The 144,179-nt window shown below is 41.5% G+C and overlaps 1 protein-coding gene across 1 annotated transcript; it reads right to left on the reverse strand.

Annotated features, from left to right (window-relative positions):
- Window positions 1-20,735: 20,735 nt before the first annotated feature.
- Window positions 20,736-94,230, reverse strand: LOC307255070 (uncharacterized protein; the record flags this gene model as incomplete). Its single annotated transcript, XM_080033674.1, has 16 exons — window positions 20,736-20,824; window positions 22,403-22,574; window positions 22,855-22,964; window positions 23,475-23,556; window positions 25,386-25,478; window positions 30,780-30,839; window positions 36,568-36,818; window positions 37,726-37,785; window positions 39,978-40,068; window positions 40,908-41,105; window positions 42,185-42,537; window positions 70,408-71,745; window positions 76,591-76,836; window positions 77,629-77,706; window positions 78,202-78,276; window positions 94,050-94,230. 16 exons carry the CDS (start codon window positions 94,228-94,230, stop codon window positions 20,820-20,822), a joined length of 3,393 nt encoding a protein of 1,130 aa, XP_079889800.1. The 3' UTR covers window positions 20,736-20,819.
- Window positions 94,231-144,179: the final 49,949 nt, after the last annotated feature.

Genomic DNA, 144,179 nt, shown 5'->3' on the forward strand with positions numbered 1-144,179 from the left:
AATTTTAAGTTTATATAAAGTAAAGCTGAATAAGTAAATTAAATAACTTAACTAAATCAAATATATACAAATAAAAAGCTGAATGTGACCCCTGTTTATAATCAAATGAATTGAATCAGCATTGTTCACACACTCAATCTACCTTCTAGCTGACAGACTTACCGTATCTCATTATTTTGCAGCAGAACAAAAGTAAGGGCCGATGCACACGTTCTTGCACTGTAGGAGAAAGTAAATCGAAACGTGGATATCAGTTTAGGACTTGTCTAGAGCTGCACGTTGACCTTAATATCACATGGCCCCATCCTGCAAGTGTTACAGACATTTGAAGAGAGGGATTATAAGATGATAAATAAACTGCATAGTGCTCTTTTTCTTCATCCACACTCTAACGCTAACTACGTAAGGCCATGGCTTTGTCTGTCTTGCTGCTGACCCTTTGGGACTTAACCTTTTAACTTATTTACCTTTGTGCTATAGGGTTTCCCTGTGTCAGCTGCTTAACATGTAAGAAATACTTTAGGATTAATTAGCAGACACCGACAACAATAGCATATGAAGGGGACACCATTTGCTTTTTCCATCAAAGACTTTAACCAACAATCAGCCATTCCCTATAGGGGTTTTGTTAAATCTCTCAGTCTATGCACCGAGGAGGGGATGTCACCCATGGTAGGAGGCAGAAAACAGATGGCAAATTCTGCAAGGATTAAGAGAGCTGAGAATGAGAACGAATCCATAGATTCAAATGACCAAGATTAAATTCATTATGAAATAAAATGAAAAATATATAAAACGTTTATTTTCTAGGTAAAATTCAAGTGCCATGCGCCTGTTAGCCTCCATCCACTGGGACATCAGAGACTTCACTCCAGCTATTTTACTGCCCTCATAGGTTGCCCTTCTCAATCAGAGAGAAAAAATCCAGACAAGAATTTCACACGGTTATCTTTGTCCTCAAGGCCAAAGGAAAGTGAACAATGCTATGAAGTCACCATGAGACAAGGGGGATGGCAGCCAAGCTGGGCCGAAAAGTGGTGAGTGATAATTTAAAGTCCCTGACCTTAGCTTTCACTAGACAACAGCTGCAACACTGTATTGTCTCAGCAGAGGCTGTGCCGATGCATTTCAACACCCTTCACATGACTGACCATGGCTGACCTTTTTTTTTTAATTGGGAATCTCAACATGACTAGTAAAGAGCTGTCCCTAAAAGCATAATGTTTGAAGAAGATATGAGGGTTAGGGTTATGTATGAAGTCACTAATCTTGCTATTCTACCACCATTCTGTTTGGGATTAAGAATAGAGACACTGAATTGACTGTTGCTGTCAGGAGGAAAGAAGGAATCATGCCAAACAAAGACAATTCTGGTGTTTATAACTCAGTTTTGCCTTGGTTCATTTTTTGTTTTCACAAATAAATGTGACTTAACATAGAACATTTGAGGCCCTGTTGTATTTACAGTTATTCAGTTCATGTTATCTACAAATTAATTAACAAGTATCATTTTAGCAAAGGTAGGACTATAATAAGTTCATGTTATTTGCTGTTATCTGTGTTATCAGTTCATCTAATCCATTATTGGCAAGACATGTTGAATCTTACATTATGATAAGCTTTATTTTATTAACAAGAGAGGGGTTAAAATACGTTCAAGTAAACATTTAAAATCCCTTTATCAGTAAGAAGGACTAATTTATCAAATACTCAATACAAAGCTTGATATTCAATCTCACACTCAAAAAATGTAATAAAAATAAAGTCAAATCACATAAAATGACCTGTTGTGATTTAAGCCACTTGATATCAAGCCTGTCCCTGATCCCCAGCTCTTGCCCTCCCCCTGCCATGTATTGTCCTCGCCTTGTTAGTCTCAAGGTAAAAGGAGCAAATAGCGACAGTTCAGCCTGCCCAATTAAGAGAACGCTTTTTTTGAGGTGTAACCTTTCTCCTAAAATGCATTCCATATTTGGGGTATAAGCAACCTTTACTAATGGTGGGAGGGCTGCTGTCAGCTACATGACTCATCACTTGATTAAAGATTGATAGTCACAGGTAAGAAAACATGTATATAAGGTGGTACGGGAATGACATGTGACAGATGTCTTAGTATTTTGCAGTTTAAGGTCAGGTTTTATGTATTATTATTTTTAATGTTTCTTTGCAGGGTGTAGTTATACTGGAATCTTTTTTTTTTTTTTGCTTTGTAATCTGGTCTGATTACCAATACCTTGATTAACCCTGGTCTACTTTGAAACCAGTCTAGGTGAATACACTTTTTACTTTATCTGTAAACTCATTAATCATGACCAACAACCAAGCCAGTAAAACGTGGTTGTTTATTATAAGAGATCATGGTGAGTTGGATGCTAAACAGACAGTTTGCACAGAAAGTACAATGACAGTAGTATCTACCCTGTCATGATTACAAATTTGCTTTTCTGATGGCTAATGTAATGCTGAAAAGTTGTGACACAACGCCTGTTGTACACATTGGATAATGATTCTGAATGCAGGACGCTACTTTATGTTAATAATAATGGAAAATAATAATACTATAAGCAGTAATGGCTCCACTTTTGTAAATCAGGTTGAAAAATGGGTGATGCGGCCATGGCAGAGTTGGGAGCTGCAGCTCCATTCCTTAGAAAGTCAGATAAGGAGCGTCTTGAAGCGCAAACCCGTATTTTTGACATGAAGAAGGAGTGTTTTGTTCCTGACCCAGAGGTTGAGTACGTAAAGGAATCCATCACTAGTCTTGACGGTGATAAAGTGACCGTTGAAACTGAATTTGGAAAGGTATTAACCTTATATTAATTCTGATCAATAATACAGTAACACAAGTCCTGACCTTTGCTTAAGCAGCTTTTTATCTCTTTCGGCAGACTGTAACCGTGAAGGAGGTTGATGTAAACCCTCAGAACCCGCCAAAGTCATATCTACATCTGAAGCCACTATCTCTCGAATAATATGGCAGACCTACTCGGGGCTCTTCTGTGTGACTGTCAATCCCTACAAGTGGCTGCCAGTTTACAACCAAGAAGTGGTTGATGCCTATAGAGGAAAGAAGAGGAGTGAAGCTCCTCCTCATATTTTCTCCATCTCTGACAATGCCTACCAGTACATTCAGGTAAATAATATATTTTAGCCTTCATTTTGTGTATATTCAATAATATAGTAGCTATATAAGTATCTAATTCCTTTTTTATTGACAGACAGAGAAAATCAGTCAATTCTTATTACGTAAGTCACACAGCCATCAAAAATGACTTTAGTCATTATGTGTCGCCTAAAACTTTCTCTTTTCCTTCTACTAAGTGGAGAATCTGGTGCTGGAAAGACTGTCAATACCAAGCGTGTCCTTCAGTACTTTGCCAGCATAGCTGCTTTCCAAAGTGGGAAGAAAGATGTAGCTGTGGAGAAGAAGGTCTGTACTAAAACATATATTTTCTAATATTTCCCAAAGTATCAGTGGTAATGATGACTTTAATGTTACATCATTAACAGTGAAGCTGCATCATTATTTGGCAAATTAGGGTACTCTGGAGGATCAAATCATTCAGGCAAACCCTGCTCTGGAGGCCTTTGGAAATGCCCAGACCATCAGGAATGACAACTCCTCTAGATTTGTGAGTGTGTGAAATTGCAAATCATATATTTTTTTATTTGAATCAACTAGAGTCAACTTAATGGCTCTCTTCCTCTTAGGGTAAATTTATCCTCATTCACTTTGATAACCGAGGGAAGTTGGCCTCTGCTGATATTGAAACTTGTAAGTAACATGGTTAATGTAAAACATTTGAAAGTATCACCGTTTAACTTATCAGTATATAACAATAACAAATGGTATCTCATACAGACCTTCTGGAAAAGTCTCTTGTGACATACCAGCTCAAAGCTGAGTGGGACTAACACATTTTCTACCAGATTTAGTCCCAGCAAAAGCCTGAACCCCTGGGTACACATCTGAAATAAATGCTGTACCGTAAATCGCAAGAGCCATCAAGAGTGAAAATAACGGGCGCTCCGGTGGCGTAGTGGATTGAATTGTTGGGTATATTAATTTATAGTGATATATTGATGGATACAGATTTGTGTTGTGAACCTAGTACAAACAGTGTATTATGAACTGTTTGTGTCTTCCACAAAGCATTATTGGTTGGTCAATAAAAGTATTTTGTCAAAATCAGCAAAACTACTCACTGTCCACTACCTGTTCGCACTGAAACAAAATTGTGTGTTAATACACAGCCTCAGGTGGTTAACAAATGGCTCGGACCGACCCATCGTAGTTAGTAACAATGCTATCAATTTAGGCAATATAAGTCACTGATCGACTTATACTTTGGCTTTCATAAGTATTTGGCTTCAACACCTATCAAACCTATCAACACCACACGTGTTACAATTCTACTGAAAACAGATACTACCTGTAATTTCATAGCAACTCTGATAGTAGGGTTGGATAAGGTCTGAACTGTGCGTACTTAGTTGAACTTTTAACCGCACCCAACAATAATGTAGGGAAACATCATAGAGTGTTTTTAAGCATACTAAATCTGACCACAAGAATTGGGACATCTTAAATCTTTATTCTACCGTACTAAATAGTAGATAGTATGGGTATTAGAACGCAGGCTAAGCTGCAGCAGGGTGAAAAGTTACAACCATTAGAGGGCAGCAAAGCCTTATGCTGCTTCTATGGTACAGACCATGAAGGGCAACAGTAGCGCTAGCGCGATACCTGTGAGTTTCTAAACTTTCCCTTTGCGGATTTAACTGGAGGAGTTTTAACTGGATGCTGGGTAGCTGAAAATCTGTGATCTGACTGTCCATTAATGCATGGATACACAGAACTGTTGAGGTACATTCACAACATTCACATTACGATATAATCACCTCATATACACAGACCTGTCATAGATCATTGTCTGATTAGACATATCTCGCATGTTACAGTGTCATGCACATAAAAGGGATATTTGCAATATAAAGCAGCAATTCTCTCAAGGACTTACCTGGTGTAATTAAGTCCTGTGGTGGAAGGCATCTCATTCCTATTTGTGCCTATGATTTTATTTTTTATAGAAAAGAAAAACATAAAATGTTAAGGAAATTTTGATCAAGGTCACTTCTTATCTTTTACAGGTAAGTATAATTTCGAACATGTGACATTATTACTTTCAATGTATACAATAAACCTAGGATATATTCCAGTAAGCTCCCTTATATAAAATAAAATATCTAAAATCATGCTACTATAGTAGACATAGCATCAAAGGAAATCATCACTACAATGTCACCACTTAAAAGCAAACAAGGGTTAAAGAGAAAGAGAAAAGCTTTTGTACAAATGTAGTCTCTATAATAAGCAACCCTGCCATAATTGTAGGCCTTGCTCATATTCTCTTTAATATTCCACTGCAATTGTTTTACTGTCATTTTAGAACTAAAAGCTCAAGTAACATTAGAACATATATAATCAATATTATTCCAATTTCACATATTGCCATTAAGAAACATTATTTGTTTAATCATCATGAAGTGCATGTAACATGAAAAACATGATGAATAATACATTATTGCATGAGATTCAAATGACTCAAACCATACCTTTTTCTCCTGTTTCACCGTAATGTGGAAGGTTCATTCTTCATCAGAGGAAAACATTTAAATTCGGAGTCTTTCTAGTTCTGAGTGCACATGCACCAGCCACTTACTTCATTGTCTGACTGGAGACCAGGAGTAAGGGCAAGACAAGAGAAGGACACATGGAGGCAGGATCCAATACTCAACACCTCAAGTGACCCCCAGAAAATAACAAACATTCTAACAATAGCCACCTCATATGAAACCACAGTTGGCTCACAAACTTAAGGGCCAAGGTACCTTACACCTTCTCTTGTGTGTACAGACGTAGGAGATACAATGACTAGGCACAGCTGGGAATGAGACATTTGATGGAGGACTGACTGCTCCACTAATAATAGATTAGAGCTAAGTAAAGGAGTCCAGGATTCTGGTACGACGGCAAACACATTGTCTACATAATGTATGTTACTGCATGTAGAAAAGAAGATTCAATTTTTTACCTTGAAGCAAGGTATTGGTATGGGTCAGGCAAGCTTTTTACATCCTTCATAACATCTATCATGGATGCTATGATCGACTTACAAATAAAGTGCAACTTGGATAAAAAACATCTGTTTGTTTTTTGCAAGAATAACCCTTTTATGCTACAATGGCACAATGTCTATAGCCAAAGTAGATTTTGATATAAGTTCAATCAAGTCAGCTTTAGGCCTGTAGTAATAGTAGGTGGAGGTGGTACAACTTAATGTTTGAATGATGTGTTTATATTGTTTTCGAGGTCCATACAATATCGCTGCCAGCTCCCTCTGCAACTAAATATGCATAATATGTTGAGTTTTACCAAATAGTGTCCCTACATGATACATTTCTGAGTGTTGACAGCTTTTGTAGTACAACTCTGAGTAAGCTTGTTCAAACAAATGTTCTAACACATGTTGCTGTTTCATAAATTGAGACCTTTGTGGAGTAAGCTATCTATAAGTACCAAGAAAAACAGATGGTTTGGGAGGGTAGAAATAAAGTAAATAAAAAGACAAACTAGTTAAGACCGTAATCTCCCTATACAATTGGAAATCCTGTATTTGGAATATATGGAATAGATAATATTTAAGACCCTCAGCCCTGGAGAGGTAAACTCTTACTACACAGTTTTCCTCCACCTGAAACTATAATCTTGTGTTTTTTGTAAATAAGCATGCATTTATGTTCCAGTAGTCTCTTCCACATCATAAAATGCCCATGAGCCACTATATTTAACTACCAGCTTTGGTAATTCTGAATCCTAAGAAAATCTTCAATTTTAATCATGATGCCACACAACTCTTATTGAATACAGTATGTAATGTAGGGCTGGGTGTTATGGTGAAAATCTTCTATCACGGTATAGGTAATTTTATATCACGGTAACGGTAAATAATAACGGTATAGTAGTTTTCCATTAAATTCAATTAATCAATGGATTCAAATAGCCATTATGTACTTTAATCACATTTGATTATTTGCGTCCTTTACTTGAAACTTAGAGTATAAGAATGAAATACTTGAATTTTCCTGCAAGAACAAACTAGTGTGCAAATGTTGTCTGGTGATAATTTAACTCCAGCTAACACATGTTTTTTTCAAGTTGGAAATGTATAAAGTTAACAGGTGCAAAACACCAGCCTTGCTTGCTGTCTCCACCAAAACGGTGCGGGGGTTAAGCCCTGAATAGATGCTAGAGATAATTATCAGTGTTATATGTTTCTTTATAGGTCCATGGAAGAAGTCCTATGTCGTCATTGAGAGGTTACTTTATTACAATTAATACTTTATCTGATTTAGAAAAATATATGGAAATATGTGTGATGTTTTAGTACACAACTCATTAACTGCCCCACCTAACTCCTCATCTGCATCTCATTTCCTGTTCAACCACCCACTACATACTGTATTCTAGTATGATGCCTTTTTTCCTCGTTAAGGCTCAACTCTTGTTGTATTGTTATCTAGTCCTGATTTCTCTATACTTTCAAGCAACTAGTACAAGTTATTACCTGACTGCCTACGTACCTGAACACATACCTGCCTGCCAAACTCTAACTGTACCTAACAGTAAGCTATTCTTATTCTAAGGGGGTGTTCAAACCAGCTTTGTTTAGTGTGTTTGAAACGAAACCTGCAGTGCACAAAACAACCGACTCTGCTCCGATTGAAAGAGGTCCTATATTCCCCTTGAGATTTCATAGTATTATAAAGTGTGCTATATTTAAATAAAAATAAATTATTATTATAATCATTCTAATTTTAATTCTAATTCTAATTATTATTATTATTATTATTATTATTATTATTATTATTATTATTATTATTATTATTATTATTATTATTATTATTATTATTATTATTATTATTATTTTATCAGATGCTAGCCCGCTAGACCATCCCACATAGAGATCTACCAATCAAACATTGCTGTACATTAAAATGTTAACTGGTCCAACTGTGAATTGTTTCAATTCTGCCCAAAGTGGTTTGAAGTATATGGGACAATGATTTAGGACCTGTTCTCACGGTGAATACGTGACAGTTTTCCCGTTTTTGGCATGCCAAGCCAGCAGTTGGCGGTACAAGGTAGTAGTAGATAGCTTTTCTGGTACAATTTGATGCATAAAACCTTACTGTAACCGAAAATTAATGCCACTAACGTTCATAAAGCGGTTGGTGTAAGCTTGGGGGTACAAGTATTGTACAGTCATATGAAAAAGTTTGGGAACCCCTCTCAGCCGGCATTATAATTGACTCTGCTTTCACAAAAAAAATATAAAAGTGGTATGTCTTTAATTTACCAGGAACAACTAAGTACTGGGATGTTTTCCAAACAAAGATTTTTTGAAAAGCAGTATTTGGTTGTATGAAATAAAATAAAATGTGAAAAACTGGCTGTGCAAAAATATAGGAACCCTTGTGGTTTTGTTGATTTGAATGCCTGTAACAGCATGTAAAACTGATGACTTTAAACACAAAGATGGTTGGATTATGTTGTTAAGCCTTGAACCTCATAGAAATGTCTGTTTAATCATGAGAAAATGTATTTTAGGTGCCTAAATGCAAGTTGCACTTCTCTTTGACTCTCTGCTGAAGTGAGACAGAATGGGATCATCAAAACAGATCCCAAAAGATCTGAAAAACAAAGATTGTTCATTGTCATGGTTTAGGGGAAGGCTACAAGAAGCTTTCCCAAAGGTTTCAATTGTCAATTTCGACTATAGGGAACGTTGTCAGGAAATGGAAGGACACAGGCATAGTGGCAGTTAAACCCAGGCATGGCAGACCAAGAAAAAAACAGGAGCGGCATAGGTGGAGTATTGTGAGAATGGTTGCACACAACCCACAGATCACCTCCAAAGACCTGCAAGAACATCTGGCTGCAGATTGTGTATCTGTACATCGTTCAACAATTCAGCGCAATTTGCACCAAAACATCTGCTTTTTATAAAGACCAAATAACTTAATTTTTGTCTCATCAGTCCAAAGCATTTTCTTCCAGTATGAAGCTGGCTTGTCTAAATGAGCTTTTGCATACTCCATGCAACTGTATCTGTGGCGTGGGCGCAGAAAGGGCTTCCTTCTCATCACCCGGCCATACAGATGTTTTGGTGCAAATTGCACTGAATAGTAGAACCATGTACAGATACACAATCTGCAGCCAGATGTTCTTGCAGGTCTTTGGAGGTGATCTTTGGGTTATGTGCAACCATTCTCACAATCCGCCGCATATGCCGCTCTTGTACTTTTCTTGGTCTGCTAGACCTGGGTTTAACTGCAACTGTGCCTGCGTCCTACCATTCCCTGACAATGTTCCTTACAGTAGAAATTGACAATTGAAACCTTTGGGAAAGCTTCTTGTAGCCTTCCCCTAAACCATGACAATGAATAATCTTTGTTTTTAAGATCTTTTGGGAGCTGTTTTGATGATCACATTCTGTCTCACTTCTGCAGAGAGTCAAAGAGAAGTGGAACTTGCATTTAGGCACCTTAAATACCTTTTATCATGATTAAATAGACCTTTATGAGGTTCAAGGCTTAACAACATAATCCAACCAATTTTGTGTTTAAAGTCCTCAGTTTTACATGCTGTTACAGGCATTAAAATCAGCAAGACCACAAGGGTTCCCATATTTTTGCACAGCCAGTTTTTCACATTTTATTTAATTTCATAAAACTAAATACTGCTTTTCAAAAAATCTTTGTTTGGAAAACATCAAAGTACTTAGCTGTTCCTGGTAAGTGAAAGACATACCACTTTTATCTTTTTTTGTGTGAAAGCAGAGTCAATTATAATGCCGGCTGAGCGGGGTTCCCAAACTTTTTCATATGACTGTAAATGACAAGCTTTCTGTCCTCTTATTTCACCGCATTGAACTCGTGAAAACAGAAGACATGCTGATAGTGAAGGGGGTTTGTGAGTGGCTACTTTTCCTGTTAGGTGTACTTCAAAATAAAAGTCAACTCACGTTTGTCCGGTGAAATGCTGTTAATGTTTAGCCAGTGAAATGCTTTTACTGTGAAGCCGTAGCCTTAATGCTCCTTTTGTTGAACAGTAACTTAACCGCTGCGCGCTGAACTATGGATAGTGTTTTTTAATGTAGAGAGAGCCGTGTACACAAGTTTATTTTGCTAGAAAAAGCGGCAGAGCACAAATCTTTCCCCAGACAAAGTGGCGGGTGCATGGTTTCAATAACTTACTAATAGACTACAGACTAAATTGGCGAGTGTTATAGGCCTATTTAAGCCCTGCACGTTATGTTGTCTTCTAACTGTATAACTCGCGTGTGGGTATTGACAGCAAATGTTATAGACTATGCATACGTGAAGTGGAGCCGTGACGTCAGCGTTACCAGGGGAAATGGTTTCGGTGTTCACACGAAACCAAAACCGTTGTGTTTTCCAAAAAATCCTCCCTGGGAGTAGATCTCAAAAACTTGCGGTTTCATGTCTGCGTTTGCTGTTTTCATGGACATGATATAGTGCAACCGCGGGAATATTTCCGCGTTTGCACCGTTTCGTGTTGCCGTGAGAACAGGGCCTTATTCTCTCTCTAAAGACCTAAGGTGTTTACTTTGTCACCTCATAGCTAGTTTTTCTGGCACACTTATACAGTGCTGCTTGAAAGTATGTGATGGGACGAGTGATGTGTCGTTATAGAGGGAATTTCTGCAATTTTTTGAAAAGGTAATAGACATATACAGAGTCTTGGCTGTTCAGGTAAGCTTCAATGGCAGAAGTAGACAAGGTCACCATCCATGATGCAGTTCATCTTTCCCTGTTGTGGTTATAAAGTTGATAAAAAAAATAAAAACAAGAATTCAAAAATACAAAAATACAATTATTGCTACAATGTTTCACCCTTCCTAATTAAACTATAATTAAGTCTAGTCATCTCTAGCAAAAACGGAAAAAAAGTTCTAAACAGGAATGAGTTCTGCATGTTTTCACTGGATAACAACTGGACTAAAAGCTAAAGGAACTTACTTCAAAATACAAATTATTTTTGCCTTGCAAGGATGTCCGAATAAGTTTCATATAAAACTCTCATACTTGTATATAAGTTGTTTGAATTCTTACATTTTGAGTCTTTTTCCATTTGTTGACTTAGAGTAGATTATACTGTTCCCTGTTTTCAACGGTTGAAGAGGAAATGATTGGCTGTGTATTGTTCAATCAACTGTTGCTCGCCATGCCTTGCGTCATAGGCTGTCCCCAAGCAGCTGTCATATAAATCACCAGTGCTGTGAAGGCCGCCATCAGGAATTTCACAGGTTATCTTTGTGCTCATGTAAACCACACACAATGGCATGCCATAAGGCAAAGACTAGGGTAGAAGCACTGGCACAATCCACTTAATGAACATTACCAAACCTATTTTAAACATGTGGTGTTATGTTCCTGACACCACCACTTGGCTCAGCTAATATAATAAAGTGAATATGTTGGAAAAGTGTGTTTTTTCCACGGAGAATGAGGGGGGACGCCCTACCAACTGAGCTAAGGGCGCCCCCTCCTCCTAGCACCTTTAAAGCAAATTTTGGTTAACTCAATGTATCGCCAACAATTACCCAAACATTTTTACACCTTGCTTTTGCAGAAACACATACAACTGATCCAGTTTGAGTTTACTTTGGGGAATAATTGTCAATAACACATTTTAGAGTATAGGCTTTAAAGGCATATAACATTCTTGTATTTGACAAAGGAGACAAGTTAATTGAGACTTTCGTTATACACATTATCGTGAAAATAAGAATTGTATACAGACTGCAGCATGTGACTATACTGACTAGACGGTTTTAGAAAGTTGAATTAAGGTTGTTATTGTCCATAATTTATTTCAAATTGAATGTTTAAAATTATATTTAGTATGCACCTACCTGGGCAAAAATAAATATCGCTCAGTGGAGTGGAAATTTTTGAAATCATGAACTTTTTGAACCAGTGTAACTGTCTTAATTGATAATAGGGCCACAGGATGTGAAAAATCAGCGGAGAATGTTTTAGTATGCACGAGAAAAAGGACGAAATGTCAAGAATAAAGGGGAAATACCATGTTCAAGACTGCGTAGTTAGAAATACTGTATGTTGACAGAACATCTGTTATTACTTAAAACATTGCGATGCATCTTTGCTACAACTAATCTATTTATTTCGTAAACAAACTCCTCTAAACTCGACTAATAACTGTAGCACTTTAGGGCTACTGTCTGTGTGTAAGCTAATAGGATTGAAGTTATTGAATATTTTCTATCTTCGGGTGTTGCCCTTTTATTATTATTTTATTCCTAGAAGGTCGCTCAGCACTCTCGCCTGCCGCACATATAGCAATATAGGGTACTGTATTCAGGGCATTTCGTATTCATTCTCGACAGTGTAGACTCCTCTTTATTCACGAAATGTCGACTTTATTCTGTGCATAATGGCAATAAATCGTCTTCCTCATTTTTCCTCTCTACCGTGGCCCTAATAGGCTATATCGTAGGCTAGCCTATAGGCTAAAACGTTCACCGAAATTATAAAAAAGTGTGAGAAATATTAAATCAGGCTTAATATAATATAACTAGTCATTCACATCACATTCAAATAAAACAATGCATCTCCACACTCAAAGTTTGAGGAAGAGTCACACGTCATGGACTTGACGATTAATGAACGACTCGATTAGTTAGCTTTAACGTTAACGTGGACCAGAAACAAAATGTTCCATAGACAAAGTTGCTAAAGTAACAACGTGAAAAGTATGCTATACCCATGTGAAACACAAGCAGTTAGATATTTCAACACTTCAAAGTGTTATTGCGTAAGAAGAACAACAACGACACAGCTAATGTACCTTACCTAATCGTATCCATTAGTTTTGAAAGCTTTGCTAGCTAGGAAGCTGGAAAAGAGCAATATCATTGGACATTTTGAGTTGAAAGGAACCAGATAAACCACAGTCGGGGAAAGTAATTAAGTAGGCGACATTTACTCAGGTGCTGTACATACAGTTTAGTACACATTTAGGTGACATTGTAAATTAGGGACAGCCTACCTGTCCATCGTTTCGAGCCTTTGGTTCCTCTCCAAGAAGGGCTACCCCAGTGGAATCACTCTTCAGCACGTTCCCGCCTCCACCTGCTTGCACACCTGCATGTATATCACTAATTATAGCCTATTGAAACATCTGGCACAAGCCCTTATCTGAAATAGCTTCTTTTTAGGCCTACATTTTGGAACACCTATTTGTACCCTGTAGGCTTAATTATGATGCTCATATGCTCCTATAACTTTCTCTCCTTATCAACCCATTTTGCAGTTGCACAAAGTCACTGTTTTCCACTGAATGCTTGAGCATGGACCCTGTAAAATAAATATGAATTTAATGATTAATACGATAGGCCAAATATTAGATTGAGTTGGGACTCTAAAACTAAACTTTATATTTATACTCACCAACATTGGTAGGCCTTCATTATAGACTAGTGAGCCTATCATATATTTCAAGCAAATTGATTTTCAAACTTCATTACAAAAGTGAATAGTTTGGGTTAACTGTTCAACCATGGTTGCTCCTGGTTAACAATGATTGTATATATGTAAATTGTAAAATATGTTGATTATAAATGATAATATTTATTTTTTAAATATACTATATTTGAAAAAAAAAAGTTTGTCAAAGATGTGAAAATGCACTTTCCGCATGAGCGAATGTTTGCGTAAAAAAAGGTCGGAGAAATGACACAACGGTGACACTTACTGATCTTTTGCTCATCTTTTTATTTCATGATTAATATGCACATCACTGGTTAACAATTAATCACAATGAACATCTCTTTCATACCAAATATTCAGAATCGAATGGGGAGATGAGCTCTACCTAACAGGACAGATGCCTCTAACGACCAGCAGTTTTGTTTGTTGTCTTCTGCATGCTCTTATATGGTGTTGTGCCCAATACAGAATAATACAGCACACGCTACAGTGGATCCACAACACAGCACTGAAATGTTGTTTTTTTCTTGCCCGTTTGCCCCATAGACAAACTGTTGGATTGAATATTGGCTTTACAGGACTACCTGTAATGGACACAAGTAGAGAAAGCTATGTTTCAGTGCTGTGATGCAGACAAGCCTCTGCACGTGCATGGGAGACACAGCTTGGGGCTCCAGGTGCATATCTACCAACACTCCCTGTTTGGACTCATCATTCATTGATTTAACTTCAACGTTTTTAAATGCAGTGCAAATTGGTCCAATATATAGTCCATTATTTTCTGACTTTTGTTATGATCACTGAGGGGAATAATTTGGTCCAAGACTTCCCCTTTAATTCAGTCCAGTGTTGGTAGGTATGTCAAGGTGTCTATATAGGAGCTGTCTAATACAGAACATCATACTTTCAACCACATGCCAAAAGACTAAGTCCGGTTAGTCTAAGAAGGGGGGGTGGCGGAGGGCGGCAGAAAGGGCCGACCAGTGTGTGTCAGGTGTCACATTTACAAGTAGTGCCTTTCAAACCAATGTGGAAACCAAATCAGGATTTTTTTTTCCTACTATATCTTTTAGCGAGCTGTTTACCAAATCCAAAGTATTTATTTTTTTGTTTTTCTGTTTTCTAAATCCAGGTGTCCTTTGCCTCTGTTAAGTCACATTTATAAGACCATAACAAACAAAAAAAACACGACACACACTGCCTCCCTCTGCTGCCCATCCATTTGAATCCGGAAAATAGTGTCTCAATGTGCGATCTATCTTCCGAAAACAGAACAGAAAGGAACCTCATACATGTATTCATAATCTTGCATCTTTAATACATTTTATAAACATTCTTGAAACTTCAGCAGCCCTGAAAAAAAAGAAAGTACACTTTTCCTTTCTTATTCTCTCAATCATATTATAATACCTTAACAGTAACAGGCTCGTGAAGGTGAAAGCTCATCTGTCAACATCCACAACACCCTGTTAACAAGTAAGATTTGATTTTTTTTTACTTTTTTTTTTTAGTTACTTCTGGAGTGATACAAACATGGTGGAAACTATATACAAAGGACAGTGTGAGATACTAGCGGAAGGGTGCTATTCAAGCGCTACAACTTGGGAATCAAAACAGTTGTGAACAGACATCAGTGTGAATCTGGTTATTCCATTTTGTCCAAGCTGCAACAATAACCACACAGGTTGCGGCTATGTTTTAAAAGCATCAATCTAATCTGAAACCTAGTCGTATCCACTGTGATTGTGTTAAAACCTCAGCTTTACGGGATAAGGGGTCTGCTAACAGAAAATACAAAGGGAAGATTGGAACCAAAATTACCTCCATTGGGTATATCTCCTTGTTTATAGCTTTAGCATACAGTATGTGAAGAATGGTAGATTGTTGAGGCTATTACCAATATTGATATTATTTAAAATTGTTAACAATAATTTCAATTGTCTAATATTCATCCTTGCTCATAAACACTTAACACAAGCAATATTAGTACCATAGGGATTCTTCACATTTGGTTATGAAAGAGAGACAGAGCAGGACATTTTAGAGACAAACCAGAAGTCTGTTCCACACATTGAGGAAGAAACCTAACTGGTTTTGATATTTCGCATCAAAAAGGAAAGCAGCAATGGGGCTCCTGCAAGTTCTCAAAAAATGGAAATCACTTAAATTACTTCACATAGCCTAGTGCATGCTAAAGCAGTAAAAGTCATTCCATTCTGGAGTAGTTTTGATGCTATTCCTTTCAAAACCTATCAAATATGGATCTTCAAAATTTAGCATGGTCCTTTACCTGACCCTCAAGAGAAATGCACCCACTTTGTGGCTTGGACAAACGGTAATAACCAGTTAATGTTGACGGGAACAATTTTGATGGCAGACTGGAGAATTGAGTGTTTAAACCATAGTACAATCCAAAAGTTCCAGTAAAATCCTCTAAGCGAAATCATGAGTCAAGATAAAGGGGTACTGACGTGTCGTTCCCAGATCCACAACATCACGTCACCCCGTCATACAAAGCATACTCTTACACTGAGCTCCCAATACACATTAAGACTAAAACTTGTTGCTATTTTATTTACACACACCACTTTCTTTCTACAACTATCAAAGTGCTTTCATCCCTTTGTTCCTTCTATTTCCGAAGAAAGACCGTTTTCACAGGTGATCCACACGTGTCACGTCTCGTGTTTTTCTTTAAACTTTTTCTTAAGATATCTCATGGGAACTATTCGGTGGGAACAGTATAATATTAAATATGCTTGAATGGTGCTTTTAGATGTCTAGTCTTTTGTTGTCGACTAGTTGATCACTTGCTCTTTGATTATCATAACTTCGTCTAACTACCAAGACTGTTTTTTTTGCTTTCCAAAAGCACACATGTAGCCTACAGCACAAGAGTTGACAATGTTTTACTAATATACAGTAAATCAACTTTTTATATCACTTTTAGTTTCATCAAGAAGAAAGAACAAGACCGTGTTCAAAGTGCACAAGACTTTTTGAGTTCTACGGTGGGGAACTGTACATAATTAATATGATTTTTGATAGTGGTCAATATTCCAGACACAATGATATAGTGTGGCCATTGAAGCTATAGTTTAAATGAGAACAGCGTGTAACTCTACTGAATGGTGATGTATGGTTTTCAGTCAGCCTTTTGTTAAGTCTCAGAGCCAGACTATCAGTGTTATAGAGGCTAAACAGCGCTCTCTACAGGATGGACGCGGTAGTAAAACACTTCACACATCTGACAACTACAGTATACGGCAAGCACGCCACAATCACGTCACTAATCCTTCAGGGGGTTTGGCTGAGACGGTCACAGCCTATACAATGCAATAATGCTTAGAATTTCAGTGAGCAGACAGGGCCGCCTCCATCAGGATGGCTCCTTAACCTATTTCACTGTGTGTGACACATCATGCAACTTTGCTTTGGGTCCGTAAAATCAAAGTCACATCACAGTGTTGTTCTAATAGAATCTAAAAAATACCAAAACGGAAATCTAGTTCATTCTCTTAAAATAATGCAAACATGCTGAAAAAAAAAGAGTCCTTTTTTTTCTCCTCCACACTAGATCACTTCTTAAAGACATTTAAAAAACTGTGAAAACCAATCAAAAACCATGTTCCCTTTCCACAACTTCATTCTCATCAACTATTCATTTGGATTAGCCGCGTGTACTACGGCCATTTTAATGCTTTGATTGCTTGAAATGTGGACTACAACTAGATATTTGTTCAGTATGAAGACAACTCCACTGCACCACTGGATGGTCTCAACCTCAGCGTTTGCAGGACGTTCTTGACCCTGCCTTTCTTGAATACTGCTGCATTCATGGCTTTTTGGAGCTGGGCAGTTCCTGCTGTCCACTGTTTTAAAATCCTTTTTTTTGTGCAGTGAGTACAATATATAGTACTAGAGACACTACAATTACATACAAGATCATCTGCTCCTGTGCAAAAGTCACTTGAAGTGGTAGCTTTTAGTTATATCTACTAGGCAGTCTCTAGTTAATGAAGAAGTAAACCCCTAAAAGGTTGCAAAGCGAACGCCAATTTCAGACTTGCCATGAATGTAACACTATCCCCTTTCATTTGACAGTGAACCCACACTTCTCCTAATAACCTGTTGACTTCTGTGGTCGTTCTCCGTCTCTGTCCATCTCTCTCTGTCAATGTGTATGCATGGATAAAAGGAGGTGTTTAACAAACTAAGATCACTGTATTGCTGTCAGAGAGTGGGAGTAAAACACAGGTAGAGCAAATAGACAAAAAGAGAGAGAAAGGAGGGAGTCGTGCCTATGAGGAAAATGTCTGACGGTGACTATGATAGGAACAGCACATCGACACAGCTCACGATATCAGCAGAGACCACCAAAACACAAGAGAGTTGGTTTCACGGAGAAATGCAACAGCATACCTTTTGTACTGTATTTCGAGGCTGCTGATTTGTGTTTGTGTGTATTGTACTGTATGTGTGTCAAGGATGTCAGTGTGTGTCTGTTTGCATGCACACCAACAAGTGTGTGTGTGTGTGTATGTGCTTCCTTGTATACGTCTGTGCTTCTGTGCGAGTGTGTTTTTGTGTGTGAGGAGGGTAAGCAGCAGTTCTCACAGAGAGGATTCTAAGATGTACCGGCTAGTTTGGAGGACTTGAAAGAGGGTGTGGCCCTTAAGCCCCACCCCATCCCCCCTGGGGGTGAACCACATGACCAGGAAGTGCCACATAAAGCGGGACAAGGAAGGTGCTGTCTGTCTGTCTGTCTGTCTGCCTCCAACAGCCACGTGTCAACTGTTAATGCTAAACACAGCTCAGGGTGAGTGCTGGGGTCCAACAAAGGAGAGTCTATAGGTGAATAATAAAAGTAGGATACAAGGGAGGTTCTGGATTAAGCGATAATAAGGAACCAAAGAGATATTCTTATTGAGAAGATTAAGACTGGAGGGTTTAGCGCCCTCACACTGAATGCAATGTGAATAGTCGGACATTTATGTGAGCTTATGAAGAGAGAAAGGTGATGTCTAGCACTGAAATAGATCTGTTGCTTATGGTGCTTTTTTATTTTTTGGGAGTTTCTTATACTGTCATTAACCCAAACAGAACTGGCTGTCCACAGCAGTTTGTTGAATTGTTCAGCTTCAAGAGCAGAATGTGAGCAACTAAGAAGTTAACTTGAGCAGTGCTATAACACTCTATATCCCCAGAGGTGGGTTATATAATAATCTACAGACATGTGTGTACCCTGATGTGTTGAAAAATATTCAATAAATTGTGTTGAAGGAAGACAAGGGTCCACTTTGTTGTGGAAGCAGAGAATTATGTGTTGTAGTGAAATAAGGCCCGGTCACACCAGAAAGTGGCATGGTGATATTCAACTCAGCTTCTTGGCATAACCTGTCGTTTTAGTGGCGTAGGAATTGAACTCAAGCAACCTTGTTAGCACAGTTGCTAACAAGTCAGTCCACACCAAACAAGTCAGTCCACACCATTTATTCAAAAGCTGTATTTTTTTTTCTACAACCAAATGCAAACCATTCCTCTTGTGTGGAGCAGTTTATACTCCCAACTGAAAGAGGATGGTTTAAAATAGCTAATAAGCTACGAAAGCATCCTACAGTTTGGACTCTTCACTTCTCCAACCCCTCAAAGGAAGGCAATACTAGGCTTGCTACTGCTCAACAGTGCAAATGAGCGGGTCAAATTCACCAACTTGAACTTGAAGCAACAACTTGCAGGATGTTACTTTACCTGTGTCATGGGAACCATCAAATCATGGTGTTTCCTTAGTTATAAATTCATTTTGCCACAAAATCGTCCAATTGTAAGTGCTGGCGTGACCGGGTCTTTACACACCAGCATGTGACAAGGGGGTTGACACTGTCCACAATAAAATTAAAAAAGTGCTACGGACAGCGTACTTCGCAATAATGCTTCCATGGTGACTGACTAAAAGGTGCAGCAGCTAGCAGCTTAACTCCAGGGTTTTGTGTTCGAGATCACTCTAAACCTAAAAATACTTCCTAAAAATGCTTCAAGATCAAATACCTACTTTCAGTGCCAAACTCCCAGCAAGGACTGTCAATGAATGCGCCTTCCCTTGATACATTAATTGTCCGACATCCTTAAATCTTCTGCCAAAACTTTTTTGAATTCTTTCTTTATCTAGTCCCATTCTTATTATCCCAAACATCTCCATTGGTACACCCTCTGCTCTGCTCTACATAAGCTCTTGTCCTCTGCACCCACCACTGCTAAACGTGAGCATCATATCTTTAATAGTCCAGAGATAAAGAGGCATCACTGTAATACATTTAGGGATAGACAAACCAGTGTGATAATACCAAGAGAAGTAATGGGAGATTCTGTTTGATGAGTGTGCAGTAGACTGACCTATAATAAGACATTATGTATATAGTGCTGTAGATAGATAGTGTAGATGTGGAAATAATTGCTGGCTGGCGGTGCGGCTGGAATGTGTTGATTTAAAGCAGACCTGACAGTATTTGCCCTGCCGCTGGCCGGTAGCAGGCCCTCAACTGGTTACTGTGGTCTGGGGCTTGGAGTGAAGGTGGGCATATAGTAGCGTTAGCATAGGACTAATAACAAGGTGAGAAGATCAAAGTGGTTTTGAATTGTGAAGGCCTGTAAGAGGGACCATATATAAGCCTTAGAAGCTGAGTTCTAAAGGCAGGGTGTTTGCTCTATAAGAACAAATGTTCATAAAACAGTAATTAGACTCCTACGTGGGGAACACTCTATGAAGAAACCGGGGTATGTTGAGTATACTTCTATACAGCATTGGCTACTATGGTGGATTTATTGCCTGGGTTAATAAGTCCTCTAAATCAGTGCTCACAAAGGGAAAATGTATTGGTGGAGAAGCTGGTGAGAAACCCCGCACAGAGAAACACAGACAAACAGCGAGTGCTCTGCTCCGTGGTAGGCAGGGCTAATAGGTCAAGCCGAGGGCATTGAGAGGTCAAAGGTCAGGGTCGGTAGCAGGAAGCTGGCAGGCGGGCAGACAGGCCGAACCCCAGAGAAACACACTGAGAGGCCATCGGTCAGTTTGGTGCTGCGGTGGGCGAGATGATAAAGGCGGGGCCAGAGGAAAGTGACTGCGCCGTGGTTGGTTGGTTGGTTTGGTCGGTCGGTCGGTTGATTGGCAGGTCTACGAGCGCCATGCGTTTCCCACCAAAAAATCTACAGGTCACCAGGACTCAATCTGTGGGAAGGGTTGAGGAAAACCGGATTAAGAAAAGAGAAAGTCACTGACATAAAAGGGGAGAAAAGCACAGGGAAGTGATACAGAGAAAGGTTGAAATGTCAAGAGTTTAAGGAGAGACACCACAGGTGAAGAGGGTCAAATGTGTTACTCATATCATCATGAAACTTTGCCAGTTGATAACTAACGTGGAAATCACTTTTTTTATTACAATTTTATCAGACATTTTTGAATAAATATTCAAATTTGGCAATATCAAATTAATTATTATTACTTAATTAATTATATATATATATTAATTATGAGTTAATGTGCATGTTCAGATTATTGAAAAAAAATATATATTGTGAGATAATGGTTCTTAATGACGGTTGTCAAGCCTACTATAAAGACGCAAACAGACAAGTGTAGTGTAGTAAAAATAAACACTTAAATGTACAAAAATCTGACCAGTGCTAGAAAAAAAGCTATGTGTTTGCCTGCAGTGTCTCATGGTCTCCAGGGTAATACTAGACTTATACTGTCTGGAGGCAGGTTCACATAAATTATGGGCCAATGTTTTTATATTTTATTTTACTGCATTAGCACTGAGGAGATCCATCAATTAAGCACGAGTTTGGCAACCACATCGGGTGGCAGAAGTCTGCTGTCCTCCTGAACTCACGGAGTCTGGAGGGCAGCTGCAGTGCCAGACATGAATCTATCCACTGAGACTGGCTAATGTTTTTACTCTGGAGGCCTCTACACAATTTCATTTAGTAGTAAATTGATTGCTATTTTTTTCCACCCTGCTCCATCAGACACGTAGAAGAGAGCAGGTATATACACACACACACACACACACACACATACACATATGCATGCACGCACACACACAATATATACTCATCTATTGTCAATTGTCTCCGTAATTGACCATTGGCTAAACCCCCGAGCAGCTATTCCGCAATCGTAGCTTAGCAACCGTAACTAGACACGTCAGGCTAGTTTGGGTTTTATATTATCCACACATGCTGCATTGTACATTGTGCCATAGCCAGAGCAAAACTTGGGTATCTAAAGAGTGTTGGATGGTAGTCTCTCTTTTTTTTTACATTAATAGACTATGTTAAACTTTGGTTAAAAGCTCAAACTTTGAAATTCTTCTTAGGATCTTATAGGCTATTGTTTATTCTATTGTGTTATCATTTAACATATCTATATTATCTAAGTGTGGTTTCATATAGCTTATATTCTCATTAAAACTATATATTATATATTTATTTATGGATTTATTCCACATCTAAGCTCCTTGGCGTATCAGTTTGATTTTCTTGTGTGTTTCTGTGACGTGTTCTGTGTACAGTATACGACAACTTTCTCATTACCAATTGCCCCTAGTGGAATTATTAATAAGGTTGTTTGAATTGAATGTGGATGTTAATATATGGGGTGATATGTAACATATGAAAATATCTGCACAGGATACTGGAACATCTTCTACTATATCAGAGTGTCTCTGTCTCTGAAGTTTACACAACACTAGCACCAGCTAAGCTTGCCTTTTGATAATGTTTATGTCTGTGTCATTGCACCCACTTGTCTCAGTGATGCGTTTGTCTATGCTAAGGGGCTCTCTCAGTCCGTCTCCCCCGAATGGAGTGGGCGTGGCCTCCTTCACCCCATTCTCCTTGGCAACAACTCCCGGTGCTGCTGCTGTCTCCTTAGCAACGCCCGCTGGTCCACTTGGAGGTGAAGATGTCTTTTCCTCCTGTGGCCAAATATAGAAACGAAAGGGCAGAGACACACACGCACACACACACACACACACACCACACACGCACACAAACACACACAAACACACACACACACACACACACATACACGCACATAAACACACACACACACACAGAACACACAAAGGGTTTTTACAGAGTACAGTCCCATGCTACATCACCATCTAGTGGTGTTGGCTAGTAACATCACAAATGATTCAGCAGAAACAGAGAGTCTATCACCTTGTAATGTTAATGACTGAGTCAAAGTCTGACCTTATGTCCATTGGTCTGTCCATTCCCTGCCCCGATGTTGTCCATGGATCCGATCTTGGACTTGGCTTTAATGTTAAGCTTATGGGAGTCAATCTTCACATCACCTCCGCCTGTGGTAAACGGGACAATGTTAGTAGGAGACAGGCAGAGAGTTTAAAGAGTAACCCATTATACAAAATGCACTTTTTCATGTTTGGTGTTTATTTTTCAACATATGATATGATATGGGTCCCCAGTTTGACTCTCAAAGTATGACAAAAAAACAAGCCTCTCTTTTTCACCACCTCCACCTTTCCGAAAACCTGTACTCAAAAACCCCCAGTTAGATTTCTCTCCCCATATGACATCATAAGAGGAGAAGCCATGCCCTTCAGTACCAACCAAACTTAGCACCAACTCCATCTGTGATAAGCACACCCCCACATACCCCTGAATATAACTGAGATTCAGGGGAAATCAGAGCAGCACTGAGAAATATAATTATTATTTTTTTTAACATTACACTATAAAAAACAGTTTCCAGTAGAATCATCAATTACAATTTGGAACCTGGACATGAGCAGAATATGTGACCTTTTACAGTGAGGAAAATGAAGAGGAAAAGAAGTTGTAAGACCGACCTGGCTTATATTTCATGTTGTCCTTGGATCCACATTTGGACGTGACTTTGCTCAGGTCAACCTTCTTATTCAGGATCATCACCTGGGGACGAGCACAGATCATAATGTAGCCTCTTCTTTCTACTGAGCCATAAAGACGCCCTATTCAAAACAATGCATCTGTACTTCTGCTCTCGGCGCTATCCACTTTAGAAAATTACAGCCATCCATTACCACGCACTTGGTGCATTTATAGAAATGATGCCATTCTGTACAATACAATGGAGTGTGTGGGAGAAAGGTTACAACATCGCAAATTCTGCCCTACCTGTTCATGCTTAATTTCTTTACTGTGACCTGTTTTATTGTCACTAAAGGTGGCTTTTTGTTTAGTTTGGCTGATAAATCCTGCTCCGTTTGTGCCGATAAATCTGGAACAGGCTATAATTGGAGGATGGGAGAAGGCAGTTATTAAATTGTCAAGTGTGTGCGTGTGTGTGTGTTGAGGATCACGAGGTGTAATCCTGATTAATGCGTCGGCAGCTGGCACTGATGGATTTGAATCCCCGGTGACCTGCCTGGCAGAGTGCGATAAGATCAATCATATTGACATATGTGACGACAGACAGGAGGATAAACATTGTGAGCCTCAGTGTTGATCATTTTATCAGCTGACAAGCCATTAGATCTATTCATAACAAGAACCTTAAAATGAAACTGACCCCCACTTCAAGAAATACTTTAAAATATTTGAATATAGGAGCAGCTTTAAAATGTGTCAATTATCCTACTTCAGTACATTCCTATACGATTTGTATTGTATACTGCGGGATTGATACCTTGTAGGATTGTGTTAGTTTGTATTTGATAACTTTATGTGGGACATGCTTTGAAACAACTTTTTACATGTGTGTTTTACATATAACATGCCAATGTAATATTGTTTTACATTTACATGTAGAACAATACATTACAAAGTACACAGAGCCTGTGTTAAAAAAAGAGGGAAGAAGAGTAGATTGGATTCAAAATCTTGAATTATGATCACAGTATTGTTGGGACCAACCATGGAAGAAGTGACTTTTCATATTGTAGCATGACACTTTTCTTTGGCAATAATTAAGATTTGTGTTAATTCTGACAGAGTTGTCATCACTACAGTTAAAATTAGTGAAGTAACTCAGAAGCCATACTTCAGGCTCCAAAGAAAAAAATAGTCCAACCCCCAACCTTATTAGTAGCAGATATAATAGATGTTATTGGTCAAGCCCATGGCTGTATTTGATGATACTACTTGGACCTTAGCCTGTACTTTTTGCATGTTTTGTTTAATTGAACTGTGACAGCGAGGTGGTGATTGTGAGAGCAGCCCAGTGATGGTGTATGATAGTGCAGCTGGTGTTTGGAGCAAATGGCAATGACATCTGGGAGGGTGGGCAGAGGGACCTGTGGTCAGTTTCCCATTTATTTTAAATGCAAACAGAGGGAGCAATGAATGTGCTAATCACGGAGCATTTATTATCAGCTACTTTGAATTGAACTCCAATTGTGCCTAGCCCTGATGGATTTTCAGTAGAGAAAACTCAAATTTAATTTTCTTAAATCTGTGTGAAAATGTACGACCAGGGATAACACAAGGTTCATGGATACAGTATACTGAATTAAGTCATATGGATTTTTATTTATTTCCAATATGTATTAATATTACATTTTCATGCTTAAACAAGTGTGTAGGATGGTAGCGTGGTTGAGCCTATACGTTAGGTATCTGTGCTGTATCTTTGTGATGAAGGCTATAGCTTTGTGGCCTGGATGAAAAGGATTGCCAATTGATAAAAAATTTTGCGAGGCAGCCCCCGAATCAGATTAGCACAACATTAGAAATGCATCCACCCTGCCCAGAGTCTGCCTCCATGCTCCAGCAGTACTTACTTTGCCACCTCCAGGGACATGTTTGATATTGTCCTTGGAGCCACAGCGAGACGTGACATGGCTGAAGTCCAGCTTTTTGTGCACTATCTGAACCTAAAGACAAGCAGGCAGACACACAGACGAGCAAAGGGGGAGTGAGGAGGAGGTAGAGAGGGAAAAAGAAAGGAGAAAGAAAAAGAGGGGGAAAAGGAAGGAAGGAAGGAAGGAAGGAAGGAAGGAAGGAAGGAAGGAAGGAATGACAAGCAGACAGACAAGAGCAGCAGAGAAGAGCAGATCAGCTGGCAGCTTATAGAGAGTTAACAGGAAACAGAGTGTGGCCTTTCGCTCTGTAAGTATGGAAGAGATTATGTCATTCAGATCAAATGATTCCTCCTATAAGTGGAGCGATTGTCTGGCATTATGTGAGAAGTTAGTTTGGATGATGGATACATGTTTTTTTAAGATATTATGCAATCAATTCATGGTGGATCAAAATGATGGTGCGGCTGTAATCGGACATGAGTTTTAAAGGAATGTGTGCAGTAGTAGCAAAAGGATGAGGATACTGACTGAATAAAAATAGAGCGCTTCCATAAGCAGCTTTATCCAGAACTGATCGAGCACATAGGACAAACACTGGAAGTGGAGAGACAGAGCACATGCAATGGGAGACTTCACGTGACAGTCAGTGACTTTGTGTTAAAACGCATGCCGTTCTTAAGCAGAGAAGCGACTGCAGGTGAGTAATACAGAGGTGTGTGGAGGACACAGGATGTTCCTTTTTAGTGGATTATTATTACAATCTCTGTCTAGGTCAGGATGGCTGTCAATGTTATGATGACCAAGATCAGTCATGTGGCATGTGTTGTGTTGAAAGCCCACTCTATGTCCACATTCAATTTAGTCTACAAGCAAAGTAAATAATTTTTGCAACAAGGCTCATGTTAAAAAGATGTCAAAAGAGACCCCAAAAGCAGGCCAAAGGCATAACCACAACATAAATATACGGGTGAATGAATAAATAACTAGAGTCCTCTCGGGTTTAAAAGGGGCCAGGGAAAATACAACTAGTACAAAGGGTACAAATGAGATGACTACAGGCAGGATTTAAAAGAATTCGCTGTTTAGTAAATTCTCAGGCCCAAATCTAGAGGCGAGTTTTTGTGAAAACATGATGTTTATTGTTGCAAAGTTCCGAGGCTGGATACTACTGAACTAACAGACGACAGATAGGCTAACATCTTCTTTTACCAAATCCTCTTTTGCTTTAATGCGCTTTATGGACCGACCTTTTGATATTAAACGGAGTAAATAATAACATCTAATGTTCAAATATTTAAGGATTAGATCTTATCCCAACAAAAAGAGTTAAAACCATTTTCAGGACACATGGAACACTGGGAAATATGAAGATAGCAGCATAGCATCTCTAGGACACTCCACACTCATCTTAATACAAGTCACCCTTTATATTTGCTAGACAGGATGATCAATATCTCTCTCATGTGTGGCCATTATGTGTGGAGCAGGAGCCAGTAATCCATTACCTTGTTAGCTTAGCATACATTTTAGACTGGAAAAAACTGCTAGCGAGGCTCTCTCGGAAAAAAAGTTCCACCTACCAGCACATCTAAACGCCTTAATCTGAAGAATTCCAATCTGATTAGTTTAGTTTGTGTATACTATAAACACAAGTAGTTGGGTCGTACAGTATGTCCTGCTAATATTTGGTGTCACTCAACATAACGTACGATGTAAGGTCGGCATGGAGCATTTGTGGATGATTTGAATCTCATATCCTCCACCCCCTAATGGCTCCATTTACTGCTTGGTCACTAAGCAAATTGATGTATAGCTAAAATCAGGCCAGCTCATATTTTTTTAATGCACTGGTCGATTGTCCTCGTCCCCATATATATATATATATTGTCATATCAGTTTGATTGCCTCTGTGGCCGGATTGTTAAATAAACCTGCAGACGCCTTCCTCCATTCGCCTCTGTCTCTCTCCAGGATGAAAATGGCGCGATGACGCAGGTGGCACCAGCAAAGGATGACTCACTGAGCAGTTAGCACACACACACACACACACACACACACACACACACACACACGCTTAATGCAGGAGCAAATACACACACACACAGACAGACACACACAAAGCAGTAGCCTGTAAACATACTCGAGGTTGTCCTATCTATTTTCCCTTTCTAATGGCACTTCTCATTGAGTAGACCTGTAGTAGCTGTGAGGCCGTGGTTTTTTATGTCTCCTTAAGGCGAGACACAGCAGGCAAAAACATCATTTATGCAAATTTGTTTAAACCTCATCTGTTTGCGTCTGTATATTTCTCCTATACAACCATCTTTAACAGATATTATCTTAGCATTAAGTTTTCTTCCTATAAAAAAAATCGCAACTTCTAAAGCACTTTTATCAACTACACTTTCCACAGCCATTCTTAGAACGACTCTGAAGGTTAATACAGAAGTATTTGTTCACATGTTAATGGTATGATTTGTGATACATTTAGTCTTTTAAAACATACTGAAAATGTATTTTTTGGACCTGTAGATTGTATGTTTTTGATATTTCAAATTGAAAAATGTTCAAACAAATCAATTTGTTTTGAAAGATGCATATTCACACCAAACAAGCTAGATATTGCCAAACTTGCACATTTATTCAAACATTGCTGAAAATATTATAAAACAAAAAAACATAGTTGTTTTAATTAGTAAAACAACTGCCGAGTTTCATGATGATATCTGATATAGTTACAAATGTTCACCCAATTCACCTGCAGTGTCTCGCCTTCATTTCTATGGGGAATTATTGTAATGATAGTAAGCTAAAACGACACACCAGGATGACACTGACAATGTGTCCCGAGGTGAAAGTAAACCAGGGAAAGGTGACCATAGTTCATGTACCACCACAAGAAGACTGAGTGTTTCCAACCGAACACTTCACACGGTCATTTCACGGGTTAGTTTTCTCCCTGGAGGCCTGTTGTGCCTCCCTTGGGCACTATTCTACTTCTTCATCTGTTTCTGCAGCTGTGTGCAATCTGTCTTCAACCACTGAGGTGTGTACATAATGCACTATGGTCATCCTAGCAATCATGCAATGTACTGGACGCATTGCAGGTGCTATACCAGCTATTGTTAATTGAAGAAAAACCAGGTAAAGCTTTCAACAGTGGCATTTGCATAGTATTATTGATTGTACTTGTGCTTTCATGTTCTACAATATGCTTATATTCAAAATGGAGTAGTAAAAAAGCAGTGCTTGGCTCAATGGATGCACTGACAGATAAGCAAGGGGTCCAGTGAGATTGCAAACCACAACGTTTCAAATTGTCAAGATGCACGGCAGCAAAAATGACTTGATTGTGGGGCTTTGCAGTGGTGAGCATAAGAGCACATACTGTATACTGATGCGATGGGCATGTAGAAAGACATGTGTGAGTTAAACAGGGACATCAGTGGTGCCGGTCTTTAGTTGCACTAAACATACTGTAAACATATTAATGTTTAATCAAGCCAAGGAGAACATAGGAACTTATGGCTTCCACTTCAATCAATTTCAGTTTTATACAAGGAGCAACATAAGCAAGCTATAACAAGCTTGTAGTTAGGTTGATGTGGTGAATTGTTTATGAAGGTCAGTGCTTGTAAATAAGATGTTATGGACAGACTTAAATCCAGAGGTAGACACTGGCTCACTGGTTTCCCATCAACAAAAAGTCCTTAATGTTTGATTGAATGGCCTGGCAATCTGCTGGGTCAAACCAGTTAAAGTTTTTTCTCATGGTAACACATGTTGCGAACTCACAGAACTGCTGTTATAATGTCTTTGCTCGTTATTTTCCCTCCTTCTTTTTGTTATTAATATTTGGTTTGTGAGGGCGGTGGTATTCATTTTTCAGTTTGATAAGTGTTCCCAAGTACACACTGACTATGATACCAAAAGGGAAAAGTAATGTTGAAAAAATGATAAGACTTTTTTTTACCTAATTATGATTTCTTATTTCACATTAAATGAACGCTGATTAACTCTTTACTGACATTTACATTTACTTTAAATAAAATAGTCAAACGGCCTTGTTTTTATTAGGCAATAAAAACTGTGTGGCCACACAGTACTTTGTTAAAAGACGTACGTGTCTGTGTGTGTGTGTGTGTGTGTGTGTGTGTGTGTGTGTGTGTGTGTGTGTGTGTGTGTGTGTGTGTGTGTGTGAGTGTGAGTGTGTGTGTGTGTGTGTGTGTGTGTGTGTGTGTGTGTGTGTGTGTGTGAGTGTGAGTGTGTGTGTTCTTGTCCATGGAGCTCAATATCACACACAAAGATAGTACCTATTCATTGCAATGAAAATTGTTCATTGACTCAATAAAAGTGTTCTCTCTATGCACATTAGTGCCTCTTTACCTGGCCCTGTTGGCCGCTCACAAAGATTTTAAATTTTTCACTTCACATATTAAACCATGGTTTTAGAATTATTTCATATAAAGAGTAATAATTTACAAGACAAACGTTTCTTTAATAGTTGCTTTCCATGGGTGAGAGGTAGTCCAGGAGAACTACCTTATGGCTAACTCTCAGTCAGGAAATGAATGATGATGCAGTTAAAGGTACAGTGTGTAATATACTGTAGCGTAATCTAGTGGTGAGATTCTAGATTGCAACGCTCCCTTACAAACCCCTCCTTTTCGGAGAGTTTACCAAAGCTACAGTGGCCTTCAAGAACAAGAAGCTGGTTAGTAACGAAGGCATCATCTACCACTGCCTCAAGTCTTTCCACAATATCAAGTGATGAGGTGAAGATGTATTTATCAATTTATTATATAGCACTTCTTCTTTGTCTTCCAACAGGTGCATTTCCCCAGGACACCCACTATAAAAACATGTAAGGCCGTTCTGTGCTACTGTAGAAACGTGGCGGTGCAACATTGCGGCCTCTTGTGTAGATATAAAAGGCTCATTCTAAGGTAATAAAATAAAAATAAAAATGTTCAGGCGATCATACACTAATTGAAACATACTTATATTATATTCCATTTTACAAAGTCTATTCTGAAAAATGCCAATAAATTCTACACACTGCACCTTTAAAGTGACTTACTCAAGGATTTCTTGGGAAACGTAGAAATATTTGAAATACTGCACAGGTTACATGAAATTACATCCACACAAATATATTGCTGATATTTACGTATACTGTATATGTGTTAACTGCAAGGGTGTGGTGTGTCCTGGGTGGAGGTAGGATGGGTGGTGTATGTGGTGGATGCAAAGAGAAGGTTTCGGAGGGTGCACCGGTATGTCGGTATGTGTGTGTGTGTGTGTGTGTGTGTGTGTGTGTGTGTGTGTGTGTGTGTGTGTGTGTGTGTGTGTGTGCACATTGCAGGGACTCACTTTGGGCTTGGCAGCAGGGGTGGAGGGGTCTGATGTCTTGTTGTTTGGAGTGGAAGAGACCTGGGGAGACAAGCAATACAAGCTTCAACCAACCACACAACACAACAGGACGGAAGAGCAGGTGGAGGGGCAGGGATGTGGAAACTGATTAAAGGCGGACTAAGTGATTCTGGAGAATGCTTGGCGAAATCACTTTTTTTTTTAAATCAGTGAATATCTCCTCACGTCCTACTACCTTTCCGTACCGTGTGCACGCTGAAAAGAAATATGTTGTTAATACACAGCCTAGGCTCTGTAAATAGGTATGTTAACAAAGTGGCTTGGACCGAGCCACCGTAGCTAGCATCAATGCTATCGATATAGGCTAAGCCACTGCTCGGCTTTTTACTTTTATAAGTATTTGGCTTTCAAACCTATTTTTAAATATTGACAGGCTTATTGTCACAATTGCCACAGTACTACTAAAAACAAATGCTTCCTGTATATTCATACTATAGCGATAAATCTCAGCCTATATCGATAGCTTTGTTGCTAGCTACGGTGGGTCGGTCCGAGCCACTTTGTTTACATACCAGTTTACAGAGCCTAGGCTGCGTATTAACACCAGATTTTATTTTTAGCGGACAGCTAGTGGACGCTGAGTAGATATTCACTGATTTCAACCAAGCCCCAACCTCAGCAATTTTTACCGGCATCCAATAAGGAAGTGACCTACAACTGTAATAACCAGAAAGTGCCACTGGGGGTGGCGCCAAGACGAGCAGTTTTTCTTTGACTCACTTGTTAGATAGGCCGTTTTCAAAGTCTTATTAAACCTATTTACAGCCTGGGCCACAAAACCATTTTAGTCTGTATGTTTAGGTCATATCTCCATGACAACACTGAGGGGGGTGAATTTTTTTGGCCCACGCTAGTTTTTATTCTTTTGGAGGTTAAAATGTATTGGCGCGATCTCTTGAGTGACAGCTCTCCGCCCTCACTTTGCCCCGGAGGTATACATCAGCTATCTCCCTCCCCCCGACGTGACGTCGATTCCCCTTTTCGGCAAGAGGAGTGAGGCGGAGTAAAAATCTCACAAGATGGCGACGCGCACAAACCAGGATTATTGGATGCCGTGTGAATAACTGAGGTCAGCCCGGATGCTACATCCATATTATTTACTATCTATGATTTCAACAAAGTGTTGGCCAGAATAGCCGACTGCCCCTTTAAGTGGAGGGGGTGTTGGTTGAATGTGAGTTTATGGTTCATTGCATAATTCAAAGGGAGGCATATGAATGTATGGCACATAACAGCAATGATCAGAAACAGGCTATTTGAACAGTTATTAATACATGCATGTAGGTGTGAGTAGGTAAGCATCAATTAGAAATATGACTTCATTATGGGCCAACTGAATGTGAAGGCAATGAATAAGTGTGTGTACAGATGTGTAACTGTAAATCAGATGTACTGTATCAGATGGATATTGACAATCACTCAAATGGAGCACTTAAGAACGTTTCAAAACATGACAGTAGATCAGCACCAATAAAATCCAGTTTGTTCTGCGTTAGTGTCAAGAGCCAGAGAGAATAATGGGTTTTTAGATGAGAAAAAGCCGCTGTAGGATTGAAAACATTAAAATACGTAAGAGACAAACCAATATGTTTTATGTATCACTGGAGACTGAATGAGCCAGGGGCCCTTATATTGATGCAGGTTGGGGAGGTAAAAGTGGCTGCACTCTGACTGTAAGAGTAAGCGCTTTACTTTGAAGTGGAATGGGAGACGACGTGGCACACATTGACCTGCCCCATTCAAACAATGTAAAATCTGCCTGAAAGAGCAGAACAGTGCCCAACAGCTAGAGTTTGATGCTAACGACTGGAGACTCTTTGGTTGTGTATTATGTTTACAGGAAAATATGAGCTTAGGCCACTTTAACAGAAACATTTTGAGCGAGAAATAACTGTGAATATGAAACAGGGTGTCGCTCAAATAAGGAGCATGCCTGCGCTGTTTCCCTGGATAGACAGAGGGGGAGATGGCTTCTGTACTGGGTGGGGAAAATCTGAAATGCAATAAAACATGTCTGGCCAGCCAGCTACTGCAACATGTTCATCTGCTCTATGTATTGTCACCAGCCAGAGGATGGTTAATGGCATCAAAAAGATATTAAGGTAACTGAGATGAAACAGCATTTAAGATCTTAAACGTATTAAAGTAAAGTAGAATAAACTGCAACAGAGCAGTCTCAGCCTCATAGGCAAATCTATCTATAAAGCAAGAAACGTCTGTCTGTGTGTCCGTCTGTGTGTGTGTGTGTGTGTCTGTCTGTGACTCGCATATCTCTCTCACTGTTAGTCAGATCGACCTGAGCTTTCGGACATTGCTTGCGCACTACTAGAAGGTGAACATAGTGGCTTAAATAATAATATTTAATATATATATAATTAATATATAATTAAGTTGAATATATTGTGTCAAGATTTGGAATATACTTTTGTGCCAAGAGTTTCATGTCTGAACACAAGGCTAGAACCAAGCAATGGTTAGCTTAGCTAAACATACAGGCAGGAGGGAATAGCTAGCCATGCTCACTCCAACATTCAAAAAACATCTTCAAACACCTAAAAAATACTGTCTTCATGCTACGCTAAGCATAGCTTCAGCTTCAAAACGTATACACACGGGAGTGCTATCATTATTCTGATCTAACTCTTGGTGAGAAAGCAAATTAGTTTATATCTTAAATCAAATTTAAAAAATATATTGTTAAGGTAATACAGTAATGGTTTGATATGCATTTAGTTAGCATGAAAGCAGAAATGCAATTCTAAAAATAAAACTGTGGCTTGAAGAAGTGGAACAGAGCAGTAATAGAAACAAGATAACCCGGACACACGCGATAAATCAAAGAGCAATTTCATAAAGAGAGCAGATGATGTTTGTGATTCAAAGCGACAGCTTAGACCTCTCCCAAAGACACACTGTCACAATCATTGAAGGGGCTGCCCCTCCAGATTATGATACACTGTCAGACAGGTGCACCATTCAGGATGGTGAGAAACCAAATTCACATGGCAGTGTTAGTGAGGCAACTATGAATAATGAACATCGACACTGGGAAACATTATGAGAGATTAAAAGGTAGAGTGAAGAAAGCTAGAATAGGGACAGACAGTAGGGGCGTTTTCAATTAGAATGTAATGGCAATAACCTCACCTATGCACTCTGCAGTGCATAGGTGAGGTACACCATATATGCAATTATAAATTATTTGGGATTGCAATGGATTTGTCACATGAGGAGCTGAGGACTTGTGTGTTCACCACTTGGATGTTGGTCGAATGCTATTTTGCAAAATGCATTGTTGTTAAAATGTCCTCCCATCGTCTCCATCCATCTCAAACTCACCCCCTATTATACTCCTCACCACAGCGGCAACCTACTGTGCTGCCTCACACAGCACAGAAGTGAGCAGTGGTTCTATTTGGGGTAAAAAGTGTGGGGAAAAAAATGGATTGCATGTTGGCAATTGTGGTATTGTTTGATGTTGTTGTTGATGATTTCCAATGAAAATAAATATGATTAAAATAAAAGAAGCGAGTGGTGAATGGGGAATGCTACAGTTTAATGTCTGTTCAGTGCAAACTCTGTGACATGCAGAGCGTGCAGAGTTTTTTTTTTTCATTTTTAGTTATCTGCACTGGACACACAGACATTGGCCACGTTTCCCAGATTCGATCGTTCTTTGGGACCAAAGAAGGCTCGAAAGAAGGGTTCGGCTAAGAAGGAGCGCTAAGATACGGGTGTTTCCCAGATGCCTACTTAAGTGCCCTCTTTGGAGAACCATAAGATGAAGCGGAAGAAGCATCGAAAGACGCTGTTAGTGGGAGCTGTCCACCGCGATGGTGCTGAAACTGAATAAATCGATGCCAGGCAAATCGATCACCCACCTCTTTATCAGCGCATAAGTCACACACAGCGCCCCATGGTCCCCCCCATACAGGTGGAATTAGGCTACGCATGTATCGTGTGTGTGTAGGGGGGTGTGGGTGCGGGTGTGTATGTGTCTGTGTGTATGTGGCAACAAGTGTATCCAAGTAGTAATCAAGCCCATTAGCGCATACATACCCCCGTGGATATAGGCACACACATGTGAGAGTGGAAGAAACCGGCAGCAAAAGAAACAAGCGGGCACCGTCGTTTACCGCGGAGGAGATCTCCGCACGGGGAAGTCAGTACTTTGCCTGGACGGCCCGGTCTGATAGCACGTCCAGTGGGGAGAAGTGCCGACGCACGTATGCATTTATGTAAACCGTCTGGCTTCGCGCACGGCGAGGCTGTTGGTTCGCAGCGAGAATGTGTTGTATTGCAGCCATGGTTTCTCACACACGCGGACTTTGGCAACGCCTTTATAGCAGGTGGAGCCGCTCTGGATGAGGTTCAGCTGAGTTCAATTAAATCTGTTTCCTTGATATCTGTGAAATGCCACAGGGTTGTTGATGTTTTTTTATGTGTAGTACTATTAACTCATGTGTGTGGAAAACGTAAACGTCTAATTCATTAAAATATTTTTTTTTTCTACTATTTGTCTAGTTTATTGCGCCAGTGGTCCGCATTGAGCATTGTTTAATTATTTTGAAAAGTGGAGGAAATAAATTTCCCTGACGCGGCATGATCCCTGATGATTTGGTTGCTAAGAAGGTTGTAAGAGTGGGTCAGCTTCATCTTACACTTCCGTCTTAGTGAAAGAGCTTCTTTCGCTAAGAACAACTCTGGGAATCGCATTCCTCTTTCACAGCGTTCTTTGAGCGCTCCAAAGAGGCACTTATCTCCAAAGAGGCTCTTAACGCATCTGGGAAACGCGGCCATTGTTGTTCCAGTTTTATGGGGATTAAGTGACAACGCTTCATTAAATCCGCTTCCCTGCAACCAACAATGATTTTTATTACGAAAATAATAGCCGGTTTACTCTCCAGTGGGTCTGTCAGAGCACAACATGCTGTTTGGGTTACAGGAAAAAATAGTGAAAATGATTTAAGGATATGTTTTTCCGCTATTTAAAAAAATAAATAAACTCACACTTCTTCATGAAAACAACACTGAAAGGCAACACACCTTCAAAATGCTTCCATCCTGTTGATTAAAATTCTAGCCTCCATTACACTAGTCACTTTACTCTCGCTAACTAACACTTAATATCCCAGCCGTCAATAGCTACCAATAATTCTGACGATTAGACACCACTAAAATGCCTTACACCGATTTCATTCGTAATGATGTTTCCCATTTGATTGTATAAAACCGACTCAATACACAATTAAAACATGTGTTCAGGTAAATAAAGATTGTTCCTTCAATTTTCCCCTTGTCTGTCACCTCTACCCCTCTCCGTAATCACTCATGTATTTGTCATTACAGCCAATCATATAGCACAACTGCTGTTATAATTGATGGATTTAAATTTTAAGATGATCACGCTGTGATTACAAAATTATAATTGGATTTACTTTGCAGCGCAGCAGCACAAGAATTAAGAACGGGCTAACACCACTTTTACAGTATGCATATATAGGCTTATATTTCCCTAAACCAGTTGACATTCAACACTGTGTTGACAACATTGTATTATGATGCTTCGGCAACGTTGTTATTGAAAGTTTCATGCCAATACAGCCCCTTTGAAATGAAAATGTAATAATTTCTACAGCATTTCAGGGGTTTTGACAGCTAAATATTCCCTGTGCTGTGCTGTGTGTGTGTGTGTGTGTGTGTGTGTGTGTGTGTTTGTCTGTCCTACCTTGCCACCACCCGGCTGGTACTTGATGTTGTCGATGGATCCGATCTTAGAGCGGACGTTCTTCAGGTCGGGTGTGGGCGCGTTGAGGGGCCGGGGGGTCCTGGGAGCACGGGGCACGGCCGGCTTCTTCTCCATGGGGGTCTGCTTGGGCACGGGGGGTTTGGTGATGACGCGGCGGCGGTGGCTAGCCTCACCGTTAGTGCTGCTGGCCGGAGCGGCAGGAGCGGAGGTGGAGGCCGGGCGAGGACGGGCTATACAAAAAGGAAGAAAGAAAAACACAGAAACAGAAATGTAAGAATAAACAAACTTTCCTCACAGGGAAATTGGATCAGTGGAACACTGTTTGAAGTTAGGAAGCTACCAGAAAATTAACTGTTTCACTGCTGTTGTAAACAGAACCAGGGCCCACAGTTTTCTTTACAAACACATTTTAGTCTTACGTTTGGTTCCAGTTGCCTCGAAAATGATTGAAGTATTATTCAATATTAAAAATGACATGTAGTGTAAAACTGTTTTATAAACTGCAGGCAAATTCAAACAAATCTTTCTAAATTTTAAATGTTTGGTGCACTTTTAATGTAAAAAGCATGATATTTTGTACATTTCGGCCGTAAAAATGACACTCCTTATATGATCATTATTCTTTCATAAACCTAGGCAGACACTGTATGGATTAAGCCATTACCCCAAATTGCTTGCCTCAGACTACTTTTATAATCAAGCCAAATTTCTGTCTGATCTGTTGTCGTTCAATGTGCAGTTTTAAGGAGTTATGACAACCTGATGAATTCCCAGAACAATTAACAATGTGACTGTCTGACATTTTTGTTGGCTGTCTGCGGCTTGCACTTCAGTGATCACATGGCTGCTGCCAAAAGATCTGTTGTAAACTCTAGTGAACCTGGTTCTGTGGGCCCAATTTTGAGCTGGTCAACTGACCTGTCCATTGTGAACATACAAGTCATAGGTTCTGTTTGTGCATTAATGCCACTTAGGTATAGTGTGAGTTTAAACAATGTAGCCCTTTTTTTAGATTTTAAATCCATGAATATCCTATCCATAACTTTAATTGCATTCTAGGGACATTTAAAATTCCATGAGAACAATTTTGAAACGTACTACAACTGAGCTTTCCTTGACTGTCCATCTCTAAGTTACCTGTAGGCTTGGGTTTCTTGGCCTCTGCTGTCTTGTTCTCACTCTTGTCATTCTTGTTCGCTAAAAGCAGGAAACAAAAGCACACAAGCATTAAAACACTAGATCAGGACATCACATTGACAGCCTTTACCAGTGTACAAGTGTTGACCATATAAGGAATTGAGTTTGTTTTGCTGTGTGAAATACAGTGCTAGAAAACTTTTGTTGATTTGGCACCTTGCTAGCTGTCAACCAACATGCTACAGCTTCACTGATCAATGTCTCTCAAATGAACAATGAACCACGTTTTTTAGAGCTTATGCACATTTACCCTGTACTCACATTTACTATATGCTAAACAAAGTTAGCCACTAGCTGGTGAATAAATGCACATTCAGTAACTTCATGGAGACCAATATTAGTCCGCTTTTTGTAGCGTTTATGTGAACCCCCCATGTGACCAAGTAATGAATGCAAATATTTACCCAACTTAATTTTTTTTAATTAACATTGTAAAAACAGCTTTTCATCTATTTTTCTTCGTCTAATATATTTAACAAGACGAAAAATATGATTTGCTGTTTATGACTGACATCCACACAGTCTCACCATTGTCAATATTTCCTACAGTTGGCTGCTAGTTGATGATTGGCTCCCAGTGAGTCATTTCACAGTTTATGGAGGAGTGACAGCATGTCCATCATGTTGATAAATCTGTATTGCTGCCATCAGATTTAATTTAGTTTTTATTTATCTATTCATGCATTCATACGTACTACCTCAATGTGATGTTTTTGTTGCACTGAACAAGGACTGCACTTAATTTCGTTGTACTTGTTACAATGACGATAAAGATGTTCTATTCTATTCTATGTGGCAGAAACCTTATGGAAAGTGACTGAACTGCTGCCATAGAGGCAACATTCACAAAAGTAATGGAGTTCACTGATGCAACTAAAATGAACTATAGTACATCTTGCAGTACATAACAGTAGACATATCGCTGTGAACAGGGCTCAATGAATCATGTTCTCTGAGGGTACTGAGCTGTAGTGCACAAGAAGCACAGAGTCAGTTTCAACCAAAGTGGCTCAGACTGAGTCATAGCTCCTACGCTTAAAGAGGTGAGATACTGTGTGTGATAAAAACACCAGTCTGGCATCTTCAATAGGCAGCTCTTTAGTCTGCTAAAGTGTAACATAGGCTATCAATCCAGTTAGCCTGTAGCCCGCAGTGGGGCCACTCTACATCGTGAGTCATTTTTGCAGCTTGTTATGACCACGGGTCATAGTGACTATTTGTATGTGTATTTAGCATAGTTAGTATATAAAGGTATTTAGGTGTGTTTTATGTGCTGTTTGCCTTTCCAAATGGGGTGCTGTCCTTTGTAGTCTTTCCCTGCATTCCAATACCCATACGTTCATACTATTTAGTATGCCAGAAAAAGATTTAGGATGTCAAAATACATGCACGCCAATTGTAGTATGCTGAAAATACATAAATGCCCCACTAACTCCAATAGCATGTTGGAGTATTCGTCTTTATTCTTGAGATTTCTCAACATCAGGGGAAAAAAAATTCTTATCTGATTTTGTTTTCTGTACTGTGGCCCTTAAACTTTTCTGTACTCTAGTATGTAGTTTAGTAAAAAAAGAAAGACTATGTTATTTGGAACACAGGGTTTATTTCTGTGATGAGTTGCAGGTGTCTGTTGGTGACAACTTCCTCTATCTCCTTCCTTACTGCCAGCCATCCTGTGCTTAGTGTGCTTGCGTGTGTGTTTTAGTTTGGACATTTCTTTTGTAAATATTGCAGAATTAGCATTGGAGTTAATTAGTGTGGTCAGTGTTTTTTCAGATTGGTTTTGTAAATGTTGTACATTGAAATCCTGTACAACAAATAGCGGTCATGCTATTGTCAGTGTAGTGGTGAGAAGACATTTGGTTTTTTAATCCGTTTATTTAATGCCTAACAGTTAAGTTAGCTGGTTTTGTTTGTTATTTTGGCATTTCTCTCCCTAAAATCAAACTACACTTGTGGACTGCATCTCTCGGTTGTCAAGCCTCATCTCTTAAAAAAAGCCTCAAAACGTTTATGGTACTGTATGCCCATGTTCCCCTAGCCAGGTGTAACATAAATTGGGGGCTCATGAACTTGATGTTGTTCTGGTAAGTATTTTTCGGTCTGGCGAGTTCAGGTAATGTTGCACTGGTACCATGAACTAGCCGAAGCAGAGCACGGATGCCCGTCTGTGTAAGTCAGTGTCCACATACCAGCAGTTTTACTTGCAGCAGTCGCAGGGGAGCCATTCTTATTGGCCTTTTGCACAGGTGGGCGTTTCTCAGCGGTGCCGTTTTCTGGAGTCTGAAAATGACAACAGGAGAGAGTTAAGCTGTGGGTGTGCATTATTTTTTGACAAGTACGGCAGTTCATGTGTATGGCTGCACGCACTGTAGGTTTGTGTGTTCTGTCGCTGTTATCCTGTTTTACGGAGGTATGAGAGGCCAACCATGCAACATACGCAGAGAATGAAAGAAAAGCGAGGAAAGAAGGTGAGGAGCAGACTGGTGACAAACAGAAAGTCGGATTTGAAAATGAAAGTAAATTGAAATAGTCACCACAGTGAAGACATTTGAGACAGTAGGACGGACAGAAGACTATGCAGGTAGAAAAGCTTTTAGAGACAGTTGGCTAGAGATGTATGTGAAAATGTAGATATATTGTGGGTCAAAAGTCAAAATCAGTGGGAACAAAAAAGCCTTTTGCAATGTTTCAACTTATGTCCTTGAGACTTTATACTTGGCAAGTTTAAAATGTTATGGAGGAATCCGTCACTACTGGTGAGTTACTAAAGGGCTGCTGATGTGAGACTTGTCTCCTTGAGGAGGACTAGCTAGACCAGTAAGCTGCTCCTCACATCTCCAAAAAACATGAAGGCATATTGTGAAACAAACAGGAATATCTATCACAAGTTTATGTATGTCAGCTCCCAAACTATTCTCATCAAACCAGAACACTTCAGGGTGTTTGGAAGCAGCTACTGCCTGCTACTTCCAATTGGAACGTGACTGATGATGTTCCACATGTCCACGAGAACACAAGTACAGACAAGAACACAGACTGAAACAGGTCAAACAATAAAGAGTGTACATTTATCCAATCGCAAAACACAAATACAGTATATCTCCCTCATGTTTACTGACCTTGGCAGCCTTGCTGGAGGCAGTTGCCATTGGTGGCCGCTTGGCAGCAGTGGGTGTGGTTGCCTTGGGCGCAGGGCTTTTTTTATTGGCAGAGGCAGCGGTGGGGGAGGGGCGTTTGGCTGATGTGGCCTCACCATTGGTGGGGAGGGTGGATGGGCGGGATGTGGCTGAGTTTGGTTTGGTTGAACCCACGGCAGGCTGGTGATAATGGAATTGAAGGCAGCCACAAAAACAGTAGTAAAAAAAGAGGGAAGGAGAAAAAGAAAAAGGAGGACGGATAGCGAGAGAGAAAGAAACAAATAGATGGAATCACTGATTGCAATGGCAGCGTGATATGGCAGCCGAGCAAGCAACCATATAACATCATAAAATGAATTCATTAAAAACAACATTGAAAGGTGGAGTCAGCCATTCTGGAGAACGCTTCTTGTCAAAATCACTTTTTGTCATATCAGTGAATAACTCCGCATGATCCTGTGTTAATACACAAAGTAGGCTCTGTAACGGGCATGTTGCTAGTCAGGATGGGCCCCCTTTGTTTGCATACCAGTTTACAGAGCCTAGGCGGTGTATTAACACCCAAAAAAATTTTTAGTGCACATACAGTACATACAGATAACGGATCATGAGGAGATATTCACTGATTATGACAAAAAGTGATGACTCCACCTTTATTTTATATCCATTTAAGAGAGTTCATGAGCAGCAAATCATGAAATCATAAGCATAAAATCTGATGAAGTGAACAGCAGTCCGAAAGTAGCATATGATATGGAAATCAGGTCGGAGACACTGTGTGTGTGTGTGTGTGTGTGTGTGTGTGTGTGTGTGTGTGTGTGTGTGTGTGTTTGCATGCATACAACCGTGTGTGTGTGTGTGTGTGTGTGTGTGTGTGTGTGTGTGTGTGTGTACTTGTGTATTTGTTTTTGAAAGGGTAGGGGTCGGCCTGTCTTGCTCAAGGACACTTCAGCAGGCTGTTGTAAGACACACCGGCTGTGGCAGAGTTCAAAGCTGTGACCTTTGGGTGACGGGGCTGTTTCTGGTACTATTGGACACTGCCGCTTTGACTGAGTAAATCTAGTCTAATCTAGTATGCAGGAAATGTGTGTGGACAGCAGTACTGTGAGTGTGTGTGTGTGTGTGTGTGTGTGTGTGTGTGTGTGTGTGTGTGTGTGTGTGTGTGTGTGTGTGTGTGTGTGTGTGTGTGTGTGTGTGTGTGTGTGTGTGTTTGTGCGTGCATGCGTGCGTGTGTGCGTGTGTTTGTTTGTGTGACCCACCTTGGTCTTGCTGTCGGGGCTGGGCAGGGTCTTGCTGCCATTGCCCGTTGGAGACTTGGCTGTCCCTTTCCCTCCCTTCTCCTCCCCTCCTTTCTTCTCGACAGGCTTCTTCTCCTCCACGGGCTTCTTCTCATCTTTGTCTGTCTTCTCCGGCTTGTCGGCCTTCTCCGCCTTCTCGTTGGCCTTGTTGTTCTTCTCCGCGTTCATCTTTTCCATCTTGTCTTCGTCTTTAGCGTTGTCTTTCTTCTGCTGCTGCGGCTCTTCTTTCCCCTTCTTGTCAAAGGTGTCCATCTTGTCCGTCTTGCTGGACATGATGTCCGTCTTCTCCTGCTTGTCTTTGTTGTCGGATTTCACTGTGGCGTAAAGAATGTCATCGTCAGCATATAATCCTATTTTAACCAACAAGCATTCATTGTGTAACTTGATTCTAATAAATGTTTTTCAAAGTTGTCACTGTGTGTAAATGTTTTTTTCAACATTAATATGGGTGTGATTAGAGACACCCAAAGTATGAGAAAACAATATGCTATATCTTTCTCTCCACCTTTCTGAAATCCTGTGTTCAAAAACCCCGGTCAGATTTATCTCCCCTTATGACATCATAAGAGGAGAAAGGCAAGGCAAGTGTATTTATATAGCACAATTCAGACACAGGGCCATTCAAAGTGCTTTACAGGGGCAAGATTCATTAGAAAAGCGAATGAATAAAACATTTAAAAGCGAATGAATAGAAATAGAACATTTAAATAAAATAAAAATGACAGGTTAAAATGGAAAAAGAAAAGTCTTCAGACATGATTTGAAAGAGCTGAGAGTTGCAGCAGACCTCAAGTTCTCTGGGAGTTTCAGTTTTGGGAAACCACGCTCCCTCATTACCAAGCCAACTTAGCCTAGCCACCTGTGACAAAGCACACCCCCAAAAATCAGAAGTTAGATTCAGGGTCAATCAGAGCAGACTGGTTCATTTTGAAGGCAGGGCTTAAGGTACGAACACACTACACGCGTTACCCGCGTAAAATGTTGCTTGATCATTTTGTGTCAAAAATGGTTCTACGCGCGTAGTCTCCCTCCCGATATTGTATTTCCCCTAATTAACCATGGCTGCGATCAGACCCGACCCGACACAACAGCGTGCATGTCCGCACAAAAACAACAACAACACGGCCAACAACTGTGCCAAAAGACAAACTGAACAGCACAAATAGCCTAGCATTAAAACAGCATTGCATATTCACGGCAGCTACATAACAAACGCAGTTACAGCAGCATCGGTGCACTGCGGCACAACATAAAGGCAAGTAGCCAACATTACCCTACCTGGCTGTGACAGGGGACCGTGGCTGGCGTAGATCAACACCGGTGCTTCGCTGTACTTGTTGTGAAAGTCCCACAGACATAGCCGTCATGCTTGGGTTCATAATATGAGGCGCTAGCCGCCCGCACACAACCGGGTGAGTTAACTAATGCTATACGGCGCTAACTTGTTTTATCGGCTAAAGCACAGCCGCACATATTCACTGAATTAACCAGGAAGTCCATTCTCCTGGTTTACTCTCCCCACGTCTTCTATTCCCGAGCTGCTGTCATACAGCACCGGGCCGCCTGCAATAAATTTTCCTCCTCTGTGTCTCTCATCAGCCTCTGTGTACAGTACACTGTTCTCCGACCGTGCCAATGTATGTGACGTCGGGTCAAGCCCAACGCTGATTGGACAAAGCGGCTAATCGTCATGCGTAGGAGCGTAAAAAGTTACATTTTTTGAACTCCGCGCGTAGCTGCGTAGGTGCGTATATACGCGGCTCATACGCAGCTAACGCGGCTAAAATGTTGCTTTAGCGCATCTACACGCCATGTACGCGCGTAAACCAATGGTTCCCTATGGAAAAATAGCCGATTTTATACGCGTCTGTACGCGTGTAACATGTGTAGTGTGTTCGCACCTTTAGAGACAGGCTCTAAAACAGAGCATTTCAGACGGAGGCTAAAAGGAGGAGATTCAGCAACGGCACTGTGAGAAATATAAAGGGTTTTTCGGACACTACATCATGAAAACCGTTTGTAGTAGAAACTCAAATTATACTTTTGAACCAAAAAATATGCATTATACTTATGTGACCTTCAATAGAGACAGTTTGAATGTCCGTGCGGGTGACTTTATGTAGGTCGCATCAGCACATGATTCTGGGTCAGGTTGGTAAACAGGCCAAGCTATTATTTATTACATTGCTCTGCGTTATGCAAGTGGTGACCCTGTATCTTTTAAAAATCTATTTCAGTGAGGTCCTGTCCAACCCAGATAGAGAAGGTGACTACTACGTTACCAGAGTATAGTCAGGGCCTCATGACAATCTCACTGATGTGCGATATCTTGTTGCACTGTCCCCTGACATAATGTTTTTAGATTACACAGAAGCAACAGTGGTTTTCAGGTTATTTTTATGTTTTTTACAATCATTAAAACATACACATCTGAGCTGAGTCTTTTCCAGTCTTGTGACATAAAAGAGAGAATGTACCCATTATCAATCCTGCTAACAAAGTTCTGATGTGAACTAACAAAAAGAAAAGACAAATGAAACGTGGGCGCCTGGATCCAGGCTAAGATGATTTGCATTTCAAGGCTTTTCTTTTTATACCCCAAGTCTAATCTAGGTACACCTTGATAAAAAGGAGACACTGGTCCAGAGCCACAGAAAGCATTATACAACTGCCATCCCAGACTGGGGAGCACATTTTTTTTATGATGATTTTGTGTTGTTTTTTAATCATTTTAGAGTGTCCTTGGATTTCAGTGTGTTCTGCATCTGTGTGCCAGGATTATAAAAACATCATGCAAGGAGGAAGCACTTGGTCAAAGTGGGGTTTGAGCGTGTGTGTGTGTGTGTGTGTGTGTGTGTGTGTGTGTGTGTGTGTGTGTGTGTGTGTGTGTGTGTGTGTGTGTGTGTGTTGTTGTTAAGCTGTGATCTATTCCTGTACTTAATGATAAGAAAAAAAAACACCTTAAGATGCAGACTCGTCATCTACTGCCAGTGTGTCTGCGTGGGCATGTGCCTTTAAAATCCGAAAGATTCACGTCAGCGAAAGCTCTACACCTATACACACACACACACACCCAATGCTAGAAATAGCTGCTCTATATTTGAAAGAGTACAGTAAGAGTCGATGTCTAATCAAATGCACCTCTTCATTGAATTAATCAGCTGGCTACACACTCAGCTGACTATACACGTCCGGCATAAACCCCGCCTACCAAGAAAGGCAGTGGAAACACAAGTCTAGGATCTAGGGTAACTGTGCCCTGCCGAACTGTGCCGTACCGAACAGAACTGTGCTGCTCAGTGGAAACGAGGCATATGGGGAAGAAATAGAGACATCGAAGTGAAAGAGGGAATAGAAGGGGTTCAGGAGGTTTGATGGGGTTGTGGACGGTCAGCCGGCAGGGTGGAAAGAGACAGAAGCTCTTTGTTGCCACCGAGACATCTCTTACATAATGGGGACATTGGACAGGCTTGGCTATGCTGTGCCCTAATGCCCCCTCATCTCCCTGTGTTCTGATGGTTGCTGTGTTGTAACAGCTCTAGCTCTATGCCAATTCACTGGCTCCAGCATTCAAACAGAAGGCTGTGGCTGCCATCACACATGACACACAAGCTCAACGGCTCCTAATTCGGACGCAAGCATCTACATGCTCCCACTAGCTCAGATTATGAATAAGAACAAATTATGCTACCATAATTATGCAGACGACACACAAATTTACATAACCATATCACCAGGAGACTACAGTCCGATACAGGCACTGAGTAAGTGCATTGAACAAATCAATGATTGGATGTGCCAAAATTTCCTTCAATTAAACAACGACAAAACTGAAGTAATTGTCTTTGGTGCCAAAGATGAACAATTAAAAGTCAGCGCACAGCTTACATCCGTTATGTTAGAAACCACACCCCAAGCCAGAAATCTTGGTGTAATCGTAGACTCTGACTTGAATTTCAAGAAACACATTAAATCAATTAATAAATCAGCCTACTACCACCTAAAAAACATATCAAGAATTAAAGGGCTTATGTCTCAGCAAGATTTAGAAAAACTTATCCATGCATTTATCTTTAGTAGACTTGACTACTGTAACAGTGTCCTTGCTGGCCTTCCAAAAAAATCTATCAGACAGCTTCAGCTAATTCAGAACGCTGCTGCTCGAGTCCTCACTAGGACCAAAAAAGTGGATCACATTACCCCAGTTCTGAGGTCTTTACACTGGCTTCCTGTCACTCAAAGAATTGATTTCAAAATACTGATGTTGGTTTATAAAGCACTAAATGGTTTAGGGCCAAAATACATTACTGATATGCTGATACGTTATGAACCGTCCAGAGCCCTTAGGTCGTCTGGGACAGGTCTGCTTACAGTCCCTAGAGTTAGGACTAAACAAGGAGAAGCAGCTTTTAGTTATTATGCACCAAAAATCTGGAACAAACTCCCAGAAAACTTGAGGTCTGCTGCAACTCTCAGTTCTTTTAAATCGAGTCTGAAGACTTTTTTGTTTCCATTTTAACCTGCAATTTTTATTTTATTTGCTTCTTTTATTAGCTTTTAAATGTTTTATAATGTGTCTCCATTTTAACTTGCAATTTTTATTTTATTTGCTTCTTTTATTCGCTTTTAAATGTTTTATAATGTGTTTTATGTATTCTAATCTTGCCCCTGTAAAGCACTTTGAGTGGCCTTGTGTCTGAATTGTGCTATATAAATAAAATTGCCTTGCCTTGCCTTGCCTTGCCTTGCAAGCGATGAATTCTTACAGTCACTCTCATTAAGGGTTTGGTTAAACGTCGCCTATATGTGTGACTAGAGACTCCCAAAGTTCAAAAACACCAGTCAGATATCTCTCCCCTTATGATGTCATAAGGGGATTAGCCACACTCCCTCATTGCCAACATAATTTAGTACTACATCCACCTGTGATTAGCACACCCCCACATACCCCTAAATCCAACTGGCAATTAGATTGAGAGCCAATCATAGCAGACTGGGCTTTTTGGAAGGTGGGGCTCAAAGAGATAGGCTCTAAAACTGATCGTTTCAGATAGAGGCTGAAGGGGCGATTCTGCAATGGCACTGTGAGAAATAGAATAAAGTATTTTTTTTTTATCACTACACCAGGGAAACAGTTTCTAGTAGAAACCCATCCCTAATTACAATTTTGAACATAAAAATTATCATAATATGTCATAATAACATAATAATATGTTATCTAATACTATCCCTTTGTGGTGCCGTATCAAGCTGTAATGAAGTCAGTTCCTGCCTTGCAATACTAAGCTGATGTTAATGCAAACTCATCACTGCTCGCAGCTGCTCCACAAATCCTCTCAGTGGCAGCTATTTTTTTCATGAATATTAATGTCCTCGATTCCAAGATTCAACGCAGTGTTTTGGTTCTGTCTGGTTTTGGGCGTCCAACAGATAAAATGTGCACCAATAGAAAAAACATTTAATTTCCACAACAGTGAAGAACCTAAAATAAGGATATGGTCTTTAATGATCATTACCACAACCGACGTTCTTCAACCTTTTTCTAACGAAAACTGAGAAATTCTGTCATCCATCTATAACTTTTTCATTCCGATTTATCTATATATTTATCTTCTATTTGTTTTCACATTATACAGAGAAGAGAAACATCCTCAAACTAACCCCCCACCCCCACCCCCAGATACCAGACATATACTGTACATACAAATAATACATAACCAGACATCCGTAAAGGAACATAAACAGCATAAAGTAAATAGAAATTATACAGACGAAATTGTTTATATTGCCATGTTGTCAGCTCCCATTCCCTCAACAAAAGTCAAAAAAGGCTGCCAGATATTATTACATTTCTCAGTAGACCCTCTAACTGTATATCTGATTTTCTCCGACTTTAGATGGCACATGACCTCCCTGATCCAGTGACTATGTGTCGGTGGAATCGGGCATCCCGATTTATCTTAGTGAACTATCTTGATCTACAGTCTGTTGGGCGATGAGGCATGTTCTATTTCTTTTTATTCCTAACCACCACAGACAATGACAATCCAGTCTTTAAAAGAGTGCTCCACTGATTTACATAGCATTGTCAGACTCACAATGGACGTCTTTAAGAACAGGATCAAAATCGTTGTAGCAGGACCAGAGATACCATCAGATAGAAATATAGTTAAATACTGTGTGTAGTATTTCACGCGCTTTCAACCACAGTCTGTTGTCTTCATATGCAGATCTGCAGATAAACCGTGTAAGTGGACTTTGAGACTTTCCCTTCATTCCAAATCACATACTCTTTCTTTTTACTACACTACATACTTAAGTACAGAAGAGTTTTAGGCCACAGGAGAGAAAAAAAAGGAATATTTTTTTTTCATTATGTCGAGAAATGTCAAGAATGAAGACGAATACTCCAAAATGCTATTGGAGTTAGTGGGGCATTTATGTATTTTCAGCATACTACAATTGACTTGCATGTATTGGGACATCCTAAATCTTTTTCTGGCATACTAAATAGTATGGAAGTATGTGGATTGGAACGCAGGGCCAGTTTCTGGAAGATTTCAAATAACAAAGCACTCTACAATTGCTGAGATACGTGAACACAATGAAAAATTTGTCGGACAGAGGAAAGGACCAGAGGTCAGTTGATCAGACAGGTTGTTAACCCTTCAGTTTAGTCTCATTTGAATTGGTGGGGAGGACGGAGATTAAAATTATTATCCAAACAGTAAAGCATTCATTGCAGACTCCCTGCTACAAATTTGAGGCATTAGTAGACATTTCCTGTCTGATCATCTGTGTGAGAGATGTTTCTCGCCCACTAAGACTTTGTTTAATTGAAGTAGTCATATTCCTAGATCTCGGCAACAAAACTCACACCCAGCCAAAAGTAGTTTGAAAAGACGTCCGAACAACATTGAGATTTGGATGTAAAGTGAAAACACGTCATGTCCGATATGTTCAAAAATGTCCACAGAGCTGTATTCGGTCTGAACCAGGACTACATCTTGTCCATCATTTACATTTTGGACCAAATCAAATGGACGTTACTTAACCAAACCCAATATGAAATTACTTTTTTTGGGGGCATAATCTGGGACCAGATTAACCCACAATAAAAAACGTCCAAGGCACATTTGGTGCTTGTAGAGCTGGGTCAGTAGTGATTGATAATAATGATACAATAAAACTACAAAAATAAATTCCATGTTGTAGTTCTAGTAGGTATTTGTGTTGTACACAGAGCCTGGAAAGATGGCCCATTGGTAGCCTTTACTGTACATCAAACTCAATGAAACCTTTGGGAAATGACTAAACAATATAGTGTTCAACTACGACAACTAAAAAATGGATCTCAGCAGGGTAAACTCAGAGTGAATGGGCTAAAAACAGCACGGACTTGGCTCATACTTCTAAAAATAAAAAAATGCTCTCTGACTTATATGAAAGATGCTGTACTATCACAAAAAAATCCACAGACTAGAGTAGAGGCTTTAATATTATATGAGCTTCAGCACACACTGATGGCTATATTGCTCATGCTACAGCAGGTTTTATATCACTGTATCCTTCCACCCTGCAACACCAGAAATATGACTCATCCAACATGAGACTGCTGGCTGAGAGCACAGTGGATCCATCTAATACCACGGTACAATTCACAGCTGCTGGCAACCAGCTGTGTGTGTGTGTGTGTGTGTGTGTGTGTGTGTGTGTGTGTGTGTGTGTGTGTGTGTGTGTGTGTGTGTGTGTGTGTGTGTGTGTGACAGAGAGCGAAATGGAGAGAGAGAGAGTTGACTGGCATGTAAATCAGAGCATGACTAACATACAAAGACATGGAGCTGGATATAGCAAGGATAGTTTACTGCCGACAGCCTTCTCAACACACACACACATGCAAGCACACACACTCAAGCACACACGCACACATACACACACACTGATATTTAGTGACATCGCTACAATGTACAAGGCAAACTAGGTTACAGTTTGGTATAGCCCTCAAAATAGTATATACACGTAATTATAGCAACGGTAAAACTGTATGTGCATAGAACTTTTCTTAAAATTATGCTCAAGATATCAAACCCAAATGGCTGCATGCAGGAGGGATACACTGGGTAATCCAGGTTAGATTTTATCTCTCAAACAGTTATTTTTCTAAATGCATCCACTAATGTAAAAGGAGCATCTCTGCTGCTGCACAACATGAAAACTGTTCAACAAGTGAAAAATAGCTGGGTTTGATTGTAGAGAAGTCACATGAAACACAACGCATTTGTCACCAAGGTCACCACTTTCTGACAGCAGATCAGTTTTATATTGCAGAGTTACCTTGCTGATATTTATCAGCAAGGTAACTCTCCAAATTGACTGTGTTCTGCTGCTGTGTTGAAAAGTATTATAGCCTGACTTTCCTCCTATTTGTCTGAACTGTCAACGTGCACACTAGTTCTGTTATATTTCTGACAAAGTAGCCAGGAGTCAGTGATTTAGTTTTTAAACCAAACTTTCTCTCATCACCAGTAACCACTGGATTTGCCAAATCCACAAGGACAGAGAAGGTAAGGATTATAACTTATTAAGTCAGCTGTAAGATGTTTGAATGACAGGAGAACCTCACACAGAGCTGTAGAAAGTTGGCTTTACCCGATGATACCTTAATTATTCAAGCAGGAGCATACTGCGCCAGTTAAAGCTGGTGTAAATCAACAGTAGTTGCAAATAACCTAAATTCTTAGAATATCCTACATGTGACTGGATCACTGTATTACAAATATATTGCAAACATTGCATTACAACAGGGGTGTCCAAACTGCTTTTTATTGGCCTGCGGCCGATTTCAAAAAAATATAATGTAAAAAAAATATTTTTAAATTTTTATTTATTTAATTATTATTATTTATTTTTTTTGGGGGGGGGGATCCATGTTTCCTTCTTCAATAGCTTCTAATTCATCTGACACAGTGTCTCCAAAACATTTTTTCATACAAAATTCTTCAGAATAAGCCTCTTAATTTTCCTCTCAAAGTGCAGCAGATTCATAGCCTGGCATTCCCAGACCTGCCACTAGGCGCTGGCAAATTAAATTTGCTGCGCCTGTTGGTCTGGCCACGCTCCGTTGAAGCTTTATCAAGAAGACCAGAAATCTGGGTCTCACGTTTCAATTGGTTCTATCTAATATGGGCGCCAGAGCCCTTTATATGGTGCTCTGAGGAGGACGTAACCGGATGACGACAGTGACGTGCATGCGACGTCGAAGCCGTGATAGTAAACATCAAAGATGGCTGCGGATATGTTGTGTGAGTTTGAGACTGCTTTGGCCTCGACCCTTAACGATTTGGAAGACGGCACTCAAATCTTTCATTAGCAAGTAAGTGGAATGTTCTGTTTTGCCGACCGACAACGGCAAACGTTTAATTTAACAGTTTAACAGCTGTTCGCTAAACGAACGGGGCTTACGTCACCTTGTGCATCGCTCTGATTGGTTGTAGTGCTATACAACTGCGTGCAGTGGCATTTGAAATGCACGAGTAGGAGCCGCCCCTTGAGTTGGAAATTACTATTGATCGTGGCCAGACCCTCTATCGTTCAAGATATCAGGGTATGGATTTCCAGGCTAGCAGATTCATACATTTCACTTTAAAAAGTAAAAAAAAATCTCCTCTTATGCCCCCCCGGACCCCCCTAGGAGGCTTGGGATCTCGGCTGGCTACTATTTACACACAGCTGGACATTGGAGGCAATAGCAGAAAACACTAGGTGTCTGAATGGCATTTAACAAAAGTCAATGATTTGGTCAGCCCTATTATTCGAGAGGGGCCCCCCCAATCAAATTCTGCTTAGGGCCCCATGAAGGCTTGGGCCAGCTCTGAGGGGAAATGTGTCTGTTTAATTTGCAAGGAAAGTGTTGCCGTGAAGAAGGATTACAATTTACGAAGACACTATGAAGCTAAACATCAGAGCAGCTACAGTCCTGATAAATGTGTTATTTTGCTAAGTGGCCCGGCCCTTCGTAGAGTTTTCTGTATGTGGCCCTCAGTGAAAAAAGTTTGGACACCCCTGCATTACAACAACAACAATAGAACAATTTTCTCAATAACAACAGTTTAATACTTTTTTTAGATTGTTTTATGGAGGCACAACATCTTTTTATGTATAGAATTTCTTTGTTTGACAAAAGTACTAGACACTGTGAGACTGACGTATAGAATACTGCAGGTAGCAGAGCACATTCATCTAATGAATTGGTTGGTTGTATCCTCACTTTTTAATTCCCTGTTAGATCAGACTCACACTTGCCTACACCACCCCTTGCAGCTGTGTACTTGTTTTTGGGTAGGGTTGCGCACGTCTGTGTGTGTGTGTGTGTGTGTGTGTGTGTGTGTGTGTGTGTGTGTGTGTGTGTGTGTGTGTGTGTGTGTGTGTGTGTGTGTGTGTGTGTGTTGTTGCTGTGAAGCTGTGATCTATTCCTGTACTTAATGATAAGAAAAAAAACACAGTAAGATGCAGACTCGTCATCTACTGCCAGTGTGTCTGCGTGGGTGTGTGCCTTTAAAATCCGAAAGATTCACATCAGCGAAAGCTCTACACCTATACACACACACACACACACACACACACACACACACACACACATACACACACACACACGCACACACCAAATGCTAGAAATAGCTGCTCTATATTTGAAAGAGTCGATGTCTAATCAATGCCTCAGCCTTTCTCTCTTGTCTGAAAAACAGAACACATGACTGGCTGGATGGATAAGTCGTTACAAAGGCAGAGAGACATACAGTATTTACTGAATATACATAGATATAAGATATTACAATGACGGGAAACGGCCTGAATATATTTATGGTTGGTTTCTCTTTCATTTCATTTGTTGTATGGAGATGTATACAAGACGTCAATAATCCAAACGCGCATTTAGTTTATTAATCTTCTGCCAGCTCACACAATCCTTTGCGTATTTCTCCTTCACAGCTATCAACCACCAGTTTAATGTGTTGATTGAACGTATTCAAACTCCATAAAAGGAGAATAATTAGACTTTTCCTGAAATCATTCCACATACTTGCTCAGAATCAAACCAAGCACTAAGCCCCATGATATTCCAACAAATGTGTGCTATCACAATCTGAATTTTTCTTAATCTAACTCTCCCCATTTATAGCAAAACGTACTCAGTCCAATGATCAACAAAAGCCACAAGAGCTAGCATTGTTTCCTGACAAATGAAACATTGATTTCTTGAAAAGCGACAGAGAAATGATACCAGAAAATTGGCACATTCAGTGTGTGTCAACTATCTGTGAAAAAACATTTATAAAACCTTTGGTCTTTTGAGGTCAAGCCAACAACAGTCGCATCAAGGCTTGTATTCGGTTGTACGCTGCTATAAAGTCCTTCTATAAATGTGATTCCAAGTTGAATATATAGAATGCAGCTTTTTCAAGTTCCTGTTGTCTGAGTATAGCAAGAGAAAACAGGTCGTTTTACACTGAGTATGAGTGGCTGTCACCTGTGCTGATTTGCATCCCCAATCAAATGAATTCGAATCAAATTTTTAAGGGCTTATGTTGATGGCTGTGACCTTAAGGTTTAGAAAAAGATGCACTCTATACCTTCAGTGCTCTGATTGATTCTCCACGTATTGACATGTGCAATACCCACACACTCCTCTCAGGTCCGCTCATTAACTTGATTACCACCATCCTAAATTAGTATGACATGTCAAACAGTTGAATTGCTTCTACTCTGTGGCAGAAAACAACAATATGGATATAAATGCATATGACAAAGAATAGACGATACTAACAATTGGATCTTATTTCTACGATTCTCTGCAAGTGAAATTTAAAGCTATGTAAAGTGAGAGCACAGAGAGTAAATGCAAAGAGAGAAACACAAAGAAACAGACTGGATATCCACAGGGGGATAATGAAGACGGGCAGCAAGGGAAGAGATAAGGTGAATGCACAAAAATAAGAGTATTTAGTAACCGTACCCAGCCACAGCATGTTGCAAGCGCAGTGCATGTGCTTTCTATACCAAAGTGGCAACCAGCGGTGTGGAAGCCACTTATTGATATTCTAAAATAGACCTCTTTTCAGGCATAAGCTAATGTTGGAAAAGGAAGGCGCAACCCCATACTTAGGCTATTGTAATTGAGCTGTAACACCATGGATTGCAACATGTGCTCAGGTGAAGTGAAGTGGCAGGAAGGGACAAAGAATGGACTGCACGCAATCATGACCTCGACTGTATAATGATGACATTCACATGCCACACAAAAACCTGGGACCAGGGATGAAGGCAGAGCAGCACGGAAGCTGAGAACAAACCACATCCAATCTGTTGGAGCTGTGACATTTCTGTATTATTGCATTTAAATGACATAAATACAATTTAGGTACTCTACATTTTCCAGGATTAGGGTTAGGTTTAGGGAATTAAAGGGTGATTTATAGTTACAATTTAAATGGTTATTCTGTTGCAACGGAATGTGGCTATACTGTGGCTAATGTACACCTGTTCAATAATACACATCAGGGCAACACGCAGAGATACTTAACATATAATATAAAAATGCTGGTTGAGATCGTTCACGGTGAAGAGAAAATCAAGCAAGTTAAAGTATGTTTCTTTATCTTGCCCTTTTCAGTAGCAAACATCTAGCAATGCCATCACCGCTGCAAACCATCTACAAGCCATGATTGACACTCTATATCAGAGTAAACAAAAGACCGTAGACAAGATTACTTCAGCCTATAGATTGCATGGAACTTTCTCTCTGGTAGTGGTGCTTGCTATGAGCAATTCACTTGATGTTTTTTCCATCTTGATCAAAGTAAAATGCCACTTTAAGAGTTGTTATTTCTGTAAATTGACTTAACTCATAACTCATACAGCTTTTTTAATTGTATCAGCGGTCATCACAATCTTTCACAAACACCTCTAAGTTTTTAGCTAGTAATGTAGGATGATAACATCCACATTTTTTATTATGAATGTATTAATAACAAATCAGAGATCTGTATTTAGCATTATACCCAGACCAGGAAAACATAACCTTGTATAGGTGAACCTAGTGTGTGTGTGTTCTCACATCCATCCAACAGACCCACATGCACACGAGAAGCTCTTACCCGGTATGTTCAGTTTACTATCTTGGGTGCTGTTAACAGAAAACCATGCAGGGGGTGGGACAGGAAGTAAAATATTGGTCTCGCAGCTCCCATGATGCCTCCTGGGAGGTGGGGACGAAGGCATTACAGGTGAAGTCATTAATGGGGCTGACATCATTGTCGCCATAGCAGCCGAAGCTTCGGTGCCGTCCGTGACTGTGAGCGAGCGTCGGACAGCGACGTGTGGATACTGCGCCCTGGGCGTGCATGCTGTTCCCATCAAGGCAAAGTTTGGTACGTTGGGTATCATTGCTGACGAACCTCCTATACCAGTGGGGTACGTTCCGGCCATTATCATTGGAACGGACAGGTGTGAACAGTCGGACATTGCGCGTCTTACTGCAGTTCGCTGTGGCACTCCAAAGTTTTGGCTAGTTTTTGGCTCTCTGTTTAAAATAGCACATGACCCAACTTTAGCGTCCTCAACATGACTTAAGCCCTGTGACATGCTTTGAATTGCAAACCCATCTTTTGCGCCTTTGCTCGTTGTAGGAGTACATGACCCCGGCCTCCCCTTTTCAGTATGGCTTAAGTTGTCTCTTTCCACCTTACTCTCTAACCCTATCCCTAACCCTACTCCACCCACCTCTACACCAACGTTAGCTCTGTTAGCTGATGCTGGAGGCAGGTCTGGTTTAGGCCCTGCTGTTGCAAAAGCTTTACTGCCTGTAAGGTCAGCACTTTGTTCTTCCAAAGATGGCTTAAGAGGTTGATTCCCAGTTTGAACTACAACAGGATTTTCTTTCAGACTTCCGAGTAGGCCTTCGTTTGTAGATGGCGTAACAGATATCTTCTCATCCACTTTATTTCCTGGATTTGATCTGGTACTTCCACTTAAGTGAGGGCTCAGTGTTATTCTTTCCCCAAGCCCTGAGGTCTGTTTTTGAGGAGGATTTAAGCTCTGGGCAGACACTTGAGAGCCCTGGATATAAAGTCCATCTTTGCTGCCAGCATTGTTATGTTTCTGATCGATTCGTCCAACGTTAGGGTTTGAGGCAGGTTTAGGTGGGTCCAGCGTAGAATTGGGAAAGGATCTGCCAGGTGAAATAGATGGGGACGTTAATGCAGAGGAAGGAGAGGAGTGGGAAGACAGAGGGCTGCTGGGGCTTTGTCCTGCACTCCCTAACGACCCGCCTGTCCCTCCAAACCTGTGTTCCCCCGTCATCCCTCTGGAGCCCTCATCCTCGATCTTCAAGACTGGCATCTTGGGGCTTCCAGGAATTCCTGGTGCTTTGGCCACTGTCTCAGATGACTTCATATTGTCTTCCATCAGAGTTATTTTGCGACCCTGGTCCCCTTGGGCCATCTGGCTTTGGCAGTGCCAGACACCGCTGTGGCGGTCCGAGGCCGGGCTGGAGGGTGACAGTGGCGAAGAGGCCAGGACCGCAGGGATGTTGGCACCGGAATGGGTATTGGTAGGTTTCTGTTGCTGCTGAGGATGCCCACTGGAAGATTGTCCGTACCCGCTGCTACCACTTATAATGCCAGGCTGCTGCCAGGGCGAGCCAGACAAGAAGGACATTCTCCCACTCTGTTGTCAGGTGCTCTTGTCTTGCTCTTCTTCTGACTTGGTCTCTTATCAGTCTCTTCTTCTCGCAATTATTTACTTCCTCGTTGTCTTGAGTTTCTTTTGCAGTTTTTGTTCTTCTTTCTCTCTGTCTTCAGTCCTGTCTCCAGTAAGTGTCGTTGTACTCTCGTTCAGAAGGCAAAATTGTCCCAGTAAGTGCTATGAGCTTGGAAAGTAGAGGAATCAATACATCCTTTCTTTTTTTCAAAGTAATTCCTTAGAGTTGCATGCATATGGAGCTGCAAATGTGTGTGAGACCTGCATGTGTGTGTGTGTGTGTGTGTGTGTGTGTGTTAAGTGCATGTGTATCTCTGTCTGTTTACAGGAAAGTAAAAGGACTGAGTGTGAGAGTGAGCGTGTGCGTCTGGTCGTCTCGGCTTCTCTCTGAGTGCTGCACGGATCAGCTGTGGGGCTAAATTGCACCTTGCTCTCTCTCTCTTCCCTCTGTATCTGTTTTTTTCTCTCTCTTCTCTCTCTCTCTGACATCATACAGTCACATGACAGCTCGATTATTCCCTCATTCGCTGAAGCAAAATTTCAGCATCCAGCCCCTAGCGACAAGCATGCACAGGCATCCACACATGAGATGTGCTGTGGCAAACATACATGCACACAAACATACACATAGACACACATACACACACACACACACACACACACACACACACACACACACACACACACAGATCAATGGTGGTCACAGTTGCTCAGCTGTCACATAACAGTCACAGCTCACTTGTTGATGCAGAGTAGCAGAAACAAGTAGAGAATACCAAGTAATCACTAATGATTGAAACCATCCTAACAAACCTCTGATTGGACAGTGTTCTTCCAATATACGTCCTCAACTGGCCAGAGAAAAAAACATATTCCAGCCAAAGACGTAAACTTTCAGGCAATAATGAACCCCATTGACGTCATTTGATGATACAGTATGTGCATGTTCCATTAACCGTTCGCTTATCTTAATTCATTTGTTCCCTCACTGAAATCCTTTGATCCAAAACATTTTAATTTTGCAAGTTCCCCTTTTCAGTATGGGTATGTGTCTGCTCTGAGGAGAGGTTTTGGAAAGAATGTACTGTCCTTCAAATAGTCACTCTCTTCCAACTTTATTATTGGTCTTTACTATCTACATTTTATTAATACAATATGTATTATAGCCACTTATGACTTCAACTAACTGTGTGTGTCTGGCCAACACAGTTACACCAGGTCTGTGATGGTTGAAGGATCATCTGTTTCGTTTCATTAGTTGCAATTAGTATAATGGTCAAAGCAAAACGCCATTCCTAGGTCGCCCCTATGGCCCCTTTAACACACCATTATCTAAATGAGGAAGAAGGCCAGATATATAGACAATGAGTGGAGGAAGCAATAAAGCGCCAAGTGTGACGTTGATTTCTACCTCCTTCATCCTAAAAAAAAACTATGATACAATTTCCCACTCTGCTCGGGGTTTGTACTATACTATGCCCATTTGTGGCGTGCTTACAGAAAAAGCAATATGAAAAAACTAACTGTGGCGTATAATGACGGAATGCGGATACTTCTCAGAATACCGAGATGGTCTAGTGCCAGTCAAATGTTTGTAAATGTTGGTGTGCCTACCTGTCATGCTTTAATTAGGAATTTGATGTATCGTTTTATATGTAGAGTGACAGCATCACAAAACAGTATTATTCAGGCATTGGCCAAGCCTGGGCTCAGCTCTGTCAGGTTCTCATCCACACTCTGGAGACATTGGAGGGCATCTTTGTATACTGCAAGTGTTGTATGCTGATCTCTTATTTTATTTTTATTTTATTTCTTTTTAATCTGCATGCATTGGTGTGCTTTTTGTTGTTATTTATGTATTGACTCTATTTTTTATACATTGTACTATGGATCTTCATGTGTCCTGAATAAAATCATATATATATATATATATATATAGCTTTGCAAGGAAGGATCAAAACTATTCTGATGGCAAAGCATTTCATCCCCCACCCTGCCTCAGACTTTATCCACTTTTTTGCCCAGCACTGATTTTTTTGGACTTACTTTACTAGACTGGTGGGAATTGATATATTCTAGACATGCTGCTGCTGCTTTCCATAGTGACTTAGTGACATTCTGTGGCGCACTCACGTCATCAGCTCCATGTGCGACGCAGAAAGCAGAAATTTACTTGGAGGAGTTTAACCATCTGGATTTCAGTATTTTTTTCTCTCTGGACATAATCTCTACTGGAGCTGAGAATTCTTCTGGTTGCTTAAAGCATTGCAGCAACCAGAAGAATCGGACAAGGTCATGTTCAAAATGGGATACTGCACACAATATGTAATGCAGCACATGAATAATCTAATGAATTCCTCTTTTTTTTCATTCTTTGGTTTTATCAAAAGAGCCTGTTTTAAAAAAGCTGGTAGCTCATCAAGCACTACTTTTACTTGCATGGTGTTAATTGCAGCAGTTGTGGTTTAACAATTTGAAGTGGTATGTATACAGGTCATGAGCTATGGAGTTTACATTCAAGCTAAGTTCAAATGAAAAAGCAGCGGTTAACTACACTGTTTGGCCAAAAAAACACTTGTATAAAAGTCATTTAGACGCATGTTGGGGCATAATTGGAAATGTACTTTGTGTTGTTCATTGATTTGACAGATTATTATTTGATAACTACAGCCCTGCACGTTAACTATATGGACATTTTCAGCTCAGAGTCCAATGCAGACAAAAACATTGCTGCTACTCCTGAAGCAAGATTGAGAACTCTTTCAGTAAATTCTTTTGTGAATATAGTACAGAAAATGTTCAGTGCTCTCAGGAGACACACTGATCCAAATAGAGGCAAAAAGCACTGACAGCTACTATGTGTGTAACAGTGGTAAATGTATAAAGAGCTCAACCCTGCTTTTTAAAACAAATACTGAAATCCTTGTGAAGTGTTCACTGTACATTACAGCTGACTGCCACCCACCCCCCCACAACGCCCCTGGAGCCTGTGCCAAAATAACCGGAGCAGCTTGAAAATGAATGAGTATAATTACATAATCCTCCATAAACAATTTGTCTACTGTAACCACAGAGGGGGGCGGGCAGACATAGTAAGGAAGACAGTGGAGCCTTGTTCAGTTTAAATAGACTTGGAAAGGGCGGGCGCTACGCAAGAAATCAGGGATATGCTTTCGTCTGGGTCAGGCCCAGAGGTGGCTAGTGCTGACATTCGAGTTGCTCTCAGGTTGAAGCAGAAGACATGTTGTAGGTTTGATGGCTGAGGTTCAGGCATTTCAGCGAGGATAAAAAGAGCAAATATGTAAAAGCGGAAGACACAGAAGAATGACTCATTCTACATTTGTTTTTCTCCATCTTATACTGTGATGTCACCCACTGATAATGGATCGGACCAAAAGTTTGGAACTTTGGACTTTAAACTGTTAAATATAAAAGCCCGTGGCGAGGACCTTTAACTGACCCGTTTCACTGCAATCGAGAGATGACAGTTCTCTCAGCTCAGACTGCTGTGGAAATGTCCCATTAGCTAGTTTCACTCCCTTTTACAGCAGGTAATATCAATGTACAACCATAGATTTGAAAGTTGCATAATGTCATTGCAAGAACATTCCACTCAAGGTTTTAGATTTGAAATGACTGATGGTATAGCCCTAGCCAAATCAGACTTCCTTTCCATTTAGTTGAATCTTCAATCAATTAGTCTGACATAATGGTCAGCTATCTCTGTCTTGCCTATGTTATTAATTTTTTTACATCAAAGCGCTAGCAAAGAAGTAAGACCACTGACACCAATCCAAAGTTTGTTTGTGTTTTTTGGTCTTAGATATACAGTATGCAGATGTAAGGGTTGATATATCTGCAAGTCAACCTTTGCAAAATGCGTTTGATGTGATTTGCTATTAGCCGTTCATATCTGCTCTGTACTCGTGTATGTACAGACAGTTGTCACTTGATTACTTTCAATAATAAAGAAAACTTTTGTCAATTTATCAGGTAGTTTTTAGGAGCCTCTTTTCCTTTTGGTTTTTCAGTCGATTTATGGGTGATTATTTATGACAGACATCCAAGATAATGATGTCGTTGGGAAGGGTAAATCACATCTAATCGCAAAATACGTGTATCATCTTTGTTTGAGTTATGACTCAGAGAAGCAGAACATTTTCTTACACAGATTGGCGCAACCAGGCGCTTAAGGATTTGAAACTACCTTGTTGACCTCGCAGACCAAACACTAACGCTAATTTAACTTTGTTCTCAGAACCCCAGCAAGAAATGCTAAGCGAGTCATCGATTATAAATTGAAGTTTAGGATAAAGGCTATGGTTTAAGATATCTATCTACCTATCTATCTATCTATCTATCTATCTATCTATCTATCTATCTATCTATCTATCACACAGATCGTTTGTCTACAGTGTAAGTAATGAAGCTCTACAAACAAAGCCACTGAAAGGTAACACTATCAAGTCATCTACCTATAGACATGTCACCATTTTAAAAAACTCTGACAGGCTTTTATTATCAATTTAAAGGTCTGGAGCAGGGCTAGCAGTCCTTCTCATAAAGTATAACAATTGCAAACTAGCAACTAATGGGATGCAAGGAATACAAATACAAATACAAAAGCAGTGTCAATAACAAATTTAGAAGCAGCAGACGGCATGAACTAAATTTGACACTCCTGCTGCTTTGTGCTCATGCAAAAAATCACAGAGGTCACTGTACGAACTCCTTCTGAAGGTCACCGGTTGTTGGAGATGGAGGAAACGGAGAGAGAGAGAGAGAGAGAGAGAGAGAGAGAGAGAGAGAGAGAGAGAGAGAGAGAGAGAGAGAGAGAGAGAGAGAGAGAGAGGACGCTACAGCTGGTTGCCCATGGCACTGGTAGAGGATGGGGGAAGGAGGGGAGGAGGAGGGGTGGATGTGTGGAGAGTGGGGGGGAGTATCTTGTCAGAGTGTTTCTATTTTTACTCCCCGACCTCGCTGACTGTCACACCCAGTCCACCGCTTCTCCATCGCTCACTCGCGCCCGAGTCTCTTTGTTTCCACGGCAACTGCCTCCCATGTCTCCCTGACGACGCCACCACACACACACGCACACGTACACACGCACACACATGTACACACACCACCACCACCACACACACACGCACACACGCACACACACACACACACACACACACACACACACACACTCCTCCCTTCGAGCGCCGATGCAGTAGTGTAGCTTATTAAGGCAGAGCAGCCACACAGGAGTCTGGGCAAGAGAGGGGAAGGCGTGATGTGGGTGCAGGAGACAGAAAGGGCAAAGAAAGGATGGAGGATGGAGGGAGAGAGGGATGGAGGGAAAGGACATCAAAGGGAGATAGGTGGAAGCAGGAAGATGGAGGAGAGCAGACAGACAGACAGACAGAGGTGGGGAGACAGAGGAATCCGGTAATAGATAAAGATTAAAGATGATGAGGGGCAAAAGGTGACGGGAACATTGATGGAGGAAGAGGGTGGAGCGCTGGAAGTAGAGGGCTGATTCAATGGAGTGAATAGAGAAAGGAAAAGAGCCCCCAACAATACAGACGAGTGGAAGAAGAGAAAAAGAAAAGGAGGACGAGAAGGAAAAAGAAAAACTCCCTCTTCTAACTGCCGTTTTTTTTTTTTTAAATCAGTCTGTCTGTCCACAGCCTCAAAATTGGACTTGGATCAGGGAAAACACATCAATTGAACTAGAAATACAGCAAGTATAAATGGTGGTGGTCAATGTTTTTTAAGAAGGTTAAGCTCCTAAGACGTGACAGGTCACACTACCTTTTAACCTCCAAATTCTATTCAGTTCATCTTTGAGTCAGAGTCGACATTTGTGCAAAGTTTGAATAAAATCCCTCAAAGCGTTCCCTCAAAGCGTTCCCTCAAAGCGTTACAATATGCGAGGTCAGTGACTTTTGACCTTGGAAATGTAAAAAAAAATTCCTCTAATCAAAGTGTGAGTTTGTGGCAAATTTGACAAATAATCCCTCAAAGCGTTCTTGAGATATCGCGTTCAGGGAGAATGAGGTCGCAGTGACCTTGACCTTTGACTTCCAAGATGTGACTAGTTCAATTCATCTTTGAAAATGGAGTGGACAATTGTGCAAAAGGTTTGAAGAAAATCCCTCAAATAGTTCATGAGATATTGACGGACAACATAAAAAAACATCATTCCTATGCCTTTTGGCTATCGCTGGCATAAATACCTACTGTTCATAATTACTCAAGAAAAACAAGAAGATCTGCGTCGCAATTTATGTAATGTTATGTGTCAATGAGTTTGGCAGGAAATCAGGTAGAAAGGAAGAAGACATTTTTAGCTATTATGGGCGACAGCAGGTGAGAGGGAGTGAAGGGCCTAACATTCTGATCAAATATGCAGATGAGAAGACTGATGGGATAAAGCCGGTGAAAGAAATCAAAGAGGACACACAAAGAAGTCAAACCTAAACCCATTAAAGTGTAAATGAGATCCTGAAGTTTGCAGGGCTCAAGTGGGCTCACTGATGAGGAAAAAGTCCACCTTAAAATAGACTGTAATTTCACTAACCCCCATGCACTGACACAGGTGGATAAGCTTATTGAAGTAGTATTTAGGCAGGTCAAGAAAAAAATTGCCCCGATGTCATAATTTCACCTTAAGGCGGGACACTGCACGCAAAAACTGTTTTTTCAAACACTGGTCAATTAAGGGATTTTTTTAGTTATGTTTCTTCCATAACATTTCTTATATACTAATACAAACAACAGTTCAAATATGTACATTTAGTTGTTACTAAACCTTGTCTGTTTCAGTCTGTATATTTCTCCTATATAACCATACAGCCATCTGTAATGGTCATTATCTAAAAATGAGTTTATACTCTACTCTGAACCAGAAATCTCAACTTCCAAAGCACTAACATCAACTTAACTTTCCATAATCATTCTCAGCACTCTTCTGAAGGTTGATACAGAAGGGTTTGTTCATATGTTGTTAATTGTCTGATTTATGATACATTTTCTTCTTAAAACATTCCATCCAAAATCCTTTCAGTAAAAACTTTGATGTAAGTCAAAAATATATCCCTAAGGACCTCACTTTAAAAGGGACAATTCCCCCAAAATGAAAAGGATTTATTCAACCTGTCAGTGAAAAACTCTCTTCAAGTTGACCACCAAAAAGGGTTTCTACACTTCCATCTCTAATTCTGGCTCTGACACAAGACTGTGTGTAGTGCAAAGAGCTACCACTAGTCCTTTTCACATGACCTTTTTTCATGACATTTATGTTTTCTGATTGTATGTCCTCTGGGGTTGACTTTCTGACATTCTTGCCAAACGTCCAACCATGAACACACCACATAAATGATAAAGGGAGATGGCACATACTGTACAGCAGCTTCGACAAAAAAAGATGGATTGTGATGGATAATACCTTACCTTATGTAATAAAAAAACTTTTTTAAACTTTTACAGCATATACAGATCCCTATATAATATCTGTAAAATGAATGTGCTTTGTTTGATCATAAGTGTGACAAAGTCTGACAAGCAGGACGCTCAAATACTCAGTGAGAATAGCAAGTTTGTCAGATTTGAAGCAAGACTATTAGCCTGGAGTACCAGTCCGGTTCTATCCTCTGCTATACTATTGTGTGCTTTCAACAATAATCAGCAGTAGAGCTGCAACTGTCTGATGAACACTTGTATTGATTGATGATGAACTCTTGATTTCTTTCGGGTTTAATATGAAAGTTAAAGTTATGAAAGATGAGAGATCATCATTCTGAGAACCCAAAGTGAGGTCTTAATATTGTCTGTTTAGTCTGATAAACAAAACATTCCATTTACAGTGACATAAGACAAACCAAAGCAGGAAATCCTCAAAAATCAGCAAAAAAAAAGAAAATGATTGGGATTTTCGTTCGATAAATGACCTAATTGGTTATGTTATGTTGTTGCCATTAATGCTGGTTTTGATCAACAAATCAAATACACAGACAAATCATACTAGCCTTAATCAACAGTTAAGAATGTTCAGATTTTGGGGCTAGAGCACATTAAGGATGCAGCGGACCCAGGTTCGACTCTGGCCCGGGCCGATTACTTGATGTCTTCCCCCTCTCTCTCCCCATTTCAACTATGTGCTTAAAACTATCCAATAAAGGTGAAAAAAAAATTACTTAAAAAAAAATCTGATTTTAATATAGCAAGGTATGAGTGATTTTCAATGTACTATTGTTAAACTATCCTACCAAGAACAAACTCAAAAAGAGATTGAAAATATGTAAATTAAAGGCAGTACATGCGCCATGTCATTAAGATGTTGGACCATTCCTAAGCCTGCAGCTGGTCTCTCTAAAGCTGCAGGTGCTTGTCTTTGAGCTGCAGTCCTTCTAGCAGACACCTGATGGAGCCAACCACCAGGGCTTAGGCTCATCGAGTCCCAGAGGCTTTACAACACCCACAGACACACACACAGACACACACACACACACACACACACACACACACGCGCGCACACACGCACACACACGCACACACGCGCACACACGCACACACACACACACAATCCCAGCAACATGATTATCTCTCAGCCGACCCAGACACTAGTGGTTATCTCAATTTATAGTATTCACTTTGATTCCATCTCACTGGCTCGCTCTCAAGGGCAAATCCAGGTAATTGCATCTGGTTAGTGTGTGTGTGTGTGTGTGTCTGTGTGTCTGTCTGTGTGTGTCTGTCTGTGTTCTCTCTCACACACCTGCACACAGTTTATCTGGCTGAATGAAGATCATCTGATGGAGCCAACACACACACACACACACACACACACAAGAGTGCTTCAAATACATAGACAAAGACAACAGCCCATTGATTACCATTTTACAAACCACAGATGCCTACATGGTAAAGATGAGGTTGTCCTGGCCAACATGTTAGGGTGAAATAATCTCGTAGATCAATGTTGTATTTGAGAGAGGATAGGGAGATGTGGTAGGGCACAGGTTTATAAATAGAGAGGCACCAGATGAAGGCCAAAGAAAGAAATAGACCCAGATAGAATATAATAGAGTGAGCTGATGTCTACCAAACCCTTAATCAAGGATGCAGTCAGCTGTCCATAGCTCTATTACGGTTTACTCATTGGATCTCTGTCTCACTGTACAATAAAATCACAACAATACCTGCACTGCGTGGGGCCAAATTGTGGCCTCCATATATGCCATACATTGACACCGAATCTGCTATGCAAGACTATTGCATCTAAGATTCTACTGATGTGACTTGGCCTTCAGCAAACACTCATCTCATTCTCAAAAAGAAAATGTATGTAGAAAAATATGTTATATTGATTAGCACAATGTCTGCTTTTATGTTAACCTGTAAGTATTATTTGTTCCCTCCAGATGAATTCTAATGTAAAGCAGTGGCACAGCTACAGTACCAGTGATGATGTACTGTATTTTACTGGGGTTTTAGGTGTTTTAGCAACATGGGGGGAGTTTATCATTATCATATCATATCATTTATGTGATAATTAGATATGTTTAATTATATAATAATACAGTTTTTGAACATCAAGCACTACAGCAAACAACTCCATCATTTCAAGTGCAATACAGAAGAGCTGCTGCAATGAGCAGAAAAGGGTAAATGGCGATTAGCTCTAGAAAGAACAACACATTTAGTAATTCCCAGTGTATGGTGCTTATGAATATTTAAAAAAAACGTAATCCTTTGGCCTGGATCTGCACTCTGTACTGTTTTCACTGAGATCATAATCACTTCCATTTTTTTCAAATCCCAGAAAGTGTGTGTGACTGAGCCATGGGACAACTTAGTGCTCACTGAATAAGCAAATTGGACTGCCTGGGTGGGGCTGTCTTCTGCAGCAGAGCCAGAAATAACATAAAATAAAAACACAGACACACGCACACAGACTCAAAGCTAAGATTCACAGTGAATTTTGCATATTGAGACAGACAAAATAGAATCTTCTTTGGGACAGTAGAATGTGCATTTATGAATGGAACACAATGTCTCCCTATATAACATTATCATCCAAGCAATGCCCATCTGTGACAGTGGAGGGCATGTCGTGGTAAAAACAGACCAGCAGTAACATAACGGTACAATGATACAATTCATTCATCATTTCATTCATTTGCAGTTTGATCTGGGTGGAAAGTGACTGTGATAAAAGGCCCATGCCTGAACTGTCACTGAATAATAGTGTTGTGTTGTGAATGTTTGTTGACCCATATTAACCATTATGGAGCACTGTGAGGACAGCAAATGACATTTTGTCCCAATACGTCTTGTCAGTGAGTTAGCATGCACAATACCAGTAGGCTACCATGGAAATAACTTAATTTGAATATGAGCGATCAATAATGTTATTAAATCCCACATTTGCTTTTTTTCGTGTCCATTTCACCAAACCTGCGTGTGTGCTCCTCATTTACTTTGTCAAATTTGATGCAAATCCAACAATAGATGGCACCGTGGCATTGTTCCTTTCATACTGTCAAAAATCAAGTGTTTGTGTAAAGTAACCCAATTTGGAATGCATATCCAGATCTTCCTCCAGTAGTGCCATAAAGAGGGTGACACATGTTATTGAAATATTTAATGATAATATTTCAGCTCCAGGTCCCAATACATTCAACATCTGATAATAACTTTGGTGGTGCACACTCAAAACACATCAAGTGTCAGTACACACCTTCAGTTTCAAGTAACATCAGGTGCCCTTAAACCCAGTATAATTGCAGACAAGTCATTAAGACTTAAGGTCATTTTCTAGATTTTAATGCAGACTTCATCTACTATGACAGGTTAGAGGTAAGCCTTACGGTAAGGATCAGTTTGTACCAAGAGAGGTTAATATGATGTGTGATGTGTTGCTATGCTGATGACAGCCTTATATACAGTCTATGACACCTTAAATAAAGACACAACATGCATTCAAATATCAAAGCAACATTAGAACAATGCAAAAAATCTTTCTTCAATTTGAAAATCAAGGCTTTGTCTATGCCTGATTTGAGTCAATTGTACTCGCTGCCATATTAGTTAAAACACTAATGACTATTGACCACACGATCCCAGTATCACCACGAAGGGCAACATCCCTAAAGAGTTTTACATGACAACAATATATAAAAATTGGGAAGAAATGTAAACATGTCTTACCTATTGTTCAGGGTCACATGATTGGTTTCATTGAGGAAGAGAAAACATGGGAAGGGAGAGAGAGAGAGAGAGAGAGAGAGAGAGGGAGAAAAAAAGATAATGTTTAATCAGTTCCGTTTTCTTCCACAGCAACCCCTATCAATGTCTCAGTCTTACCCTGTTTTCTAATACAAAATGTAAATGTTAGAGTAGATGTTAGAGTTTCTGGAAGTTACAGGACATTTCAGACACGTGTCACTATGACAGCTAGAAGATCGGTGTGAAAGAAAACACGGTGTAAGTCAATGTTAATTTGTTAGAATGAAGGCCTACAGTATAAGTATTTGGAAGCTGGAGTTACTGAGTCCTTCCCAATCAATTGATGAGGATCAGTTGACATCAACATTTCACAAACAGGGTCAGGTATTGGGTAGGGTTTTAGTAGTGAGAAATGCCTGGAGTAAAGTATATGGGAATCAAACTCATTCAGCAGACTGTTGTATGTAGCCTGACCACTCAGGAATGAAACCCACTATTATTATGAGGAGGTAGAAGCATTAGACTGTGGTCATCTCAGGGATTTTCCCAGTATGCAAGAGGCCAGGCAAGCCTACAGGACAGCTGGATTAGGCAGTGGATGTTAAACTATTGGTTATTACATGGTTGTTGTTATTACACTCATAGGTGTGGTCAGCTACTGTATATCTGGCCAAGTTATGTCATCTATTTAACTTTTTGTTCTAGAGACGGGAAAACCCCTGATATGTGAAGATGATTTTATTTTTAATTTAGGGAATCATACCAGACAAGGAGATTCTAACCTAGACTAAGATATGGACTGGAGGAAAGATTTTGTCAAATAAACTGGATCTTGATTTTGCACGATATAGTTCACAAGTGGTCAAAACGTATCTCATTTTAGAGAGTTTGTTTAGTGTGTTTTGGACACTTTGTTTCCGAAAGTACCAGCTTGCTCTAATGTGGTCTTCAGTGGGTACCAAGATGTGAGATTTCTTCTGGCTAAATCTGAATGTCCTCCAATCTCTTTTCATTAGCATTTCTGCTTCTCCCAAAAAAAAAGCATCTTGACACTCTAAATGTGGTCAAATACAAAATAAACATTTGCAATAGACGCAAAAGTTGGACATAATAAAACCCAATAGACATCAAGAAAATTGTATAATTGCAGGTTGTGCCTTAACCACCTCAACAATGTATTATATTATTGGTAAACTGACATTTTTGCCATGTATAGGGTTGAGTACTGTTCATATGTGCACTAATATACAGGTATCTGTACCTGGAATTCAGTTGCAGTGCCTGCTTTACTTTCTTTTTAATTACAAAAATGTAATTTGAGAAGAGAAGTTTAACCACATTTGGGGGTGCTCCTGGCTTGACATTGCCCTAACTGTTTAATAGCAGAAGCAGCAGGGGTGATGACTCTCATAGTCTCTCTCTTTCCCTTTCACTACTCTCTCAAACAGATGTGCTCTTGGGTACCGAAATATATTGCATGAATTAATATAAATCCGTACTCGTTAGTACCGACATAGTTTTGTTTAAACCCTTACAGAGTTCGGTACCCAACCCTAACCATGTCAACTTTTCTACTACAACAAAGGCATTAGCATGCTTGCTTTGCAATGTAAGGACCAAGGTTATGTTTGTGTTTCTATAGACAGGGAGTAGATAGTGAGAGGTTAGACAGGCAGCTGACAATCAAATGAAACAGTAGACAGTGGAGCAAGCATAGATATTGGAGCAATTAGCAGCACAGCAGGTCATGTAATACAATTATTATGATCATGGTAACAGATACACAGAGGCAGGCAGAGGGGAATCAAATCAGACAACTTATCCTTGCAGTTTTGTTAATATAGGGCCCGGACAGCACAGTGTCTCCCATACTCATGCCAACAGTTGGTAAGAGTGGGCAAAAATAATTCTCAGTTAAATATTTGAGATAATACCATATATCTTAGTTTTTTTTAATGGTAATAAAAAGCAGATTTGTGTGTAGATCTAGACCTGAATATTTTAAAATCTGCAATGATCTGTCGGGCCCTGGTTATTACAAATACATAGAGTACAGGATCAAGCACCAAGCAGGCCTGGTGCTTAATCGACAGACAAAGAGCCATGCACACAGGAAGACAAATAGTTGCTACCTCTTGCTATCCTGTCCTACAATCACTTTGTTTAAATTAGCCCCATGTTATTCATAATCTTCCCTGTAGTTCACCAACCTTCCAGTGAGGGGAGCTGTGGCGACGAGGACTCCTGGTGCTCTGAGAGTGCAGGGAGAGAGGGAGGGGCTGTGGGGGTGATGGAGGAAGGGGGAGTTGCTGCTAGCGAGCTAATAGGCGTGTCTAGAATTTGGTGGGGAGTGGACAGTGGTGATTTGGGAGTGGATTCATTCTTACAGGGAAAAGATGAAGAACTAAGGGTGGTGGTAGTGGTAGCAGTGGTCCCCGGGGAGGCGGTACTAACAATAGGAGTGACTGCGGTGGTACTGGGCGTGGCAGTGGACGACATGAGTGAAGCAGACGGGATAAAAGGCTTGGCATCAACGTTGAGGGCTGATCCGACCACAGTTGTCGGAGGGTGCTTGTCTGCAATGGTTAAGGGGGATTGGTTTTTAGTGGACAAAGCAGAAGTGAGAGGAATGTCTGGTGGGCTCTTGGAGGGGTTAGTAACAGAATAGGCTTGTGAAGCACTGATGATGGTTTCTGCTGGGGTGGCCTTTGCCAGGAGTGCAGTAGTGGCGAGAGAGGGGTTGGTGACAGGGGTAGTGGTCTGAGAGTCTGGGGTGTGGCCTGGAGGGGTCTGGAGGACTGAGTCCAGGAAAGAGAAGGTCTGGGAGACTGGGCTAAGATTGTCCCCCGACATCAATGCTAGACTCCCGCTAAGATCCTCAGCTACGCTACACTTGGTGGCAGCACTAGCACTGGCTGCTGAGCTAATGCTAGCTCCGGGTTTGCTGGACAAAACTTTCTCTTCATTTGCTTTTGCAGCAGATGTAGGGAAATCGTTTACACTCATCGGCTCGTAGGAGCGCGGGGACGAATCGCTTGCGAGGCTAGCATGGGAACTGTTGGCAAAACTTGTGGGTATTTGTGTAGGGGAAGAGGCCAAAAAAGGGTTGGGGCTGGAGATTGGAGTTTTTGATTGAGTAGGGTCGGAGTTGGCAGTCACAGCCCAGTTGGGAGAGTTGGGCTGCTGGGGCGCTCCCCACTCCTCTGGGAGTCTTGCCCGAGTCTTGGTCTTCTTGCCTTTCACTCTTCCCCCCGCTCCACTCTCTCTGATCTCCCATTCCCAGTTCTCCTCGTCGTCCTCGTCGTCCTCCGCGTCACACGAGCCCCTGTCCTGCATAACGTGCTTGTCCGATGGGTCGAAGTTATTCTCCTGGCTATTCACAGAGTCGTAGGCCTTGTTGCTTTGGCCCTTCCTCTTCTTCTTCTTGCGTCTCTGTTGCTGCTTGCCGGCCTCGCCCCCCGGCCCCGCTCTGTCAGGGCTGAGAGGCTCGGAGGTGGAGGACGTGGTGCTGCTGTCGTCCATTGAGCCGCTGGGAGAGAGGGCGGGAGCTGCCGAGGGGGGGAGGGTTTTATAAGAGGAGGAACCAGTCACATACTGTGTCAGAGAATCACCTGCCAAAAAGCCATCAGATTGAGGTTACCATTGGTACCGTTGGATTTAAATACTTCAGGTCTATAACGTTTACTGTTATATTGCAGCTAATACGTCTATGGACTGCTGTCCTTTAACATTTTAAAGGTGCATACCCACTGAAGAGATTATTTTAAAGAGGTGAGCTTCAAAATAAGATATAACTAATAACTAAAATTTAATTATTGATTTGTGTAGTTCTTTTTGCTTTTGCATCTAGTTTTTTGCATATGTTGAATATGTTGGGGTTGGGGGAAATAAATCAAGGAGGCTTAATCCAGTCCCCTGAAGTTTCTGCAAATATGAATATGTGGTTATTAGTGTTCCTAAAGGGGAACTTCGCAGATTATACACATCAAAATGTGTTTCAGGAGTAAAATGCTATAAGAAAAGAAAAAAGGTTGTCTAAAGAAGTCTGTTACAGATGTGCAGAGTATAAAAATTGGCTCAAAGGTATGTGTCACTTGAGTTAGCGTTGGCTTGGTCTGAAGACTAAAAGATTGAAAATGAATCAAATCTGGGGGTGTGATGTCGGGAAGAAGTGAGCTTCCCAGACCTCTGCAGCCCACTCTTCATGTCGATCTCATAAGTCGCTATGAGCATAACACACCACAATCGGGGGGTCGACATGTACTGTGCATAATGTAAATACTAGGTTTTGAAAAGGCAGAGAATGTGTGTAATAAAAATAGATCTCTGATTCTGCTGCATCGATTTAACCTTTCTTTTTTTAACCGTCCAATGTTATCCCAACACGAGTGCAATGCTCATTTTGGGGATTACTTTTAAGGAAGACGTAAATCCCACAACTCAAATGAAGTGAGCAAAGGTAGCCTGAACTCCCACTTAAGATACCTTTGTTATTTTTACAGAGTTAAAGACTTAAATGATTCCTGGCTACTCATCCCGTGTCTACTGCACGTCCGTTGTTAACTAATTAAAGCAGCCAGACCTCAAACTGCCTATGTGTACATACTATGAAGTACTGCCTTTAGCAATATTTGCTTTTATGCTACATAAACATTATGCTACTGCAACACAACTTAGCACTGCACTTGCATGACATATTTTACTTTACAATTAAGCAATGGCTCTTGCCCTTGTATTTGCTTTGTTGCAGAAAACATGTACGAAAAGTCATAACGTTAAAGTATTCTTCCTTTGGTGTTTACAGCCTTAGTAACCATAGTCTGACTGCTTTTAGGCTCCTTTTGGCACAACCTTTTTCATAATATATGATGTATGTGATGGTGCCTGCTTTTATAATTCCACCTATACTGCATTTACTGTTTCAGAATGTCTATGGTTCAGTAAAGGCTACATTGCAAATTAATCTGCATAATCAATTTATAGTAAGAACATTTTTTAGAAGTGCTGTTTTACAGCAGTGTAATGGTTCAGCACTGGGCATCAGGCAATACCATTTGACTCTGATTGATCTACTTGGTTGCACCGTGGCGGTATGTCTTATCTCTGCCAAGGTGAATTCAATATACATTTATTTGTATGCGTTTTTATTCAAACTTGCCATATTGTCATTGTAACTTTTGTAGGATCAAAATGACTGGATCTCAATTTTGTTAATAAGAAGCCTTACACTTTTTTAAGCCCCTCAAGTTTGGTCATTATGGGTTAATTCTATATTAATACAGAAGAATACAGTTAAAAAAAGTTGAACGGTCTATTGTTTGGTCATATTATACTGTATGTTTTACAATTCTTGTCTGGAGTCTGGAATGGAATATGTTTTAATATTGCGCTTTTCAAAAAAAAAACATGTATAAATTGTATGATTTTTCTTTGTACAATTGTTTTTGATTTGAGTGTTTTAAACTTCATAATTACCATCATCATGGTCAACATTATCATGATCTAAGGGGCAAAGCTGGTCTTGCGTAAGGGAGCAGGCACACACAACAGAGCAGAACAAACACACTGGGAGCAAGTAAGGCTCCAAAGCAACTTAACAATGTAAATGAATTAAGCACACGTCACACAGTGTGTCTATCATGCATTATTAAAAATAAATGCATGCATGTGTGAAGAATCAGGGTAAGAAATGGATCATTTGTCATACATGCAGAAACCAAATGACACATTTAACATATGGACTGTGTTACAGTACCACAAGAAAATGACATGGCACGTGCACGCTTTGATCAACATCTAGATACATTTTGCTTTCGCTGAAATCATCCCTGCATTTGTCTATTCCCACTATCTTCCCTAATTTGAGGGCAAAGTCAACACAGTTGGTTTTGGCTTTTTTCTTAAAGTCATATTTTTCAATTTCTTCTTATAAGCACTTCCCCAACTCACAGAGAATGGAAGACAGAAAGATGAACAGACAGACATACAGTCAGTTAGAGGGACAGACAGTATAAATAAAACTCTGGGATCTATTACAGAGGGACCTCTCAGTCTGCTTATCATGTCCAATCCTGTCTATATGATTATTCTTCCATCTCCCATCACTGGATATTAATGTGAATCCAGAAAAAAAGGTGCATTCCACTCTAAATCTGGCACATTTCCCTGTTTTTCTTAATTGATTGAAGTCGCTAGTTTGCACCCATTAGCCTCCGATGCCTGCCCAGCTATAAACCGCTCGTAGAAGAGACGAGGTTGGGGGCATTACCATCTATATTTAATATGATAACATATTTAATGGGAGTCCATCTTAATCTGGAGTCTGGCAAAGTGCCAAGAGGAACATTAATGTTGGAGCACCAGCTGTCTCAAACACATTACCTAAGCAAAAGAATGACAGTGTGTGGGAGTTAATCTGGAATGTCATGCAAAAAGGTTCCATCCCCCCACTGTAACCTGCTGAAGAACAGGTGTGTAGAGGGCCAGGACTAGGATGAGGACTGTAGTAGAGACACCGTTTTGAGGAAAGGCAACACAGATAGAATGGAAGGCTGGTTGGTAAATGTATCAGCAATCAGGGGCATTGTAGATCCATAAATCCTAATCTTAGTCTTACAGAAAAATAATGTTTCATTTTGATCTACTGATATGATATTAGTCATTTTGGAATGCAATGGTAACAGACTATTAGGTTGCCTATTTTACATTTAGAAAGTAATACGATTTGCGACAGAAAGACCTAAGTGTGGGTTTTCGTAGCCAAAGCTTACATTTATTTTTTAGTGTTGTCATCCAAACGATGTAACAGAATTGGTACATTAAAGGGATAGTTCAGTATTTTTTTTTTAATTGAATGACATCTCGTTGTCGCTTTCATTATCGCTCACTCTTGAAAAACCCACGGTAGCTCTGAGTCAACCAGCTGATTGGCGGACTCTAACACACCAGCGCAAATTGGCGTAGCAATTCATGGCCGAACTACACTTGGCAGAAAACTACAGCAGTGAAAAAAACCTCCAGCATATAATTGAAAGGACCTTTAGTTAAGCATTTATATATGTGCATAAGTATAGTATAGTGTATGTTTGATTGACTCTGCACAGAATTAGTAAAATAGCAACGTGTGGTCATATCACTGCAGTGCAGAAAATGTAATGGCAAGCAAGTTATTTTGACGGCCAAACGAATACAACTACAATCTTCATTCTAAAAAACTGTGGCAGCCATTAATTGACACTAGCGGTGGGAAACACATCATTTGGGTTAACAGAACACTTTCCCTTTGTATTGCATCTGTGTCACTGATGCGTCAGATAACGCTTCATTAGCGACTAAACTAAAATAGCAACTGTTGTATAACACGCAGTGTGTACCGTTAGCTAACTTTAAGCTGGCAGGGCTATCTTTAGTTCACCGACACAACAGAAGGGAGAAGAGGTATAAATGTTTCATGAGTTCTGCGCTATCGAAATCCTTTTTAAAGTTCATATGGGGGCTTTGGAGTCGCGCTTATTTATTGGCCACTTCCCTCACCTGAAGCTTTTATGCTGAGAGGTCCAACCGTCAGACTGAAAGCACCAGTATGTTCAGTTGATGAAATAACTACTTGCAGCAGTGCTTGCGTGTCTCCGTTACAGAATCTGAAAAGTAGCTTTCTGGCATAATTACACAGGAAGACTGCGACATGCAAAGTGTGCTGCGTTTCTGTCGTTCAACAAAAGCAGCTATTGATTATTGAAACATTAAACATTAAGAATTAATAATTATAAAAGGCAACCAGAAATGTCATGAGGAGTAGGAGGTTGTCTATATAGGCTGCTTTTTTTAGCGTCATATTGCAGTAACGTCTACAGAGAACTATGGGCGGCCCTGTGTTCATTATCTAAAAGGGTGACTGCATAAGTTCCATCTGTCTAATCCAGTTCATCAGTCGATACAGAGAATGGCAAAGTGCACAGGGCGTGAGGCCGCGAGGCCAACAGTGACATAAAAGCAGAGCTGGGCCTGTTCCAGCTGCAGTGAAAATATGTAGCAAAGGCTGCCCTCTGCTGTTCCTCTTTGCCTGTCACCACCCGCCCCTGCTGCCCTGCTACAGAAACCCTACGCATCTTTAGGCTGAAGAGATGAGCATGCCATTTTTGGTTTGATTACATTATGTTTTAGATATGGCCAGGACCTTAGATACAACCTTCCTTATTGTGTAACAAATCCAACCAACCCTCCCTAACACATACATAGAAATGCCGGCTGAGTAAACAGTATGAAGTCATTCAGCTAAGATTTCATTTCAACAAGATTTTAAAACCAAACTTCTTCCTCCTCCTCTCTCCACATTCTCCTGCCCCTACCCCACCCCTGCATACAGCATCCCATGCAGCCCACCCCTCTGATACCTGTGGAGTGATCCATAGACAGGGGTCCCGGGCCCCCAGAAGAAGAGAACAGATCACTTTTAAACGGGCTGCTGCCTCCACCGGTGTTACTGGGGTTTTTGTTTTGTTCCACACCAAACAGGCCTGAACCTTTCTGGGTGTCCATAGTCAGACCCATCCCCGTCTGGCCCAGACCGGAGCTCATACTGCTCTGGAACGGAGGCAGGCCAGACCCCATGGTCCCTCCCATCCCAGACTGAGAGAAGCCTGATGGAGAGAAACAACATAGAGATACATCACCAACACAAAACTGCTGATATGGAAATTTGACATACATTTTTTACATATATATGTTTACTGCTTGCTGCTAGTTGTAGTAATAGTGGTGAGACTGGCCTCCTTTAGGTTTAAAGACACAGCAGGTAAAGTAATGTGTCTAAAATGTGTTATACTTCAACAACAATGTTACATTATTAATGTAAAAGGTGCTCTACGTAGAATTTTCAGAATTTACGATTAGCATCCAATTGCGACGTTATTCACTGTGCTTGTCTACTTTTTAAATTATCTTTTTGTCGTGGGGTAGAAAACACGCTGCCACAATGTCACGAGAGTTTATAACATTTTCAGTATTTTGAAATAAGACTACTGGCTGGACACCAGTCAGGTATAACAGTATACTGTTTGAAATGGCAGTGATGCACAAGTTAAGACCACAGAATCCCTCAATCTGGATATTATTTGTATGGTGTCAGCTTGTCTGGAAAATCCTTCTGTTTTCATAGACTATACCTGACAGTGACACCAGACAGAGTATTTGCCAGAAGTGTTACATTAGTGCAATAGCTCATGTTAGATAAAAGTTCATCATATTCAAAACCAGCACCAAACCATAGTTACTGTACATTTTGAGCCAAACTTGAATTTTAAGTTAAATTGAGTACATTGTTTTGCTCAATTAGTAACTATAGATACGGACAGAGAGGAGGGAGCTACCCCTTCCAGAGCTACAAACGACAGGACACAGGAAGTGAAAAAAACTAAAGAAATGAAAAGGACCTAGAAATGAGTCAGGCACGCTGCTGTCCTTGGACTTGTTCACGCTCCACTGATCTGTCCTTCCACCCATCATGGGACCTGGGAGAGGAAGAGACAGACAGAGAGACGGACAAAGAGAGAGAGAGAGAGAGACACAGACAGACAGAGACAGACAGACAGACAGAGAGACGGACAGAGAGAGAGAAAGAGAGAAAGAGTCACCAAGGTAGGAACAATGAGAGGATCAGAGGGGACAGTGGGGACAGAGACAAGCCAGAGGAAGAGTCAAAATGAGTTGGAGGAGGGACACAAATACTTGATGCAGTATATCAGTGATCTGATACCCCAATGTAAGCCTCACAACCGTGATATTTCAATATAAATGACTTTGCTAGGTCCTTGTGATCATTTTAAGGTCGAACATGTGAAGATACATCAACAACAGCTGTGCCCTAAATTGTACAAAGCAGTGAGTCTTATTTTGGGATTGACCTACAGGGAGCACTACAACCCCCCCCCTGTGCAATCATCTTCTGTTTTTAAAAAGAGACAAACAGTGTGATATAGAAGTAGCCCTCTTCCCCCCCCCCTCACCAGACAGGTAGTCAGAGCTGAAGGCAGACTGTCCTGGCGGGTCTTGGCGTGCCCCTGATGACATCATCCCCGGACCTATCGGAGACAAAGAGCATCGTCAGCATCATGGCCAATCAGAACAAGGCAAACGGAGACATCATTGTCCTTTCATAGCAAGCACCACATCTATTAAATTAGATTCTTGTTAGTATGTTTAAAGCTTCAGATCACTGTTTAAAGGGTTGTCGACTGTACAAATAGGAGATCCCTTTTTTGTAAGTGTTGTATGTAGTGCTTTTCAATGCCACAATGACATACTGCATATGCTACACTTCCAGTTACGATGGCTATGAAATAAATTGAAACGATTGAAACCTGTATGTGACTTACTACATCTTTCTGACAAACACATGCAGCATCCTGCAGGCTTTCTTTATCAAACTGTCCACAGAGTAAGACAGACTGAAAACTGCTCCTGAATCAGTCCGTCACTCTGCTCTGTCATACTATGTCACAGTCAACCAAAACCTGCCTCTCCAGACTCTGTGTGTGTGTGTGTGTGTGTGTGTGTGTGTGTGTGTGTGTGTGTGTGTGTGTGTGTGTGTGTGTGTGTGTGTGTGTGTGTGTGTGTGTGTGTGTGTGTGTGTGGTGTAAGCAGTCACAAAACGCCACTGAAAAAGGGACCATCACCATGGTTACACAAGGAGGACGTCAGCATCCGTGGTTGCCTAGGCAACGCTTGCCTAGGCAACGCTTGCTCGCGGGCGGACGTGTCTTAAAGGATCGATGCATGAGCGCCACCCCCTGAGGCACTCACACACACGCACACAATTGATAAACACTATACATTAAGGTGTTTGAGTAAATGCACCTACTCACAAGCATTTACCTCAACCAGCTGTAAATGTGTACTGATAAGTACGAGATATTTCCTGTTGAAATACTCATAAATAAATAATATCTTTATCTGTTTTGGTGAAGCACCCTTGGACCAAGTACAATGCGATCATTGTTTCATTTCCTTGCATCAGCTGCTGCTACATACAGTAGCAAGCATTATAAAGTCTATCTCTGTCCATGGTCCTGAACTTAGACTGAATTTTTTTCACATAGGCACATCATGTATTACTTGCTCCTATTGGGTCACCTGGTAGCTCATTGTATACCTGAAAATATGTCAGTCACTGTTGTAAAAAGATTCAGTGGTGCACACTCAAGCTGAAAACCTGTTTTTCTATCTAATGTATTCTGGGGAAATTAGGACACATATTTTGGGCGCTGGACCAATATCAGTGTAATGGTGGATATCGTCAATAATTTACAAGTGTGCATCAACTGTGAGTTAAGGCACACTCGATCGAGCGAGAGTGTGTTTTCGTGAGAGCAAGTTTTTTTCCTAATGCTTGCGATCCATTTTTGGGTCTGTTAGAGGAAGAAAAGCACATAAGTACAGCAGTCAGCAGCACACACAATAACTGCAGAGTCATTCCAGACAGAACACAACAATGATTATTTTCTCTCTATGTCTTGTTTTCTTCCTTGTAAATCACTCTTCCCCTCATCATTGTCACTCTTTCACAAATGCCAATTGGGATTGCTTGTTTTTGCTTTCTCTACTTTTGCATGCAAGACGGTAATGCTAATATCAAAGAAGCTTAAAGGGACACTTTTTAAAGGAACAATACAAACAAAGCTGAAGTGATAGCATGGTATAAGGTAGGGCTAAACAATCTGTAAAAGCTAACTTGTTTTGTTTAACGCATTAAGGCAACTGAAGCTAGCAAAGGAATACAGTGACACTTTGCTTCAAAGCATTCCCTGTTGCAAAGGGAAAACCATAATGGATAATGCTAAATGCTAAAACAGTAGCACAAGAAGATAACACTCAAGCAAACGGACACAGTAAAGTCAGTCATTCAGCAAAGTCTATGTAAAGTTTGTTAACATTAGCTTACACTATCTACTAGAAGCTCCTGGTCGTTTCAGAAAAAAAAAGCTTTATGAGTTTAATTTTTCATTTGTATGCAAAAGAATTAGCTAGAATAGCTATCCTAAGATTAGCTATAGCAGCTTAAGCGCAGAGCTGCCAACTGTATCATTATTACTACAATTGGGCAATTTGATTGTCACAACTCTTTTTCAAATCTATTGACAAGCAATAGTGCAGTAAGTATGGACACTAATGTAGTGTGGTGAATATGAGCAAACTATGTAATTTATTTTAAATGAGTTGAGACTTGCTGAGTCTCAACTACCTGAGTCTCAAGTAGAAATTAGTTTGATTATGCTGTTGTTGGAATATTTTCGTACAAAAAAGAATGATGGCCTTGAGATTAATATTGCATAATATATTAAGAATTGACTTCCCGGTCACACTATTGGTCCACAAATTGGAAGCAGATGTATGGTAAATGCAGTCTTACATTTCAGGGACACTACAACTGTCAACAAAACCGTATAGCGCTAATGTTTTATAGAAGCTACATGTACATGCAAACATACAGTACATACATAGGGGCACAAAGTGTCTCTGTAAATGCATGAATGAATAAGCCAGATGCTTAGCATGTTCAAAGTTAACTTTTTGGGCATCCCCTTTAAGAAACACACACACACGCACCACCGACATGCACACACCATACACATACAGTGCGTGCAAGAACAGTCAGTCCCAGACAGTCCTCTGAGGACAACAGCCACAATCAAGCCTTAAGGTCCAACACCTCGCTTTTTTTCAAAGCTGATTTTTATGGCAGTTCTGCATCACTGGTCTGGAAGCTGAAACCCACTGCCAAGAGGAACGAGTCAAAATATAGAAGTGGGGAACCACCAAAAGAATAATTTCATTACCAAGGTTGAAGAAATACAGTTTGACAGGCTCACCGACACAGACTTGTTTTTACTTACACCTCATTTCTGGTGTTTGGTTAGATGAAAAATTGACCTTCTGTTTTAGATTATCTTGTTAAATCATCTTTGATTAGTATAGAAGGGAAGGAAAATTGATGAAAAAAAACAAAATGAGCCTTTAAATGTAAGTGGTGTGTGCTTTTCAAGGGGTGATAAGGACAGAGTAGTGCATTCGAAAAAAGGTTGGCTTAACAGATTAAAGACATTTCTGTCAGTGTGCCATTAATTGTACTGTTGAAGTACACATACACATGTTTTGGAATTGATGCCATATTCTAGTTAGGTCATAGCACCACATTGGACAATAGCAGGAATGCTGAGAGGAACATTTTTCTTGTAGCCTCAGAGATGAGTGTGTAAATGTCTAAACCACCCGATGGAGAGTGGATTGGTGTTGTGTATTTTGTTATGTTTGAATATGGGCCTCTGAGTTGTTAACAACTGGTTGATGGTTATGTTTTCTTTGAGCTTTGTTTAAATGTAATTGCTCAAGTAAGTTAAGTTAGGAGTTTTTCCCCCAAGGTTTTCACAATTGTTAGCAGCCTGTGTGACCTTTTCTCATCCTGCCACTCGCAAATGCTGCATTGCCCGTCGCTGAAAAGAATCATACTATAAACTAGATATGGATATGTGTAGGCTACTTCTGCTCCATCAATTTTATTTTGTATTGTATTTTTTTTTCTAATTATGTCTCTCCCAAGTGCTGTCACTTTATGGAAATGAAATACTTTTATTTTTTTTAGTGAACCTTTCACGGGACGGTGCCATTGCCTCCAGTTCGTACTCATATGTTTCGTCTCAGTGATCAGAGTGCAGGGCTGTGGGCTGCTGTTTTTGGGGCTTGTTCAAGTGCACTTTGGGATGATGGACCACATACAGTGGGATTATTAAAACTCAATCCAGTAACACTTCAGCTCACAGCAAGAGGTCAGCTTCCAGATGATGGCAGGCAGCCTGGGGGGGCATCCTGCTGCCTCTTATGGGTCACTGATAGTTGGACCACAAGGTCAATATGAAATACTGTAGTTCATATCAGTATTCTATGTGCAGGTTTGACAGTATATATGGTGTAATAAGTTAGTCCTATGTTGGTCCTCATCTGCTGAAAATGACACAATTGCATCATTTGATAAATCATGTTTGAAAATATCGATACCTAAAATAAGCTGTTATTGGCATGAGGAGACCAATCCACATTTGGTCAGCCAATTTGATTTTGTGACTTTGAAGTTAAAGAAGCCGGTTCATATTAAAATATCTAACCTTGAACCAAAATGACTATTTACTTACTGCTCAAAGGGGCTTCTCATTTTCCAACAGTACAATAATGTGGTTATAGATCATTTTGTATTGTTTTGTATGTTTGTAAGGGAATGCTGGAAAAATTAAAAATAAACTCTTATTTTTTCACATGTTCTCCCTCTGTTTCCACCTAAATTTGTATAATTTTTTTAAATAAAAGCATGAATATTGTGAAAGCGTATCTGTCTCCATCATATACTGTACTCCTGCTGCTATCAGGTTAACCTTGGCCTGTCCCTGTCCCCACTTCCATGCAGCTAAATTTAGCATGGGCATGTTGCTATCGCTAAGGTGTCTCTCTTTCTCTCTCTCTCTCTCTCTCTCTCTCTCTCTCTCTCTCTCTCTCTCTCTCTCCTAGCCAAGGGCAGGGGAGGTTAGTGTCAAACTACAGCAGCCCATCCTCAGTCACAGCTGTCACTACCTATGGAGAGAGAGAGACATGCACTTAAAAGAGTGAGGGAAGGAGGGGAGGGATTTAAAAAAATAAAGGGAGGGATGGGGAAGATGGAAAAGAGGCAGAACAAGACTGAGGCACGAAAGATGGACAGACAGAGAAAAGGGCGGTTAACGAAAGCACTGAGTGAGTATTGGGTATTAAAAGATTAAGCAAAACATTTTCTTTAATTAAAAGGACCAACTTTATGAGAAACAAACATTCTATAAAAAAATACAACCATAGTGGGAGCCTCAATCAACTGTGGTATTATTGGTCCAAAAGAATAAAAATGACAGTGCTACTACTCGGACATTGTACCCATCATATTTTAAAGGGTAAGGCTAACTGTATATCCTATATTTTTCTATTATCTCCTATCACAAGACCAAAACAAACAATGCGTGAGTCTGACTTCCCTTCCCTGACTGTATGGCTCACAACCCATGGCTCTACTGTTTCTGCTGACAATGTTAATATCTAAAAATAGAGCTCGCCGCTCACAAATAAATAATGTCATTTAAAAAAGCCTGAGTAATTTCCTCAAATAGCTGGTGGCTATATAATTTAGAAAACATTAATAAAACAGAGGGAAAAAGTAATAACATGTAGTGCCCTAGTGAGTATTTTGGGCAGAACAGTGTGTGTTCGTAGAGGAACCCACTGTATATGATGTGTTTTTATAAAGTTTACAATAAGGAGAAAGAGGGTTAGGAATTTTGGACATAGGACCTTTTTGGACATTTCCAAGTTAGCCAGTGTGTTATTTATCATTGGAGACATTTTCAACAAATTGCATTCAGTTCTTGTAGTTGCAGAGCTCGCTGGTGCTTAGCCAACGCAAGTCAACGGTTGTGGCTAGCCTGCTAATAAAAACAGTCTTACCCACTCCACAGTACACCTGAGGCAAATCAATTATAACGCCAGACTATTGATGTAAATGTCTGTGTTGATAGAATAATGCTAGAAATAAAACTAACATACTGGCTAACTCTGAAATGAGGTCCTATGTCCAAAATTCCGAACTACCCCTTTAAAGTCCTACCTCTCAAAAGCCCAGTGCACGGCTCCATCGATGAAACAGGTCTGACATTAATAGATGCTTCCGACTTTGGTTTTTCAATCCAATTTTCTTTCAGTTTTTACAAGCTTTGCTTCAAATTGCAAGATACGTAACTGAGCAGCTATACATAGAGAAGAATAGGACGCCATTTTTCAATCCGGTGTCCTTCTCTTATTAGGTCCATGGTCTTAAAACATCACCGCCCGACAATAACGCGTTGATAACACTTTGACAGTCAAAATATTTCGGATTGGCATAAAACAGAAAGGGGGCTAAGTGCTGACGAAGGGAGATGGAAAAGAGACAGAGGAGTAATATATTATTGTTTAAATGATGGAAGAGAGTGAGCATCCTTTATCAGAAATAAAATTAACGACGCAAAACGTTAACACTAATAACCAAATAGAGCACGTACAACAGAGTTGTGTGGCAACAGAGCATGAATAAATGAGGGATGGACAACGACACGGAAACAGAAAGAGAGTGAACAGAGAAAAGAAAACAGAAAGACATTCAGGTTTATTATTCCCACCAACCATTAACGGCACACTCCAAACGCTGTGTGTTAATGCTGCAATCCCATGGCCAATGAAAACGCAAAGATGCAAATCCTGTTACTGTGACTGGCAGAGTGTGGAGATGCTGGGACCTCTGGGGGTTCTCCCTCTCCAAACAAAAGCCTCTATTCATGGTTATCTTTAATTACTACAATCTGGTGCTTTCACCTAACCACATGGAAAATCACATTACTGTCAAAGAGAAATGTATAGCCTCTCATGTCAAACCAAAATAATTATCCCCTTAGAAGGTTATACAGGCGACGAAACGCAAACAGTCAGTTGATTACATGCGTTATTAAACACAGGTTTAACTTATCTGCAACCGCAACTGAAGACAAAGCTTTTACTGACTGCAGTTTAATGACTTCCTGCAAGGACCTAACTGTACTAGCCTCGCCACAAGTATGTTTGCCCCCTAAAGTCTAGTTGGTTTGACCAGTGTGAGTGCTCCATTCCATATTCAAGCAGGGTACACTTCCTTGGCCTTGCCGTTGTTGAGGAAAGGTGAGGTCCGACACAGTAGGGATGCTAATGTACGAGCACAAGCCGGCACAAGCACAAGACTATTTATATGAGACTGTTACCCGCGACCCAATATATATATATACACGCACACGCACACGCACACGCACACACACACAGTATTATTATATGAGTATAGCCCAGACCTGGCTAGCAGGGGAGTAGGGAGGGGGGGACAATCACACTCAAGCATGGCACGGATCAACCAGCCCATGTGTGAGTGCACCCTTAGATCATTTGGCTTAAGTGCTGGCTTGGTTGAAGCCATGTCTGTCTATCTGAGCTATGAGGTTTTTAGCTCAGTCAGACTTTGCTGTTGTGATGACGCAATGTTCCCAGATCTCAGCAAATCAGCACACATAAGACACAGGTGGAATTGTACAGAATATATTTTTTTCAATTCCTTAATCTCAATCCCTGACATTATAATTGATATTATAAAGGTTAAAGCTAAAATCATTTAGGCTTAAACTCAACACAGCTCTTAGCCCCTGTATGTTAGTCTGTCTGTCTCATTCATTTAGGATATACAGTATACCTTCATTTAAACAAGCAAGGCCATTGAAAGCGCGCTCTGTTTTGACAAAGATGCCCTTACGTTACATGTAAAAACAGACAAAAGCAAACTAAAGTGTACAAAAAACATGTACATTTGAAGCATGCACAGGATGTCAGATGTCTTGTCTGTCTGTGATGTACTCCAGAAGTTCTGTAAAAGCTGCACTTACATCATATTCACTGCAAGATATCTGCTGAACTCAGAACACACATCACAATTATTAGCAGTGACAGCCAAGGTGTGTGTGTGTGAGTGAATGATGACGTCCCCAGATGCACATGCTGCATGTGTGTGAAGTTACTGGTATTGATGCTACTGCTGCAGTCTCTGCTACTGCAGAGTGTTTTAATGGTCTCACACACACACAAACACGCACACACTCTTGTAAATGCATCTCTCTCTCTCTCTCTCTCTCTCTCTCTCTCTCTCTCTCTCTCTCTCTCTCTCTCTCTCTCTCTCTCTCTCTCTCTCTCTCTCTCTCTCTCTCTCTCTCTCTCTCTCTCTCTCTCTCTCTCTCTCTCTCTCTCCCTCTCTCCCTCTCTCCCTCTCTCCCTCTCCCTACCTACCCCCTCCTACTACACATACGTACAGTGAAAGTACACACACTGCAGAGATGTGTTATCATGCCTCAGCAAACAGCTCCTTCCCTGCTTGGTAGAAACCCTAGCAGACTGCAGTAGAACTTTATACGTATACAGCTACTACAGCACACAGAAAACTCAATTTCACACTGGCTTCATTCCTTTTTGTCTGGCATTTGTGCACCATGAATACAATATTCATTTCTTTGCCCTCTCAAATGACAGCTTTTTGCACTTTGGTGACTGTTAAAAGTATCAAAAAACAGCGTGATGTCCAACAAAAATCTCAATTTTAAGAAGTTATTTCATTCTATTGTTAACAAACAAATTCAAAGATACGGAAAAAACTGCCGTTGCAGCAAGTTTAAACAGTTTCTAAAATTAATTTTAAATTGTAAATCAATAACAGTACACTTTTTGTGTCATGTGTCTCGCATCCAGATCAAATCAACTTTATTTATCTTTTGCCACACTTGTGTCTCAGTTACCCTGGTTCCATTCACCTTTGCTTTTTCCAGGGATTCGCAGATCCTCCCGTCTTATCTCCAAATTCTACTGAACTAGCTTAAACTCCCAATGAAGGAGAAGCTGCTTGATGTTTTCCCAAATCAAACGTGAACTAAAGGTTTTTATCTTCACTGTCAGTGAGGGGCTTTTGGCTAGCCGTTCAGTTCACATAGCAGGACTCAGGTTTAGCACAGCCCTTCATCAAAGCTGAACCCTGAAATGACTACACAGCTTCCACATTAGTCACACTGAAATAAAGGGAATAGCAAAACATATTCTACTCTACTATATAGAAGGCGCAAGAGTCAATAGACAGGCGAGAGAGAGGGGGGTGAGTATAAGACAACAAAAACAAGAGGAAGAGACTAAAGAAAATTAAATAAAAGTCTGGGACCGATGTAAGAGAAAAGCCGAGAGAGAGACAGAGGGGGTTACCCCGGAATTCCACTGGCTGCGCGTGCGGTGTCCAACGGTTTTGCTCCGTGCGCCCACGTCCGTCAATACCCACCGGCTCCGTTTTCAAAGCAGGCACGGCCAGCTCCGCTGAACAGCTGGAGTCGCGAGAACGAGGAGTTCCCGCGGTAATAAAAGTGACGGGCGATCGCTCTTGATAATATGATTCTCCTATATGGTATTTACACAACAACGAACGCAGGGAAGGTTATTGTTCCCATCCGAACGAGTAAAAGAACAGTGGACATGCTTGTATGTGTCTCTGTTTTGAGAATGTCACCTGCAGTGAACACCGAGTGTCTTATTTTGAAAATTAACCGGAGGTTTTATTGTTTTGTCGGCGCCTGTGTTCCTGTCTATCTCGAAGTGTTCTGTGCTAAATTGATGCGGTGAGCTCAGGCATCCGGCAGAAATAGAAGCAGTGCGTATTTCACCAGAGAGCTGGAGCAGCAGCGGAGCAGAGAGACGGTGCAGCGGACGTGGTGGAAACTCACCCACTGACTGCTCTTAATTGTATTACTGTTTCTGCCGTGCTGGAGCGGAGAAGGACCGGAGACGCAGCCGGTGGAATTCGGCCTTCAGAGTCCCTTGTCTCAGGCTATAGATCTCATTGACTGCTAGTGATTCTGACATGTATCCCGACCATCCAACTAGATATGCCAATATGTCAGTCTGGTAAACCATAATGACAGAAATAGTTCATGTTAATTCAGAATATTTTATATACAACACACACATGTATTAAGCACCTAAGTTTGACAGTAGGCTGTGAATAACACATGTTCTGGTTCACCAAGTTTAAATCTGAGAGGGATTATATGGGACATAAACAAACAGTGTTACATAAGGCTGTTGCATTTGAATAAGTAGCATTGTGTAATGAAATGAACTATCCAATATCCGTGGCTCCCTTTTTCTTATCTTTTGTTGTCTAAGCTGGATGTTGCCGAGAATTAATTCTGCAGGAAAGATAAAACCGCTGGTTTGATATCTATAATAGAAACATGTGAGGCTAGCAGCACGTAAATATAAGACTGCCGCTTTAGGTCTCATGGAGCTTTAAAATAAATGGTAATAAAAACAGATTTAAGTATGGTAGAAAATACTTCAAATGTATTAACTAAAAAATACTCTTCGTATGATTTAGGCCCACCCTTAATTTGTCTGGAAACACAACTAAATTAATCCTGAGCAGGCTCCATTCACTAAATACGGTGAGATGATGATCAAGGCTCTGAAAAACTGGCAAGACCTTTGAGCTTAAGTCTTCTTTTATACTCAATAAAGAAATTCTAAAAATGTCTTATTGTGTAATTAACTTTTTCATTTAGATAAAATGTAAACCTGTCTCATGCAAGTTTTGCAAGCAATTAATAAAGCAGCCACATAAGAAACAGAAAGTGGACCCAGAATTGATCTCTGAGGGGTTCCACGTTGATCCCTGTGTTACCATCACATAACATCTGTGTTGTAATGTATAGACTGAGGATGTGTGATTTCTGATATGAACACAGCAGAGAAAGCCCTGGTGTAAAACCTCTGCTGTCAGCACATAGTCAATATTTTATATAAACACGCATATGGCTCATACAGATTGTAGCCTATAGGCCTATATAGTCACCAGAGTTTTTAATAGTCACACACACAGCCGGAGGAAGGGTTCCTGATTTTGGTGATCATTAGAATAGCAGCTATGCATGGGCATGTGTCAAAGAGTATGTGAGACGATGTGACAGGCTGATGGTTTATCATAAAGTATTAGAGAAAACAAACATCAGTTCTGTCTTAGCATCATAAATATCAAACCATAAACATACTCTAATATATCTCTGATGTCCTATGTGGCGTATCTGTTGTTTCCATCTATCTATGCTATTTGCAGTTTGGCATCACGGTCACTTGAGTTGATATTATAGGCCTTGTGAAAAAAACTGATCTCTAATTGTCATATTAATGTGGCATACAGTCATCTCTTTATTTCAGTTGATTATTGCAGTGACACATGACATTATGCACAGTGTATCAAATCAATTGATTGATTTGTAATATGTAGTGCATGCTAACAGTATACTGTATCATTGTAGCTTCCATAACTAAATACTGCTACGGGTCACATATATTAGTTTATGAAGTTTATGAATGCAAGTGATTTCTAAGGGGAAAATAAGACGCAAACTCTGACTGATGCGTGTCAAAAATAGCTAGACAGCTACACGTTCAACTCATTGGACAAGACTGTGCCACTGGCAGGGTGCTAAGTGTGTGTGTGTGTGTGTGTGTGTGTGTGTGTGTGTGTGTGTGTGTGTGTGTGTGTGTGTTGATGATGATGATGGTAGCGACGCTAATACAGCACTGTCTCCAGGCTAACACAGTGTAACAATTATAGGAAGAAAGAAAGAGAGAGACAGACGGGTGAGACACAGACAGAATGAAAGTGAAAGCGTAGGGGAATAAAATGTCGATAAGGAAAAAGAATACAGATAGATTGAGTGGTGAACACGCCTAAAAGACAAAGAAGAGGAACTAAAGAGAACAAGCCTGAGATAAAGCCAATGAAAGACAACCCTACAGCTAATTTAAGTCTAGACAGGGTCGGCCAAAGTGCCAAAGCAATTTCACGTTATCTTCCAAGCTCGAAAACACACACCGGACAGACACACACACACACACACACACACACACACACACACACACCTTGCCTACGTCACCGTGCGCGCAGGCCCGGATTAAGAAGAAAGATTACACTAGGCATACCGCATTTTTTCGGGCCCCCTCCAAACGGATACTTCACGATTTGGTGAAAAACTACGTACATTTGAACTGCCACAAGAGTATTATGCTCATTCATTTGTTTAAGAGTTGCGCGTTTGTAAACGGGAGTAAAGAGAAACGCAACCGAGTGTGCCAGTTCACGTCTGTTCGTGAGCTCACTGCAGGAGCATTTCTGTAAGGTGCGTGCAGAGTCCAGTGTGGGAGCAATTTTTCCAACTGGATGAAAAACAGTGCAGTGCAATGCTTTATTCAGCATAAAGTTAAAACGCTCGTACAAGCCTGATCTAACACAAAAGTCTTGCGTGAGCGAAGCAGCGATTCACCTGGTGAAACCTGGCGTGGAACTCTGTGGTGGGTAACGGCGAAATTCACAGTGAGACATCGCCGGTCTGAGACGCCGCACAGAAAAAAAATGTTATCGTGGCCAAATGATTGACTATTGTTAAATGTCATTCACACACCCAGTTCATCCCTAGTGCCTCCAATGTCCAGCTTAGTGAAAATAGTAGCCAGCCGAGATCCTGACTCTCCTAGGAAGGTCCGGGGGTATGCCCCCCCGGGAGATTTTTTTTACCTTTTTAAAGTAAAATGCATGAATTTGGTGCACTTTGAGATGGAAATTAAGAGGCTAAATCTGAGGAATTGTGTGAACAAATAATTTGGAGATACTGGCTCGAATGAAGTAGAAATAAAAGCTATCGAAGAAAGACATGGATTTTCCATAAAAATATTAATATAGAAAAAATATAATATAGAAATAAAATAAAAAATATAATTCAGTGTCCTCTGGGATGGTGCTTTTTTTTCTTTTACGGGACATATTTCTCTTTAATATTATGAATGCATTTAAATAATAATAAGTAATATTTACAAAGTACTTTTTTTTAACCCTATATTTCTCTTTCTGTGATGTCACGAGAAAGAGAAATATAGGGTTAAAAAAACACTCTTTCTGCCTTTTCTCAGGCTAGGATGAACCGATTTTAATTTTTTTTGCACATTTATACTACATAGGATCTCAGAATTCAATACACCTTCATATTCAAACCGGTGAAGTAGGCCTTTAAGGTGCGAACACACTAGGCACTTTACACGCGTACAGACGCGTATGAAATCCGCCCCTTTTCCATAGGGAACCATTGGTTTACGCGCGTACATGGCGCGTAAATGCGTCACTCGCGCTAAAGCAACATTTTCACTCGCGCTAAAGCAACATGTTTACGCGCGTATATATTACGTGCGTATATATTACGCGCGTATAGCTACGCGAGGAGTTCAAAAAATTGAACTTTTGTTGCTCCTACGCGAGACGATTAGCCGCGTTGGCCAATCAGCGTTGAGCTTGACCCGTGACGTCACATACATTGGCAGGGTCGGAGAACAGTGTACTGTACACAGAGGCTGATGATGAGAGACACCGAGGAGAAAAATGTATTGCGGGCGGCCGGTGCTGTATGAAGCCGCTCGGGGTTAGAACACGTGGGGAAAGTAAACCAGGAGAATGGACTTCCTGGTTAATTCAATGTGCGGCTGTGCTTTAGCCGATAAACAAAGTTAGCGCCGTATAGCATTAGTTAACTCACCCTGTTGTGTGCGGGCGGCTAGCGCCTCATATTATGAACCCAAACATGACGACTGTCCGCGGGACTTTCACGACAAGTAGAGCGAAGCACCGGTGTTGATCTACGCCAGCCACGGTCCCTCGTCACAGCCAGGTAGGGTAATTTTGGCTACTTGCCTTTATGTTGTGCCGCCGTGCACCGATGCTGCTGTAACTGTGTTTGTTATGTAGCTGCCGTGAATATGCAATGCTGTTTTAATGCTAGGCTATTTGTGCTGTTCAGTTTGTCTTTTGGCACAGTTGTTGGCCGTGTTGTTGTTGTTTTTGTGCGGACATGCACGCTGTTGTGTCGGGTCTGATCAGCCATGGTTGATAAGGGAAATACAATATCGGAAGGGAGACTAGGCACGTTACGCGCGTATAACCATATTTGACACAAAATGATCAAGCAACATTTTAGCTGCGTTACACACGTAAATCTTACGCGTGTAAAATGCCTAGTGTGTTCGCACCTTTAAGCTATTGTTTTTTTTTTTTTAAATGTAGCCTTGACGTAATAGTGGACAGTCTCATATTTGTGCAGCACGCTGTTTATTATTAATATAACGGCCCGTCATCAGACCATACGTACCGGATGGTTTTGTACACATCGATCGCTCCATCAAATCCAAGTCAGAACTTTTTGTAAGGGCAGAGATCGTTTTTTTAAGTGTCTTTATAAAGTTTCTTGTTAAACCTTAGTGTAAGCTACTGTTTCCTTATCACCGGGCCGCGGTGTGTTGTTTTGGGTGCGTCTCCACCGCCATGCGTAAATGCAGTTATGACAGCTGACGGGAGGAAAAAGAAAAAAAATCATCTGACGAACGTGAGTAAACACGAAAACCTTTTTGCTGTGCTTTCTGAGCCGACCTAATTAGCCCTCTCCCTCTTTTATTAGCCCGCACCTAGGCTTACACACACGTTAATTCTCACACATTATAGCTACAAGTCCAAGTGGTGGGCAATTCTGGTGCCGACTAGTAAGGCAGCGGACGTTAACGGACAATGCATCCTTAATAAATTCACGTCAGGAACGCCGCCTGTGCGCTTGCTTGTGCGTGTGTCATCTCATTAGCATCTGTACTTTGGCCACGGCACACCTCTCCCAGGTGTGCCGTTGCCAAGGGGCTGTTCCGTGCTGGAATACGGATGGCGTGGTCACACTAGCCAAACGTTCTAGACTTTAGTATGCTAATGAGCTTTGGCACGGGGCCGCGGCCCTAGTGTGAGTGGCCCCTAACAGACACAAACGCATTTTTAGGCTAAATGTAGCCTTAACTCAAGCTACAAAGTTAGCCAGCTGTAGCTACATATGAATTGGTCAAACAACAAAATGAAACCTGTTTTAATGACTCTTTGGACAGAGATAGATTTGTAACAAAATAAAAAATAAAAACAGAGAAAAAAACACCTCTCTATATCACAAAATCTGAAAAGAAAGTGTTTTTTAACTGATGTGTTTCAAGTCATTTTCAGAAGTAGCTAGCTGTTAGCTCCATGTTTAGCTCACAGAGTAAATGACTGATGACCATTGGATGGAACAGTTGTCAGAATCTTCAAGTTGAACTTTAAGGGACATTCAGTCGTCACTTTTAAACAACCATTAATTAATGTGTAGTCCCTGCAGTTTGCCATATCATGAACAGGAACACAGTGATGTAACGGGGACTTTCCTCAATGGTACCGGCTGCACACAGAGGAGCTAGGGCCACTATTCCCTCAATAGAATAGGAACTACAGCAGTCCCTTGTTAGCACAACTGAGCCCCCCACCCCCTTCCCTTCCCTTGAAGTTAAATCTAACCCCCTTCAGTCCATGTCTCTGTCTACAGGGCTTTTGTGTCTGCTCTATTTAATTCCCCATACTTCGCTCTCCTCAAACTCTCCAGTTTGCTCTTATCTATATTATTTCTCTATGAATCTCCCAGCTCTACTCCTCCTTCTGTCTGCCATCCATCCATTGTTCTGTTCATTCGTGTGAGGTCAGCATGTTTTTTTTACACAGAGCGCATCCTCTCGCTCTGCAATATCATTGTAGAAAAGGATTCAAAATGTATGTATCTCTCTTTAAATTTTAATTTCAAGAGGCAAATCAAATGATAAAATATAGCAAACGGATTATGGCTACGTGAAACACCACCCACGTTTTTTGCTTAGCCTGTGGAGACTTATTGAGTGAACTGCGTGGGCAGTTTTAGCTACTAGCTTACAGCACTCAAACAGGAAAAATGTTGTTTATGTGTGATCAAATATCTATCTATCTATCTATCTATCTATCTATCTATCTATTCTTAACATTGACTGACTAGAAGGCGGTATTTTGCATAACACACTCACAAGTGTAAGCTGAGAGTACTTTTGTGGCTTTAACATGCAGGTGCACAGCAGTAGAATTGCCACTTTACCTCCTAGATTGTCCTACATTTAAGACCCAGTTATGTAAAAAATACCTAAAAGGCTGATGTTCTTCTAAATGCCCAGCAGCCAATTTCATCTGTTAGCTCCTCCAGAAGAGGGAACGTTCCCACCGGGGATCAACATCACATTAGGGGAAGAGCACCTCCCCCCCCCCTCACATCTGTGCACATTTAGCTTGCGGCTAACTCACCGCTCTTGTTGTCCTTCCCATCCAGTAAGGGCCGGTAGTCGCTCTTTGACACGGTCTCTCCCACCTTGTCGTCGTATTTCTCTTTCTCCAGCGAGGACATGAAGTCCCTCTTGATCAGGGCCTCAGCGGGGGCCCCACTACCTCCACCCCCACCCAGAGCATCTCGCAAGCTCAGGTCCATAGTCCTGGTACTGGAGAGAGAGAGGGAGAGAAAAAGGAGAGAAAAATAACACATTACTTCTATTTTTTTTAGCTATTTTTTTATATCGCTATATTTCTCCTTCACTCACTTCCGCTTCACAAGTCTGAAGGACGTATTTATTTATTCAACCTTTATTTATACTCAACAAGCTGGTAAAGAGAAACATTTTAGACAGATGTGTAGAGTGGCTGGAAATAAAATGTAATTGGTGAAAGTACAATACGGCCTAATTAAAACAGTTACAGTTAGAGTTTGGTAATTGTCTGTGTATTGCCTGTGTTCCATAAATAAAACCGACCACTTCACACCTTTCACAGGCCGTGTCCGTTCAGGTGAGTGAGGTGTGATGACAGAGGAGATTAAGAACGTGGCTAGTTTGCACTCCTCATGGTGTTAACGCTCAGCGTCCAATCATGTCGAGCGCTTGAAGTTGAAAATGTTTAACTTTTCGGGCGATGTCACGCTGCGTGGGCCAATCAGCGTTGAGATTGACCCGGAGATTGTGTGCCTTTATTTTGTGCTTCTGCGCACGCAATGCTGTTAAATGAGTTTTAACATGTTGCTGAATGGCTGTTTATTTGTGTGTATTTTTAAGCTGTGTGCGTCTTCATGCAATGCTGTTTTAATGCTATTTGTGCCGGGACTGCCTTACACAATGCACTGATGCAAATGTGTTTTGGACGTTCGGTCACGTTTACGAGCTACATCTTTCTTTTGGCACAGCTTGGCCATGTTGTTGATCTTGTTGTACCATCAGGCACACAGTGTCTGATCTCAGCCATGGTTGATTAGTGGAAATAAAATTGCGGGATGAAATCTAAGTGCGATAGACGCGATGGACAATATGATCAAGCATAGTGTCATTAGCGTTACGCACGACAAGCATAGTGTGCAGTGTGTACGTACGGTACCTTCATATAGATACTATGATAATATAATATGTGCATCTTACACAAAACATTTGTGTTAATAAGTTTGTTTCTGCTGGAGAGAAAAATAAAGACAGAAGAAGAAATAAAGTTGTCTAAAAAGAGTTATTGATAGCTTAAAGGTTTTGTATACTGAAGGATACACTGTACGTAATCGTGTCCTGTGTGAGTGAGTATAAGTGACAATGGAGATCTACCCTGGATAAAGGTTAATAGCATTCAAGAATCAAATAAAACTTCAAGTGTCATTTAATTCCCCCTCTGTTACTGACTACTGCAACACAATAGTAGTGAATAAAGCTGCAGGTTGGTTACACAATCTATTACATCGGCTGTTCTAAAAGAAAAAAACACAGGTAGTGATGCAGTGTGAGTTTTAACAGAGTAAGAAGTGAGTAGTAGTCACGACACCTGCCAAATATCGCAAATATGGAACATAAACGGTGACAGCATGACCTCCCAACAAACTCCTTTCTAACTGCCCTCTGTCTCTGTTTATCCCTCCATCCAGCCTCCCAGCAAACAAGCTGTCATTGTCTTACAACTGTACTACACACACACACAAACACACACACACACACACACACACAATGGCCAGTGGCCAGTATGAGGACATACAGTAGTGTGTTAGCAGGCCTTGAGCGGAACTGTAGGCCATTGTTTCTGGGGGAAGGACACTTTACACAACACACACACACACACACACACACACACACACACACACACACACACACACACACTTTGGGCTCATACCTCTTTCACTATAGTAATCTCTCTCAGACACACACAGACACAAACACACACTCACACACTGACCATGCATCCAATAATTCTAGCCCTCCGATGCAAAAATCGAAGCAATCCCAAAAAGAGGCTTTCCTCTTTTAGCGTATTATCCTCAATCTTCATCGCTCCATTGGAGAGGTTTCATAAGCCACAACATTCAGCGGCCTGAAGTCTTTGTTTACTCTCCCTTATTCTGCCTCTCATTACTCACGATAGCAGATTTAGGGGTTTTCTATTATTAATGCCTATCTTTGCTTAGCCTGGGCAATTTTAGTTTAACAGACAAAGACATGCTGTTTTTTTTACCAATGCTGAAACTCTGCTTGACCCTGAATTTAGTTTTATGATATTTAGTTTTTAGGAGAATTGCAACCTCCATTCCTACACGAATGGAATAAAATGCACTATAAGCATGTCGAAAATAGGTACACTGACAATAATCAACATTAGGACTGACCATTCCCCTTCTATAGGAAACTAGAATTATAGCTCATACATATACGCTATTTTTTATTTTAAAGTTACTGCACTTATCTATATCTTTTATATTAACAATGTATTAAATTATTACACGCTATGAAAGGGGCTACTCTGAGTAATGAACCAGAGCATCATCAACTCAGCTCAACAGTGTTTTGACCTATTTATGTGCTATCGTACTCTATTTTATTTCTGGGCCCACAACAGTAAGAGGCAGCTGTTCTCATTGAAACTCACTAACGCTACACTCTAAACATAAGCTATCAGTCAACCAGTCATGCATTTAACCGATGACTACTTCATATTACATACGGCTATCCAAGAAACAAGTATTTCCCCCATTTGTTGGTGGAGACCAAACAAAGCCAGAAGGAGAACGAATATTGGAGGTTGCTGAGTCCAAATGAATACTAAGGCTGCTCTGGCAGCTTCAAAGTGGATATGACAAAGAATGAGAATGTTATATACATTATAAATGTATATAACATTAACTCAACTTATAATACACACACAGTGATTGCTGAAACTAAAACAATCAGTAGGGCCGCGTGACTTTGAATGTTCGTACAAATGAATTTAGTTAGGGGCGCCCTTAGCTCAGTTGGTAGGGCTCAGTTTGAAGACCAATCAATAAATCGAGAAAAATAGTATATACTATAGCTATCTATTATATTTTCATAACTACATACTGCCATACTATTACTAAGGCTTCAACTGTAGCAACATGGACAAAGTATACTGACAGTAAAGTCAAACCTGTATTTTACAGTATATATTTAGAGGAAAGACAGACACAGCTGCAAAGCAGTGGATTTGTAAATTGGTGAAGATGTCCATTCACATAAAATTCAACCTTGGTCAACTTTGACATGCAAAGTGTGAATAAAAAGCAATAGATCGAGAGAGAGAGAGAGAGAGAGAGAGAGAGAGAGAGAGAGAGAGAGAAAGCAAGATGATGATGGTGCCGGTTGTTGGGTGAGACAGCTGTTGCACTCTGAGGGATTAAAAACGATCTCTTTACCCACAATTCCCTGCTGCAGCATCCGCCATGATCTCCCTCGGTCAACCCAACCGTCTGCTACATAATCATTTCATCCTCCACAGCGCTGCTGACAACTCACACGTAAGCAGGTGAACACAAACGCCCACCAACGCACACACACACGCACAGACACACACGCACACACATACACAATCACAGTGAGGAAAACAAACATGTAATACTTGTTATATATTATACCTCAGGGTGCAGCACTGTAAATCAAAAAAGGGAATGAACATCAACATCTCAGCTCATTTTCTCACCAATGAGCGTACCATGACTAAGTCGCTCTGTACTAAAAAATGCTTGTGTGATTCCTCCCAGAATCTTGCTCTAAAACAAGCTTGAAAAACCAAATGTCTATTTCCATTCAGGGAATGTGTACAGTTACAGTGTATTATATATTGATAGACTTTAGACTCAAACCTTTAACGTTAAGACAAAGTCTTTAACCGGCATTGAATCTCAGCATGTCACATTCAATTTGTTCTTCTTGATGCCAAACTAAAAAAATATCGGCTAGTCTCAGAGTCTTCACTTTAAAATAGCTTCTCCCATTAGCATGCATTATCCTCTGGCTGTTGCACAGTCACATCTAATGTGTGGCTACTGACACAAACATCACATTATCAACTCAGTGTGATTACGCTGAAAGTAGAGTTGTCCCTCACACTTCCCTTCTCAGCCCAAAGACAAAGGGTGATGCCTCAATAATAACATGAACTAAAAGCAGCACAAAGTAAGAAGCTATCAGATTCCCTCGATCAAATGGTGTATCCACAACTCCTGGAAGCAATTCCCTTTAAAGAGGACCTATGATGCTTTTTGACTTTTATGACCTATAAACGTTGTTATGATGATTCATAGTCATGCTTAACCATACTAAATTATCAAATAATGACTTACATGCATTTCGACGTATTCCCTGCTGACCGTCTGGGGTGTCTGTGCAGAGCACTAAACACTATTCTAGCCAGTCGAGAAGTCACGTCTTCAAAGCGGTCTACCCTTTCATAATTTGTGACGTCGCATAAAAATTTGTGACGTGACCACGCGGATGTTTCCATGTATGGTAATGCTGTCACTTCCCTGTTCGCGTCTGCCTCGCGCCATTATAGGTCCATGCTTGCGCTTCCCGCCACTGAAAGTGTTCCGGAAGGAAGGTAACCAATCACAACGGAGTGGGGTTTGCAAGAGGGGGGGGGGAGGGTAGCGGAGATGGCCGATGCACAGGCGGAGGGAGCGGAGATTGCCGAAGCACACACACTCAAGTGTTGACAGGATGTGCTGGATCGCCAAAATAAGAGAAAGAGCTTCCCGAAAATCTACATAGTTTTTTGTGATGTGATTCGTGTCAGGTTGCTCTATAGCAGTGTAAAACAAGAAATTAAGACCAGAAAAGTAGTATAATAGGTCCTCTTTAACGTGATTCTACATGTTTCAGTGCTTTGTTCTAAGCATTCATAACTCTGTTTTACTTGAAGTGAAAATGTGTTCCTGTGCATGTGACTACCATCAACGTATCAAACAGAAGAGCATAGTGCATTTCAAAGACAATGCAACACTGACAGGCCTGCACAAGTTGTTGTCCTGCCATTTCAATAATAGCTTTAATATCATATGGTGACAGTGCTGAGGCAAACCTAAACCAAATGCTGGTCCACAGACAGTACCACACTGTGGTTTAACAGGAGAGGATCCTAGACAAAATAATTTGAGAACAAATCATACAATCTATAAACTATCTCACTAAATTACTACTCGTCATTACTTCAGTATCATTTAAGTTGTTAGTGAACAGGTGTTTTCCCATGTGGAGGCAGGCAGGCTGTTTGTACTCGTAAATAATAGAAGAAGTGATTGCTCACAGTCTGGATGAATGGGCTTCTAACCAGAGGGTCAGTATCCACACACCACTAACTATAACTGTTAAGGCGCTAATGAGCAAGACAACTGACCTCCGCTTGTCCATCAACACAGACTGGTCTTGTCTGAAGACATTATAAAAGATGACTGAAGACCGGAAAATCCGGTTTAAAGCACAGAAAAGTCAATAGCATTTCCATCATGACGCAGAACAACAAAGCTGACTTTTAGCTCAGCAGTGTAATACAAGTCAATATAGCTTTACAGTTGAGCCGTGGGTCAGTCCAGCTCAGTGCTGAGTCACAGTGCAATATCGAAGTCATGCTAATGATGTAACAGCAATGAATGGAGAGGTTAGCGGCCCCAGGGAGCTGCTTCTTACTGCATTCATGGGCACGAAGGTCGCTGAAATATTCAAAGAAGAGTCATCTTAGGTCATTCAGATCTCTGGTTAGTTTAAAAAACATACAATGAGATTTTCTAACATGCATCTAACTTGTCAGTGAGCAGGGCATCTTTGTTTATTTTCTGCATTTGTGTGACGAATTGATGGGATTATGTAAAGTGACTTGGCTTTCTTTTTTTTTTTGCCCGGTGTAATCATGATAAATTCATGAGCAACCGGCCTCGTGGTCAGACAAACAAGCAAAGCACATCTCTGCTTAAGCAGCACTTCCACTTTCCCACTAGTTCTGAATCCACTGCAGCTTTCAGCCCACGCAAAGGTTTACACACGATACTATAGGTAGATGGATGGATGGATGGATGGATGGATGGATGGATGGATGGATGGATGGATGGATGGATGTGTTGAGGATAATCATGAAACAGTTAATCAAGTGTACTTTCATAGGCAGTCTGTTATTTTTTCTCTCCATTACAAACTCCAACTCTTCTGCTTACTGACCATTAGATTGAGCAGAATAGTCATAATATTTGAAAACTTCAAGAGGCTCAGATTTTATGCACAATCCGAACAATTCAAACTGTAAATAATTCAAATCTGTCCGTGCGGGGACCTCAGTGTGTGTGAGCTGCAGCTCTGACTTCTATGGCAATTTAACTCAACAGTATCAGTATTTTAAACCTTAAAACTGTAAGACTACTAGGCCCTACATGTTATAGGTATAGAGGAAAGTTTTCCATTGACCTCTAAAACCATCTGCACTGCAACTTTAAAAAGTATACGTATGTGCTGAGTTACTATGTGAAATTGCTGACACTGGACATGCGTCAGCAGTGAAACGACGAATGTGTGTGTGCACTGTAACAAGGTCATATGTGATGCTGAAACCTATTGAAAATAAGGTACAAACACCAAGCAGTGTGAAATGATTTTTTTACGATACAATATAATAGTGAAATTTGTCTTGCATCGCAGCAGACATCAAGGCTTGACCTAAAAATACATAAATTCAACGTGAAAATGACCAGTACAAGAGACAACATGAGCCATACAGCGTGCATTTGATCTGGGATAATAGGCGCTGTATTCGGTTTGAGGATTGACCTTATTACATTTTGTAACATTATAGCTCCAGTTTGACGGTAATGGTAACACATTGTACTCACTGATCAGAACAGGGTTGGGGTCAGAAGAAATGTTGTTGGCCATCCTCAGTACGTTTTTATGGTAAAGTGTTTTTTGAAGATTCTTAAGAAGCAGATAAACTCTTGCACCATGTAGTGTCACTGTAAAACACCCACGATCACAGCAGTAAAATAATTATAAACGGAATCTCCTATTTGCGACAAAAGATCTCAGTCAGCGGAGAAGCAAGATTCTTTGTCTTGTCTTATTACAACTCTTATCTATGTGTTCATTCCATGATAACGGATGGTCAATCCGTAACACAAGTATGTTAATAGAGCTACCATTAAGTAAAAATGGTATTGTTTACAGATACAAACATCACATATGACATGTGGTAAACTCATGTAATTGGGAATATTCTTACTTGGGAAGGTAATCGAAGCTGAAAGATTTGAATCCAAAACTCTTTATACGCTAATACATATGTCCCTTATGTGTAACACGAGGTGTAAAGGGGGTTACCTATGATGATGAACCCACAGAGAGCCGTGATTGGTCAGCTCGGGTTTGAAGCTTTTGACAGAGCTATTTCTGTAACGTTTCATAATGAATAGCCGAGTGCAACGCCATGAATGTCTTCCAGGAGACACTGTCTGAAAATGAATGCCCACATTCAAACCATTACACAGATTTAAAATTTGGTATCAAAGTTTTGTCTGTATGGTTAAACAGGAACACTTCTTCAAAAGACTGCAGTGCAGGCACCCAGGATTAATGAGGCAAACAATCCACACAGCTGAAAGTGTGTGGATTGAGCTCGAGCAATCAAACCTGTGTAAATCATGGTTACAGGCATGCCATCGATCTACCTCTTGCTAAACCCTCTTCTTGTCTTTTTCCATTTGGGTAATATAACCTGCTACAACAAAGACGATACTAATGGCAGGGACACTGTTTGATAAGAGGATGTGTATAAAGTTTGTATGGACAATGATAGGAGACAAGAATCCCTCTCAGTGATTCAACATTAGGAGAAAAAAGAAAGGAAATGCATCAACCGTGGCTGTTACTTGGACAGGTTCCTCACGGCAGCTGACGTGTTAACAATATCCTGTCATGGCCGCCCAGCCAGTCGCCATGGTGACTCAGCAGCTCATCGCTGTCTCCTTCTCGATGGGCACAAGCCTCCGAAACACACACCCACACACACACATTCACACTGTGCGTCTTTGATGAGCAGCAGTTTAGATTACTGCTGACAACACACTGTGTCAACGTATGCACACACACACACACACACACACACACACACACACACACACACACACACACACACACACACACACACACACACACACACACACACACACACACACACACACACACACACACACACACACACACACACACACACACACACACACACACACACACACAGCGTCTGTACATAAGAGAATGGAGCAGACAGTGTCGGTGACTAACGGTGCAAAGCTGTCAACGTGGCTCTGTCTGTGCTGTTTGTGATGGTTGTGTTTTTCAACGTGAGAGATGAATAAGAAAACTTGCGGCTGCACACACACTACGAGAGCCAGTGAAGGAGAGAAAACAACAGAGGTGAAATGAGAACAACAAAAAATGCTACTGTGTCCTTTTATTCTACTCTACTTCCTCCGACTGTGTTTACTCCGTGTGTACAAGTGTGCAGAAGACAAGCAATTTTTTCATTCCTAAATTGGGCAACACATTCTGCTCCTCCTGATAAACAGTACATTCAATATGTAGTCATGTCACCATTAGTCCAAACTAGGGATGCACCAGCCATCCAACTACCCCAACCCCCCTCCCATACTGGTCACAATACCTGAACTCCAGGTGTATGCTGATGGAGGAACAATCCCTTTTCTACAACTGTGGAACCTAAAGTGGACGTATACTTCTGTTCAGGGGTCACACCATACCTATAGAGTACAGTGGCTCACATGTTACAATGCAGGCTACGCCATGGCTGAAGTGCACCTCCTCAGAAACTATCCGTTGGCTGTGACAGAGATAGGGAATGTCCTTGAACTGTAATTGAGTGTATCCGTCTTCTGCTATTTCATACATATGAATCATGAATAATAATAATCCAATAATAAATGATACATTATTCTCCCTAATGAGAGTACTTTTGGTACTTTAAGTATATTCTGATGCTGATCATTTCTGTTGCTGATGCTACTTTTAAGAACAAGATCTGAGTTCTTCTTCCACCACTGTACATCTGTATGATACCCACATGTATTTACCCTGACACCAAAACAAAGACTATTCCCTGCTTCTTCTGTTCCCCACACAGGAAACGTCTTGAAGCAAGAGCCCCTGGGTTGTGTATCTATACAAACAGTGTAGGAGGACAGTCAGCAGGGAAGACACAAAGAAATACACAGATGGAAGCAACTAGGCTATACAGTAGGTGCCTTTAACTGCCACCATCATAGAAGTAAACGTCCTTTGCTAGACGTTTCCTGCGGCAACAAGGCCTGAAATTTGAAAGGTAACACTGCGTATTTTGTCAGACGGGGGAAACTTACATCTAATTATGAACTCTCGCTTTTGTCCTGTGCCCAGGCAGTCCATGGAAGGGGACATTTTGTGCATTTTGACCCTCCCTCCACTGTCCTGTCTGATGTCTGGTCTGATCTGAATGTCAGCCTATGTGATCAGCAGGACAGAAATGACCTTTGCTCGTTTCACACCACAAACACACATACGCACACACACACACACTGATGGAAGTGGATGATGAAAATGAGAAAGACACATGGTCCGCCCTTCCTCCATTGGCTCTACTGCATCGTGTGATGTCAGTTTGATCCGAGTCCCTGCCTCCTGCCTCCGCAGGAGACAACGACCTTTGTTGTTTCTGATCCATTCACTGCATCTCTAACATACATTCAGGTTAGTCGGAGCTCTACTTTTAAAGTTATGGTGCTGCACTCTGGATGTTCAATGGAACAATGCAAATAATCCTCTAGGCCAATAGACCTTATATTGTATGCAAGTATAATATACTGTATATATACAGTATATAGGCAAGAAATGTCAGTTCATGTAATCCAATCAATGTTTCTTGAAATTTAGAAAAAGTATCACCACAGTTTGTCCCACAGAAGCACCGAAGTTGATTGTTGACCGTATAAAATGTCAAGCTTACTATGTATTTGTCAAAATGTAAAGAAAAAGCTGATCTCAGGGATCCCCAATCAAAATCATTTGTATGTTATCTCTTGTTTTGTATGTTTGTATATCATGAGCAGCAGATTGTCAAATAGTTACTGTATATAAATGCCAAATATCTATATCAGGATCGGACTCATCGGCCGGGCTATACTCTTCTACAACACAACCTTAGCCAACAGTATGCGGTGCAGTTCATATCATTGGCCTAGACAGGGATTATACAATTAAATGAACAATATACTATTGTTCTTGATTTTGTCAAACACCATTTAACGAACACTATTTCCCACAAGCCCAAGATCTCTGTGGGTTAAAACGGCTGGACAGAGCATGGCCATGACTAGTCCAGCAGCAGTGCTATGGCCATAAAGGCTGGGTAATGACCCAAAATAACTCAAATACACACAGGTACAAGAGGCCGAAATGGTTTCTCTCAGGAGGTTGGCTGGCTTCTTCCTTATTGATAGGGGTAAGAAGCTCAGTCATCCGTGAGAGACTCGGTGAAGGGCCGCTACTCCTTTGTAAGAAAGGAGCAAGTTGAGGTAGTTTCGGGCATGTGGTTAGGATGCCTCCCTAGCACTAGAACCGCCAGCATTCTATTTATACCTAGAACCGCCAGGCGGGTCAAATTGACCCGTGCATTTCTAGTGTGGTATAAAGTCATAAATTAGTTTGTTTAATAATCATCTGTGTTTTGGACCTCTTGTTTTATAATCTAAGTATCTTTAAGAACACTAATCACGTTTCGTGGCGACTCAGTAATGAAACTGAAAGTAGATATAATATCGCAAGTATAGTAGTGAAAACAGAAGGTCAAAACAGCGCCCAAATGAGCTAAAATCCTAAATACAATAAACAGTAACATGGCAAACTTATTTTTAGGTAAGCTCTAATTGATTATTCATTCATTTTTCCCCACGTTGACATGTTTTGAGGCGGAGGATCCCTCCGTCGCTCTCTGTCCGGCTCACAGACAGCACTCAGCTGTCTGTCAGTTGAGCTGCGAGCCACGGTGTGTGGAAGACAGCGCTCAGTTCTGATCTCTCGCTATCAGACTGGCATCACTCATTTCACTTAGTAATTCTAATGTTGTTAGGTATGTATCTTCATCTCTAATTTATTGTAAGTGTTTATGAATGACTGCACGTACAGTTGTCAGATCGCGGACCCCAAACAATGCCGTTGCCTAGCAACCTGCTCGAAAATATTTCATTTTCCTGTGGGGTCAAATTGACCCAGTGTGGCGGTTCTAGGTATAAATGCCTGTTTTTTTAATCCAGTTTAATTGTGACTTTATTTAACCATAGGGAGAGCATCACAACACAATTTTAGGAAAAGTCAAAGAGTTGGGGGCTTCAATATTTCGTAAAAGTATAGTTATGGGCAGTTGAAAAACCGCCACGGGTCAAATTGACCCCGTGGCGGTTCTAGTGCTAGGGAGGAGTTCTAGTCACATCCAGCTGGGACGAGGAAGACCCAGGACAAGGTGGAGATATTATATCTCCACACCGGCCTGGGAGCACCTCGGGATCCCCCAGTCAGAGCTGGGTAAAGTGGCACAGGAAAGTTATGTTTGGGGTCCCCTGCTGGAGCTGCAGCCCCCGCGACCCAACCCAGGATAATGGTTGAGTTACAGTAGCTTGTGGAACAGCTTCTGTTAGCCTGGATGCTCTGTAGAACCTTGGTACAATATGGAAGTCTCTCTTTGCAGCATGCATCTATTAGTTGATTTGTATCACAAAGCAAACATTCAAAACCATTTTCTAACCTATTTTTAGCCAGTTATGCTGGCACATATATTAATTGTTCACTGCCAGTAAGTATCTGGCACGTCGTAAACCAACTGCTCAACTCCCAGATGCATTTCTGGGTAATGTGCATGTTGAGAGCAGGAAAGTTAAAACCCAAACCCCTCACTGAAACACTGCTGTCCCACAACAGCTTTTTCATTTGGATTCAAGTCTGTGATGCCAGGGTCTGCTTCACAAAGCAACAGTGATGTGTGTGAGTGAACCTTTGAGTTCAAAACAGGCCTTTCATTTATTTTCACAAAAGTGATTCACTGTTAACCAGGCAAGTTCACCATGGTAACCACAACTGACACAGGAAAAGGTTCCAGTTTAAACTGTGTCACATGACCCAACCTCCTCAACCAATCAGCTCCGGCGTCAGCATTCAACACAAACGCACATTTATAAATCCTAAGAAACTCACCACAGTTTGCTGATAACATGGCTTGCCTGTTTGCAGGATGACGGTGCCTGCTGAGTGTTGTAAGATTACTTTAAATATTTGCAGGGATAGCAGGCCCGTAAATCCCACCGTGGCAATAAAAATGGCTCAAAAAGATCAGCTCATCCCTTACATAATTCACAGAAGTCATCAATAATGAATTGAAATTACTTTTGTGCATTCAGTGCATTGAATGTCTATATGGACAGATCCTCAGGAGTAACTGGTGCACCCTTACTCTCTATCAAGGTGGAGTGAAGAGGAGGACAACCTTACAATGCTCACATGCACAAAGGGAAAGGACAATATTGCAACAATAAAACACCTTCTCCATTGTGTCTTCATTACCAGGAGGGGTTAGACCATTAACCTAGTAGTAACACCATCTGCAGTTTACCTCCACGTATCTTCTCTATCCTTGCAACCTAATCTAAAACCACTAACCTATTGAATATGTCACACACAATATGTTACACATTATACATAGTCATTATACATAGACTCATTGGTCATTTATAAATATTGTTGAACAGTATTTGCTCCTTGTATATCATTAACGTTTATACTCCCATCTGTTCTGTCCCATCTCACTGTAGACGTAATGGAGCGTGTTTGTTTTGCTATTACAGGAAGATGTTTTATGGCTTATAGTTGGAGGGTGCTATGAGAGTCATCAAGCTCTTTCATAGCCTGGATAAGATATTGAGCAGGAACACAAAGAGATAACTGTTTTTTGACCCCAGGGTGTTACATAATGTTATGTTTGACAAAGTTCTATTAGGGTTCAGAGATTGCCTGCAGGGGCGACTACACCACTATTAGATCATACAGTATATCCACTGCAAAGCCTCTGCCTGGCTGACTTGTTATCTTACTGAATGACCAGACAGCCTTTCTGTTGAAGTGGCAGATGACGACTGACATTGTCACGTTGTACAAAAAACGACTTACACAGTGAATGGCTGGCCCAAGTGACTACTGAGTGAATGGCCGGCTGCCTGGGAAATATTGAGCGCACCTGGTTGGACGAGCACTCGCCTGATTTCTTGTTTGCTGGTAATCTGGGAGGGATTGCATGTAATCCCACCAATCCCTAAATCAGAAATGATGGCCTCATCGTCATCATCATCATTACAACAGCCATGCATTTGAACATCTGGGATAATCCACCATCTAGCTTCCTGCATGTAGTCTTAGGCATCAACAGCATGTCTTTTTTTTATCAATTTAATTCTGCTGGATTTCATTAAAAAAATCAAGAGGACCAACAGGGCTGTCCTGACAAACCATTCTCCCTACATTCTGCTTCCTGCTTGCTCAAAATGTGTTCTTCCCTGAAAAAGGACTTACCAAAATCATTAAGTCCTCAGTCATGACAGAGGACTTAATTGAACTCCTGATTGAACCTGTGTCTTTAACACTCCGGTCATGTGATTGTGCCTAAAGCGCATACAAATGTTTTAACCCAAGATCAAAATATCCATTCACTGATTTAGAAGCATGACCAATAAACATTGACCCCTATGGTTGTTGCAGTCCAGGTGGACTTGCAGTTTTCCCCCTAGCCACAACTCCTGTCAGTCCAAAGTGTCAACTTTCAATCTAATGTATTATTATTATACATTCTTAAACAGAAACATTTGTCAAGAGATGAAACCTTTCATTGATTAGTTGATTGACAACAAATCTGAGATGACTATTAAAGGGTACTTCACCCATACAGAACCGGCGTTCTATCATTATAAAATCGCTATTATAATATATAGATGAAACACTCTTTCTGCCTTTTCTCAAGCTAGGATGAACCGATTTTTTTTTTTTTAAATCACATTTATACTACAAAGAAATTCAGAGTTCAATACACCTTCATATTCCCACCGGTGAAGCAGGTCTTTAAGAACCATTTCTAGATTTTAAAAGAATAAGAGCTGAACAGTGTCTGGTCCCAGCTTCTATATCCTGAATTGCAACGCAGTTCACTCACAAATATTGTGCTAAATTGAATATTTTGGCTTTTTGTGGCAGTGCCGTCCATACCATGGAACGGCACTGCCACGTGTCTGTGGTTTAAACACCATGTAGCTTTGGCACACTGTTGCAACGGGCAGACACAGAGCAGACACCGTGATGTTTACTCAAACTGTAGAGCCACTTCTGACTGCGAGTGGACAATGAGAAATTCCCCACTACGATAAGTGCTCCTACAGCGTGTCTGAGCCGGGGCAGATCCTTCATCAATGGCCTCAGAATGCAGCCCTGATCCTCCAACACTGCAGGTTCAATCTCACATGTGAAATAGGCTGCAGGCCCAAAACAGAAAACAGCCAGAGAGAGAGAGAGAGAGAGAGAGAGAGAGGAGAGAGAGAGAGAGAGAGAGAGAGAGAGAGAGAGAGAGAGAGAGAGAGAGAGAGAGAGAGAGAGAGAGAGAGAGAGAGAGAGAGAGAGAGAGAGAGAGAGAGAGAGAGAGAGAGAGAGAGAGAGAGAGAGAGAGAGAGAGAGAGAGAGAGAGAGAGAGAGAGAGAGAGAGAGAGAGAGAGAGAGAGAAAGACATGAGCATGGATAGAACAATGCGTACTAATCCACATAGAGACAGAGGACGGAGTGTGTGAGTAGCTGTTTGTGTGTGTGTGTGTGTGTGTGTGTGTGTGTGTGTGTGTGTGTGTGTGTGTGTGTGTGTGTGTGTGTGTGTGTGTGTGTAGGCCTATAGGCCCTGTAACATCAGAAAGAAGCCTTTATATTATACAACTAGGCCCTGGCAATAGGTTATTGTAAGGATATTAGGGTTAAGGAGGTACAATTTGAAGTGCCATTGAATGAAAAGAGGTCATTCATTATGGATCATGCAGGAATATAGAGGAATACTGTTGGAGTAGCCTACTACAGCCTAGTGATTTGAGAGGAAGGGTGTACCATCCCGACTGCGGCACCACCATAACAAAGAGACACGAATCCACCGACCCCTGCATGAGAGACGGAGATCCCCCCTCACACGCCCACTCTCCTCCGCCATCGCGATGGGGAACACCACAATGTCAAAATGCCCCTCCGCCCTACAATCAGCTAAATATAGGCCCATATCCATCCCACTGCAGCGCGCAGACCTAAATACCGGCCATAAATAAGACATGAATTGCATCTTTTATTGAGCGGCGCACGAGAGGATGGCGCAGCCGCGAGGACGCAGTAAACGGCGATAATCACTCGATGACACGCCATAAATCACATTTTAATTGTAAGATAGTCGAGTACACTCACCGTTTCGATGTGTCCCGTTTATTTGAGCTGAGTGTGTAGGCCTACGTGCGCTCGTGGGTCTGTGTACGTGTGTGTGTGTGTGACAGAAAGACAGTCAGGGAGTGTGATGCTGAAAATCTCTCCACCTTTCACTGCTTGCAGGAGCAGACTGGTGCCAGGACTGAGATGCAAATCCCGCCCCCTCGCCAACCGGCTCAGCCAATCAAGAACCGTGGACAAAGAAAGAGCCTTTAACCCCCCGAATTGAATCCGCAGCTATCTGCAGGCCTGCTGCCTTCACGTGCTGCCGGAAATATGAGACCTTTGTAGGATTTATTTATGGATTTTTAAGACAGTGCAGCAAATCCAAGAAGTAGGCTAGTGTTAAAACGCAAACCATGTATCTAAAATTGGTTCCAAGGTGTTTAAACACCAAGATGGACAATACATACAAATATATGAATACCTTTTTTTTTGGGGGGGGGGGGGGGGGGGGGGTCCATCTCCTTCTGGTTTGGTGTTGCATTGTAGACCAATCAATGACTCATTCAAACATTACAAATTGATAGGGGCTTGGTGTTCAAAATCTATCTTGTGTCCGTGGTTTACAGTGATGACCAAAGCCAACACGCACAATTATTTACAGTAGTTTAATTATTAACAAAAACTAATTTTAAATTAGAAATATTCATTTAAATTTTTTATACAAGTAGGCTTATAAATTATTCATAGCCCTAGCTCATTTGCAATGCCCGTCCCTAAATGGGCCTTTGAAAAAACATAAAAATCGACAATAAAGTACAGCACCAAACACAAAGCTCATCAAAGAAAAGGACAAGAGCCCCTTTTACACAGAGATTGCGGCATATTGACGGAACAACATCACTCCAAAATGCCGGCTTTGCTTGCTTCTGTGTTATTTACACAGAACCAAGCAACGCCGGCCTGCTGGCGCATCAGTAGCTCCTTTTACACAGCGTTCCGGAATGAAAGAGGTGCTTGTAAACAGCGTCAGGTGTGACGTAAACATTTAGGTTTACGTCTAGGGGCGCTACAGGGGCGCTGTACTGCGGCTGACCCTGCGCTCTGACCCCCTCCGAAGTGTGGTAACTTGAGAGGGGATATGCGAAAAGACAAATTTCAATGTGCCTTGTGTACAACTGACAAATAAAGATAACTTAACTTAACTTAACTTAACTAGGTCAGCTGCTTTACAACAACAACACCGGTGAATTGAGAGCAGATGAGTGCTGGAGCTTGCAGTAAGAGGGCCGTATTTTACTGTCCCCACGATGTGCCAGTTGATCTCGCTACGCGCTGAGTCCAACATCACTGGGACTGTTAACCAAACTGACAAAATCAATCCGCTTCACCTCTGTGTCTCCGTGTGTGTGTGTGTGTGTGTGTGTGTGTGTGTGTGTGTGTGTGTGTGTGTGTGTGTGTGTGTGTGTGTTTGTGTGACAGGTTGGCTGTGAGCGAGTCTCTTTGTGAGGGCAGAGATCTGCCAATCAGACATACACATACACATACACACAGTGGCCCTCATTTATCAACCTTGCGTAGACCAGAAATGTGGGTGTACGTACATTTCCACGCAAACCTCGGCATTTATCAATATGGACGTGAGCGTAGGATACGCTCAAATCCCACGCCAGCTCTCAGCTCGTGTACGCAAGTTTGTAAACAGCATGGACTCGCAGTGCAGGCTGTGCCGGGTAGCCGGTGACTTTGTTGGACAATTATTAGAAGATAATACAAATGCAGTGTTTGCTCAGACCGAAATAAAGATATTAATCACTTAAAAATGTGCAGCTTATGGTGTGCAACTGAGTAGGAGCACTGATTCAATAGTGCACACACCGGCCACTTAGGAGCGCTGCATGGGACTGCGTAAGGGCAGTTGTCTCCGTCTGGAGCTGCTGGGGGGACACTGAGGCACGGGGGCTGCATTCATTCAAAATGTTAGCCACAGTATTAAATATGTAGTAGGCCTACACTGCTCTTTATGATAAAAAAAAATACACGGCACAACATTCAGCTTAACATTTTATTTATTTGACGCACTTTTTAGATGTTAGTTCCTCTTTTAATGTGTCATTGATTTATTTCCACCGTTAACCGGCACGTTTTTCCGATCTGCTGGTGGAGCAGGACGGTGGGCGCTCTCACAGCTGATCGTTGCCGGGTCAGCTTGTGCAGCTGACCGCCGGGCTGACCACTCGTGCTGTCATACAGTAAAACGCAAAATGTGTTATTTTTTGTTTTTACGACCCTTTTGAGTAGTGCTATCTAAAAGGGCCATACATTCTAATCATTCAAATCTCTGCAGACCTGTATTTATTTTATGGGGACCATTACCGGACAGTTGGTGCGTCTGTTTCTCCTCTACCACTTATATTATGCCCGCCCCGCACCCTCAGTTGGTTGCATTTCAGAACAGCAACACGCTTTTTTTAGTGGCGATGTTTGAGTCAGACCACTTTTTCTTCGTCTATGTAAAGAAATGGCGACATATAATTGTATATGCTGTTTTATAGCATTTGAGCGATAGTAGCCTACTGATGTAAACCTAAAATGCAAAATCCTTAGCTGGAGATCATTTGTTGTCAACACCAACGCTGTTGACCGCAGCAGTTATTTCCTTCCTAACTGCTGCCTTCTGTTGTTCTTTGATGCCGCTTGTAATGCTCCGAAATGAAACTCTTTTTTTTTCCTACTTTCGCTGTTATTCTGTCAATTTCTACTTCAGAGGAGTTCCTCTTCTGTGCCGTAATTCGCATGCATGTCGTAAAACCTCTGGGCGAGGCCTCTAAACTGAGAAAATATAGGGGCATGGTACGATCGTTTTCAGCCGCCGCATTTATCAATAATGGCCTGGCATACGCTGAGATTGGCGAGATACGACTGTTTGATAAATCCCACGCGATACCTGGCGTAGGAAGGTATTTGCGCCAGAATCTGCACCAGTTTCCACGCAAGTTTGATAAATGAGGGCCAGTGTGTGAAGTCACGTTACTGTAGGCAGATATACGCTCAGATTTAGAATAATAATAGCGGCGGCGATCCGGTCGCAGCCTAGCTTAGCCTAGTTTAGCCTAGCCTAGCTTTCCCATTGTACAACTTCTCCTGGGCAGAAATAGACTCATACACTCTGCAAAATGAAGCGCGGGGGTTTGGATTGAGCAACGGACTTTATGATCAGCTAGATTATACACCGTTCCTTTTATTTGGTGATTTTTACGGGACATCAGGCCGCCGTGATTAATGTTAAACACACGTCGTTCAACTGCTAACATGGTCGCATGTTTAGAACGTAGGCTATGGAACGTCAAATGCCCCCCTGTTCTGCAGCAACAAGCTGGAGCATTTAAACAGAGAGGCGGAACTGATTGTGTCGGGAATCTTACTACCCCCCGAGGTAGTAAAATTCCCGGAACAATCTCTCGCACCTTTCTTCCCTCGTTCCGCAACGGTCGCATTTATAGTCTAGCAGCAAGTGCTCAAAAAAGGCTTTAGTTTTCGAGATACCCCTACCCGAGGTAGAACAAACCTCAACAATGAATTTTTTATCTTTAGAATGTCCTGTTCATGAAATTGATTCTTGAGCACTTTTATCTTTGGGCGAAATATGTTTTTTTGGTTATTCTTTAGAACTACCCCAGTCCCTCAAAAAGAGCCAAATTAGGCCATTCCGAATAGGGGATATGTGACAAAAAAGCCCATAACTTGGCAATGCTCACTCTTTTCTTCATCAGATTTGCTGAGGTACTAAACAGGTGTCTGTCACACATCACCAAAAAGTTAGAATGTAATTTACCAAAACATCTATTGAAATAGAGACCTGTATACATAGCTTTAGTTTAGGCGGAAATGGTACTTTTGTGGTGATAGGAAAAGAGGGTTCCTTTACTTTTCTCTCAAATATCCCCAAAACATAAATCCCTGCCAAATATACCATTTATGTATTGTCTAGGATGCTATTGAACAATAACCAGTGGTTGTATGAATATATCTATTACAGTTCAATTTCTAATGAGATTTTTCTAGAAGTACTCCTCCACTGAAATAGCCATATTAGGACATTCCGAATAATAGCCTATAGTCTAGCAGATATGTGAATGCATTGTGCTTTTATGATACAAACATGAGCTTTGGCACACTGTTAGAGCATGCCCTAAGGAAGATTTCTGGCTATAGGGCCATCGCCAATTTTTCCTATGGCGCCCACGGCGGCCACTTTTAAAAATGGCCACCAGCAGCTCTTATAGTACCAGTAGCTTGGGTTGTAGAGCACCTAGGATCTTGATTATGGTGTCTAATCCTACATTTTCAAGGATGGACAAGGCAGTGGTGCTATTTAAAACATGCTAGAAAGTTCCCAACTTCATATATCTGGCATTCAGGGAACAAAATTGTGGTAAAACCTTCAAATATTAGCGAAGTTATGCATATTTTCATGAATTACAGAATCAGTTCATGAGTTGTATGCTGACCTTATATTGTAAGCATATAAGGTCAGCATACAACTAAAGTAAATATCTTTTTCAAAGCCTGAACAATACATCAGTTTAGCCTGTTTGATAGGTTGCTATTTTATCCGTGTAACCCTCTCTGAGTAAGTCAACATTGCTCTAGGTTCCGAAGGAGCTAAGTGATATAAACAGTTACCACAATGAAAGTACCAGTCAAGGTAAGTTGCAAGCAGTAACTTTTACTCACATAAAGTTGTAGGTAATGCCCAAAACACATATACATATAAATCATTTGAACATACAAAATTGGCCTAATTCTACTTGTACAAGAATGAGGAATGCAGTGGTACTATTTACAGCATGCTAAACTACATACATACTGGCATTCAGGGAATAAAATAACAATAAAACCATCAACACATTTATAATTATTTCTGAAAACAGTCCACCACAGGGGCAAAGTGCACGGACGTGCTGCCTTGACACATTTGCAATGTCCACTGCACCCCTTTTTGCATCCACAGCAGAGGAGTTTACAACAGGCCTGTATACAACAAATCGCTCCAGAGGCTCCATCCAGTTGTCTATGGAGTCAGGTGTGGCAGCAAATGCACAGAAGGCTTTTGTGACATCTTCAAAGCTCCTCCATGTATCCCACGCATTCCTCTTACCCCTGCCACCAAAAGATGACACTGTGTCACATCCAGTAAAGGCATGGAACCCCGGCAAGGCGATACATCATTCTGGACCTAGTGCCGTTGCCATCTTGTGTGCTGCTACATGCCGAAAACTCTTTCCAGCTCCAAAGGCAACCCACAGCTCATTGATGTTGAGAGAGTGGGCTGCCAGTACTAACACATCTGTGTCAACTATGCATATTGATACACTGTTATACCCTTCCTTCACAGCATCTCCAAGGTGCAGTAGTATGCGGGTATCTGCCTCCTCATGTGTGCATAGTGCAAGAACTTCTACATCTCGAGGCTGAGTGCAGAGGACTTCAGCATGATAGTTGCTAATCACTTGTTTTTCAGTGTTGATGTCTGTCAGGCCCTTCAGGGAGTTCGTAGAAGAGTTGAGCCGTCAAGTGCCATTCCTGAAAAACGGCCAGATTTTTTGCGCATTGACGACAACAAGGCTGTTGTCACGTATCTGGGATACAATATAAAAGCCTAGAGAACAGGGAGCAGTCACTCTTCAGGGATGAGAGCTGTTGTTATTCTCTCGGACTGGAGGCCGGCTGAATAAAGGGAGGTTGTTCCTTTTGATGTGTTCTTTGATTGGCTTTGTCTGGTTGACCAGGCGTTCACTGACATAGGCGTCATACTGGTCCCGTCCAAGTTTCTCAACCTGGTTGACACTGTCAATGACTGCTTCATCTGCAACGTCCCTAGTATCTTTTCACAGAATGGATTGCCCATGTCTTCTACACTCACCGACCACTTTATGAGGTACACCTATTCAATTGCTTATAAAAACAAAAAGCTAATCTTCCAATCACATGGCCACAACTCAAGGTGTCTTGACCACGTAGACGTGGTCAAGACAACATGCTGAAGTTAAAACTGAGCATCAGAATGGGGAAAAGGGGGTTTAAGCGACTTATAACATGGCATAGTTGATGGAGCAAGGCAGGATGGATCCATGCTTTCATGTTGTGTACCCCAAATTCTGACCCTACCATCTGACTTTCGCAACCAAATCAAGACTCATCAGACCAGGCAAGACTTTTCTAATCTTTTATTGTCCCGTCTTCTGCTGCTGTAGCCCATCTGCTTCAAGGTTGGTCGCGTTTTGCGTTCAGAGATGGTATTCTGTATACCCTGGTTGTAACAAGTGGTTATTTGAGTTAATGTTGCCTTTCTATCATATTGAACCAGTATGCCCATCCCCCTCTGACCTCTGACATCAACAAGGCATTTTCATCCACACAAATGTCGCTCACCGGATATTTTTTCTTTTTTGGGCCATTCTCTGTAAGCCCTAGAGATGGTTGTGCATGAAAATCCCAGTAGATCAGCAGTTTCTGAAATACCCAGACAAGCACTTTTGGCACTATCAACATTAACATGTTCAAAGTCACTTAAACCTCCTTTCTTCCCCATTCTGATGCTCTGTTTTAACTTTAAGAAGTTGTCCTGTTCAGGTCCTAAATGCATTGAGTTGCTGCTATGCGATTGGCTGAAAAGTTTTATGTGTTAACAAGAAAACCGCTGTACCTAATAAAGTGGCCAGTGAGTGTATAGCGCTAGTTAGTTCTTTAACTTCTCTTGCAAACGCCAATGGTGCATGTTTGGTCTACTCGACATCAGGATGTGTGTCCTACAAGTGGACTGGTATCCATCTGGCATAGTGGGTGTGTTCCAAAGCAAAGAACCAAAGCACAATCTTGGTCAGGCCATCTATATAGAGTAGGAAGTTGGCCTCTCTTACTGATCGCACATAGATCATTTAATCTATTTCCAGCTGCAGGAAAATGGACCAGAAGTGGAACTGGGGACATGACAAAGCTCTTTCACTACACCAGTCTTCTAAGGACAGAGGATTATTACCCTCCTCCAGGTAATGTATGTACTTGGTGAAAGCCCTCTGCAGGAGAAGATATAGGCTGCTGGCTGTGACCTGATGAATCGGCTGTCCCTGTTGTAGCAACTCCAGCTTGCACAAGTGCTCCTGTCCACACGCTACCTTCCAAGATGACGCCAAGTACCTTGACTGCTGCCATCTCAATGTGGAACCCACCAAACATAACAATAAAGTTATCTTCACCATGAGCTGCTGGCCAAGTCCACTGGATGTGTTTTGCCACTGCATACAGAGGTTGATCCAGAGTGATGATTGATACCTGACCAGGATTCAGAATATCCACTGCCTTCTTCACCACATTCATACACCCTGTTTCCACCTGGCATAGAATGGCGAATCATGGCAAACGGTTTTGGCTTGGTCATAGAAAAGGGGAAGTACACGCTACATTGTGTGGTGTTAACAATGTTGTTATGCTTCAGTATGATTATTGTATAACATTTACACATAGTGAGATCCACTGTGAAGATCCCTCTCCATTCAGAGCTCCCGGTGTGATCCTTCCAGGACGAGGAACCGACTCATGAAATACTCCACATGTGGTAGGGACGTACCAGTCGCCAGGATACACACATCCATTGGGCTACTACACACATCCTTTCCAAGAACTGTCACAGGACCAGTTACAGACAGTTTAACAGAGAACCACTGACAGTGATTGATTAAACCGAAGTGATCACAAAACATACAGACTAAAAGGACTATTGACAACACTTGTTTATTTTAAATGGCCCATGTTTTTATTTTCAAATAATGAACAGTATATGCATATGTGTTTTGGGTGTGACCTACAACTTTATGTGAGTAAAAGTTACTGCTTGCAACTTACCTTGCCTGGTACTTTCATTGTGGTAACTATTTATATCACTTAGCTCCTTCGGAACCTAGAGCAATATAAGGTCAGCATACAACTCATGAACTGATTCTGTAATTCATGAAAATATGCATAACTGCGCTAATATTTGAAGGTTTTACCACAATTTTGTTCCCTGAATGCCAGATATATGAAGTTGGGTACTTTCTAGCATGTTTTAAATAGCACCACTGCCTTGTCCATCCTTGAAAATGTAGGATTAGACACCATAATCAAGATCCTAGGTGCTCTACAACCCAAGCTACTGGTACTATAAGAGCTGCTGGTGGCCATTTTTAAAAGTGGCCGCCGTGGGCGCCATAGGAAAAATTGGCGATGGCCCTATAGCCAAAAATATTCCTAAGGGCATGCTCTAACAGTGTGCCAAAACTCATGTTTGTATCATAAAAAGCACAATGCATTCACATATCTGCTGGACTATAGGCTATTAAGCCACCTATCCCCCATTCGGAATGTCCTAATATGGCTATTTCAGTGGAGGAGTACTTCTAGAAAAATCTCATTAGAAATTGAACTGTAATAGATATCTTCATACAACCACTGGTTATTGTTCAATAGCATCCTGGACAATACATAAATGGTACATTTGGCAGGGATCTATGTTTTGGGGATATTTGAGAGAAAAGTAAAGGAACCCTCTTTTCCTATCACCACAAAAGTACCATTTCCGCCTAAACTAAAGCTATGTATACAGGTCTCTATTTCAATAAATGTTTTGGTAAATTACATTCTAACTTTTTGGTGATGTGGGACAGACACCTGGTTAGTACCTCAGCAAATCTGATGAAGAAAAGAGTGAGCATTCCCAAGTTATGGGCTTTTTTGTCACATATCCCCTATTCGGAATGGCCTAATTTGGCTCTTTTTGAGGGACTGGGGTAGTTCTAAAGAATAACCAAAAAAACATATTTCGCCCAAAGATAAAAGTGCTCAAGAATCGATTTCATGAACAGGACATTCTAAAGATAAAAAAAATCATTGTTGAGGTTTGTTCTACCTCGGGTAGGGGTACCTGAAAATCTGAGGGCCCCTCCTGCTAGTCTATTATACAGCAGGGCAGAGGGCCGAAATTCCGGCATTTTCCCGGCTTTCACTGGCTGTGTAAAAGGGGCTATTGATACGATAAAAGTTGAAGTGACCTTTTTGTTCTGCTGTGTGGATTTATTTTCTATTTGAACTAGTTGTGAATTTACTGTAAACCTTTTCAAAATACTTTCTTGTCAAAGTCAGTGAATATCTCCTCACAATCTGCTACCTGACAGTACTGTTTTCCCGGAAAATAAATCCAGTTTTAATACACAGCCTATAGGTTAACATATTCTTTGTTTACATGCCCTTTTACAGAGCTTTTACAGAGCTGTGTATTAACACCAGATTTTTTTTTCAGTGCACATGTCACGGACAGGTAGTGGACCGCGAGGAGATATTCATTGATTAAGACAAAAGTAATTTTGTCAACAAGCAAAGTTCAGAATCGCTGACTCCACCTTTAAAGGAAGGACTGACTGAGGGTATGTGAGTTGCTTGGCTGATGAAGCTAGCTAGCCAGATGACTGACTGGCTGTTAAGGCCAGGACACACCAGTCCGACCACTGACTAAAGTGCAAAGAACACACCAAACCGACTGCTGACTTGCCGTACGCTCTGCGCTTGCGCGGGACGTAATGTCTCCATAACAGCAGGCGGCGCTAATCTGTATCGTGGGCCGAAAAAATACGGAAGCCGGAAATGATGGGACGGCTCTCTAGACCATAAACATAGATAGAAATACGTATTTATATTTATGGACCATAAAGAGCACCATTTTTAGCAGAGAGTGTCGAGCATGGTGTCGAGCAGTCAACAAGGGTTGATGCATGTGAGTACTCGCTGAACAAAACAAAGAAACACAACAATGGCTAACTGTTGTTAGCTGTTTGTGCTATCCGCCTCACTTCCGGGCTTCACTGATTCGCTAGCCCTCCACAAATCAAATTGCTCCAACTGAAAGACTGCCCGCCGCCGATTGAACATGCTCAAAAGAAGCCCGAGGACATCTACGACGACCGATTTCACGGCACACACCAAACAGATTCGTGTCCCCGCCCCCTCGAAACTCTACGACGGCGATTATCGGGCCGGTGTGTCCTGGCCTTTAGAGAGGCAGAGGTTTCCATAGGATTATCTGGGATTAGGGCCTCCTTTTTGATTTGGTTGGTGCGATTGTAATCTGCCAAATATCCCATAGTCTACCGCACACAGGCAATAAAAAAAAAGTGTAACAAAAAATACAGGGAAAACTGTCTATTCGTCGACATATTCAGAACATTCATCTTTTCCTTGCAGCAGCCGATTGTAATTTCTTATGTTTAATCATATAAGAACCGTTACAGTAATAATTAACTCCAATCTCATTTAATTAGTGGTGCTTTAAACATTCACTTTTTTAACAATTCTGGTCCCCCTTATGGTGGTGGTCAGTTCAACTCCAGACCCATGGATTCAAAATTCCAATTGGTTAATGAAACCTCATGACATTATTTACACACATTTAATCTTTACTCGGTTTACGGATTTCTAAAACTACCGTACATACAATTAAGAGATAAGTAGCTAGGGTTAGCATGTTTGATAACAGGCCAGATTTGCAGCAAGAGTTGTTATACATGTATTAGCTATGTTGTACTTATTCACTGACATTCACTGACACTGACTGAAGCATATCTGTGTTTAGGAAGCTAGAAAATAGGATTACGATTTGAGTTGTCAGTAAGCCAACTCCCACATAGCAATACAAGTTTCAAGAGTGTGAAAGTCTTCTTAATTAAAAGTTTCAACCTTAAGCTGTAACTGACTAATGTCCATATTAAAGGTCCCTCTTGTGTTTTTTTAGCTGTTTTGTTGTGAGTAATGAGGTGTGGGCATTTACGGGCTGTCGGATTTATGGCATGATGGCACTAATGAATCTCCTGGTGACTTTCGGGTAAAACCATGGCTCTTTAATATTTCAAAACAACTCTCCTGAAAGATGAACTGAGAATGGCCCTAGGTCTGCTAATGAAACTGAGTTGTGCATGATGTCTTGCTGTAGACCTGTGCAGCAGTAGCAGAAGCAGCAACAACAGCAGCTCTCAGTGGCTGTGAGGGCGTGGCTGTCAGTCTGTCACCAGGTCCATGCAGAGGAGCAGTCAGTGGTGGTATCTCTTCATTCACACTCCCATCCACCATCTCTCTGCCCTGACACAGTGTTATGTAATATCCTGCTTGTCTGTATCGCCTGTATCACAAGATAATGGTGCTATATCAAAGGTTGGAGGAAAAGTCAAGGGAGTAACCAATAGTAGGAAGAAGAAAAATGTATTGTATTTCTGTTGATAATAATAATAATATTATTTTATATATGCCTAAATGACCTGCTGTATGTTTGCCCTTCAATCACGTTCAAATGATTATTCTAATCCTTGTTATTCCACTTATAAAGCATTAAAATGAATGAAGTTAAATGAAGAGGGGACCGTGGTTACACCCTAGGCTGTATCATATAACACATCCAAAAAAAATATTCTGCAATTACCTGTAGTTTTAGGACTGTGAAAGACAAATGGAGCCCACAGTAGACATTCAGACATGTTGTAAAAGGGGGAGAATAGAACCAGGAGGAGTGAGGCCTTTAGTCTGGGTTTTCTGCAACGCAAATGTGAAAAGTAGGTTCAGGTTACTTTATTCGTACCCGTAGGTAAACTTGTGTTGCAGTTTAAAAGTCAGCTTCCGTCACACAGTTAGGACAACACATACACACAAAAACAAATGGAACATTTACATACAGTAGGTAAAACAATTAAAGTGCTCCAGTGCTAATCCAAATTTGGACACTTAAAACTGACCAACATAATTAAAATACGATAAAACCCTGATAAATTGATCTAAAAAATCAGCAAATAAATAAATAACACATACAAAATTAATGTTGTGCAAATTTAGCAGTTTCTACAGCTTGTTCATCAGCGTGATTGAAGCTGGAACAAAGCTGTTTTTAAAACGCTTGGTTTTAAACCTTGGGCCTAAAAACCTTCTTCCAGAGGGGAGTAGCTGAAACTCATTGTGCAAAGGGTGAAAACGGTCATTTAAAATGGACTTGGTTATCCGCTGTACCTGTCTAGTGTACAGGGAGAACGGGTTCAGCTGAGATTCTCCAATTAGCTTACTGGACCATTTCACAACCTGATTAAGTGAGTTCCTGTTCTTGATAGAGAGACTTCCAAACCATGAAACCAAAGAAAAGGATACAATTGATTCGATAAAAGCATGATAAAACAAGGTCATTATGGTTTTATGGCTGCGGATGGGAAAAAGTCACCACGTTCCTCGGGTTGCGAATCCACCAGGGGAAGCGAAAGTGTGGTCATAAGGGCCAACAGCAACCTTGCACTGCATCAGAAGGTCAGACAAGAGGGACCAAAAGCCAGGTTGAAAACCACAGAGCCAACGGACCCAACGTTGCAGTAGGCAAAGATGTCACAGAGGAAGAAGGCCCACTGGTGGAGGGAGAGCCTCCACGTGAGTACCAAGACCCAGCCGCCACCAACCCACACAGGACAGAGCCAATTGCAGAGACCAAGAAACCAGCCAGAAGAGGAAAGCTCAAATGGCCAAAAGAAAACGAGACAAAGGCATGGCGAACACTGGACACAGACCTGATCAAGACACTGGAGGAATTGCTGCGAGGAGGAGCGGAATCCAAGCTCAATCAGTTTGGGGACATCCTGTACCAGGCCTGCAAGAACAGGTTTGGTGAAGTGACCTCAAACCAGAGGACCGCCCAGAGAGAGAAGGGAAGGAGGGAAAAGGAGATTGACCAGCTAGTGCAAAGGCGCCGTCAATTAAGAAAGAACTGGAGCAAGGCAACGCTGGCAGAGAAAGAGGGTCTGAAAGCCTTGTGGGAAGAGGTCAGGCAAAGACTGTCCAGGCTTCGCAGAGCTGAACGTATCCGCAAGTGCAGCAAACGGAAACAAAAAGAACGAGACTGCTTCTTCAAAGACCCCTTCAAGCATGCCAGACAGCTGCTAGAGGAGAAGAAGAGTGGGAAGCTCGAAGCCACCAGGGAGCAACTGGAACAGCACGTCAGAGATCAGTACAATGATCCAGTAAGGAACGTCCCATTAGGAACACCAGGGTACGTGCCTAAGCCTACACCTCCAACTGCTGAGTTTAGCAGGCCCCAAAGGAATCCCCTACAAGCTATAAGAACTGCCCCAAGGTACTAGAGCTGCTATGGTACCTCATGAGAACTGTCTGGAAAAAGCAACTCATTCCATCCGAGTGGCAAAGAGCGGTAGCGGTCTTCATCCCTAAGGAAGCAAACTCCAAAGACATCAGTCAGTTCAGAAACATTGCCCTGCTGAACGTAGAAGGGAAAATATTTTTCTCAGTGCTGGCCAGAAGGATGACGACCTACCTGCTTGAGAATGGCTACATTGACACAAACTGCCAGAAAGCAGGAGTCCCAGGCTTTCCAGGGTGCGTAGAGCACTCTACAATGATCTGGGACCAGATCCAGAATGCCAAGCGGGAGAAGGAAGACCTGCACGTCGTCTGGCTCGATCTTGCTAATGCGTACGGATCAGTCCCACACCAGCTGATCAACTACGCCATGGAGTTCTTTCACATGCCCTCCTGCATCAAGAACATGGTTACATCCTACTTCAGTGACCTTCAGATGTGCTTTGCCCTCCAAGATTTCACCACCGGGTGGCAACAGGTAGAAGTAGGAATCGCTATGGGTTGTGCCATCTCTCCAATTGTGTTTGTGTCAGTCTTTGAAGTAATCCTCATTGGAGCAAGACAGATGGTGGGAGGAATCAAGCTACCATCTGGGCAGAGACTACCCCCACTGAGGTCATACATGGACGACGTCACCAGCCTCCTTCAAACAGCAGCATGTACATCAAGACTGCTGAAAAGGATGGACGAGCTGATGTCGTGGGCACGTATGAAGATCAAGCCTTCAAAATCAAGGGGCCTCTCTCTCAGAAGAGGAGTCAGAAACGACAGCACCATCTTCTTTGCAGGGAGAGAGAAAATCCCACTCCTGTCAGAGCAACCTATAAAAAGCCTGGGGAGGCAGTACACAGCGGAGCTTACAGACAAACAGATGGGGAGAACCGTGATGAAACAGCTATCAGAAGGTCTGGCAAAGATCGATCAAAGCCAACTCCCAGGGAAGTACAAGGTCTGGTGCTACCAATTTACACTATTCAGGAGGGTGATGTGGCCGCTGAAAATGAGCGAGATCCCCTCATCCACCATAAGTAAGATGGATGGAAAAGCCAACTCATTCATCCGAAAGTGGTTGGGGCTGCCACGATGCCTCTCTGAAACGGGCCTCTTTGGAAGGAACACCCTCCAGCTGCCGCTTCAATCCATCAGCTTGGGCTACAAGCAAGAAAAGACCAGGCTTGTTCTCGAGTTGAGAGAGTCCGCAGACAAGACTGTAAGGGACGCAAACCCCAAGGTTCGGACAGGCCGGAAGTGGAATGCACAAAATAAGGTCGACCAAGCCGTCTGTCGTCTGCAACATCAAGAGATTGTCGGCAGAATCCAGGTGGGAAGAGCAGGGCTGGGATGGGGAGAAGCGCCACGGTTCTGGTCTAAAGCCAGCCGCAGAGAGAGAAAGGAGATGGTGGTGGCGGAGGTGACATGCACCGAGGAAGAGCGCTATAAAATCAAGGCTGTGTCACAGGGCCAACAAGGAAGATGGACAACCTGGGAGGGAGTTGCCAACAGAAACATCACCTGGTCAGACCTGTGGAAGATCCCGCAGGCAAGGCTCAGTTTCCTCATCTGCTCAACCTACGACACGCTTCCCTGTCCTCGGAACATTCACCAGTGGTTCGGGAGTGAGGAATGCTGTACACTCTGTAATACCCCTAATGCAAGCCTGCAGCACATTATGTCAAGCTGCAAGATCGCACCCTCCCAGGGACGCTACAGATGGCGCCACGACCAGGTCCTGAGAAAGCTAGCTGAGGTGCCAGAGGGACGTCGACAGGGCAGAGAACCACAACTACATCAGCTTTGTCACGGAAGATGGGGGGAGAAGAAACATCAGGCCAAGAGAAACACCTCTGCCTTTTTCCCCAGATCATGAGTGGGACATGAGAGTCGACCTCGACAGGCAGCTCCGGTTCCCGGTCGAGATCACTGCTACGTCTCTCCGCCCCGACATAGTGGTGTGGTCCACCAGTGCAAAATCTGTGCTCCTCATTGAGCTCACAGTACCAGCGGAGGAGGGGATGGAGGCCGCATACGAACGTAAGAAGGCAAAGTACTCAGAGCTGGCTGCTGAGTGCCGGGAGGCTGGCTGGAAGACCACCATCTATCCAGTGGAGGTTGGATGCCGAGGCTATGTGGGGCTGTCAACCACACGCCTTCTGAAAGACGCAGGGGTGACCGGAGGGAACATAAAGAAGGCAACTAAAGAGCTGGCGGAGGAGGCAGAAAAGGGGAGCTTTTGGCTCTGTCTGAGGAGGAAAGACAAGCGCTGGGGAAAGAACAACTAACCCTGACAACAGTCGCAGAGTGTAACACCTATCAGCTGCAGGGGGTGGCAGGGAGACGTCCCTGTCACTGCTCCGCCACCAGGAGACGTTCCAGGATTAAAGGAGTGAAACGTTGATGATTGGTGGTTCCTGGCTGATGACTCTGCAGCTGACCCGTGGGCACTGGAGGAGGTGCGACCGGCAGCAATGCCTAGCAGGTTATTCCATCTACCTGTTCATTCACTTATCCACCTGGAAGAAGAACAGTTTCCTCAGACAGTGAAGACGCTGGTGTCCCTTTTTCACACAGCAATACAATTTTCTTCAAAATTCAGTTTAAAATCAATTATTGTTCCAAGGTATTCATATGAATCCACATATTGCACCGGTTGTGTTTTTATTGTTGTGAGGGGAAGCATGTTTTCTAAAATCAATTATCATATCTTTTGTTTTAAATATGTTTAATTGAAGATGTGACTCCTCACACCACTTCACAAAATCCTCTATTATCGGGCCATGACCAGTCTCATTTTTCTGGAGGAGACTAACAATAACAGAGTCATCTGCATATTTAATTATGGTCCTGTTTGCATATTTACTTTGACACATGTTGGTGTACAGGATGAAAAGTAAGGGTGACGGCACACATCCCTGTGGTGAACCAGTAGAGGAGCAGAGTTGTACTCCATTAACCCTGACTCTTTCAGTTAAAAAATCCACAATCCAGCCCACAAGATTAAAACCTAGGTTGAATTGTTCTAAAAGCCGGCTCGGGGTTCGATTGTGTTAAAAGCTGATGAGAAGTCAACAAAAAGGAGTCGAGCATGAGACCCACTTCCCTCTAGGTGTTTAAAAAGCGAGTAGAGCAAAGTGACAGTGGCATCCTCTATACCCCTATGTGGCCTGTAGGCAAACTGCATGGGGTCAAGTAAATGCTCAGTTTTTTGTATGATTTCTAACCTTACCAACTTCTGAAAATGCTTCATTATAATTGATGTGAGAGCCACCGGTCTAAAATCATTAAGGGTTTTTGGACCACTCGATTTAGGGACAGGGACTACAACAGCATCCTTCCAGACTTTAGGGACATGCTGTGTCTGCAAGGATGTATTAAAAATTTAATGAAATATGGAGCTCAGCTCTTTTGCACAGAATTTAAGTAGCTGGCCACATATATTGTCAGGGCCTATAGATACTCAAGTAGAGTATGAATGATGAGTCATGGCTTCCTTTCAGTTTTATTTCATTGCTTGCTTGGGTCCCAATCTTCTTCTTCTTCTTCTACCAATAGATTAAATGTTTCAATCAGACTTTATTTGTATGGAATATTGCCTGCTACAAACATAGTATAAACATTAAACCTGTGCACCCATTTCGTAGCTGTTGAAGGTGGAGCCAGGGTCAAACTACACTCACCGGACACTTTATTAGGTACAGCGGTTATTTTTCTTGTTAACACATAGAACGTATGAGCCAATCACATGTCAGCAACTCAATGCATTTAGTCATGTAGACCTTAGTCTCGCAAAGCCAGACCAAACTACAGCAAGTAGTAGGGTCTGGAAGCACTCTGTTTAGAGCCGTCTATTCGGGTGGGGAAACCGGGGGAAACTGGGCTAGCCTGTTTGTATTTGTTTAAACCAATCACAATCATCTAGGGCGGGGCTAACCCCGGGAAGCAGCAGCGGTGTCCTGCAAAATAGTGCCGGGGGGGACTTATTTTGATGGAACGTCTTCACGTCCAGAGACTGTCAGAGAAATGGCTAAACCCGCAAACGCCACACAAAAACTATTAAAGACAAAAGGAATATACATAGTGTGTTGCTTTCTAACCAGCATGTCAAGACACCATACACTTTAGCCCCCGAGGAGCTCACGGGATAACTTAACCGGAGTTAACTAGCCACCCACGTAGTGTTATCTCTGGTAACATTATCATCGGCGGTTGAGAGGACGGCTACGGCGGTCGAGTAGAATTTTTAGCATTCGAGAACTTATGTCACCACCTCCTATCGCTGTAGTCAGAGCCGTAGTCCGTCTGTTTACAGGCAGAACAGGGTTTTGACGTTGTGAGCGCTACACCAACTGCAGCAAGTAGCCGTAAGAGTTGCTAGGTGATAGTGGAAGCTGTTGGAATCTTTCCCCGTCGCTAAAACACCGCTGCATAGTCCCTAATTCACCAAAGAAAGGGAACGGCGGATCTTAATCTAGCTGGTTATAAGGTCCGGTGCTCAATTCAAACCCCCACGCTTCATTTTCCAGAGTTTATGAGGGTATTTCTGCCCGGGGGTAGTTGTACAATGAAGTTGGACAGCTAGGCTAAGCTAGGATGCATCCCGGACCGCCGCCGCCAATATTATTATCCCGAAGTATTGCCACACTTTATTTCTGTCTACAGTAATGTGACTTCTCACACCCTGTGTGTGTGTGAGAGAGAGAGCGCTGCACATAAGCACACGGGTTGACTGTGAGCGAATTGTTTCCGAATTTGAGGGGGATCACAATAGGGGAAAGCCAGCAACCGGAAAAGGAGGGGGCTGCGTCAGGGCTGCGTAGCTTTTCGACGCAAGCGAATAGACGCTGGCGGAAGTGGTCATGCCAGACTATGTAGACCTGGACGGGACAACTTATTGAGGTTGAAACCGAGCAACAGAATGGGGAAGAAAGGGGTTTTAAGTGACTTTGAACATGGCAATGTTGAGGGTGCCAGGAGGGCTGGTATGATGAATATCTCAGAAACTGCTGATCTACTGGGATTTTCACTCTAAACCATCTTTGCAGTTAGGTTTTACAAAGAATGGCCCGAAAAAGAGAAAATACCCAGTGAGCGGCATTTGTGCGGACGTTAAATGCCTTGTTGAAGTCAGAGGTCAGTGCAGGATGGGCATACTGGTTCGAGATGATTGAAAGGCAACAGTAACTCAAATAATCACTCGTTAAAACCAGGGTATGCAGAATACCATCTCTGAACACAAAACACGACCAACCTTGAAGCAGATGGGCTAGCAGTGCTTCTCAAATGGTGGGCCGTGAGTTGTCAGGGGGGGTGGGGGGTGGGGGGGGCGCGGGCTGCCTTGATTTCCAACTGAAAAAAAAAAAAAACATTTTATTTTTTTTAATTTTTTTTAGTGCTAGGAAGCGCGATGTGTGCTTTTGTATGGTCATATCCGCGCGAAAGGCCGCGATTTGCAGTAAATAAATGTCCACATGTGTCTCCAAGTGTCTCTGTAGGCTATTTAAAAATAAATCAAGCAAGTAGACTAATAATAACATTAATGAATTATTGGTTATCGCATCACAGAAGGCCTATTGGCCTATAATAATTAAAAAAAACATCACCTTAACTATGTTTACAGTTTAAAAATGTTTTGAATGAAATGCAAACCTCAGTGAATCATTTGCTCTTGTTTCTCTGTCCTGAGATTCACACAGACTGAGCAGTCTTGTTTAAATGTTACAATGTGTGTAACGTATGTGATAATAAGGTGATTGTATGCAGAATGCTCGTGCCAGAAACTCATACAGTGGTTTTGTACAGATAAATAAATAAATATTAGCAGGTTCTCAACAGTATTTCAATTTAGGGGGGTGCGAAAAAAATTCTGTCCCCTAGGGGGGGCATGACAGAAAGTAATTGAGAACCACTGGGCTACAGCAACAGAAGACCCCACTGGGTGACACTCCTGTCAGCTAAAAACAGGAAAATTAGGCTACAATTCTCACAGGATCACCAATATTGGACAATAGAAGATTGAAAAATCATGCCTGTTCTGATGAGTCTCGATTTCAGTTGTGACATTCAGATGGCAGGTTCAGAATTTGGCATAAACAACATGAAAGTATGGATCCATCCTGCCGTGCACCATCAACCACGCCATGTTCAAAGTCACCTTAACCCCCTTTCGTCCCCATTCTGATGCTCGGTTTGACTTCAGTACATTGTCTTGACCTCGTCTAAATGCATAAATGCATTAAATTGCCGCCATGTGATTGGCTGATTAGCTTTTTATTTTTATAAGCCATTGAACAGGTGTACCTAATAAAGTGGCCGGTGAGTGTACAGTATATAGTGAGTTGGTTGAGCCCACAGGTTCCCAAGTTACGGATTAGGCCACTACAAATGAGGAGAAGATACATCTGATGGGTCCTGCGATGAGTATTGGGAATTGAAAGAAGAGATGTCATGTTACACACATTTATATTCATTTGATGTAAATGTATTTGAGTTACCACCCAGGCTGATCAGACATTCACAAAACACAGCAACAGTTTGTATGCTTGTGCTATTCCTTCATTTGCAGCTGCAAATAAAGTATAATTCATAATTCGACATTTTCTGTATAGTGCTGTCAACAAAAAAGGCAAATGCGTGGTAATGATGGGTGCCACCTCTGCATGTGAGTGTTGTGCAGGATTTAGGTCACACAGGCCAGTTGTTGCAGTCCAAACCATTTATTGTTTAGTGTCTGCACCAATCCAGAGGAGTTTAACTCTTTAACCATCTGATGACCTACATAAGGACACACACACACACACACACACACCGGGCCGAGGCTTAGTGAGGGATTGACATACTGATACACTGGATAGACCATGTTCAGTTTATACTGGTTCACACATGCAATTGCGTGTCTCCCTCTCTATTCTATCAAACTCTGAGATCATATTGGAATATTAGGATTGCTTTTTTTTCTCAGCCAGTTGCTTACTTCTACTCCTCTACAATTCAGTGTGAAATATATTCTACTTTTTACTTAATTACATTTATCTGATTAATTACTAGTTACTAGTTAGATCTGTTGCACACAAAACATGTGAAGAGTTATATTTGATTGTAAATTACTTTACAGTATGTAGGCCTACCAGCACACATGAAATATTAGTCAATTAATCAATAAATTGATTGACAAATTTAATTTTCTAGTGACCGTTTTGACAATAGTTACTTTAGTGGAAATATGCCAAAAATCTCATGGTTTCCAACTTCTTTTCCTTTTTTTTATCATTAAATTTTTTTCCAAGACGACAATCAATTTATGGTTACAAATTAATGTATACGTAAGTCCACAATGAACATAACATTTATTTGCAGTCCCATACAGCTAAATACTCAATACTTCAGATACTTTTGTACTTTTACTCAAGTGGTATTGAAAAGGTGAACTTCATTTTTCTACTAAAGCAGAAATTGTTTTCTACTAAAGCATTTATACTCTTACTCAAGTGTATGGTTTTCAGACAGTCTTTACAGCACTGGCTTTGAAGGGTTTGGGGGTTGGGGAGGGAGATGTGGATGACAGAGTTTTAAGGTTGTGGGGGGATTTGGGGCGCGGCTGCACAGGGGGTGTCTGTCTGGGTTAGAGGGGTAGAACATCGGGGAGGGGGGGGGGGGTAGACCTAGCAAGGCCTGGTGGAGGAATGGTGAGACAGGCTTTGGTTGAGGGTGGAGATGTAGGAAGGTAGGAGATGTGGTCGGATGCCTTAGTATGGAAACATTTGACATTTGACATTGGCCTTCAACTGCCTGATATTTGCTTTCACTGACTATTTGCTGCAGCATCTGATAACAGATGCATGCTGGTCATGATTTGGTCGATCTTGTGAATGTATTAAAGCTTGTGTCATCTTGTGATGTTGATCTCCTCATGAAAAAGACAAAGCATATAGGTCATATAGTTTAGTTTAGCAAATTATTTGCAACACATTTACCTTTTTAGGATTATAATTATTACAATAAAAAAATCTATAAAAAAAAAGAAAAAAAATTTAAACTAATGTGAGCATGATTGGTTTATTTAAAATCCATTTCTTGATCTAGCGTCAAAACAAGTAAAAATGTACATCAAGCTTCGGCTCATTGAGAATACTGTTCCACTCTTTCACAGCTCTGCATGAGAAGGAGGACCCTCCCCCTAGTGGTGTGCCTAGTTTTAATATTTTTATTTTAATTACTAATTAATTTCTCCATTGTATCCTCAATAAAATCAGGCACACATCACTGCATTATGTGTTTTTCAGTAAGATAATGAGTGTATTTATTTTAAATTTGATTTCACCAGTTTGTAGAACAGCACACAGATCTGCTTCATGCTGTTAAAACCAAAACGTCAGTTACTGTGCAGAGGACAGCTTCCCATGGCATGGACGTACAGCTCCACCCAGTGGACAAAATACTTTATTGCAACTAAAATATTTGTTTTTACAATTAAAGCTCCTCTCCTTATCTTAAATGGTTTGAAAGGTTAATCGTGCTGAGAAAGCAATGGGCATTTAGAATGCTGAACAATCACACAGAATTAGGTCTAGTAATGACAGTAAACTCTTATTAATCGAACAGTATAAAGGAGAAATAGGGAAAAACCCATCAAATTAACTTACTAAACTTTCTCTGTACGTCTACCCCACTGCAGCACAGGGAAGGATTGTTGACTACTTTTCACCCCACTACATTTATTTTATACATTCAGTTACTCACTTTACAGATTGAGATTATTATAATATTATATTATTAACATAATAATTTTTTAATATATATTTTAATAGATTGAATCAATTGTTCTGGGGGTGAAAAGCTCAATCCTTTTGCTGTCGTTTATTAAAAAGATTTGACTATGCTACCTCTTTGGTCGGAGAATAGTTTTTTTTAAATAATAACTATTTTACAGGAAATGTGTCTTAGGAACTGCTAGCAACCCGGACATCTGGAAGTTGACTAAGGGCCCTGAATACCCACCTCTTTTTAGTCATGTATTTATTGTAATTGGTCGTATGCCAAAATAAGGTTGGGAACCACTGTTTTAATTTAAACTACGGTATGTATCGTGTTTTCTATGCTCACCAAAGTAAGTAGTACATCCAAGAAGTGGAGGTAAGAGTCTTTTTGTTTCAAACACGCAGGGTTCAGTCACTCACACACTCCTTCCCTCACAGCCCATCTCTCTCTTTCTTTTTTCATCATTCCATTCATTCTAGTTACCACTTCGGGGCCACTCACACTAGGGCCGCGGCCCCGTGCCAAAGCTCATTTGCATACTAAAGTCTAGAACGTTTGGCTAGTGTGACCACGCCAGTGGTTCTCAAAGTGTGGGGCGCGCCCCACCGGTGGGGAATAGAGACATGACAGGTGGGGCGCAACGAACGTGAGGAATATGTGTCCACATCCGTGGTTCATAGTTTTTAGAAATATTTTAATATATGTTTTTTTTTACCGTTTCCCAGCGTGAGTTGGAGGAGTGGAGGAGAGCCCCTGCTATTCCCCTTCTTCAATTAACACATAAAAACCATAATAACGTGGATAGAACAGAAGCCGAAATCATCGGTTCAGCGCGCGGGCCAGGCGCAATCACTAATAAACAGTGTGGCGCCAGATGCGCAATGGACACACTGTGTCATTCACTGGGAAGCGCCGCAGCGTCAAGGCAGCTCATCCCCGAACTAAACAAAGTTTTGACAGAGGTTGTGATTGGGGTCAATTTCATCAAAACCCGACCAAAGAAAGCGCGATTGTTCTCCACACTTTGTGAGGATAGGAGCTGATCACACACACACACACACACACACACACACACACACACACACAGATCATACAGCGGGGCTCACAATGAGACAAGGTGTTGTAGTGCGTCTTTGATCTCATAGCGGAGATTTGTCTCTTTTCTTCATAGACTGCATATAAAAGTGTTGTAGGCCTACCTTCAACTGTCTTACCTTCAAACTCCTCCAACTCAGTCTCGTATAGTTAAAAAAAAACCTGTCAGCTGCTGCTGCATCAGACGGTGTGCAGTCGGGCTCGGAGTCCGAGTCGGCACCGTGCGCATCAACAGTCATTCAAAGCAGCGGTGGTAATCAGACAACCGGACGGTGGAGAAAGTCCCGTCAGTTAAAAATAGTAATCCAGTTTTCAAATCCATGTTAAAATCGGCAGGATATAGAGCTAGTTATCTTAAAAAAAAGTTGCTAACGGTGTCAAATATGTTGTGTTCAGGTCGGCTCGGTAATATTAGGCAAATGTCTATAAAAGGTCTATTAAAGCAGCTAAGCTGATGCTTCAAGCTACTGAGATGGTTCGACCCAGATCACCTGGCTGACGCGCTAGTTTTCTCTCCACTATGTGCTTTCTTGAGTTGTAAATAATCTCATCCGAACTTCTTCTTGCGTTTCATACAATAAGTTTATTCCACCGTGCAATATTTACATTCAAAGTGCAGCTTCATAGCGATGCAAAACATTTGCGGTCAAAAACCGTTTGCCCTTCCAGGTCAAACACCTGTCAATCATTGTTCCTGTCATGCCTTTATAGGGCAAGATTAGACCGCCACCTAATGGCCACACAGTGCATAACAGACGGACACTTGTAGATAACATTTGGCTTATACACACCGCCCCCTAATTGTTAGTGGCAGCTGACATAACAATTCAAACAATCAAAAAAAAAGAAGAAGCAAATGTTACCTTTCAGCAAAAAACACATTCCTACATTTCATGTACCAGACACAGTTTTGTCACTGGTCTTACAATGACATTGGACTTGGTCTGCAGTTTCACAGAACGTACAAGCCCTTGTTTATCTGGAAAAACCTCTAGTATCCAAGTGGCCAGGAACTACGAGGAGCTGAGGAGTCCATAATCACCACAATGTCTCCAGCTGTTAAACTCCTCTTCTTCTGGTGCCACTTTTGCCTCTCTTGAAGTAAGGGCAAGTACTCCCGTATCCATCTCTTCCAGAAAAGATCAGAGAGGTACTGCACTTGTCTCCATCGTCTTCTTGTGTACTGGTCATGGGACTCGAACACTCCAGGTGGTAAGGCTGGTCTGTAGGACTAGAAACATCACACACAGCATTTACTGTTGCCTCCCTTTTGACCTCCTGATCATTAGAGTCCACCGAGAGTTCCACCACAGGTTTAGGCCACTCCTCCTCCTGTTGCCAAAGAAACATGGGACCTTCAATCCATCTGCTGCTCCTCAGGAAGTCAGCAACTTTTAATCCCCTTGACGCATCATCAGCTGGATTGTCTTTGGAAGAGACGTGTCTCCACTGTGAGGGTTCAGATGTTTCTCTGATGGTTGAGATTTTGTTGGCCACAAACGTGTGAAAACGCCTATCTTCATTGTTGAGGTACTTCAACACTGCAGTGCTGTCAGTGCAGTACATCGAGTCTTCCAACTGGAAGTTCAACTCCTCCTTTAGCAATGAGTCCACCCTGACCGCAAGAGCTGCCGCTGTCAGCTCAAGGCGGGGAATAGTTACAGCCTTCAGTGGTGTCACTCCGGCTTTACCAAGCAAAAACATGACCTGAATGTGGTTTTCCTGGTTTAATATTCTGATGAATGTTGCGGTCCCATAGCCACCTTCACTGGCATCAGCAAAGTGATGTAGTTGTGCCTGTTTGACCTCTCCAAAGTCCTCTGGCTTGACACACCTGTCCACATTGAATGTAGCCAGCAGCTCCAAATCCTCCAACCACCCTTTCCATTGATGCAAAATGTCCTGTGGTAAAGCATCATCCCAGCCACACCTTCTTCGGCAGAGCTCCTGCTGCATCATTTTGGCAAGTAAAGTGACAGGTGCCAGGAAACCTAGTGGATCGTACACTGAACTGGTTATAGACAACATACCACGTCTGGTGTTAGGCTGTTGTTTGAGCTCCATCCTGAATCTGAAATAGTCCGTCTCCACACACCACTGTAAACCCAAAGCTCTTTCCAGTGGAAGATTGTCTCGGTCAAGATCCAAATCTTTTAGGTCCTTAGCCCTTTGATCCTCTGGGATGGTTTGCAAAACCACACGACTGTTACTGATCCATTTCTCCAAGATAAAATTCCCTTTACGACAAAGAATGTTGAGATCTTTTATCATCTGGATAGCTTCTCCTTCAGTGGCTAAGCTCTTCAAACAGTCATCAACATAGAAATTCTCTTTGACACATTGAAGTACTTCAGATGAAAACTCAGACTGGTTATCGTCAGCAGTTTTTCTCAATGCATAACTTGCACAGCTGGGAGATGACACAGCGCCAAACAGATGTACAGTCATCCGGTATTCCTCAAGGTCTTTAGTGACATCTCCTTCTGGCCACCAGAGAAAGCGAAGAAAATCCCTTTCTTCTTCCGCCACCTTCACCTGGTGGAACATTGCTTGGATGTCACCCATGAATGCCACTGATTCCTGTCTAAAGCGAGCAAGAACCCCAAGAAGCGAGCTGGTGAGGTTAGGACCCTGCAGTAGTTCGCTGTTCAATGATGTCCCATGATACGTTGCTCCACAGTCGAACACCACACGAAGGGACCCTTTCTTTGGATGGTGTACACCATGGTGAGGGATGTACCACACCTTCCCATTCTCACACCACTGTTGTTGAGAGGCCCGCTCTGCATAGTTCTTACTTATGAGTTTGTTCATGTACTCTGTGTACTCCTGGTGAAATACTTTGTTGCGGAGGAACCTTTTCTTTAGACCTTGGATCCTTTGCTTTGCCACTGTGAAGTTATTAGGCAGATAAACCTCCTTTTTCTTGAATGGCAATTTCAAACAATACCTTCCCTCCTTAAGTACTGCTGAATTCTCCATAATCTCCAGAAACTTGAGGTCTTGTCTGGACATTTCATTCTCCTTCACCGACCTTTCATTAAATTCCAGATTGTACTGATTAATCAGCATTTCTTCGAGTTTGCACACAGCAATTCTGTTTACCGTAGCCACAGGCAGGTCCTCCTCCAAAGCATCACTCTCTTCATTTAGTGGACCGTTAACAGCCCATCCTAGCACAGTTTTTATTGCATATGGGCCATTCCCACAGCTGTTAATGACCTCCCAAGGCTCCAATATCTTGGGGGCATTAGTTCCGATCAACAGGTCGACATCTGCGTGTATGGGTGGGATGTGCACCTTTGACAAATATGGCCATTTTGTCAACTCTTCAGGTGTGACCATACTATCAGGAGTCACTGGCATCCTTTTCTGTGTAAGAACCTCTGGGAGAGCATGAAAATGAGTGCCATTCAACTCAGCTATCTCCAAGCCACTCAATGAGTAGGCTGGAACAACTGCTACTTGCCCCATTGTGCTCAGCTGGAAGTTGATTCTTTTGCCTGTGATGTTTAGCTTCTGCATTAAATTCTCAGAGCAGAAAGTGGCTGAACTGCCAGGATCCAAAAAGGCATATGTTTTTATGGTACGATTTCCCTTTGCAGCCTTCACTTGCACAGGGAGTATGGACAAAACACACCGATCCTTACCGGCCCCTGTATGCCCGCATGTTTCGAGGGAAGCTGGTTGGTTGCTAGATTGATCAGTTACCATTCTCAGAGTTGTTTGTCTCTTAATGTGGAGCACAGTGGGGTGGGTTTTACCACAGACTTTACATGTTAAGCGCCTTTCGCAATCTCGGCTTATGTGACCAACGCACAAGCATGCGAAGCAAACTCCATTGTCTTTCAGTATTTGAATTTTTTCATTGTGCTTCTTCCCATTGAATAGTTCACAATCCTCAAATGAGTGATTGCGGTCACAGCAAAGGCATCCAGCTTTCACTACTTTCTCAGGGTCTGATGTTGGCTCCATAACTCCGCCAGATACGTCCATCGATGTTACTGTGGTAGCCACAATATTTCCCTTTATACTGTTTCCAGGTGGCAATTTAAACCTGGGGAGAGACTTTATTCTAGAAACATTAGTTACTGGCTCCAGTATGTCACCAAACAGGGGATCAGACAGAATGCTGACACGGCGCTCAATAAATACGACCATATCAGCAAAGTGAGCTCTTTGCTTTGTTTTTTCCATGATGTCATGTGCTATTGTCCTCCATTGCTCCCTCATTTTGAATGGTAACTTTGAAATGATGGCTCTCATGTGTACTGGCATATCCAGTTCCTGCATGTACTCAAGCTCTTCCATGATGTTGCAGCAGCCACGTAAAAATAAGGAGTAGGCTTGGAGTGCTGTCACGTCCTCAGATTTGACTGGTTGCCAAGCGAATGCCTTTTCCATATAAGCAGTTGCTATTTTGTACTGATTCCCAAAGTGTTTGTCTAAAAGGTCCCTTGCCACTTTGTAGCCATGCTCAGGAGCCATGTGCTGACAGCTCCGCACCAGTTCTTGTGGCTGACCTCTAGTAAACTGCTCCAAATAGTACAAACAATCTGCCTTTTCTGCCTTTTTTTCCACTCCTTGTTCAAATGCCTTTATGAACGTGATATATTGTAGAGGATCTCCTTCAAAAGTTGGAATTTCTCGTGGTGGAAGAGAGATTAATTGCTGCTGCTGCACCAGAGTGGCTGTTATTTCATTTTGCCTGCTCATGATGGTAAAGATGTCTCCGGGCGGAGTTTGAATGATTTGATGAGATGCAGATAGTATTTCCTTATCATTTGACTGATCAATGGTTGGTTGGTGCTGATAACCCTGCAGTGTTTCTACAAAATTGTTTTCCTGATGTTGTTTATTTGAGTTCAATGATCCAGGTCTGTATTCCTTAGCCATAGGATTCAAGCCTTTGACGTCCTCGCCTTTCTTGCTTTCCTTTCCAAAATAGGAATTCATGCCATTTGAGGCTGCTTGAGAAACGCTTCTCTGATAAGAGGCCTGAAGTACTGCCAATTTTGCAGTGGATGCAGCTATTTCAGTTTCTATAGCAAACTTCTCTCTTTTCCTTTTAAGTTGTTGTGCTTGCTCCTCCAAAGCATGACTTTCCTTTAAAGCTGCTGCACGAGCAACAAGTGAAGCTTGTTCTGCAGCAGCCTTTATCTGGGCAGAGGATGTTGTGCTTGATTTACCACTTTTAACACTTCCGTGGCTTGAGTGTCTACTAGCAATGTTGGAAATGCTGTCCTGGGGATTTATTTCATCCTCCCCTTTACCCTTTTCATTCAATTCAACAGCACCGTCATTGTATGAAGAAAGCCACAATTTAGCAACAGAAAAACACTCATTGTTGGAAATCATTTTTGCATTAAACCATGTATTATGTGTTTCCTGTTCCTCAGGGGGCAATATACACAACAACGATTCATGCATGCATTTTGCTTCATCACACAGTGTTTGCAATTTTTCCAGAGCACTCTGTACCTGTACGTTTTCACCAATTGACATTAAACTTTGCATTGATTTTCTGATGTTAGTTGCCTTGTTTAGCTTAGCTTTCCTGTCACTTTGTAACCTGTCCAATTTCCCAGCTAGTGCTTTAGCAGTAAGCTTAACCACACGTTTACCATCTTGCGCTTGAGCGTCACTAGTCACACCTTCGCGTCTAACAGTCTCGGTAACGTGAGTGTCCAATACCTCGTCACGTTTCTCCATGATGTCAATAGTCGGTACAAAGTTTGCTGCACGCAACAACAGTCAGAGCAAAGTCAATTGTCCCCCAGCCTCGGAAACCAATGCATTGGATTTTTGTCTCTAATGTGTGCACACAAAAAATAATGGCCATAAAGAGTGTAGCGCTACAAATACCTCCGTGCGGTGGGCGCCGTGCGATGCTTCGGTGGTCCGATGCTCCAATCAGCTGTTAGCAGCATAGCTCCGACTCCTGCGTCTCCAATCCATGGACGTCTGCAAACTGCTCCCGAAATCTCCACACACAGCTCCCGGCCTCCCGCTTCTCCTCCGTGTTCCAAACGTGCCAACAGTTCCTTTACGGATTCCAAAATGCTGGTTTTTGACTAATATTAAAGCAGCTAAGCTGATGCTTCAAGCTACTGAGATGGTTCGACCCAGATCACCTGGCTGACGCGCTTGTTTTCTCTCCACTATGTGCTTTCTTGAGTTGTAAATAATCTCATCCGAACTTCTTCTTGCGTTTCATACAATAAGTTTATTCCACCGTGCAATATTTACATTCAAAGTGCAGCTTCATAGCGATGCAAAACATTTGCGGTCAAAAACCGTTTGCCCTTCCAGGTCAAACACCTGTCAATCATTGTTCCTGTCATGCCTTTATAGGGCAAGATTAGACCGCCACCTAATGGCCACACAGTGCATAACAGACGGACACTTGTAGATAACATTTGGCTTATACAAGGTCATCATGGTGTGTTCAAATGTAACACAAAAAATAAAAAAAATAGGTTTCTGCGAGAAACTTGAATAATATGGTTTTGGTGAAAAACTTGTTTTCCCAGCAATATAAAATAGATAGTAAATATGGAATTATGACCTGTTTAACGTCCTATCTTGAGCTCTGATCATCTTATAGGCAATTAAAGCAATAATACCAGTTATCTTTCAACAAAATAATAGAAAAGTATGGATAGTGGTATCGATAAGGACTCAAATTGTTAAGGAGACTCGATAATGATATCGATATCAATAAAAAGTAGCGACCTCCATCCCTACTTGAGATGCAGTATTGAGCCTTCAGCTCTCTTTTGAAAATATGTGCAGAGCAAAACAGGCTCATTGCAGCCACCAATGCAGGCCTAAGACTCACATACTGACTTGCTCATTGTTTTTGGGCTCAGATTGCAAAGTAATGACACAAATGTTCATATTTTCTCTATTTTTGAATTGTATTCCTTGATTTTATTTCAATAAATTTTAAACTTTTAAGCCTGACCCACTTAGTTGCTATTTTGTTGACGCTATCGGGGAACGGTGGGGCTCGAAAATATCCCCCATCTCCAAAGTGGGGAATGACAAAAAAAGTTTGAGAACCACTGGACCACGCCAACTTGTATTCCAGCACGGAACAGCCCCTTGGCCACGGCACACCTGGGAGAGGTGTGCCGTGGCCAAAGTACAGATGCTAATGAGATGACACGCGCACAAGCAAGCGCACAGGCGGCGTTCCTGACGTGAATTTATTAAGGATGCATAGTCCGTTAACGTCCGCTGCCTTACTAGTCGGCACCAGAATTGCCCACCACTTGGACTTGTAGCTACATAAAATGTGTGAGAATTAACGTGTGTGTAGGCAGTGGCGGAGCCAGGTGGGGGCGGGGTGGCCACGGCCACCCCCCGCAGAATCTCGGCCACCCCATTGGCCACCCCAAGCGCCATATCACAGCCGTAAATAGTTTTGACGGCTGTGGAAAAATGCGGAACCTTTCTTACACTGCTAGTACACTGTCGGACCTTTTAGCCGCACGCACACATCATGTAACAGCTCAAGCCTGAATGCCTGTTACTACCATGGTTACTACAGACCTGACGCTTCGACTGGCAAGTAAGCAAACCCTTCCATCTCTACTAGTGCGCTCCGCTCTGCCCCGCCCCCGCCTGAACTATTTTGCTTTCAGCGATTGCAGTGCAATGGTTATTCAGCATAAAGTTAAAACACTCGCTCGCCCAAGACTGATGTTAAACCGAAACACAAAAGTCTTGCGCGAGCAAAGCAGTGATTCACCCAGTGAAACATGGGGTGAGACTGTGACTGTGGGTAACGGTGTCATCACCTTGCCGGTGAGAAAAGCTCTGTGGCTTAACGGCTAAAATGATAACCGGCCGCCGGGGATCTCATGTCCGCTAACGTTGTTCAGGGGAGGCTTCCGCGATCTGATTGCATTTCACGAGCATGAAAACACAGCCATGTAGGCATTGCGAAATGACAGCGCAACAAGAGGAAAGGCCTATAGAGTGAGCCGCCTGACTCCCTCCGTTAGTTTCAGTACAGCCGAAAAAAATACAATCACCACCTAAACATGGACATAGTTTAAATAAAGCATCTTGTTTTTATGATCATTAGGGCTTTGTTGCAAATTCTGAAGTCTGAACATTTCGGTGGCAGCTGTGGTGCAGTTTTTTTCAGCAACTCACAGACACATGCTTGCCCATAGGCGTAGATTTGGGGAGGTGGGGCGGGGGGAGGGGGCACAGGGGATGTCCCCCCCCATCCCAATAATCAGAAGAGATACATTTTTCCCCCTCAAAAAGTAAGAAAGACAACCCTATTCCCCCAAAAGAGGTAAAAATAACAGTTTAGGATGTTGAAACATTGATATACAGTATCTCACAAAAGTGAGTACACCCCTAACATTTCTTCAAATATTTCATTATATCTTTCCATGCGACAACACTGAATAAATTACACTTTGATACAATGTCAAGTAGTCAGTGTACAGCTTGTATAACAGTGTAAATTTACTGTCCCCTCAAAATAACTCGACACACAGCCATTAATGTCTAAACTGTTGGCAACAAAAGTGAGTACACCCCTAAGAAAAAATTTCCAAATCGGGCCCAAAGTGTCAATATTTTGTTTTGCCATCATTATTTTCTAGCACTGCCTTAACCCTCTTGGGCATGTAGTTCACCAGAGCTTCACAGGTTGCAACTGGAACCCTCTTCTACCCATTCATGACGACATCAAGGAGCTGGTGGATATTAGAGTCCTTGCGCTCCTCCATCTCCCGTTTGAGAATGCCCCAAAGATGCTCAATAGGGTTTAAGACTGGAGACATGCTTGGCCAGTCCATAACCTTTACCCTCAGCTTCTTTAGCAAGCCAGTGGTCGTTCGGAGGGGTGTTTGGGGTCGTTATCATGTTGCAGTACTGCCCTGCGGCCCAGTTTATGAAGGGAGGGGATCATGCTCTGCTTCAGTATGTCACAGTACATGTTAGAATTCAATGAACTGTAGATCCCCAGTGCTGGCAGCACTCATGCAGCCCCAGACCATGACACTCCAACCACCATGCTTGACTCTAGGCAAGACACACTTGTCTTTGTACTCCTCACCTGGTTGCCGCCCCACACTCTTAACACCATCTGAACCAAATAAATGTATTTTGGTCTCATCAGACCACAGGACATGGTTGCAGTAATCCATGTCCGTAGTCTGTTTGTCTTCAGCAAACTTTTTGTGGGGTTTCTTGTGCATCATCTTTAGAATAGGCTTCCTTCTGGGATGACAGGCATGCAGACCAGTATGATGCAGAGTGTGGCGTATGGTCTGAGCACTGACATGTTGACCCCCCACCCCTTCAAGCCCTTCAGCAATGCTGGCAGCACTCATACGTCAATTTTCCAAAGCCAAACTCTGTGTACGACGCTGACCACGTGCACTCAACCTTCGTAAACTGGGCCGCAGGGTGGTACTGCAACGTGATAACGACCCCAAACACACCTCCAAGACGACCAGTGGCTTGCTAAAAAAGCTGAGGGTAAAGGTTATGGCCTGGCCAAGCATGTCTCCAGACCTAAACCTTATTGAGCATCTTTGGGGCATCCTCAAACAGAAGGTGGAGGAGCGCAAGGTCTCTAATATCCACCAGCTCTGTGATGCTGTCATAAATGGGTGGAAGAGGGTTCCAGTTGCAACCTGTGAAGCTCTAGTGAACTACATGCCCAAGAGGGTTAAGGCAGTGCTGGAAAATAATGGTGGCCACACAAAATATTTACACTTTGGGCCCAATTTGTAAATGTTTTCTAAGGGGTGTACTCACTTTTGTTGCCAGCAGTTTAGACATTAATGGCTGTGTGTCGAGTTATTTTGAGGGGACAGTAAATTTACACTGTTATACAAGCTGTACACTGACTACTTTACATTGTATCAAAGTGTCATTTCTTCAGTGTTGTCCCATGGAAAGATATAAAGAAAAATGTGAAGAAATGTGAGGGGTGTACTCACTTTTGTGAGATACTGTATCTCCTAATTGTTAATACATATTCCCCTATGATTTCAAAATGTAAAGTGTCATAATAGTTCACACTGCTGCTGTGTCATGAGTAGTGTACCCCCAGACCCCACTTATGTTGAAGCAAAACCGAAGCCCTTGTGCTTGCCACCCAAAAATTATCACTGGCCCCATCCTGGCCACCCCAATGAAAATTTCCTGGCTCCGCCACTGTGTGTAGGCCTAGGTGTGGGCTAATAAAAGAGGGAGAGAGCTAAATAGGTGAGCGCAGAAAGCAAAGCAAAAAGGTTTTCGTGTTTACTCACGATCGTCAGATGATTTTTTTCTTTTTCCTCCCGTCAGCTGTCATAACTGCCTTTACGCATGGCGGTGGAGACGCACCCAAAACAACACACCGCGGCCCGGTGATAAGGAAACAGTAGCCTACACTAAGGTTTAACAAGAAACTTTATAAAGACACTTAAAAAAACGATCTCTGCCCATACAAAAAGTTCTGACTTGGATTTGATGGAGCGATGTGTGTGTGTATAAAACCATCCGGTACGTATGGTCTGATGACGGGCCGTTATATTAATAATAAACAGCGTGCTGCACAAATATGAGACTGTCCACCGCAACCTATTACGTCAAGGATACATTTAAAAAAAAACAATAGCTTAAGGATTCTCGTTGCTCTAATGTGGAAGTGGAATATATGATGCAAATTTGGCCGGATGAAAATACACAAACAGTCGTATAGCCTACAAGACTATCCTCCAAATCCTAAACGCGCACGGTGACGTAGGCAAGGTGCAAACGTGCCCAGGCCACGAGCAGTGTGAGCACGGGCCAGTGGGGGGAGTGGGGAGGGGCTGAATCTTCCTGCAGCACAGAACAGGCAAACGGCCCTAGCAGACTAGCACACTAGCAGACTCCATGCTGCTGTGGGTGAGGCCTCTGGGTGATGCATGCTGCATTGTTGAATACGTTGTAGTTCTGTGCTTTTCAGTACCTTTTCTATTCTACATTTATGCAAGTAGAGGGCAAATGGTAGGACACGCACGCACGCAGGCACGCACACACGCACACACGCACACACACACACACACGAGTGCAACAAATATAAAATGTCCTCCTAAATGGGACAAGGAAATGCGTGAGTGTGCCTGTCATTGTCTGACCAGCGACACGCACTGAAAGACAGAACAGTACCAACGGCTTCAAAGGAGAAGAAAAACACAGGAAATTATGCTTTAGTTTTGGTGTGTATGAAGTTGATAAAGAACACGTTCAGCCTTTGTGTGTGTGTGTGTGTGTGTGTGTGTGTGTGTGTGTGTGTGTGTGTGTGTGTGTGTGTGTGTGTGTGTGTGTCTGTGAACACAAGCAACATGAGACATAACATCAACATCACTTTACAATCATCCCTTTACAATCATCTTAAAACAGATGATATGAGTTATTACAGCAGGCTCCTGGTTGTATGCTTGCAATATTATTAGATTTGTTAAGTCTAACACAATAGGTTTAAAGACACAATGATACTATGTTAAATACCAACATTCCTTATATGACAGTTAAGTACAGATTTTAGAGATATATAAAG

This window comes from Ammodytes marinus, assembly GCF_949987685.1.
Source record: "Ammodytes marinus genome assembly, chromosome: 9".
In the NCBI taxonomy this organism is placed as follows: Eukaryota; Metazoa; Chordata; class Actinopteri; order Uranoscopiformes; family Ammodytidae; genus Ammodytes; species Ammodytes marinus.